The following is a 129,704-nucleotide window of genomic DNA, read 5'->3' as shown; positions in this document are numbered from 1 at the left end:
ATGAAGTTATCCATTATGAAACTCTTTAAACCCCTGGCGTAAATTTAGCCGGTTATGGCCAAGCGAGCAATAATCTTAAAGGATTTTATAGTTTAAGAATTTTACTCATAATAAACTTACAGTTTCAAAACACAGTTTTGTGATTCAGCATGTTTTTTTAATAGATCTTCATATTTTTTAGTTTCATTTATATCTTTTGTTTCCAATTTTTTTACACTCTCTTCAAGTTTTCTCCGAGTAGTTTCAACATTCTCACTTCTTCTCTCCAGCTCTGAGAATTTCTTTTCAATAAGCTTGACAACTTTTCTCAACTCAAATAGCTTCTTTAGTATTTCCATCTTAACAAAAGATTTTACATAGTGAAATGTTTGCAATATTAGTAAAAAGCTTTCCAGATAATGGTACTATTGAAATTTCTCTCTTAATTGCAAAATAGTGTGCCTTTTGAACAATTAAAAGCATCAGCAAACATATAGCAAGTACTTAAGGAAATACTTATCATGTGTTTTAATCTATCTTGCAAAAATATCAAATCCTTGTAAAATATGTATTTTGCACACACACACAGATTTATGAACGCAAACAACGTAACAAAATAACATTGCAGACTTTAAGTACAACTCTTGTTGCTTATAAGTATAACATCAACTTCCAAACAAACTGTCCACTGTTTATTTGTTCATAAATAACCCCCCCCCCTACCACCAATCACTGCTGCTAATCTGCAGACTAAGAAAATTTACATTCACCTCATTGGATTATAAAATATAATAAACGGTATCAGCATTCTGACACATACTTTCTCCCATAAGTTTGTCAACAACCTTTATCATGTGTAAGCGGTGAGAGTAAATATACGGAAATGGGATTTGTAAAATTTTCTTCAGAATTTAAAGGACTATAACATACTCATTCAATTTTTATCAAAATCGTTCGAGCCAATTTTGGGAAAACCGGATTTTCCGTTATTTTATGGGGTTTTTATGGGAAAATAACATAATTTACAATAACGTTTGAACCGAAATTTTTACAGAAATGGGATTTGTACCATTTTGTTCAGAATATAAAGGACCATAACATACTAAATTTTTATCAAAATCGTTCCGCCCATTTTTGGGAAAATCCGATTTTTCCGTTATCTTATGGGGTTTTATAGGAAAATCCCCATTAAAAATAAAAATTTCTAAAAAATGTAAAAGTCTATCAAAATTGTAAGGACCATAACATACTATGTTAAATCAAAACCGGATTTTTGTCTAAAATCCTAATTTTCCTTATTTTATGGGGTTTTTATGGGAAAATAACATAATTTACCATAACTTTTGAACCAAAATTTTTACAGAAATGGGATTTGTACCATTTTGTTCAGAATTTAAAGGGCTACAACATACTAAATTTTTATCAAAATCGTTCGGGCCATTTTTGAGAAAATCCGATTTTTCCGGTTTTTTATGGGTTTTTATGGGAAAATCCCCATTAAAAATCAAAATTTCAAAAAAATGAAAAAAAAACGCCTGGAGATACCATGGATTAGAACCTACATACCAAATTTCATCGAAATCGGACCACAGGTGTAGTCTCTAGCTCTGTACACATCCAGACACACAGACACACACACACCTATACGTGTTTGAGGGGGGAAGTGAGGACCTTGGATATTAAATGACTTTGTGAGGACAGAGGCTTCCTATTGTTTTATCGTTAGGTTGGTGAGTATTAATTGCTAATCATATGTTTAAAAACTATTTACACACTTTATTTGAATGTTATATACAACTTTTAAATTTTGTAAAACCTTGTGAGGACTTTGGCCTTTTCTGTACTTTGTGAGGACATTTTGTTTGACACATAAATACTACTAAGTGAGGACACTTATTAATTTTATTTTTTTAATGAGAACCCAATGTTTAAACTGTGCAGTAAAATGTTGTAGGCTAAATGAAAGTATAAAATAATTATTCTCAAACTACAAATATTGGTAAGCATTTTTTTAAATCAATGAATAAAAGATCTTAAGTTTTTCTTTCGTAGTTACACATTTCCAATTGCAGTTTATATTGAAAACAACCATTTATCATGTAATTTTACTATAAGTACACTTAATAACAATGATTATTGGATTTTTGAGAATCTCCAGGCGAGTAGTTTCAAAACAATTGTTGTTTCATTATCAGCCTTCGTCGTCAAACATCAAACTATTTAAACATGTTGTCGTCGTCTATATGCAAAAATTTTACATTTAGGACAAACGAAAAGTACGAATATATTAAGTTAACATAAATTTTTGTGCGCGGCCGGCCATAACACGCACGACAACCTCGACGGACGGAAACAACTCAACTACCCGAACCCGACGCCTGTCTGGAGACATTGACCTTGGAGGGGGTGAAACAGCTGATAATGAGATGGTCTTGATAATGAAACAACAGTTGTTTCGAAACTAGTCACCTGAGACTACAGTAGGGTTGACGACGTAAGGTATGTAAACCTATTTCATTTGTCATAAATCAATCCTGGAGCAATGCTGGATAAATCCCTCATTTATTGTAAACATGAATTTGTGGCTATATTAATGTTATGTATTTTGACATATTGCTAAATGAGGACCTTAAGCACACACACTCAACTTTGAGAGGGCCTTGACATTTCTTATTCGTTCTGAGGACTTATAGGGAGACACAGTACTATTTGAGGACCTGCTGCACACACACTATCAACGTTGAGAGGACCTTGAAATTTATAATTCGTTCTGAGGACTTATAGGGAGACACAGTACTAAGTGAGGACTTTCAGCACACACACTCGACGTTGAGAGGACCTTGACATTTCTAATTCGTTCTGAGGACTTATAGGGAGACACAGTACTAAGTGAGGACCTTCAGCAGACACATTCAACGTTGAGAGGACCTTGACATTTCTAATTCGTTCTGAGGACTTATAGGGAGACACAGTACTAAGTGAGGACCTTCAGCACACACTATCAACGTTGAGAGGACCTTGAAATTTATCATTCGTTCTGAGGACTTATATGGAGACACAGTTCTAAGTGAGGACCTGCTGCACACACACTCAACGTTGAGAGGACCTTGACATTTCGGGTTTTCCGCCCCGTTGAATGAAATATTCAATGTAATACAATTTATAATTGTGTACCAATTCCTATATTAAACTATAATAACTAATGAAGTTTATTTATTTATGTATAAATCATATATAGTTTATTTCCTATATAAACTAATGAAACTGAATAGGGTCACTGTTTTACAAAACCGTTTCTTTCTTTATGCTAGAACATTATGAATGAATGTAAAAAAATAAGTTAGGTGTAAGGCAGAAATTCTAGATATTGGTTTAGTTTTACAACTTGTAATGCAACCTTTGTACTATACCAGTACTTAAGCACGATTGTGGACAGTAAATCACATTCTTAGAAGTACTGTTTAGTATTATCAAAGATAATTATTAACCAATTATTAACCAAACCCTTTCCTCTTATGTGTGATGATATGAATTTTAAAACATTTACAGAATAGCAATGGCACTCAAAACTCTTTTTTACTAATCGTGTCTTTGCAACATTATACAAATACTCCTATTGTCAAAGGAACACGCATAACAATTCGATTTGTAAATTTATTATTCAATTTTAGCGAATTTCCCATATAGGGAATAAGCTATTACCGTAGTACTCATGGTAAGACCTGGACCCGGGACCGATTTTTTTTTTTCGTTTTGAGGTCCCTAGAGGCCAAAAACACCATCCGTTCAAATTCATATATATATATATATATATATATATATTTATATATATATATTTATATATATATTTATATATATATATTTATATATATATTTATATATATATATATATATATGTGTCCGTTAGCGCGATAACTCGAGCAAAAATGATCCGATTTTAATGAAATTTGGTACAAACCTGTAAACCTACGTTTATTCGAACGAGTTCGCGAACCAGCATGATTGGACCATGGGAACGGGGGTTTATGGGGGCTTTTATGGGGTAAAAATGGGTTTTTCCCATTTTTGACCCAAAAAACATAAAATTTTGCAATTTCTTTCCAAACAATTTAGTAGAGCTTAAAAAAACAAATAATTTAGTATATTGAAGCGTTATAATGCGCCTAATGGTTACGGAGAAAATTCCAAAAAATTGTAAATTTAAAATTCTCATGTTATTCTTATGGAGAATAAGTAAACTGTTGTAGTTTGCTTGTTTATTAACATGTTCTGCCCAAATTTGGAAAATGTTTTTATTTCTTACTAACTATTAACATTTTACATAAAAAAAACACTTTCACCCTCCCTGTTGCAGCAAACCTAACTATGTGTTAAACTGATTCTATTTAAATAGGGAATAAATGTGATATTTTTAAGGAGATATTTTAGTGTAAATCCAATCAGGCAAATGGAAATTCGCTTAGTCTGCAGGTTTGCTGCGGCGGGGGTATTTGTTATTGCCTTTACGTTAGATACTTCCTAGGTTTAGGATTTATGACCTTATCAATAATTACTTGCTCTGAACCTTAATATTAGAAATGTCTCATTAATTACCAAACAAAGCTGGTAGTAAACGATTCCTTGTTACAACTAAACAAAGGGGGATTACCAGTCCCTGTTCCTGTATATATATAGTCTGTATTTTATATTTTAATTTACGGTAACATTGTATGTAACTAGTTTACCTAGAATGTCATAATACAGTATTTGATTATGTGTCACCTGTAATAAACATCTATATATTTAAACGCTAGGCATATTTTTGTCATAATTGTTTTGGAGTGGTGGTGCTACCGATCACCATGTCTAAGGTGTCGTTAGAAAGGTCTTAGCATGTAGTTTTGCCATCAAACAAAAACACTTTGGAATTCCATCAGGGCTCTGCCCCAGTGACCTTCAAAGTTCCCATGTTATTCTTAGGGAGAAAATGTTTGTTTACATTTGCACAGATGAATACTTTGAAATTGACACTAATGTTTGAAACAGCTGGTTATACTAAAATTGGAGACATTTGCTATAAGGATTTATTAGATTAGTTGAAAAGATTGATCTTTCACTGAATTAAACCAGTTTTTATTTGCACAAAATCAAAACATAACAACAAAAAAACACTCGACATAATGGAGACTATAAGACGTCGACCTGGATGGCCAATAGGAGGAGGCTGATGAACTTTATCTGATAGAAGCGAACTAAATACAAATAATACTATTGTCGTTGATAGCCGAATACAGCAAGCACCCTTCCATGTCGGGCTTTAGTATGCTCTCCAACAGCCGCCTGAAGATTTCACATTCAATTTAATTTAGGTCTGTTAGATAATCACTGCATAAGCTGTTGATTTTGGAAGACAAGGAGGTGTCTAGGACTACATCGGAAACATCAGAAGATATGAGATATTAGATGAGTTGCTAATGCGTTGGGAGCAGAGTGTTTTATGTTAACGTTTTAAAGGTAAACCTATATACCTAACATCAGAAAGATACTGGAACAAGACTGGGGGATGGGCCATTATGAAACGCAGTTTGTCACAGGACATGGGAAATTTCCAGGCGAATTTGTAGAGGAACTAGGGATCGTCGCGGACCTGTTTCCTTCCCTTCCTTTAGCATTTTAGGATTGCAGATACCTTAATCTAATCGTCATGAACAGATCCCACACTCCACACTGCTAGCCTTTACTACAATGTAACGAGTAATCTTCAGTATAATCTTTGCTCAATAGTAACAAGTGATGTGATGTTTTTCCTTTGTACTGTATTTTGTAATTTGCTATTATACTGTGGTTAGATGGCTTATTACGAACACATATTACGACTTACAAGCCTTTTGTTTACTTTTTCCTTGTTATTTAATTCAACCAACATGGTTACTTAGCAAACCGATAAGACTGATGTTAAAAAATGTGACTTTCAGTTTCATTTTTCTACGTAATTAGATTTTTGTTGGTAGTTCTAACTGCAGTAAACTCGTTTTAGGCCAGAAATAAGCTACTTTACAACATTTGAAGAAAATCGTCGAAGACGTTTTCGAGATCTTTGTGCAAACATACATACATACAAGCAAACATTTTTCATATTAGAGTATAGGAGTACCTGGGGACCGAGCTTTGCTCGGGGAAAATCATTCCCCCACTCTGCGATGCCAGCCTTTACCACTTCCTTCACCATGTCCTTCAACACGTCATGGACCTGTTTCCTTCCTTTCTCATAGCATTACAGATACATTAATCTAACTGCCACAAACGGTTCCCACACTCTGCGATGCTAAACTTTACTACTTCCTACGTCGTGGACCTGTTGTCACCTCTTTCAATAGCATTTTAGTATTTTAAATACATTAATCTAATTGCCACAAACATTTCCCACACTCCACACTGCTAGCTAGCATTTACTACTTCTTTCACCATTTCCTATGTCTTGGACATGTTTCCATCCCTTCTCATAGCATTTCAGTATTTCAATTTCAGATACATAAATCTAACAGTTACAATTGGTTTCCAGTTCCCAGACTCCACACTGCTCGCCTTTACTACATCCTTCACCTCTTCCTACGTCGCGGACCTGTTTCCCTCCCCTTCCCATTGCATTTTAAGTTTGCAGATACCTTAATCTAATCCTCATAAACAGTTCCCACACTCCGGACTGCTCGCCTTGACTACTTCCTTCACCACTTCCTACGTCTCGGACCTCTTTCCCTCCCTTCCCATAGCATTTTAGGATTGCATATACCTTAATCTAATCGTCATAAACAGTTACCACACTCCAGACTACTCGCCTTTACTACTTCCTTCACCACTTCCTACGTCGCGGACCTCTGTTTCCCTCCCTTCCCATAGCATTTTATGATTCTGTACCTTAATCTATCGTCATAAACAGTTCCCACACTCAAGACCGCTCACCTTTACTATTTACTTTACCACTTCCTACGTCACGGACCCGTTTTCTTACCTTACTAATAGCATTTTAGAATTGCAGATATTTTAATCTAATCGTCAAACAGTTCCCGCACTCAGGATAGCTCGCATTGACTACTTCCTTCACCACTTCCTACTTCGCGGACCTGTTTCCTTACCTTCCCATAGCATTTTAGGATTGCAGATACCTTACCATCCTTATGGAATAGCTGAAGCGACTTTTATTGTTTGTTCTGTCTGGTTTTCTGTAGATGTCGTGTTTTGTTTACAATTTGTTTCTATTATTTTAGGGTTAGTTTCTTATTATTTGTGTCTCACTGTTTAGTTATATAGCCAACGATAGTAATATAGTGAACGCAAGTTATCGTTTATGAGTAAATAGTATTATTTGGTTAAACAAGGTTTTGAATTACTGAAATAACAAGAAACATATTGTAAACAAAGCACGACAACTACAGAAAACCGGACAGAACTAACAATAAAATTGGCTTCAGCTGTACCATAAGGATGGGAAATCTACCTTAATCTAATCGTCATAACAGATCCCACACTCCGCACTGCTAAGTTCGTCTTTACTACAATGTATCGAGTAAGCTTCAGTATAATCATTGCTCAATAGTAAAAAATGGTTTTTGCTTTTGTACTGTATTTTGTAATTTCTAGTATACTGTGGGTAGATGCCTTTATGAACACATATGTTACAACTTAAAGGTCTTTTGTTTACTTTTTCCTTGTTATTTAATTCAACCAACATGGTTACTTATCAACCCATAAGACTAATGTTAAAAAAATGTGACTTTCCAATCGTAGAAGGAACCGTCATTTTACGCACACAAAACTTGCAAACTGATTCTCAGAAAAGAAAAACAAAAGCTCCTACCACGCCGGCAACAGAAAGTTAAATGGGGTAGGTAAGGCAGTACCGTGGCTGAGATTGTTTTGATCAGTTGGCAGCACTTGACAGCGCATAGTATAAAAGCTACCATATAACACCATTTAGGCCCGGTTCACACGAACAACAAACCTAGCAGACTAGGCTTGGACTAGGTAAGCAAGCACTAGGTAACTGGGTAGCGGACCACAGTATCAAATGGAGCCGTTCACACGAGCCTAGTACGCCGACTAGCTAGTCGTGCTATAGAGCTTGATGTCCCAAAACCTAGTCGGGCCCCGCTTCCCAGTCCGTCTTGACAACTACCCAGTCGCCCAGTCGAACTGCGTAGCAGTACATGTAGCCTTATGGGAGCATAAGGCCTGTAGCCTTATGGTTCCTTAACTAAGGAACCATAAGTCTTCCTTGCTCCAAAAGATTTTGAAGTTTTGAAGTTTTCTTTTTTGTTTGAAGACATACTGAATGAATAATTAATTTTATGTTGAAACGTTTGCCATTTTGTAAACGATTTCAGAAGCTAGACCTTCTTCATATTGCTTTCCAAAATATTTATAAATTTTTAATCAAATCAACATTCAGATATTAGTCGGCTATGATGTTTTCATTGTTAGATGGTGTAATACATATTTTTTACTAGTACCTTTGACTAGTACCATTGACTAGTCAAAGCTAGTACTTAAAAGAAACGTCTGATTTAATTTATGGTCTGATTTAAATCTATGGATTTAAACGTACTGATATATTTAATCTATGGTAAACCCCATCTTCCACGGGGCAAGTTATAGGTAAGAATCGAATCTTCATTCAGTTATCAAGCTTTACAAGAAGTGATATAAACGGACTGTAGTAAAAGAGCATCCTAGTCATTCATTAGTTCCAGTTTATTGTTGCTGTCGACGATTTTTTGCGTCCAAGGGCCAGGTACAGAAGTAACAGACGTGCGGCTCCAAATCATGCATAATTAAGCAAACACACACGACAGGCTAGAAGACTAGACTAATAAAGGATGACAATATGGAGGACAGGTATACATACAAAAATACATTATGCATACGATTATATTTTAAAATCTCTGGACATATATTTTATTTGACAGAGACAGTTAGCTCTGTGATGCAAAGTTGCAGCGAAAACAATAAATACCCCCGCCGCAGCAAACCTGCAGACTAAGCGAATTTCCATTTGCCTGATTGGATTTACACTAAAATATCTCCTTAAAAATATCACATTTATTCCCTATTTAAATAGAATCAGTTTAACACATAGTTAGGTTTGCTGCAACAGGGAGGGTGAAAGTGTTTTTTTATGTAAAATGTTAATAGTTAGTAAGAAATAAAAACATTTTCCAAATTTGGGCAAAACATGTTAATAAACAAGCAAACTACAACAGTTTACTTATTCTCCATAAAAATAACATGAGAATTTTAAATTTACAATTTTTTGGAATTTTCTCCGTAACCATTAGGCGCATTATAACGCTTCAATATACTAAATTATTTGTTTTTTTAAGCTCTACAAAATTGTTTGGAAAGAAATTGCAAAATTTTATGTTTTTTGGGTCAAAAATGGGAAAAACCCATTTTTACCCCATAAAAGCCCCCATAAACCCCCGTTCCCATGGTCCAATCATGCTGGTTCGCGAACTCGTTCGAATAAACGTAGGTTCACAGGTTTGTACCAAATTTCATTAAAATCGGATCATTTTTGCTCGAGTTATCGCGCTAACGGACACATATATATATATATAAATATATATATAAATATATATATATATATATATGAATTTGAACGGATGGTGTTTTTGGCCTCTAGGGACCTCAAAACAAAAAAAAAATCGGTCCCGGGTCCAGGTCTTACCATGAGTACTACGGTAATAGCTTATTCCCTATATGGGAAATTCGCTAAAAGACCAAAAGACCTATGCGATCATCGGAGGAAACACGGATTGTAAAATAACGGAAAATAGTGTTGCAGTACTATCTTCATTCAAATTTTCAAAAATGCTTTGAAAAATTAATTAATCATGCAGTAAAAAGAACAATTTTACAACAACAATAGTTGCCATTTCATTGAAAAGTAAAGTATAAACAAACAATAACGTTTTGTAAACAATTTCAGAAGCTAAACCTTCTTCATATGGCTTTCCAAAATATTTATTAATTTTTAATCAAATCAACATTCAGATTGGAGTCGGCTCTGATGTTTTCATTGTTAGATGGTGTAATACATATTTTTTACTACTGTATTACCTTTGACTAGTACCATTGACTAGTATTTGCATTTTTGTAACGCACACGCACACAGCGCCTCTGCGATGTTAAAAAATCAAGCAGTAGACACAGACACAGTAAACGAGTAAACTTTTAATCCCTGAACCGCCAACCGGGCGCTCTAAGTTGCGTTGGGCATGTACAATAGGAAACAATGCCATTGTCTGCGCTTCCGTTGGTACCGCAAATATTTAGGGCTCGATATACTAGGAGCAGCGCACTACTAGGCTATAAAATGACCACGCTAAACTACATATGGTTGCCTATCTCATTACTTCATCTATGTTTATATGCTGTACCCACAGCATATAATACTCACTGACGTAGGCCTAATCACTGACGCCGCCGCGGGGTGATGATGGTAGCGTCTTTGCTATAGTCTGGTCCGCGAGAGAAAGTCGAAGCTCAATTTGTCAGCAAAGATGTTGGTAAAAATACAGTCCGACTATTTGAAATGAAATGAAAATACTTTTTCACCACACTATGATGTTTTAGCTGTTTTACACACTTTAATTGGTGACTGAAAGTCACGTTTTGCTGACCTTGCCAGCTGTTATCGTCTTTTGGGGACCGAGCAGGTTTTTACATCCCTAGGGCCGCAAAATCAGCTGCCCACTTACTTTCTAAAAACATAAATGCATATTAAATACACAATCAGTATACATAGCGTTGCAATATTATTGTTTTTTTGTCACCGCTGCCTAGCAAATATTTATTATTATTTTTGTTGATTCTTCAAATTATTTCTTCACGTAACCTTAAAGTTGTAGTTGTGTTGACTATCAGTGTGCATTATTATTGTTGTGAATAGTGGTAATAGGATATAGTGTGGTGAAAATAGCGTCGTACCACGGACCGAAATGGTTTTGCAGCTCTCGATCGTTTTAAGTTCTCGACTTCGTCTCGAACTTAAATTTAGTGAGTCGGTGGCTCAGTCGGTAGCGTCGCGGACTTCGGGCCCAAGGCAGCGATGTCGTGGGTTCGGATCCTGGTCACTGCCACTAAATTTTATCAGTACAGTTCACCTTTGTACTGTACCGGCTCACTCCTTGCTTTGCTGCAAACGTTCCACGCACGCACGGGCGCTTAGTCTATGTGGGCGGGCAAATGCAAGGTTAAAAGAGGCCACCAACCTCTAAAAAAAATATATATATATATATATATATCTCGAGCCGGCAAAACCTCATTTTCAGCCCTAGGTACGAAATATACTATTTTATTGACGCGAACATTGGGACTACATGGTCCTTTCTTACAGTTGCTTCCGTCTAAATTAAATGCACGATCCCTAAGGGATTTTAAAATGATAACATAGTCTTCGTGAATTTTTGTTAGTCTAGTAATAAGCAGTATGTTGTGGTCATGTCTGATTATCTAGCAAATGTTATATTTTTACACTATCATATATACTAAACGGGAATTTTTACATAATTAGACTACGACTGACATGACTTTACTCTACGTACTGTAGCAGAATTAATAAAATACTTGAATCATTGTTCTACGACGTTCCATGGACTTGATGTCTGAAAATTCAGTCTAGGCCTACAAAAGTTTGTCGGCGGAACGGGAACTTCACAGAAAAACGATTCAAGTTTTGTATTAGCTCTAACTCTGGTAGGAAAAATATAATCAATTAGTATCAGTTTTGTAAAATTATATGTTTAGTTTATGGAATTTGTATTGTTCAGAGTGATTTCCATGAATTTGGGGATGACAGTGGCAATGGCTGGAGACTAGATTACGTGGAGTTAATTTCTAAGTTTTGACCAGGTTAATTTATTTCTAGTACAATAAACGAAGTTAATTTTCATAATGGTGAGCAATGCATCATGTAACTGAGTGATGCAGTATACTGTAATTGAATAATTATATTATATCTCATTTTGAAATTTTCCACAACGATTCTTCATCTTGACATCTGAGTTAAGTTCCTTGTTGGTAAATATTTGTTGAAATTTAGTTGGTTTACTAACAAGAATACTAAGTTATAGATTTTATAAAATTCTATAAAAACTCAATAAAAATTGGGTAAATGCTAATGGGGTAAATGGGGGAAGTCTAGATAATATGAATTTACTTGTTGTATTCGGTATTTGCTATTATTAATACAGTACAGTAATGACAATTTCTTTTAAGTTGAGACCAACGTCTCACCATTACAGTTAGAACTAACAAAACAGATTGTTTTCTAAATCAGAACTCATGCTGGACCTGTGATGAGTGTCAAGTAAACTAGACGTTCTCTGTTAGCTTTTATGGAGGCAAGTGGCTCATAAACGAACAATGCGACCCTGTGTGGCTCTCCTAAACCCCCCCAAACCTGGCGCACTGTTAAGGTACTGGACTGACACTGCCCCATGCGAATTCCTTTTAATAATTTCTTTATAGTGTTACTGCCTGGACTTATGCTACAGATACCGGTCGCAAGTGGGCACAGCCGCAATGGGTAGGACACCGTGGATAACGGGTGGTTCGATTTCACAAAAAAGAAATGTTTTCACCATCTGGATTAGGGCAGACACGTCTACCTAGATCGAGACTACCAAGACGTGAACATCGATGTACTGTATAACACTCTACTGGATAGCGCGCTGTGTGGTGGAAAAACGGTCCGTGTCCACCACTCGAATTGGCGGGTGAGGCGGACGGGCCGAATGAATCTCTCTGTTTTGCACAAACATACATCCACTCAACCTGCTCTGCTACACTTATTTATTAACATAAACATTTCAAATTGTTATGTTATTTTTCTGGAAAATCAGTGCTTACTATGTAGTTAATTTTAACCGTAACATATTTTTTGTAATTGAGCGGAGCGAGCGAAGCTCTTATACGTCGACTCTTATGCATTTCGTAATACGCAAACTCCTCCTAGACGGCTAAATCAATCGTTTTAAAATTTTGCATGGTGATAAAGACCATATCGGTGAGTGCCAACATCTATATGGCGTTAAAAAAGTCTCTCAGGAATCCGCCCCACTGGGTCTCAAAGTTTCAATGTAATCCTTATGGAAGCAGTATTTGACACATAAACAAAGACATATGATCAGCTGTTGACTTTTGAATGCAGTAGATAAAGAAATAGCTAATAGCATTATTCCACAGATACTAGAACATAAACTGTATGGATCAGAAATATAATCAAATGACGACACTAGCTTGAGGTCCGTGACGTGGAAGTGGTGAAGGAAGTATTAAAGGTGAGCAGTCTGGAGTGTGGAAACTGTTTGTTACGATTAGGTTTAGGCATCTGCATTCCTAAAATTCTATGGGAAGGGAGGAAAATGGGCTTGCGACGTAAGAAGTGGTGAAGGAAGTAGTCAAGGCGAGCTGTCCGGAGAATGGATACTATTTATGACGATTAGATTTAGGTATCTGCAATCCTAAAATGCTATGGGAAGGGAGGAAAGCAGGTCCGCGACGTAGGAAGTGGTGAAGGAAGTAGTCAAGGCGAGCTGTCCGGAGAATGGATACTGTTTATGACGATTAGATATAGGCATCTGCATTCCTAAAATTCTATGGGAAGGGAGGAAAACGGACCGCGATGTAGGAAGTGGTGAAGGAAGTAGTCAAGGCGAGCTGTACGGGGTGTGGGCACTGTTTTTCACGATTAGATTAAAATGTATGCAATCCTAAAATGCTATCGGAAGGGAAGGAAACAGGTCTGCGCTGTAGGAAGTGATGAAGGTAGTAGTAAAGGCCAGCTGTTTGAGGTATGGGATCTGTTTATGACCATTAGATTAAGGTATTTGCAATCCTATGATGCTATGGGAAGGGAGGGAAACAGGTCTGTGACGTAGGAAGTGGCAAGGGAAGTAGTAAAGGCAAGCAGTCCGGACTGTAGAAACTGTTTGTGACGATTAGATTAAGGTATCTGCAATCCTAAAATGCTATAGGAAGGGAGGAAAGCAGGTCTGCGACGTAGGAAGTGGTGAAGGAAGTAGTCAAGGCGAGCTGTCCGGAGTATGGATACTGTTTATGACGATTAGATTTAGGTATCTGCATTCCTAAAATTTGCTGGGAAGGGAAGAAAACGGGTCCGCGACGTAGGAAGTGGTGAAAGAAGTAGTCAAGGGGTGCTGTCCGGAGTGTGGGAACTGTTTATGACGATTAGATTAAGGTATCTACAATCCTAAAATTCTACGGAAAGGGAGGAAAACAGGTCTGCGATGTAGGAAGTGGTGAAGGAAGTAGTCAAGGCGAGCTGTCCGGAGTGTGGAAACTGTTTATGACGATTAGATTAAGGTATCTACAATCCTAAAATTCTACGGAAAGGGAGGAAAACAGCCTAGCGATGTAGGAAGTGGTGAAGGAAGTAGTCAAGGCGAGCTGTCCGGAGTATGGATACTGTTTATGACGATTAGATTTAGGTATCTTTATTCCTAAAATTCTATGGGAAGGGAAGAAAACGGGTCCGCGATGTAGGAAGTGGTGAAAGAAGTAGTAAAGGCGAACAGTCTGGAGTGTGGGAACTGTTTATGACGATTAGATTAAGGTATCTACAATCCTAAAATTCTACGGAAAGGGAGGAAAACAGGTCTGCGATGTAGTTTTCCTCCCTTCCCATAGCATTTTATGTTTGTTGATATATAAATGTAATCGTCATGAACAGTTCCCACACTCCAGACTGTTCGCCTTTACTACTTTCTTCATCACTTCCTACGTCGTGGACCTGTTTCCCTCCCTTCCCATAGCATCATTGGATTGCAGATACCTTAATCTAATTGTCGTAAACAGTTCCCACACTCCGGACAGCTCGCCTTGACTACTTCCTTTATCACTTCCTATGTCGCAGACCCGTTTTCCTCCCTTCCCATGGCATTTTATGATTGCAGATACCTTATTCTAATCGTCATAAACAGTTCCCACACTCCGGACAGCTCGACTTGACTACTTCCTTCATCACTTTCTACGTCGCGGACCCGTTATCCTCCCTTCCCATAGCATTTTATGATTGCCAATACCTTAATCTAATCGTAATAAACAGTTCCCACACGCCGGACTGCTCGTATTTACTACTTCCTTTACCACTTCCTACGTCACGGACCTGTTTTCCTCCCTTTCCATAGCATCATAGGATTGCAAATACCTTAATATAATGGTCATAAACAGTTCCCACACTCCGGACAGCTCAACTTGACTACTTCCTTCATCACTTCCTACGTCGCGGACCCGTTATCCTCCCGTCCCATAGCATTTTATGATTGCACATACCTTAATCTAATCGTCATAAACAGTTCCCACACTCCGGACTGCTCGTATTTACTACTTCCTTTACCACTTCCTACGTCACGGACCTGTTTTCCTCCCTTTCCATAGCATCATAGGATTGCAAATACCTTAATATAATGATCATAAGCAGATCCCACACTCCGGACAGCTCGCCTTGACTACTTCCTTCATCACTTCCTACGTCGCGGGCCCGTTTTCCTCCCTTCCCTTATAGTTTTTGGAATGCAGATACCTAAATCTTATCGTCATAAACAGTTTCCACACTCCAGACTGCTCACCTTTAGTACTTCCTTTAGCACTTCCTACGTCACGGACCTCAAGCTAGTGCCGTCATTTGATTATATTTATGATTCATACCGTTTCTATTCTAATATCTGTGGAATAATGCTATCAGCGATTTCTTTATCTACTGCATTCAAAAGTTAACAGCTGATCATATGACTTTGTTTATGTGTCAAATACTGCTTCCATAAGGATTACATTGAAACTTTGAGACCCAGTGGGGCAGATTCCTGAGAGTTATTTTTAACGCCATATAGATGTTGGCACTCACCGATATGGTCTTTTTCACCATCCAAAATTTGAAAACGATTGATTCAGCCGTCTAGGAAGAGTTTGCGTATTACGAAATGCATCAAAGTTTCAATGTAATCCTTATGGAAGCAGTATTTGACCCATAAACAAAGACATATGATCAGCTGTTGACTTTTGAATGCAGTAGATAAAGAAATAGCTGATAGCATTATTCCACAGATAGTAGAACAGAAACTGTATGGATCAGAAATATAATCAAATGACGACACTAGCTTGAGGTCCGTGACGTGGAAGTGGTGAAGGAAGTAGTAAAGGTGAGCAGTCTGGAGTGTGGAAACTGTTTGTTACGATTAGATTTAGGCATCTGCATTCCTAAAATTCTATGGGAAGGGAGGAAAATGGGCTTGCGACGTAAGAAGTGGTGAAGGAAGTAGTCAAGGCGAGCTGTCCGGAGAATGGATACTGTTTATGACGATTAGATTTAGGTATCTGCAATCCTAAAATGCTATGGGAAGGGAGGAAAGCAGGTCCGCGACGTAGGAAGTGGTGAAGGAAGTTGTATAGCCAAGCAGTCCGGAGTGTGGGAACTGTTTATGACGATTAGATTAAGGTATCTACAATCCGAAAATTCTACGGAAAGGGAGGAAAACAGGTCTGCGATGTAGGAAGTGGTGAAGTAAGTAGTTAAGGTGAGCTGTCCGGAGTGTGGGAACTGTTTATGACGATTAGATTAAGGTAGTTGCAATCCTAAAATGCTATTGGAAGGGAAGGAAACAGGCCCGCGACGTAGGAAGTGGTAAAGGAAGTAGAAAAGGCGAGCTGTTCGGGGTATGGGATCTGTTTATGACCATTAGATTAAGGTATTTGCAATCCTATGATGCTATGGGAAGGGATGGAAACAGGTCCGTGACGTAGGAAGTGGTGAAGGAAGTAGTAAATGCAAGCAGGCCGGACTGTGGGAACTGTTTGTGACGATTAGATTAAGGTATCTGCAATCCTGAAATGCTAAGGGAAGGGAGGAAAACAGGTCCGCGACGTAGGAAGTGGTGAAGGAAGTTGTCGAGGCGAGCTGTCCGGAGTGTGGAAACTGTTTACGACTGTATCCGTAACTGTATCTGCAATGCTAAAATGCTATAAGAAGAGACTGTAGACTGTAGGTTAAAATGATTATGAAGCAATAATCGATACATATTTCAATACATGCAATCTTTTACAATTGAAATTTACAACTGAGTTGAAAACAGCTGAATTTTACTCCATAGAGGCTACAAACGATTTTTACTCCCTAAATAGTAGAAATCCTACTTTAGACCCGCAACGCATGCATTATATACGGCTGTTTTATTACAGTATGACAAAAACAATATAATATGAACCTTGATGACTCCGCTCAATTTTGTGGATGCCTCTGCGAACGCCACCTAGTTTATTTAGGCAAATTAAAACTGATGATCGTTTTTAACACCACTAAAAACATGAACAACGTAGTAAGCGAGAAACTTTTTAATTTTATGAAAAATTCCTGCGGCAAAGTTTTAGATTAAAGTATGAATTTAATTTTTTATTTGAAGCTTTTTTTTATACTGAGTTTGCTTGTATAATTTTTAAGCGATTAAAAATAGGCATAAAATCGCTTGACGTGGTATTGGCGCTAGGAGCTCGGCCGGCTATAGGCATCAGTTTAAGGGATTTAGGTACTGAGTTTCTGGCATTTAATTATCATTATACACATTAAATATGTCATTACATTACAAAGGGTGGGTAACTAAATTTACAAGCGTATGTTTATGCATTTTATTGCTACATTAGTCTATAATAGTTTTTTTTTTTTTTAAATCGTTGAATCAAAGAATAAATTTTTGATTCATAGAAGTATTTAATATTAACCTGAGAAAATATACAGGGTGATTACTGGGAAACGCATGTTTTTGACTTTCGTAGTACATAAGGAATATCGTTCGGTTACGGCCAGAAGTTGTTTAGCTGTGGAGGGGGAAGTGTGCAGTTTCAATTTTTGCCAAGATGTGGGACCTTGAACATCGTACGTTTGTCATGCGTCGATATTACGCAAATGGTGAATTTTAACATTGCACGGCATGGTGCTATCCCTGATCGTAACACGATATTGCGTTGGATACATAATGTTAACTCAATTGGATCTCTGCTTAAGAAGAAACCTCCTAGACTGGCAAGGACAGTTAGTACCCCTGAGACAGTTGAAAGAGTGCGCCTTGCAACAGTTCAGAGTCCTAGCCGCGACGGCAGAGCAGTGACAGTGAATCCACAACGGTACCTAGAAATGTTGGAAGAATATTTCTTGCCGGAACTGTGCCATCAACGTGTTGAGATACGTAATGACGTATGGTTCCAACAAGATGGGGCAACAGTCCATAGGGCTCGCATTAGAATGGAATTCCTTCGCCGAACATTCCCTAAAAGAGTTATCTCACGTTTTGGTGGTGTCACTTGGCCGAGCGCTCACCAGGTCTTAAAATTCCAGATTTCTTTCTATGGGGATTTTCGAAATGTAGAGTTTACATAAACAAACCAAAAACAATACAGGAACTTAAAGAAGCTATTTGCCAGGAAATCAACACCATTCCTAGAGATATGATAGCAAAATCCGTAGCAAATTTTTAGGAACACCTTCAACACTGAATCCAAGCAGAATGCGACCTGTAAAATTAACAATGTTCTCTAACCACCACCTTAGAGATGTAATTTTTAAATGCTAAATTGCAAGTAATTTTATTCTGAAATTGCATATTGTGTACACTGTTTTTCCACTCATAAATACATTTTTTGCTCTGAATAACCTGAGTACTCGTTATTTAAAAAACATGCGTTTCTCGGTAATCACCCTATACATAATGATTATTTTACTTCACTGAAAATAATAAATGAATTGGAGATATTGGAATAAAATATTACACACTCCTTTTATTTAACAACATATAATATATTTTACAAACATGTATGACAAAGAAACATACTGTAATATAAACAAAATGTATAGGCCTATTCTTACATGTTGCTAAGTTGCTCAATAATAATTTGGGCTCACAGCAGCAAATGATGACATGCTTATGTGATCAAATAGTTATTGTGATATTTTGTTCTGGCCAATGTTTAAATATAAATAAATCTAACTCTTTCATAACATCACTAAATTTATTATGAGATTTACTTTTAACACATAGTCTTCAAAGTGTGAGCAAGTACGTAGATTAATTATATCTGCCTAAAAAATATATAAAAAATATATAAAGCCTCCTTAAGTTCGTTACAATCAATTATCCTCGGAATATTTCCACAAAACTAAACATAGCAATACACGGTGAGAGCGGGCGCGACACTCGGCACTTCTAGGGTGAGTCATGCCTTTATCCCCACTCCTGGCGGACAGAGCGAGGTAGCGACGGACTGTTTTCAGAGCCTTACTTCAACCTGAGCGCGCAATCCATGGAGTTATTATACATCGATGGACGTGAACGGCTTCCATATGCTATAGTAGGGTTTAAAGCCTACGATTGACGGCGATCTTATACACTTCAATCGCTGGATAACAAATATAGGCTATTCAAATAATTATAACTGCAAGACTTCAAAAACTTCGTTATGCATTTAAAAGGTGTTTACAGTCAGTACAAATCATACAAAATAAGTATATTACTTATTGCAAAAGCTATTATTTTAGTAAATATTGACAAGAATTATATAAATAATATTAAGTCCTCAGATAGTCAGCGGAAGTTACACACACGTGTTTAACCTAGGACCTCACTTGTCGTGTAGGAATCGGGCTGCTAAACACACCCGGGCGACGGTGGCGCTGATGACGATAAACAGCTGAACTGTAAATTCGGTCTTTTATGGCGTAATGAGGACCTACGTAAATAAGTATGGGAGTGGTCAGAATATATTATTTTTCATTCTTAGAATGCTATTTTGCTGTAGTTTCGTTGTGAGGACCTGGCCAAGTACCTGGTAGGTCCTCACATCGCTGTAAGGAATCGGGGAAATGTCCTCACATCGTACTATAAACACACACACACACACACACACACAGACATCACTTCGAAAACCACTTTTTTGGGTACAGGGGGACCCAAAACGAATATATCCACTCAAAACTCAAACTCGAAAATTTTGACGAAAACAATACTTTCTCCATATACTATGGTATAGGGGGAGAAAGTAAAAATTTGCCAAATTTGATCAAAACACAGTAGAACTCTTCATATCCGACCTTGGTATAACCATTGCTGTGGTCGCGGGTGAATACCTTTGTCACCGAGCTGGCAAATATTGTATGAGAGACAAATTGCTAAATTTCATTATATTAAGAGTTTGGATTTCCATTTGGAAAAACTCAGTTTTTAACCCATAAAACTTGGTTTCCATCGTCCGATCATGCTAATTCAAGAACTTGTTCAAAATAAACATAAGTTTTACTTGTTTGTTCTACATTTCATTCACACACACACACAAATATATATTATGCCATAAGACCTAAGGTAATAGTTTATTTTTACAGTGGAAATTTGCTAGAATGTACAAACCAATTGAGAATGTAAACTATAAGCTGTTCTCTGGATGGTATTATTTCAAATCAAACTATAATTTACCTGATTCTTCTCCATTTCTTCTGTCTTTGATTTCTCCAGCTCAATTCTCTCTATTGCAGATATGAACTTCTTATCAAGCTCTGTATTTTCTTGCCCAAGAATGGCCAACTCCTCCTTCAGCCTTGATTCGTTCTGTTCAGAAGTTTCCTTGAGATTACAATGATTTATTTTAAGTTCCTTGTGTTCTTTTATCAAGGATACTACATCCTGTATCAAAACTTGTATTACTTTCTTCTGCTCTTCTTCTATTTTGAACAACTGTCTTTGAAATTGTTCACCTAAAAAATATGAGATTAGCATAGTTAACACTAACAACATGCTAGTGCACTAGGCATGCACTGTGGATACAATACTCCCTAGTGTGGATTAACGTCCACACGAGTGAGTACTACGACTATCCGCAGTACTATCCTGATAATTAGACCAATTCGTATATATCAAGGCAAAAATGTGGTTCGGATTCCACTATAAACTGTAGGTCCCTTAGTTGCTATTAGCTGTATGGGCTATTAATTAACAGCTGTGTCTAAGGAACATGTCGGCCTTAGTCAACAAGATCGTGCCACTCATCCTACACTCACCTCCATTCATACTTGGCTTAAAATACCTACTTTGTATGGTCGCCATTTCATTGACAAGTATTTAAAGTAAAGTACTAGTGACCGGTGTATGGAAATTCAGTATAGACTGCGTTTAGTGTTATTGATATGGGATTAAAAAGACCCTCTGAAGATGTCACACAAGGTGCAGAAATGCATAGTGTGACATAAACATCTTACCTGCAAGAACTCAGGCAACACCAAAGATATTTAATTTCATTCCAATTTCAAGCTGATCAAATAAGATTTACCTGGAGTTGGTAATTCCTCCAGAAACTTGTGGATGACGGACTTCCAATCCATCTTAGATCCATGCAGGGGTAGTAGGGTTGTTGCCTTTTCACTGACAGTCGGTTTTGTTACAATCAAGTCGCAAATCAGCTTACGCCACATTTCAGAAACTCTTTCTATTTGTCTCTCAAAATATGATAAGAGCTTTGGTGCACCTTTTAAAAGAAAATGCTATCAAAAGTTTGTTATCATTGGAATTCTAACGTAAACTTACTAAATTATTTGTGCTGAATATGTTAGGCCAATCAAGAAATAAACAATTCTCAGGATTAAAACAAATAATTTCAATAATTAAAATATTCATACCTATCAAGCTTATCAAAATCTGAAGAATCAAAAAAACAATCTTGTAATTTTACGGAATTAACATAAAAGCTAAGTTGATAGCAATGGAAAAGTATTGATGTAACTTGGTAGCCTACTTACTTTCTTTAAACAGACAGCTTTTAGGCTCTTCCAAAACACTAAGAATGCCTTCTTTTTGAAAAACACGAATACCATCAGCAGCATTTGGAACCAATGAAGGCTGATAACTTTCAAATTCATATTGGGAAGTTAAAGAGTGCTTCTGTAAAATGAACAAAAAAATAATAATCAGAGAGGCTTTTTTTAGAGTACCCTAGGTATTTTTTAAAATCTTGGTAGGGTACTCAGGGTTTCAAAGATCAAAGATGCAACAAAGATCATCTCACTTCACTCTACACCCATATTTGGGTTGAAATATGCAGGTGGCATCCCCTCTCTTAATTGGTAGTAATAGTAATTCCTTAATTTTTTAGTGAGTGTGTAAAGAAAGGTAATTTATTCTTACCTTCTTTTCCAGCTTATTACTACTAAGAGAGTTTCCTTTGATCTTATGATCCCCAGGAGGTTCTTCAACTACAGAATTCCCTTTTCTTCTGTGATCCAAGAGACCGTTCAAATGGTTTCTTTTAGCAATCAGAGAGAGAGGTGTACTGTTATCAATCTTGGGTTTTATTTTTGAGTACTGGTTTCTGCAACTGTTTGTGGAAGGTAGAGAATGTGCTCGGAGAGGACTCTTGCAAGAATTTTGTGACAGTTTTTCTCTAAATGTTGGATTTCTAACATTCACATTACCAAAGCATGAGGAAGTAGTCTTGAAACAAGCAGAGGAACAGCTTTTTGAACGAGGTTCTCTTCTTACTCTAACATAGGGCACTACAACAAATAAAGCTCCAGTAAAAATTAATGCTTGGTTTCCAGTTTGCCTGATGGTTAATTTAGCTTAACCCTTTGAGTGCCGCAGAATCTACATAGTAGACGATATGAAATATGCATAATAAAGTGTCAGCATCTACATAGTAGACGATCATAATTTAATAAATATTTCATATAGTACATTGTTTTTTTAACCTGTTATTGGCTGTATCGTATTCTCCAACCTCCAAACTATCGATTTATGTAGGTTTTTCAATTTTACTGTCTCCTTGGGAGTCATGGGCTTTACAAGAAAAAGGTGACACAATCATTTAACAGCTGTCAGTACTAGCGGCAGACAGCCACGCAGTTTAGTTAGTTGTTTTGTTTACACCTGAGTTCTTTGTTTTCACTAAACTTATTTGAAACACTTTATTATAAGTTTATAAGTATTTTAGTGACTTTTGTTTAACTGTTAGAGTATGTGAGAAAAGTGAATTGTAAAAGAAGTAGTAAACCAAAATCGAGATTTGAGCAAAATTTACTTTTGTAGTGTTTTGTTTGCATTGCGTTAATCATGTCATATTTCATAGTAAGATAACATAGTATATACTAGTGGCTTACAGGGGCAATAGCCCCTATATATATTCTAGTATATATTTTCTACAAATTATTAGCCTCATGGGTTACCCCCCCCCCCCCCCCCAAGGGGTTACCCTACCTTGAATTATCGTTTAACATTTTTGTTTATAACTGTGAGCCGTTGATATGTATAGTACTAAATTACATACCTGCAAAAAGCATTTTGATGTCTGTTCTGTTTAAAATAAAAATTCCAAAGGACATGATGTATGTTTATAACATAAACTTTCTAATCATAATACAACTAAGTAACATTTTCTAATAATAATCTTCACTACTATTATTTATATCTATATAGAGTTTTCTTTGAATATAGGCAAATTCACTTAGAAAAACACATAGAGATAATGTCATCATCCAAATTGTAATTGTAAAATGCTACTATAACAAAATATCTCTGAAAACAACATTTGTTGTATAGTATCCTTTTTGGTTGATTCCTTGGTCTTTATTTGGTTCCAGTACTGTTTTAACATCATCTGGTCGCTTTACCCGGCTGCATGAACGCAACATTAAGTTGACCATGGGACAAACCCAAGGTAAACCTGGGTTTTTCAAATAAATGCCAACTTTTGTGAAGGTTCGGCCTTGCACCACAATTTCACCAAATCAAAGTGGTAATCTATACACAGGAATTACTTCATGTTCATCCGATGCTCATTTATTCTTCTTCTATTAATGTTCTCATTTCGAGGAACAATAGGTACCTTTTCGTGTTGGTCTACATACTGTGCAAAAAACAATACATTAAAGTATTAAGTTTAAAAGTATCAAATTGTTTGTTCAAAAGATTTTATCAAATGTTCACTTTGTATTTGTATATTTGTACATCACTAACAATTTTAATTTTACAATAACAAAATAATGCACATTCAGGTGTGGTTATAATTTTTTTAATCTCAGCTGTGTTTACACTAAATAAAAAGGAATTAAATTAGATTCCCATGCTATTTAAATGTAAATTATATAATTCCGTAACAACCTTTTGGTGCATAATTAATAATTTTCCCCAAAATTTCATGCCCAGACCTTTAAAATGAGACCTCTCCCAGCATTCTACAGCCTCCCGTTCGCTCACAATTTCATTGTAAAATTTTGGGCTTACGGAATTAGATATATAGATGATTTTAGATCAGATTTTCATGCTCTTTCTTGTGGTATAACTAAAAAAGTATAACTAAAATACCCCCACCGCAGCAAACCTGCCGTCTTGGCGAATTTCCATTTGGCCGAATTGATTTTCAATTGATCTATTTAAATAACATTAGGTTTAACGAGTACCTAGGTTTGCTGCTACAAGGAAACTAATAAAGTAGTGTGTTTTTAGTAAAATATTGATAGCTTACTATAAAATAAATAAATTTGCCAAGTTTGATCAAAATATATCCATAAACAAGCAACCTACAACATTTTACAATATTCTCCATAAGAATAACATGGGAATTTTAAATTTACCATTTTTTTAGTTTTCTCCGTAACCAATAACCGTACAAAAACACTTTGATATACTGAATTGTTAGTTTTTTTAAGCTCTTTAAGAAGGTTTAGAGAAAAATTGGGAAATTTTGTGTTTTGAGGGTAAGAAGTGAGAAAAACCAATTTTTACCCCATAAAACCCTGTTCCCATGGTCCGATCATGCTGGATCGCGAACTCATTCAAGTTTATCCCGCCTTACACCTTCAAACCAAATTTCATCAAAATCGGATAAAAATTACTCAAGTTATCGTGTTCACGGACACATATATATATATATATATATAAATCTATATATATATATCTTATCTTACTAATATTATAAATGTGAAAGTTTGTGTGTTTGTTTGTGTGTTTGAAGTTCAATCACGCATAAACCACTGGACGGATTGGGCTGAAATTTGGCATGATGATAGCTTACATTCCCGATTAACATATAGGCATATTCATTCTTATCTCAAAAATCCTTTCGGGCTCCGCCCCAGTGGCTCTGTAATTCCCCATGTTAACCTTATGAGTATTCATATTTAAAGGGAATTAAAGAATTTAGTCAGCTGTTTTAACTCAAAAAGTTGGTTCATGATATGGAAAAGCATTAAAAAGTTATAAGATTTACCAACAGGGTGCAGCACTATATTTTTTTTGCATTTATGAAAACAGCTAATTTGAACTAAGCAGCAACAAAAAATTGTGATTCGCAATGAGAACCTGTCAAAGTAGGATTGTTTACAGTTATGTTTATGTTTTCATTTCATGAATAATTTGTGATATTTTGTGAATTGTTGATAATTTATTTTTCTCTATTGTTTAGGTGAAGTGGTAGAACATTATGGCTATGGTAGATGTGTACGATAGAATACTGTATACTTAAAAAAAGCAAATTTTATCAAACTGTGTCCTCCCTTATTGCAAATCCAAAGCTAGAGTATTAACTGCAATAAGCATTTTATACTTATATTCCAACCCCGTACGAAGGACGGGTACTCTGCTAGTATCTATATATATATATATATATATACATATATAAAAATTTCAACGAATGGTGTTTTTGGCCTCTGGGGACATTAAAATGAAAAAGTAAATCGGTCCCGGGCCTAAGTCTTACCATGAGACCTACGGTAATAGCTACTTCCCTATAGGGAAATTCGCTAAAAACTATATAAAAATGTTGTATATACAAAATTTTACTTTAAACTTTAAATTTATAATTTTTTATATTTTTATATGTCGTTATAATTTTATTTGTTATAAGGCAAACTTAATTTCAAACTGTATCACCATAATCATTATGTTCTCCACTTAATAACCAACAAAATATAAAAAAAAATATTAAAATTTGTTAAATAGTTATTTTTTTATAGTTTTTTCCCCAGATGATAGCAATTTTGTAGGCTTTTGCCCGGCATTTTATGCATATTAAATGGTGAAATGGCGGTGGCACTCAAAGGGTTAATTAGTGCTTAACTTTCTCAATGTCTAATTTAGAACAAGGGGAAAATAATCAGCTGATTTTCCTTTGCTCTCATTTAGATCTCCATTTGGCCAATATGCGCATCAGGGCATTTTTTAGACATCTCCACACGACTGGCAGACATACGATCAACATATTTTACTGCAGTCGCAGGAGACGATTACGATGTCTACAGAACCGCGGCAGATACAATGTCATGATGTCTAATTAATCGCAGGGAATGATCAGAATTATGCCGCGATCGTGCAAGACAATGAATGTCCACACAACCGCGGGAAAAGATCAGAATATTGCTCATTTGAGGAAGACGATGATGATCTCCACACGACCGCGGGAGATGATTACCATTTTGCCACGATTGCAAGAGACGATTACTATGTCCACACGACCGCCGGAGACGGTATAATGATGTCTTTACGGACGCAAGGGATGATCAGAGTTTTACCGTGATCGCACAAAACGAAGATAAGTTGTTTCTTCGTCACAAAACTGCGGGAAAAGGTCAGAATTTTACCTCATTAGTGGTAGTCAATGATAATCTGCTTAGACCACAGGTTATGTTAATATTGCCGCGATAATGAAAGACGATAATTATGTCTGTGACGCGACCGCGGGAAATAATTAACATTTTGCTGCAGTTGCGGGTGACGATTACAATGTCTACACGGCCGCAGGAGACAATAAGTTAATGATGTCTACACTGCCGTGAGGGATTATCAGAATCAGAAGCTTACAGCAATCCATTGTACCACCATAAACTTTTTTTATTTTCCAATTTTTAGGCGCCCCCTAAAAAATCCATTTCCTTGCGACCTAGGCACATGCCTATTCGGTAATTGGCCCTGGCTCAGGAGTGTGTTTGGCTGTGTCTCAAACAAGAAGCTTGTGCACCATAAAATGGTACAACGATGGAGTCGAATATTGAATACATATAAGTTGTAAAGAAAAAATAAAACGTTCTTTACTTACTTATTACTTCAAAATATACTCTTTACATTAATTGATCATTCCATCACTAAAATCGCCTCACACCTTTATGTAATGCAATTTGGCTATTCCATATAGGTGTGAGTACAACAAAAAGTTGCCCCCTGGTGGGGTTTCAATGAATTTAATTTAGTTGATCAGACAACTGAGGACCAATCACAGAGCCGGCAGTGGAAGTAAGATGTTGTATTGAGCCCTGATAATTGTGTATCCCAGAAGTCCGATTTATGGACCGTTGAGAGGTCTGATATGTCCTCCTGAAAGTGCTTTCAATAATCTTAAACGTAACACTTCTTAAGATGCAATAAAAAGTATATCAAATACTCTGAATGCAAAATTACACTCTTTGTTGAAACTTTGTTAAAACATTGGTTTTGACTCTGAAATATTGAAACGATTATGCGAAATATTGATGAACCAATATATAATAAATTATGTGTCAATTGACTACTTAATGATATTGTACTTTATTGCAACTGTTCGGTTAAGCCGATTACCTTGAAAAGATTAACACAGGAGAATTAATAAAATTGATGAAAGAATAAGCTTTGTGTATTATCACCATAAATAATACAAATATTACAAATAATCAATATTAATATTCAAGTTTCTGCTAAAATTAATAATATTCAAGTTTCAGCTATAATTAATAATATTATAGTTTCTACTTATTACACTTCAATTTAATGTGAGAGAGTATTGATTGTGGTCTTTTTGACTTTCTTTCCTGAAATATTGACAGCAGAGCCTCGGGAACCTAGGTTTAATTTATTCAATCTGTTTTAGGCTATTAGGCTTCCCAAAGTATGGTATTTACTTACAACTGGCCAGTTGATCTTATGTGCAAAGGGGCTATTCGTAGATCTGTGTACAGCACACTTTGTTGCTCAGTAGCAAACTGGACCAAAACGACTACTGAGTCGTTTGTTTAATTTAAGTTAAAAATATGATTTTTATGGCGTTAATGGAAGCCTACCTTGTAGCCTGTATTGACACCTAACCTTCAACCGGGACAATGCTCTGATTGAAACCTGAATTTGCACCCAATCAAATACTCTCAGTGATCTCTTTATGTATTTTTGAAGTGATTTCAAACCCAAATATTAAAGCAAGAACAAATTGTAACAGTTTTACGTGACAGACAGCTGATTACCCTAACAATATAATTTGAATTTAAGCACAAAACTAATATGAAATTTAACTGGTATAAAAATTTACCCAAATTATTAATATAACAATATCTACAAATGTATCACAGTATGTATTTTAAAATAAGTAAATGGCAATAATTCTAAAGCAATGTGACTGAATTTACACACTAAGACATGAAAACTGCAAGAAACATGATTAAACAAATATGAATGTGGACAGATTGGCTTCTCCTTATGATATAAATACAATTTACACAAAACATTTACTTACATACACAGAAGACAATTTTGACGACACATAAACATATAATTACGACACTTTACTTGGGATAGGCTCTACGAAAATGGTCAAATCTGACGAATTTTGCCGGTCGACGTCGAACTTAAAGACTCGTTTTGTTTCAATTCGTAATTTAGTAAATGCTGTTTCACGGTTTTAGATATCAATGCACTCCGGAGATCGAACAATTGATTCGTTGACGAAATACACGTTACGACTACCAAAAGTGATTTTTGCAAATTGAAAAGGAGAATTTAAAGATTTCCATACATCGCGGCTCAGAGCTTGGTCCCAAGTGACCGTTAGAAAAAGACGTCCGCACAAGTCAGCAAATTGGTGTTCCTCCGCGCTCACGTGATTGGCCGTTGTTGGTCCTTGCCTTCGCGCGTTTTCAGTTTGATTTGAATTTTCATTTGGTCATTCATTTTGAATCGGTACATGATGCCCCCTTGCCAAAAAATTGGCCCGAGCGACCACAAGGTCCGCAAGAAGACTTCGTCCAACCCGGGACAATTTTCAAACCGGCGGCGCGACGCGACGCTTGTGACGGCGGAGAGACGTTTACACAACAGTTTCACATTTACACAGTTACAATTTACATACATTTAAACACGAAACAATTTCTTCACATTTACATTTTTTTGAATAATACTCATATAATAAATATTCAATATTAATATTTTCAAAGTGTGAAAAACATGCTGGGAAAAATTTTATTTTAAAACAATTTTTTTTCATTTTTTCTTATTTCTATTTTTTTTGCTTAACATTTATTTTCTCTTTTTTTTTTTCCATTTTCCATTTTTTTTTCATTTCATTTGTTTGCCTTATTTCTATTTGTACTGAGGGCGAGAGCGATTTGAGATGGGAGAGCTGACAATACCTGACACCAAAGTGTCTCACAAATTACCACTTACATCTACTCCACACGAGTGGTGAAAAACGCGCACGCTTAACCACACTGTAGAATTACCTAGCACTCAATGAAGCAGACAGCAGCAGTTCATTCATGGTTCACTATCGGCGATCAGCTGTTGGCGATAGAGTGGGGCGGGTGGGGTGGGGAGTAGGTCATCGACTCGTGTGTGGCGCCGAGTGTGGTCATCGAGATGTGGCGCACCAGCTGTTTGAAACCTGTACTTGATAGGTGTACGTTGTCTGGCTTCCCATTTCGATACTTCTTGTTGTATAATGATAGATTCATTGGTGCGAATGGTGGGAATAGTTTATGGAATTTTATTGATTGGATGGATGGAGGATTATTTAAAGACTGGATAAAAATATTTAAGGATTTAATTTTGGGTTGAATATGGGGGGTATGTAAAGTGGGAGGGAGGGTGGTAATGTAGATGGTTTTGTTGTGGGATTTCAGTAAACGGATAATTGTCTTTATATTGATTTTGGTTTTCTCTGGGGCAATGGATTTGAAAATGTCATTAATTCCAATGAAAATTATGCATGTGGGTTTTAGCACTGACACTTGGTTTCTGATAGCGCACTTGAGATCTTGAGTAGTCCATCCGCCGTGAGCAACACTGTGTTCAATCGACCATTGTTGTGTAGTTGATTGTTGTCCGCCGCCCACTCTGACCAGCCTGACCCCTTGCGAGTCTCCCAAAACACTCACAGCGACGGGTGACATTTCTCTTCACACTATTCACTGTTGGAGAAAAAAAATGGTTTGGTGTTACCGCCTTAAAATTAACAATATTGTGTTTAAAAAAAACGAGTCGGTACCCCCTCAAACAAACGTAGGCATTAACAACAATGATTTTTTCCCTAATCTCTCGAATAATACTTTTTTATCTGACATACATGAACTACTTTCGCAATGGATGGGTCCCGATTCAGACGGATTTTTACATTTACCTGATTTAATACTTTAATTACAGTATACGGTCCATCCCAGGTATGAGTTAGCTTATGACTGATTTTATTTGCTTTGTTACTAGGCGTATATTTTTTGTATAATACCAGATCACCTTCAGTATATGGAGACGGTTTTCTATTTTTATTGTATCTCTCCTTTATCTTTTGATGAGCTTTCTTAGAGTGTTCTAATATTTTACTCACTCTATCCTCGGCTGTTTCAGTCGAGCATTCATCGCCAAGGTCCCAGTGTAGTTTGAGTGAATGGTTTAACTCTCTACCAAGGAATGCATAAGCTGGAGTCACACCTGTAGTTTCGTGTAATGCAGAGTTCAATCCCATACAAAGGAAAGGTATATTTTCGTCCCATTTCTTTTGGGTTTGAGAATGATAGATTTTGAGTATCATTTTGAGATTTCTATTTAATCTCTCGGATTGATTTGAATTAGGCCTAGCCACTGATGTAGTTATGTGTTTCACCCCTAAACCAAATAAAAAACTCCTAAACATTTCGGACTTGAAAATGGATGCATTGTCCGATACAATGGTTTCTGGCAACCCATGTTGTGAAAAAATCTTATCCTTTAACGCATTAATTATTGTCTTTGAATCTGCTTTTCTCATTGGAATAATCCAGCTGAACTTAGAGAATGAATCAATACATACAAAAGCATAAGCATTTCCTGAAACAGATCTTACTAGTGGACCAAACATATCAATGTGGAGTCGTTCAAAACATTTCTGGGGTGGTTTTGAGTTCATCAAACCTATCTGTAAATTCTGGGCTGGTTTCGAGAGTTGACATAGTTCACATGAACGTACGTAATTTTTTACGTCGTTAAAAACTCCATCCCATGTAAAATTCTTTATTAGGCGTGCTGTAGTCTTTTTTATGCCCCAATGAGAGTGAATGGATATGTCGTGGAAATATTTCATCATCATAACACGCATTGAACTAGGTACCACAATCTTTGGGGAACATTTGATGTTTCTCTGGAATCTTAGAATGCCCTTTTTTATACAATAATGAGGTACAGTTATACCATTCTCCAGATCAGTGATGATTTTACCTAGGGTTTCATCTTCCCTCTGCTTATCACTGAGTGATTCGAACGTTTCTGGAAAATGTTGTAAAAAACAAACTTGATCAGGTTTTGGAGTATTGTTTTGTTTTATAGCTTCCTCAGGTTCGAACATTCGACTCAGAGTATCACTCACAATGTTTTGGGTGCCCCTACAATGTTCGATCTTGGCAAAAGGAAATTGTGAGAGTCGTAGTTTCCATCTAGCTAACATTCCGACACTTTTATCGCAACCCATCACATACGTAATAGCCATGCAGTCAGTTTTAATGACAAATGGTCTGTCTGCCAAATAATCTTTAAATTTTTCTAAACCAAAAAGTACGGCAGCAAACTCCTTTAAATACATGCTATATCTAAGTTGGTTGTTTGAGAAAGTACGACTCGCAAACGCTATGGGGACAGCTCTACCATCTCTGATCTGTTCAAGGACACATCCGACGGAAAATTCGCTTGCATCACACGACAGAACGAAGGGCTGCCTCCAATCGGGCAAATGCAACACCTTAGGCGAAGACAAACACTCCTTCAATTTATTGAAACTTTCTTCCTGTTCTTTACCCCATTTAAAACGGACACCTTTCCTCCTTAGCATATTGAGTGGACGACTAACACTGGAAAAATCAGGAATGAATTTCCCGTAATACGCTGCCATTCCCAAAAATCGTTGAACTGCTTTTAAATTTCGTGGTCGCGGGAAGTTACTAATCACCTCGGCTTTGGTTTCGTCGACATACAATTTTCCGTCTTTGATGACGTGTGACAAAAATCGAATGCCGCGTTTCGCTAAAGTGACCTTGCTTGGTTTCACAGTCAATCCGGCCTCCCGCAATCGTTGTAAAACTTGTTTCAGATCGCGATAGTGTGTCTCTGGATCAGGACTATAAATACAAAGATCATCTACAAAATTGACGACGCACTTGAATTTCAAATCTCCTAACACCTCGTCGACAATTCTGCCTAGCACCTGACTACCTATTTTAATACCCTGGGGACAAGTTCGTGGTTGGTACAATGCGTACCCTACATTGAAAGCTGCGTATTTTCGACTGTCAGGATGTAACAAACACTGATAGTAACTGTTGTTCAAATCGAGCGTAGTAAAATATTTAGCACCTTTAAAATATTGAAAAATTTTATCAACTTCGGGCTGCGGAAAACTATCCATTTCGATGTATTTGTTTAGCTCCTTGTAATTGACAACTAGCCTATACTTACCAGCTTCTTTCTTTGGACGTAGAAATGCACTAGAACTGAATTCAGAAACACTTTTCTCAATGACACCTTGATCTAATAACTCTTGTATTGTCTCTCTCATTATAACCATCTTATCTGGTGGTAAATGATAAGGTCTCTGACGAAACGGAACGATGTTATCGCTGAACTTGATTTTATACGGTTCTGTTTTCGCTGTGCCTATTCTATTTGATATGACGTCGTTAAAGCTGTATAATAAATCGTCAAATTTTGTTTTCTGTTCAGGAGTGAGGGGAGAATCGCCTAAATCTTGTTTTTCGCAACGCGGAATCTCATCGTCGCCTACTAAACAAAGAGAGTGTTCGTTGTCAGCAAAGTTGAATTTTATTATTGACTTATTCAAATCTATGGACATCCTTGTGAAAGTCATGAAGTCATAACCCAAAATCATTTTGAACGGCAGTTGATTCACAACCCAAAATTCGTAGTTCCAGGAAAAATCGCCTAACTTCAAATGAATTGTAGCTTCGTATCTGACGGTGATTTTGTGCTGTGACGCAGTACCCATAGAATGACTTACCTTATTTACATTTGACACCAGTTGTTTATCTTTCAACATATTGAATAATTCTTTACTAATTAATGACCTACTACTACCAGAGTCGATCAAAGCAATGCATTTTAATGAGCTGTCGAACGTAACATGCGCAAATGGCAACTTACCACTTAAATCTACGGCTTCCATTTTGTTTTTGTTGGGGATGGTCGCGAGTTTTGTATGACACCGGGCCCCCTCGTCGATGTCATTTACCAGTTTAAAGAGCTCCTACAGTTTCTGGCTAAATGTCCTTCCTGATTGCAACGAAAACATTTTATGATTCTTTCGGCGGGTCTATTCCTAAGATCGTTGGAGTCGTTACGACGGGGAAAAGGTTGTCGGGGTCTCTGAGAAGGAATAATTTGGGGTGGGGGTGTGTGAAATTGTGGTGTGAAAATCGTCGGTCCAAAATATCGAGTTTCCGCCCTGACGGCACTTGTGACTCTTGTAGCTAGTCTACGAAGTTCTTGAATTGTGCGTGGCCTAGAATCGAACGAAAAATGAGACTTTGTTTCCGGCCTACATTTATTCAGCGCTATTTCTATGACGTCGTTTTCAGACAAGTTTGTTTTAAGAGCAAACGCAGTAGATAATAAATGTTCACAATAATCTGAGAAAGTTTCTTCGATGCGTTGTGGACGATCTAACTCTATTGACTCTATTTCTCTTCGTCGCATTGATGGGATAAATCTATCTAGAATTTCGACGTGCAAATTATTCCACCCTGATTGAGCACTTACGGACTCAATCCATAACTGAAACAACTGACCTTTGACCTTTGGTAAGAGCAACTTAATTATTTCATTGTCGTGGGACGGAGATACGTTAAAAATCGGCATTAAATCTTTAAGGAATGTAACCAACTCAAATTCATTCGATGCATCGACGTCCTTCAACTTCCTCAAAAGTTCCATTATTACAATAGAATCTGTTTTTGACAATCCCTGATGAACGAAGTTACCCTGCAATTGATTCGCCGGTACTGGAGCTACGAAACGAATTTGTTCGTGGTTCGCTGCACGAGGAGACGATGTGAAATTCGAAGACATTGCATTGTTTTCAACCCTTGGTTCAATCGCGCGAATTGACGATCGTCGATCTCGAAAGGTTCCCTCATCAATCGTGACATATTCTGTTGCGGTCGAATCAAAAGTGAGATGCGAACGTGAGTGCACAGCTTGTTCCAACACGTCATTATCTAAATCCAACAAACAATCACTGTTCGACATGTTCAAATCGCCGACTACATTGTTCGCAATACGCTCTATTTCTTCTCCTACAAATGTGACGTGACCAGCGCGGAACGAATCGGTGGGGGGGGGAGAGACATGATTGCTACGAACGTTTCCTGTTTCTGCGTGTGACGCACCAACCCTACCGGACACAAGCCCTTCGTCTGACACATGACGCCTGCTTGCCATCCTCTGAGCCCTATCGCTTGCCGTAGTTACGTAATTGGGACCGTACAATTGACGTCTCATTTTTGAATTGCAAAGTTTTTTTTTTGAAATCAAATTCGCAAAAATGCAATCGACCTCAGTTTTATATACACAAATAATACACAGATAATAAATAACCAAGTAAACACTGCAATATGAACGGGTATAATCTGTCTTAAAGATAACAAGTGACAAGATAACAAGATTCTGAGGGTCAATATCAATCTTATCTATGCCAATCTGTCCGTAGAAGAGCCAATCTGCCTTGTTACCAGACCTCTCAATATTAGTGCTATCACTTTTTGTAAAGAAAAAATAAAACGTTCTTTACTTACTTATTACTTCAAAATATACTCTTTACATTAATTGATCATTCCATCACTAAAATCGCCTCACACCTTTATGTAATGCAATTTGGCTATTCCATATAGGTGTGAGTACAACAAAAAGTTGCCCCCTGGTGGGGTTTCAATGAATTTAATTTAGTTGATCAGACAACTGAGGACCAATCACAGAGCCGGCAGTGGAAGTAAGATGTTGTATTGAGCCCTGATAATTGTGTATCCCAGAAGTCCGATTTATGGACCGTTGAGAGGTCTGATATGTCCTCCTGAAAGTGCTTTCAATAATCTTAAACGTAACACTTCTTAAGATGCAATAAAAAGTATATCAAATACTCTGAATGCAAAATTACACTCTTTGTTGAAACTTTGTTAAAACATTGGTTTTGACTCTGAAATATTGAAACGATTATGCGAAATATTGATGAACCAATATATAATAAATTATGTGTCAATTGACTACTTAATGATATTGTACTTTATTGCAACTGTTCGGTTAAGCCGATTACCTTGAAAAGATTAACACAGGAGAATTAATAAAATTGATGAAAGAATAAGCTTTGTGTATTATCACCATAAATAATACAAATATTACAAATAATCAATATTAATATTCAAGTTTCTGCTAAAATTAATAATATTCAAGTTTCAGCTATAATTAATAATATTATAGTTTCTACTTATTACACTTCAATTTAATGTGAGAGAGTATTGATTGTGGTCTTTTTGACTTTCTTTCCTGAAATATTGACAGCAGAGCCTCGGGAACCTAGGTTTAATTTATTCAATCTGTTTTAGGCTATTAGGCTTCCCAAAGTATGGTATTTACTTACAACTGGCCAGTTGATCTTATGTGCAAAGGGGCTATTCGTAGATCTGTGTACAGCACACTTTGTTGCTCAGTAGCAAACTGGACCAAAACGACTACTGAGTCGTTTGTTTAATTTAAGTTAAAAATATGATTTTTATGGCGTTAATGGAAGCCTACCTTGTAGCCTGTATTGACACCTAACCTTCAACCGGGACAATGCTCTGATTGAAACCTGAATTTGCACCCAATCAAATACTCTCAGTGATCTCTTTATGTATTTTTGAAGTGATTTCAAACCCAAATATTAAAGCAAGAACAAATTGTAACAGTTTTACGTGACAGACAGCTGATTACCCTAACAATATAATTTGAATTTAAGCACAAAACTAATATGAAATTTAACTGGTATAAAAATTTACCCAAATTATTAATATAACAATATCTACAAATGTATCACAGTATGTATTTTAAAATAAGTAAATGGCAATAATTCTAAAGCAATGTGACTGAATTTACACACTAAGACATGAAAACTGCAAGAAACATGATTAAACAAATATGAATGTGGACAGATTGGCTTCTCCTTATGATATAAATACAATTTACACAAAACATTTACTTACATACACAGAAGACAATTTTGACGACACATAAACATATAATTACGACACTTTACTTGGGATAGGCTCTACGAAAATGGTCAAATCTGACGAATTTTGCCGGTCGACGTCGAACTTAAAGACTCGTTTTGTTTCAATTCGTAATTTAGTAAATGCTGTTTCACGGTTTTAGATATCAATGCACTCCGGAGATCGAACAATTGATTCGTTGACGAAATACACGTTACGACTACCAAAAGTGATTTTTGCAAATTGAAAAGGAGAATTTAAAGATTTCCATACATCGCGGCTCAGAGTTTGGTCCCAAGTGACCGTTAGAAAAAGACGTCCGCACAAGTCAGCAAATTGGTGTTCCTCCGCGCTCACGTGATTGGCCGTTGTTGGTCCTTGCCTTCGCGCGTTTTCAGTTTGATTTGAATTTTCATTTGGTCATTCATTTTGAATCGGTACAAAGTTAAGTTTTGGCATAGGCATAAGTGTAAACAACTAAGGTACCTACACAAAGGGATAGGTTAGTAGGTAGCCTGATCAATTAGGCCTACCTGGCTTTGGAATATTGGATTTCAGTTCTGATTTTGGCAATATTTTTGTTCTGATGTTTCCTGGGTGGTTTTCCTTGTAGATTTTTTTAGCATTGGATGAGGTTGCTGATGAGGATTCCATTACTTAAGTACACCTGAAAACAATAGATTAAAACATATTAATTAGATACTTAATGGAAATGTTTAGAACCCTAGGTTTCTAGATGAGTATGCTAACCAGACGTCTGTCCGAGATTCCCATCAGTGGCAAGCCCTCGCTTACTTCTTTTAAAACTTTAATAAAAAATTTAAGAATAAAAGATGGTAACTATGGTCAGTGGCTTGTAAAGTAGGCTATTCTGGTGACAGCATCTGAGTTTACAAGGCCATTAGGCACCAAAACTGAAAATAATAACATTTTTTGCTGCTATTAAAGACATATGGAACAAAGTAATAAAGTTAGGTTTAAGACAAATTGGTTTTAAGCGGCCTCTACAGTGCTTATACTGGCAAAAAGGTTAGGATATAGGTAGGTAAGTTATTGTGTAAGATTAAAATTGTTTTTATAAACCAGAAACCAATTAATTTTTTAGAGGATTTATACCTCTATATATATCTGGCTTGGTGGCAAAAATGTTTAAAATAAAGGTATAAATTCTCTAAAGAATTAATTGGTTAACTTAAGTTAAGTTAACTTAAGTTAAGTTGGCTAACTTACACACTTACTTGTATTTAACTTATTAATCTCAAAGCGCCTTTTAATCACCAATCAGGGTAAAAGTAATTTGAAAATGAGGTAGGTACATTTATTTACATAGGTAACTTTAACTTTTGCAAAATATGAGTCAGTAAATAAATTTGTCCAACAGTTAATTTTTTATCTTACTTTACTGTTCACTTTTCCAATTTAACACGAAACTAGACAAAATATTTAGTATTTACTAATGAAACGACACCAAAGTAATTTTGTTGTTATAATTTACATCAACACTAGGACACCATATGATCGATCACAACAATAAGATAAACGCAGATAAACGTCAACGTAACGTCCCTTCCCTCGGGTCGGATCTCGGATCGGATCTCGGATCACACACTAGCACGGTTATTAGATCAAGAAAACTTTATGAATCATAACTATAAAAAAATGACGTCACTGGCACTAACAGAAACTAATAACCTGTACATCCACATCGGGTTCTGTTTTAAAATTTAGTGGCTGTCATATCAGTTTCATTATAATTATTTTTTTCCAGTGACGTCATTTGTTTATGTTTATGATATATTATGCACAGAGATTATAACCTGTATTTGTTATAATGTGCATGATACTAGGACACATTTTAACAACAAGAGGGGTTATTTGTTATAGGCCAGATTTTACTGGGCGCGGCGACTCCTCTTGTCTTAGGAAATTATATGTGGTACTGTTTTTTAAAAGTGGAGCAGATCGCCATGTTAATCGCTTTTCCGCACTCTGACTCATCTTTTCCAAGCCTATGAAAATCCCGTGTTTTAGGATGGTTTAGTGATGGTGACAGTCCTTAATTGGCCAGAACTATCGTCAAAACATGGTACCTAAGAGAATAACTATCAAAGAAAATGTGGTAATGCTGGTAGGAATATATCTCATTTTGAGTCAATTTTATTGTTGGCACAGCCTTTAGTGATAATAAATTGAATTGAATTCCCTTCGACTCTGACGTGCCTAGGCGACGCTTATTTAAGACGAACTTGTGTGTAAGATCATAGACTAACCAACACAAGTACTAGACTCCTCTCCATTGTAAATTTTGAAGATCGTTTTTCGTGCCTAGTTCATGTCCGGTGACAGTGATCACTGGTGTTGATTCGGTCCCTATATAAGAAAATTATAAATACATGTATGGTACCCGTTGATTTCAATCACTATAAAATGTATAGTGTTTTAAGTCAATGGTCAACGAGATCAGACGACGAGAGTAGTGGAACTGGAAGCAGAAGTTAATAATTAATAAACTATCCTGATAATTCGACCAATTCGTAAAGACAAAAATGTGGTTCGGATTCCACTATAAACTGTAGGTCCCTTAGTTGCAATTAGCTGTATATGTTAGGAATATGTCGGCCTTAGTCACTAACAAGACTACAATATATCGCGCCACTCATCCTACACTCATCTCCATTCACACTTGGCATATAATACCATTGACTATATAACAGTCAATGATAATACCTACTTTGTATGGTCGACATTTCGTTGAAAAGTATTTAAAAAGTGTATTAAAAAATTATAAATTTGCCTCAAACTAGAATGATAGTAGCACCATTATATTATATACATGGATTATAAACACGGTTGAAATACCATTAAATGCACTTGAAGTATAGTCACGAAATAAAGAGTTTTTATTTGGTTCCATTTTTGAACTATATATAGTCCATATATTTTTTAAATTTTAAATGTGTAGTGGATGTGTATATAATCAATGGTGCTACTATTATTCTAGTTTGAGTCAAATTTATTATTAACTTCTGCTTTCAGTTCCACTACTCTCGTCGTCTGATCTCGATGTGTATTGTGTATTGTGTGTCACAACCACTGAGCTATAATTCTAACAGGAGGTAGCACTGAATGTCAAAGATGCGTGTCGCCAGCCGCCATGTTTGCGTGAGGTGGGTGTCCATAAGAAGCCATGTTATTGCTATGACAAAAAAACTCACTGCTATACAACCTAGTTATAAGAAGCCATGTTATTGCTATGGTAAGAAAACTTACTGCTATACCAACCTAACAAAATCAGCGACTCGCTTTTGACAGACTTCTGCCATGGCAGTGCTACCTCCAGTTATAATTTTAGCTCAGTGGTCACAACACAGGAACACTAGTTTTGCTTTTCGATTCGATTTTCATCTCAGTTCAGGTTTTTTCAGTTTGAGTTGAGGCTTGAGGAGCTGTCTGTGAAGCCTGAGACTGAACGTCTTGTTTTGTTTGTTATTCTCTTTAGACTAATAATTATTTATCTAATTTATAGTAACTCTGTGTCATTTATTCCACGTATACCTTGATTGATATTTCTATATTATATTATTTTAAGATGACCAATAAATACGATGCGTAAGTTATAGGCTAACCTAGACCTAACTTAGATAAGTTAGACTAGGTACCTAGTTTATTAGAACTTTAGAAATCATGGGTACAGTTTCTTAACTGGGCTATGCTAATATTGATTGAAACTAGTAAACCTTCATGCAATTTTTTCACCATCAGCAAGTTTGGTTGGTTAGGTTAGGATAGTTCAATTTTATACTTAATAGATATTATTTTAAAATATCGATTATTAATCAATATTTTCAATTCGATAGTTTCAATCAATATTAGTGTAGCCCAGTTAAGAAACTGTACCCAACAAAACTAACTTTGTGATGGTAGCCTACCTAAGATTTTTTTCCCGGGTCCCAAAAGACTCTTGGTTATATTGTCTTCATATTCCTAACTTGAAAATCGACTTAAAACCCAAGCATATAAGTTAAGCCTAAATGGACCATTTCAAATAGTCTACCTATCAAAGATGAGAAATTAGATTTTATTTTCCTTTAAGCATTGTACAAAATGCAGTGGGCATCGTCAATAAATACAATAGATGGACTGGCTCAAACATTTTTAATTTTTGCTCTTCCGATTCCTTTAATAAAACACAGAGGATACACGTCCGGTAACCAGACGTGGATTAGGCATCTGGTAGTGACGTCACTGGGTTGTGGGGTCCCGGAACGCCATTACCACAACGATACGATGTTCGGCCAGCGTTGTTCGTGGTGTAGTGGATAGAGTGCTAGGCTGATATCCAAGAGGTCCCTGGTTCGAAACCCATCGGTTTCTTTAACTTTTTGTCACAGATTTCGCTTTGAATGTAATTTCTTCTTAACTGTACATCTTTTGTTAGAATTTTTGGCATTTATAATTTTATGTTATGAAGAGAATTGAACCTTCATTTGATTTTGTTCACTATCAGCAAGTTTTGTTGGTTAGGTTAGGTTATGACAGTAACTGCCGGACGCCTAATCCACGTCCTGTTACCGGACGCGTATCCTCTGCGTTAATAAAAATCTGTTGTCAGGCTGTGTCAAGAGGTTGTCCAGCTATCTAAGTTAAGTTATGTGTCTATTCCACAAGCCTTAAGAGGTTTCCACTTCTACCTAATTAACTTAAACCTTTTAAAATCTTTATTGGTCATTAAATAACAAGAGTTACAATAGACCTCGTCAACAATAAAAAGGTGCCAAAAAGGGCCATAGATTCTAGATAGTATAACATGGTCTAGGGCCTATAAGTTTAACATGGAATCTTCACTAAATATAACCAAAAGTTTTTCTAAAGATGAGCTTACTGCTTACAATCAAGATAATGAAGATCAATAAGATGACTTAGGTCGAAATCCCTATCACATAGGTACTTAACTCGTGATTTGTGATACCTTTTACCTTTTACCTTCGATTTCTTCACCACAATCCGTAGGAGGAATTGTCATAGTTCTTCCGTCTGGACGGGATTTTGCTGTATGTTCACGAAGTGAGCTGGCGTATGTGTGTGTATGAATGTTCCTCTATGTACTCGTTTATGTTGTAATATGGTCTATTGGTGAGGTATTTTTTTAGGTGTTGTTTTATTGTTGTGTAGATGTTTAAATTGTTGTGGTAGCAAGTTGTAGAATTTTGAGCCAGTGTATTGTGGTGTATTGCTGAATTTAGAGAGTCTATGTTGGGGTAGATCTATGTTTGCTTTGTGTCTTGTATTGTGTGTATGGAGTTCTTGTCTGCGGACAGGTGTTAAGTTTATGGAGTAAATGATGGTTTCAAGGATATACAGTGATGTGATGGTAAGTATGTTGAGTCGGATGAAGTGTGGTTTGCAGTGTTCATATGGGTCCAAACTCAAGATTGTTCTTACAGTCTTTTTCTGTAGAATTAATATTCTTTCGAGGTTTTTGGCAGATGTAGAACCCCATGCAGCAATGCCATATCTCAAGTGTGAAGCGAAGATGGAGTGGTAGGCTATCATTGTAGTGTCCAGATTGGTGGTGTTGCAGATTCTACGGAGTACAAAGAGTGCAGTAGACAGTTTTTTACTAAGGTAATCTATATGGATCTGCCAGCTTAAGTTTTTGTCAATGTAGATACCCAGGAATTTAGTTGAGTTAACCGTGGGAATGCTCAGTCCGGACCAATCGTCTGTTCTTTTATTGTTATTGTTTATTCGGAAGTTGATGTGTACTGTTTTGTTCTTGTTGATAATGAGGTTTATATCTTCACAGGCTGTTGTTGCTTGATCCATTGTTGATTTTATTAAGTTAATGTTGGATGCTTGACGATTTGTTGGAACAACAATAGTGGTGTCATCGGCAAAAAGTATGCATTTTTGGTCGTTGTCAAAACTGGAGGGGAAGCTATTAATGTAAATGATGAAGAGGAGGGGACCCAATGTGGAACCTTGGGGAATTCCTCTTGATGTAGTTCTAAGAGATGATTTGGTGGTGTAAATGGTGTTATGGTGTTGACTTTCTATTTCTACATATTGGTATCTATCTGTCAGATAACTGTCAATCCATTCCAGTGCTTTGCCTTGGATATTCATGCAGATTAATTTGGTTCTGAGTATATCCCAATCAAGAGTGTCGAAGGCTTTCTGTAGATCAAGGAAGATTCCAGAGGCATTTTTTCTTTCTTCCCAAATATCGGTGATATGAGTGACTAGTTTTGAGATTGCGGTAGTGGTGCTGAGGTTCTTCCTGAAGCCATGTTGGCATACGGAGAGGAGGTTGTTGGAGTCCAGGTGTGTGATAATTTGATTATATATTGCTCTCTCTCTAGGAGTTTAGAGATAACGGGCAGGTTTGAAATGGGCCTATAATTGTTTGGGTCTCTAGCTTCACCTTTCTTATATATCGGATGAATTTTAGCAATTTTGAGTTTTTTGGGAATTTTAGCCTGTAATATTGACTCATTTATTATGTATCTAATTGGATTCCTTAATTCTTCCTGGCAAAATTTCAACATTTTCCCTGTTATTGTGTCAAAGCCTGATGAGTTGTTTGCCTTTAGGCTCTTGAAGAGATTGTCTAGAGTTCTTTTTCAGTAATGGGTTGAAAGGAATGCAATGCTGGTATCTCGTTGGTTTGGTCCGGTATTTGAGTTATATCCGAGGTTCTATGCAGGTTTGGAGTGGAGAGGGCAAATTGTTTGTTAAAAATATTACAGATGTGGTAGTGATCGGAAATGGTTTCATTGTTAATATGTAGGGTAATGTTGCTTTTTTTTTTTATTTCGTTCTGAATTGATAATATTCCAGATTTCTTTGCTCTTATTATCAGCTTTACGTATTCTGTTTTGATTGTGCATTTTCCTGTTATTTATGATATCACGATCATATGCTGCCTTGTGCTGTAGAAATTTTATTTTATCCTGGATCAGACCAGTGAGTTGGTATCCATCCTGCGCCTCTTGTAGATTGTCTCTTAGGTTGTAGGTGTGCTCATTCCAAAATACTGTAGGCCTATTTGTTGTTGACATCTTCTTTAGTGTCTTAGGCATGGTTTCATCAATAATGAGTTGAAAAGTTGATAAAAAGTTGTTGTAGATGTTGTCTATTGTTGTCTCTCCTGTCACACTGCTCCAATCAATCTTGTGCAACTTACTTTTTAGTCTATTTAAATTTTGAGTTGAAAAACTTCGTATGGATTTATATGTAGCACCAAAATATTCCAGTTTACTATTGATTTCACAGGTTAGGAGGTGATGGTCTCATATTGTGTTGCTGTATGCGTTTACCTTGATGTCCGCTCTTTGGATATTTGTGTAGCATCCGTCAATGCTAGTGACTGTAGTAGGCGTGACTCGTGTGGCTTCTAGGGGATAGGCATAGCATCCATGTTGAAGTAATAGGTCGTTAAGTTCTTTTATGTGTGGGTCGTCAGCTCTCAGAATATTAAAATTTGTATCACCTAAGATGACAATTTTGCTTTTGGTTTTACTATAAGAATACAGAAAATTTTCAAGTTTTCTGAGGAAGCTATCAGTGCTTGAGGCAGGGGATCTGTAACATTGACTATACACCTCTACTAGGTGTATAGTCAATGTCTGTAAGTACCTAGTAGGATAATATTGTTCTTTTTTATTTTAATTTTGACTGCAATTGTTTCAAATTCCAATTCAGTTGGTCGGTGGAGACCCAGCTCGAATAAGTTTAAGTCTTCTATTTCAGTCTTCAGGTTATTCTTTCTGAATAGCGCTATACCCCCCCCCCCCCCCCCCCACATATATTGAGTTCGACAGAAGCTAGCACACAAAGTGTAGCCTCTAATATTTACAACAGTTATTTCATCAGCTTTCAGCCCATGCTCCGATATAATTAGGAGATCAGGTGTATGCGTATGGAGCTCAACCATTAGACGGTCAATTTTGTTTAGGAGACCTTCTTTGTATATTTAAATGTAATATTTTGAGATTGTCTGTTTGTTTGAGTCTATTCTGGCTTTCTATTGTAGTAGGGTGGTGGTGGGGTAGTGGACTATTGGTTTTATCTATTGATGGGGCTATGTTGGGTTCAGTTGAGGCGCTGCTACACCGTTTGGGTGGAGGTTTCGGTCTTGATGTTGGACAAGTATGTTAAGGATTTTTTCTGTTAATATTTTTGTGCCGTTTTTGTTCAGGTGACAGCCGTCCCAGTCCAAATGCGTTTTATCAATGGCTTTGGTATTATCCATGAATTTAAGTTTGAGTTGGTTATACATGAATTCTATCGCTTTTTTGGTCTCGTCAATGAATCTGTCATTACAGTCATCCCTGTATGGTATTGAGGCAACGTGCCATTCAGATAGAGACCAAACCTACCTTTTATTCCTACCTAGGGTAAGCTTAACTTAAGCCCATTTCCTAAATGATCTTAGAAGTTATCCAGTTTAAAATTGTGCAAGTTAACCAATTAGAGAAATAACTTAAGTAGTCCTAAATGAAAGAGTAAGTTACCGGTAAAAAATTAAAACATTAAGTTAACTTAAATCATACATCAGAACTCCGCCAATCCGGCCTTGTCTAGTCCTACCCTTCTCTTAATCTGATTGTGCCATCGCCAAATTGGTTACAATTTGTTATCGCAGTACAGTAATATCCTGACTATTTACCAAAACTGTGTGGAAATAAATAAAAACAATAAAAGTTGGACAAAGAAATTAGTTTTATTTTATCAAACAAAGCCCATGTTATGAGTAGAATGAGAATCATTTGTTATTCTTTTAATAATAAACAACACATGTTCTTAAAGAATATTAATACCAACTCAACTCACAGGCTCTCAGGTTTCAAAATTTTTTTAAATTGAAATCATCACCGTCTCCCATGGTGACGTAAACATTATTCTCGTCTTCCACGATTGCGCTCGATCAATATGTCAGTTAAGCAAATTATTTGGTACGGTAATTTAATGTACTCCTTAGATAATTCAACCTTTTCTCTGTTCTGACCATGGACCTGTGGGTGACGGATTAGCGGGGTAATAACTTAGACCTACTGTAGGTGCACATAAAGCTGTGGAAGAATATTTTGGCCAACCTGTTATAAAGGTTGGAGAGGCAGAAATTTAATGTAAACAGTTATAACAGGCTATTTTATGAGTTATTAACTTAATTTTATTCAAGTTCATGGTAGTTGTTTTGAATATAAATCCAGTTTTTCCTGTGATAATTTTAATTTAAATGGTTGCCCAATGCAGAAAGCCTAATCCCTTAAGCTATCTAAATACAGGTTTTTGTGCAAAGAATAACCGGTTTATTAACTTTCCAGATTAAAAAACAGTGATGACATTGACAGCGGTGAAGATGGAGAGAACGGATCAAGAGATCAGTGTGCAGATAAAATCGCTCAACTTGTAAGCATTAGCCTAGGCCTAATTAGTTAATCTATTCTTGACCATGCTTTATTTAGTTTTTTGGTACTTTACTTTGGTATAAGCCAAAACACTGCTTATTGTGCTGTGGCAGTTAGCCCAGTTCATCATGGTAGACAGTCTAGCAGTACTTCCATTGTTGAACTGTTGCATTTTTCCTCCGTGGTACAACTTGTACAGCTCGGCCAAAGTTTCTGTGCGCGCGACCAGATCTGGTTGAGTCTAGGCGAGGGGGTTGCCGGGGGTACTTTTGTGAAAACATTTGTGTCTTGCTACTCACTCACCACTACCCCCAGCACTGCCAATAGCCAGTAACCACATGTTTTAGTTTGGCTAGTACCACATGTTTTAGTCCACGCGCATAGAAGTTTTGGCCGAACTGTAAAAAAAGTCAGCCAAGATAATCGGATCAGTAACTTAAATTGCTTTATGTAATTTCTTTTAACATGTTTAATGGTTTTAAAAGTGCGTTTTTGAGGTCTTTAATTAAATTTATATTCCGGCTAATATCAACGCACCATTAGGCTATATAAAAATTAAGGCTGGATTTTTTATCCAAACAAAAATAAAAACTAGCCTAGTTACCAAATGTGATAATGCAGTAGACCTATTGATTGTTAAAATGTCTCCTAAAACAAGGAAAACTGTTGTGATTAAAAAAAAAAATTAATCACAACTTCCTTTTCACACCTATACATATGTTTTAATTAGGGATGGTCAAGTCTCGAAATTTCGGGAAATTTTTGGGAAATTTTAAATCTCGTTACACGAGACGAGATTTCTTTTTGGCCGAGATTTTTACCGAGACGGGAACATAATAAAAAAAAAAAAAATAAAAAAAATAAATAAAAATGCCTGCAGAAAGTCAATGCAATACCCGCAATACAGGAGCGTGTTTTAGTTGCGTTTCCTTTGTGAAGGCGTTCTTATTTAATTAATTCTTTAAATGTAAATATTACTTTAATTATTTTAATAATATTACTTTAATAACATTTGAGAAGTTTTGTAAAGTGTAAGCAGTGAGAAATGTTTTATTACTATAAAAAGTCAAAACAAGTAACTATTTTATAAAAATTAATATTGCTTTTATTTTATGATTTATTTTATTTTAGGATAAGTTGAACTCTATCCTAACTGATATCACTATGTTTCCTAATCGTAGGCATTTTTAATAAGTTAGGCGTGATTAATAAAAAACTGTTATGCTGATGTTTTTTAATAAAAGATTGTAAATATTCTTGCCTATTATCATTATTTTTGTATTTAAACAGTCATCTAACAATGTTACAAAATCAGGTAAAAATTTTTAACGTGCATTTCCCGTTGTGTATGAGAAGGGAAATCCCGTCTCGATCTCGTCTCAAAATTTTATGAGAAATAAAAAATCTCGTCTCGTCTCGTCTCGAACTAAAAATCCAATCTCGTCCATCCCTAGTTTTAATGTAGCTATAGTATCTTAAGGTAAGAAGACTTATTGAAATTTTGGTTCAGTTAAAGAACCTTAACTACTAGCAATTAACTTCCTTAGATAAGTTAGCTATGATTACCAATTATTATTAATAAACACTAGGGGCCCCTTAACTCTGAAAAGTGAAAAAGTTGTTTTCAAGGTCTTGGTTGGGTTTTAATTAGGGTGTCTACCAACCGGGAAATCCGGGGAAACCGGGAATTGTACTTAAATTTTTACTGGCCATGAAATGTATGGGAATTGTCCTTAAATGCCAGACTATGTCCTTAAATTTTTAATGGGCCATAATTTTATTGATCGCTAGTTGGTTAGGAGCACATAAAAGGTTTATCAGATGTTTGTTTACATTTTCATAATTTATTACTAGAGTAATTATGCAATAAAAATCCCATTAACAATCTCAAACCCATTAATATTTTATCACGACAAAGTGTCAAGTCAAGTACTTCCAAGAACTGTTGACTCAGCAGCTAGCTCATAAAAGTTGTATCACTTTTATTCCTTTACAACTTCTTTGTTTATTACTAGGGTAATTATTATTAGATCTCAAACCTATTTTATCGTGAAAATAATAGCTTTATAATGGCTGTTAAATTTCACTTCTTACTTGTACTTTCGGCTTGAAGATTCAATTTGCCGCGGCCAGTGCCTAGTGCCATAAAACTGTTTATGGTTTCATATTAAACATGTAAATAATCTACAGTCTTATTTTGTAAGTTAACCCCTTTTTATGGACATTTTATCTTTCAATTGACAAAACCACAAGCATTGTTGTTTGCATTAATGTTTTATCACTATGTAGGCCTGCTTGGTATCAAATTATGTCATTGCATTTTCTGTATCTTTGTCTTATATTGTTGGCTATTCAGGTTTCAATGTTTTTTGTTTCCGATATATTTATTTATTTATTAAGTTGTATGCTTTAAGCAATCAAAATCTTATGAACTAGAATGACGATAGTGACTTTGCTGCTATTATAACCTCATTGTTTGTTACTCAGTTTATATAGGCCCTCCTAAATAATTAGGTCTATAGGCCTGGGTATTTTGATTCTTGAAAGAGCTGTAAAATATATTAAGAAAATGTAATTGAGCCTAAGATAAACAACTAATGATTGCTATGTGTCGATATTAACTTTGCAAATGAAAATACAATAATCTTACTTTGTGCTTATTGCTTATTAATAGCCGCTTACCATACCTTGATTTTGTACTAAGAATTGAGTAACAATATGCATTAAAGATTTTTTTCCAAAAGTAGTCGAGAACCTAACGTTGTGGGGCGAATCATGCCAAATTAATCCGCCTGGATCGGATAAGCTATGTTATGAAGTTTACGTGACTGATGGAGATATTTGTCGCTATCGCAGGAGACAATGATTGTGTTTCTCTGTTACACTATAAAAGCTTTACCTAAAGTATTGGTAGGCCTATGTTTGTTTACTTTCAATAAATTTCTATTTTGTAATTTTTAACTCTTATCTATTATTATTTACTTTTCTCTCTGGTACAACTACAGTGAATAACAAGATTAATACAGTTTGACAAATCAGGAAAATTATTCGGTAGGCCTAATGACACCGACAGAGGTTACGGCAAAGTGTCCTTAAATGTACGGGAATTGTTCATGAATTTTTTATCCAGAATGTAGTAGACACCCTGGTTTTAATAAATAAAAAATATACGTTTTACTGAACTTACTATTTTCTTTGGGGCTCTTAATTTCATGGAAACAGCCATGGGCCATGGTCATGTACTAAAGACTATCTAATCTTTTTCAGCCGCCTCTAGAAATCCCACCGCTTCATCATAAACTTCAGTACCAGTACTGGTTGTGGTTCAGTAAAAGAAATCCAGGAAAAGCATATCAGCCTTACGATCAGAATCTCAAACTGATCGGCCAGTTTGGATCCGTAGAGCAATTTTGGGCCTTGTACTGTCACCTAATGAGGCCCTCTGAATTTTCCAGTCACTGCGATTTTCATCTTTTCAAAACAGGGATCAAGCCAATGTGGGAGGTACACATTAGTAGTTAGTTTGAAAACTCTCTATCGAAATATTATTTTTTCTTAAATCGAAAAGCGGATCAATTAAGTGGTAAATAGAAAAGCTACACGAATCTTCTCTGTGTTTGCTACCTGCTTTAACAGCCAATTCTGTTATGTAGTCAGCTCGATGAGCGATTGGTATGTATAGAGTATAAATGTACCAAATTGGATGGTCTGCACAATTTGACCAAATCTAACAGTACTGGTAGAATATTTTAACATTATCAAATTGTAGTGCAGGTACAAATAGGAAAACATTTTAGGGAGTTGAAAATATAAATTTCTCCTTCCATATAGTCTGGTGTGTTAAATGGTATGTTTCAATTAGTTTGTTTATTTAATTAATTTGAATATACCTAAGAGAAAAAGCATTATCTTTTTGTAAAAATTTAAATGTGGTCCAGTAGCAAGTGGTTGTATTTATGAACAAATATTCTCAGGCAAATAAGGTCGGCCTACCTATTCTGTGTTCTTATAACATGACCTAACAGTGAGTTCAATGAGATAAGCAGATGGTTTTATTTCAAACAGTTAAACTCAAAGAGAACCAAGAGATCCTGCCAACTTGATATACATTTTACAGTTTGACGTATTCAACCTGTACTCTTGTTTTTTATTTTTTTTTACTGAAATGAGTTGAAACTATTATTTTGCTACACTACTGTGAAATGACCTGTTTTCTTTGCATGTTTATCACATGCGAAAATCCATCATTATATTGTTTACTTTGGCAAAAGAATGTTTACTATGCAAAAGTAATGTTTTACTATCTTCCTTGGATTTTGCCAACGTAAAGAAATATTTGTTACTTTTTTATCAACTGCTTCAACTTTCAAAAACTTAATTAAATATTAATTTTAAATTGAAGGCATAACCTAACAAATGCTGTGAGTTTTAAATTAAGAAAATAATTATTCTTAGTAGTGTAGCAAAAGTAACATTCAAAACACAATTGAGTCTATACATATTCTCGACCATTTAAAGTGTGAAATTGGTCTAAAAAATGTAATGACTCTTGTTGTGAAATATACTATTGATTGAAGAAGAATTTTTCTGAGTATTTGTCGAAGGATCATTCTGAATCATGAACAAACAATGCTGTTGCAGGATAAAGCGAATAAGAATGGAGGCAAATGGATCGTAAGATTGAGAAAGGGACTTGCCTCCCGATGTTGGGAGAATCTCATATTGGCCATGCTGGGTGAGCAGTTCATGGTGGGGGAAGAGATCTGTGGAGCCGTCGTGTCAATACGCTATCAGGTAGACAAACCTTTAGAGTAGCTTGTTTTTGTCTCACCTTCACATCCCAGGACACTAAGCTCTAGCCTGGGTATTTTTTCACTTTACCATAGGATAGGCCTAGAGTTTGAGTTTCATAAAAATGTCATTTCTTTTTTAGTTCTTCGTTTTATTCACCTCCCTAACTTGTCCAGTATGATACATTTTTTGCTCATATTTTCAATGTCAAGGTGATGGGTGAAAGTATGTGTCAGTTTGTCGATATCGTTTATTAATATTTGTTTCGTGTACAGGAGGATTCAATATCCGTGTGGAACAAGACAGCCACAGACCAAGCAACGAGAAATCGGATCGGGGAGACACTGAAGAGAGTGCTCAATAGTCCTCCGAACCTACAACTCGATTATAAATCTCACAACGATAGTCTAAAGTAAGTTACTTCTAGAAACCAAATAAAATTTGTCTGTAATCTTTTACCAAGGTTCTATTTTGTGATAATCACTGGTAATAGGAAGACACAATCAGCGGGATTATTTCATTCACTCGTTCAAACTGAGGGATGTTAATAGGTTATTTTTAGTTATCTATTGCCAAGGTAATAGTGAAACTTCAGTAATGGTATTCATGTTAGGTTAAATAACGCCAACCTCCGATTCAAACAGAAATATCCAGCTATAGAACATAATTATTTTATCAGTTTAGTTTTGACTGTGTTTACAATGTTTTTTTTTTTACAGAGGATGGACCAGGGTGCCCCAAAATGCAGCTGCTGTGCCAAAGATATGACAGATGTCTTTCACTCGATGAACTGTTCTGTCAATGTATAAAGTTATATAAAGTTTTTTTATTTGAAATATATATCTTTATTAATCCTTTGACTTTGAAAAACTGTCTCGAAGCGAATTCATTTTTGCAACATTGAATGATTTGTAGATATCTTGCTTAAGTAGCATTACCTTACCACAGTGGTATATTTTAAACATTAAAAGAAAAGTAAATTAAAGAATTTGAAAATGGAAAATATCCGCTTTAAAAACAACTTATTTGCAATGTACATACAGTAGATATTTTACGAATTTGAGGTTATATCAGTGTTAATACAAGCAGTTGTATGATGAATCACTATGCTGTGTTTTACTACATATAACATTAATTAATTGGTTTCTTTACATAAACGGTACTTTTCACCCTCATATCAGGATGACTCAGGCTCAATGTATATTCTAAAGTTCTGTAATCCAGCCTCCTAGCGCCGTCACTCCTATGTGCATGTTAAGCTTTGTTACCATCAGGCGTAACATTCATAGGGTCAGGTGTAACATTCATAGGGTCAGGTGTAACATTCATAAGTTCAGGTGTAACTTTCATAAGTTCAAACGTAACATTCATAAATTAGTGGGTAACATTTATAAGTTCATCCTCTGTGGCAGATTTTGATGCCCAGGTGGAAATTGACAGAAATGTTGGATTCTTTTTGTGAGTTGCACCTCAAATCGGGCATTTTGCTACCCTCATGCAATCCTCAATGGGAGTGTACTTGAAAAATTATTTTTAACCTTTTGAGTGCCACCGCGTCTCGCTCCGAGACGCACCATTGTCATAGCTTGAGTGCCGAGCGTCTCGTGGCGAGACGGTCGAGGTTGCGCGAGAAATGCCGGCGTCTCGCAGCGAGACACTCAGAACATCACTTTGTACAGTATCACGTTTCAATAAAGATGGCTGCAAATCACACCAAATGCGACAGAAGGAGGTTGGCAACAACTATTTTGCTCTTTTACTGTAGAATGGAGCTGAGAAATGTGGTCAACCAATCAAAAACCATTACGCAGTAGTAAACGGGTTTATACAGCTGGTTCGTGTGTTGTTGTTGTTTTGACTGTTTACGTTTTAGTAAATGTTTGTTTACGAATACTTTGGTTATAGAATTGCAGGTCATGAATTGTCAGGTCATGAATTGGTCATATATCGTTGAAATAGTATATTACGTTACTCGTCCTGAAAATAAGTGTTAAGTCAGGTACACACATTTTGGGCGAGTTACGTACGATAGTTTACGCCATACTACTAAATCTGTTCAAATCCTTATATATTTCCATTTTCCACCAACTAAAGGACTAAAAATCACTAGTCATGACCTATAAGAGAGGTTATGTTTTTGTTTATAACCACTCAATGCCACCTAAATACAGTATAATCAGCTGATTGGTGTCCGGTAAAACTCATTACAGTACAGTAGTATGCAATGACACCCCATTTAAATAAGCCGGCGGCAAACAGTTGTTTTCTGGACTGAATACTTGTGTGGGAAGCTCATCAAAATAATGTAGTGTGGCGTAAAATACTTTTAAAACTTTAAAAAGTTATAATATAGTATCACAACTTATTTGTGCATTTGTTGATAGTTTGTGGCTGATCACATAAAGTGTACCGATAACTGGACTTGGTAAGTCAGGCCTATAGGTGCATGATTTTATTTTGACCGTTTGTATATTTTGTGCAGCTCTGATTGGAAACAGTTTGATTCATCTTTTTTCATTTTTGTGTAGTCTCGAGTCACTTATCATAATATAAATAATAGGTTAATTTACTTTAATTACGTCATGTGACTCCTTTACCTCCTCTAGGGTGGAATACGATCGTTTCGGCGACAATGTCGCCTTCTTCAGATCCTCGTCAAGAATATCAACTAATTATCTCTCTTATCGAGGTCGTCAAAATATTTAACACAAACACACAAATGAACATTGTTTAAACAGAAAATAAAATTGAAATATTTATTTAACTACGGCTGTGGTCACAGATAAGCACTGCCCGATCGACAAGGAGTCACAAGATGTAAATAAGATAAACTAGGTGAATCCCGTCGAAATCGACGGTTACTCTTGAGGTTTTACGTAAATTCAGCTAACTGCGATGGATAGAGAGAAGTTATTAAAATCTTAGAGAGGATAAACATAATTATGATTAAATTCAATATTTTCTGTCCTTTCATCGGCTTTAGGTTGCCCAAAAGGCAATTCAGGAGTCTTACAATTGTTTCTTGTTAATGAATTTTGTTCATGTTAAAGCCTTTTTCACTATATGGGGAAAGGAGTTCATACAATTGGTCTGTCATCTGACGGAAAGAGTCAATATTACTAAAATAACTGGTTCTATCTGCTTTGGGACAATCATTCAGATCGTATTTGGATTGTATAAGTGAATCACCATCTTTGGTCATAAAAATACAGAATTTTATCAGCGGGAGGCATATTAAATCTTTTTTGTATTTGATAAAAATATCTGATTCTCCAGAAAGCAGTAACATTCTTACTTCGATCCAAGCAATTTTAATTCCTTCTCTTGCCACATATCGACCATCGACCCATGTATTTAATCATCCTGTACTTACTTGCTTATTGATTAACTTATGGGGTAGTTTTGCAATGGCCATATCGATCACATAAAGCTGTGCATGTATTTCGTGGATGGAATGAACCATAATTGTAGGAAATTTTACCACAAATTTTGAACATTTGCGGAATCAAATCCATAACCTAGTCCAGCCTTGGTAACAAATTATGCAAATGCGATGAGATGTGATGGTACTGGTGTTTCCGAATGTTTTGTATGTAGTGAGGTTTAGAAGCGTTGTTCGACCTAGCTAGATGTGTACACCAAAGTAAAATAGTTCATTAGAAAACTGAATAAATAAATGTGTTCATCAAAACAACAATTACAGTAATGATTATTTTATTCAAGTATAAATGTTTTATAAATAGCAAATACAGTAAACAATATAAGACTGACAATAGGCAGCGATCTACAAAATAACACCCACACTTAAAATATTCCATCTTCAGCAAAGAATACATCAAACAGCTTCCTATCTTAGCACCACCACACATTTCTAAGCGAAAACAATATTGATATATACTAAAATTACAATTTTCTATACATTACTTAGTACATCATTTATGTTAATGATTATACAAATCTTTTGTTCATGTTAAACAAGCAGCAATGTCTTAAAATGACTAGAATAGAGAAAAACAAAGTGAAGAACAATTAAATGCAGTGTAAACATTATCAACCGTAATATCGTTATAAAAGTATATTTACAATGTGCAGTCAGTTTTTGTCATGTGTACGTATTATAATTTTTAAATAAATCCATACAAATAGAAGAGTTAATTACATAAATTGTAAATTTAGATAACAGTTATTTTTTATAAAACCATGCAAATCTTCCAAACAAGCTTTTCAGGCCTACACTATGAAAATTATGACTCATGGAATGTTCAATTTTCAAACATTTGAAATGAAGTAACCATTATACAAACCCAATACTACTGACGTAGGCTTCTACTGCTTATGTCTACTAAAATGCCTCCCCTCATCAAGTTTAGAAAATTCAGATCATCTCTAACTCTGTAAGACAGATCTGGACTTTGGGTTGAATACATGGTCACAACATAGACAATGGCACTTAACTCAAGTACAAAAACTTTTCTAATCTACTGTCATGTCTGAAGGGGAGCTCTACTATTCTACCTCTAGGCGATCACCATTAAAAATTAACACTGGTGTACTTTTTGTGTTGAGCATTAATAATACCAGGGGGCTAATTTGGTAATGTCCTTCACTTTTCTTCTATGCATAAACTGTAGTTCCGTTGTCCCAAGTTTTGTTTTAAGGAATGTTTTAGTGCATTAGCGTAAAAAAAGTGGTAATATTTTAAGAGTTTAGCAAAAGAACTTATTTTTAAACAAGCTTGGAACCGTAATAGAACCCAATAAGAAAATGTGCAGTTATGATTGGGGAGACTACAAAATAAATTTAAATTGGGTTGAACAGTTTGAAGATATAGGGTAAAATATAGAAATTTGTTTATACAAATTCACTCTTTTCTTAAGTCTAGAAATACAGAATTTATTGTTACAATAGAATAAATAACCCTTTGTGAAGACTTTTTCTAAGTGTGCCTAAACAGTTTCTAAATGGTAGTCTTACTCTAATTTGAAACTGACAAGTTTTATATCCTTAAGAACAAATAAATGCTGTATAATTTTAAAGTGGTAGTATGTTTTGGATGTGTGATTAAACCTCAACATTTCATCATAACAGTACTTATAAAATAAAAGTTGTACAAGTTTTCAAAGCTTGGTCTGTTGGTAAGAACTTGGAACCTCTGAATGCCCAGGTTAAAATCTTATCAATTGCTAACGGCTTAACTTTGCGATAATCCACCCGATGCTTAAAAGTCAATCTAAATCTGTATTTTCACCTATCAAGTATAAAGAGAAAGCTATCATAAACCATGAGAACCATCCCTGTTTTGGAGATACCTCCACAGAAAGCCATATGTTTTCAAGGCTTTTAGAATTATGTATTAACAGTGTTTTATATACAAAAAAGTTCCGCCTGAGTCTGATTTACAACTGGTTACAAAATTGTGGTCCCTTAGAGTGCAAGAGTAAGAGTGAATGCTAACAAAACAAAACCACGCAAGTGCAAAAACAGCTACATCTCGTACCAAACTTGGAGTAAAATTATAGCTTAGATGTAAAATGGTAAGAACCAAATAATGGATGGTTGCTTATGACAGAACTAGAGAGCTAAAAAACGAAATAATATTATAGACAACCCCTACATTAAAATCATTGTATAAGATATCTTGCGTTTTAAACCTGAAAATCAATATAATTAATCGAGGGGATTATTTGTGTTAGCTTTCATTCGTTTCTCTAAGTATTCTATTGATAGGGGATGATTTTTGTATACACTAATACAGTTATATTAAAATTAAAAATGTATTCCTTACTAACTGAAACCAGTGTTACTAAGCTAGAATCATTACCACATTTTGTTAAAAGCTCATTAAAATAGCTCGAAAAATCAGAACTCCACACTAATATGATTACATAAAAAATAGGTTTGGTTGAAGAATCAGTAGATACATAAGGACAAATTCTTCCAAATCATTAGTTTAAGGCTATAAGCATGATAAGTTTTACAAAATCAAAATGTACGAATACATAAACTTTTACTTGGGCTTATTTGGTTTCTTCTGTGATTTCTGTATCGGAAAACCTTACAAAACTTTAAAGCTTTAAATATGTATACAAAGTAAGAAATTAAAACATAGACTAGACAATAACATAAGTTAGTAAGACAGTCGACACAAAACAAAGAAATTCAATCACAGTATGTTTATCATATTGTACAAGTTGGGTAGACTCACATAATCAATAACTATGTGAATTAAAATTAGGAATATGTGTCAGTAACACATAAGGTTTGGAATATGATCGTTGCATTTATTTATGCATAATATTGCATATTGTATTCGTTTGATAAAGTAAAAAAAAAACTATACTAATACTGCACGCTAACGTAAAAAAATAAACAATTCTTTCTCCTAATGTTATATCACACAAATAGTCTTTTCCCATTTGCAAATAATTACTTTTGTCTTTTTAATATCTTTTAATATCACTGATTATTTATAAGTTGAACACGTTCCTGTAGCAAAAACCTTTATTTATTTTACTGAATAAAAAATTGTTTTGCATTTATTAAAAGAAACTGGAATACAGCGTGTAAAAAAATACATTGCTGCAAATGGAAAATTTTCACACTTTAAAAAGGTGTGAAAAGTGAAGAAATTTCTTTTAAAAGCATATTGAGTATAACATTTTGAGATGTTAATTTGAGCAATAATTTTTGTATTATAATTGGTAAGACGACTTATTATAGGTGTGTGAATAGAGATTATTAAAATAAAAACAATTTACCAATTATTCCATTTTCAACAGTTGAAGCAAAATCAATCTATAGTAATTGACTAAGGAAAAAATTACTAAATTACAATAAACATACTTAACATCCTGGGACACAGCAATAATGTAATTTTTATTGGCATTTTCTAATGAGATTTTCTTTACTTTTGGGGCATAACCATTCTATTTATAGAAAAAAACTATTTCCTTTTTAATGTTCAGTAGATATGTCAGATAATTTGGAGATTGTAGGAAAAAGAATTTGGGGATTTATCTGGTTTTGTGTTTGAAAAATAATAAAGTCGTCTTCAAGATCCTAAAAGAGGTGAAGTCTTAAGATGTAACTAGAAAAAAATAATCATACTTTCTCTTGTTTAAGCTATGTAACCAATATTCACACAAGCCTATGGAAAAATCCTCAAATCAGTAACGACATTTTAGATTATCTAAGTAATACTTTCAATTATTGTCCTAAGGTTAGCAAAAAAACTGTAAAACACAGTGGAATGTTCATAGTAAAAAGTAAAACCAACATGGGAGAACATTAATATCATAGGGCTTATGGCACTATAATAAGCTTAGGAAAAATAAGGTAACCAAGATTGCAAAATTAAAGCAACACAGTAGACATTCAGGAAGCTACATCCATGACGAAGACCTAACTAAAACGGTGACATGACTGGTGAAAGATATTGTTGAAATGTCTTTTTTCTGTTGGGTTGCCAAGGCTGTTGATAGTAAAACCACTTTTACTCGTCCTGGAAAAAATTGTAATAATTTTAAAAATGTTTAAAACTGCACAGACCTAGTTATACAATGTGTTACTCAATAATTATAAATTATTACCACGCAATATAGTTCAACTTTCACAACACAAGCAACATTTAATTCTCAGATGGAAGCCAATATTTTTATTCCCCTCCAAAATCAATTAGTTGCAGCATGTCTTGCAGTGAATTTACATTGACCAAAAGGAGGAGTCTTTTTATAAGATGTTATGATTTCTAAGATATTTTTGTATTGTGAATGTAGACTCTGTTTTTGCGATGTTGCCCAAACTCTACTCCATACAAGTTTGAGACAAACAAAGCATACACTGTCATTATTTTTTTAGTCTTTATGATTTTATGGAAGACATCTGAAAGCAAACAGTATTAAAACCTAAAATGTCTTTTTAGGCTATTTAACCCAATATAAGATATCTTAAAAAGGGGTGGTTTAGTTTTGAATCTAACAATTTCTGTACTATCATAAGTACACTAAAAAAAGATTAAAACTATAATTAAATGGAAGACGCAGCTTAATATAAGTTAAGAAAAGTAGAGGTCCCAGTAATGACCCTTGTGTCACACCAACAGGAATTGTTATAAATATATTTTTTTATATTACTGTAGTTTGGAGTTTGTTAATAAGATACAAGGATTTGTAATTTTTAAACATATTATACACACCCATTCTCGTTCATCCACCCCCTCCATCTGATCTTGCTCAAGTTTCAAGTTCACTTCCATCCTGCTACTAACTGACTTCTGAATCTGCAAATCACATTGTTGATACATTAGAAGCCAGTCAGTTATTTTATTTATCGGCAATATTGATTACTGATGATAATACAGAATGAAACCCTTATGCATACTTGTGATTGTGCATTTGAGAAACTTTCTTCCCAAGTCAGTGTCCCCCAGTATTATTCATTGATTTATTTTGGACTATTTTATAATGACCTTTTTTCCAATGTTACGCACACAAAGACCTATTAATTTTTTAAATTTATCATGAAAAAAGGTTTTGGTAGACAGTCGTAATGAGTGAATAATGGTTAAATGCCTGAATAGAGGTGCAACTCAAAAAGAATCCATCGATTTTGTCAATTTCCACTCAAGTAATAACTCAAAACGGAATCTCAAATCTCAAATCTCAATACAACCAAAACTTTGGAAAAGTTTACGATTTCGATATTTGATCTAGTTTTGAGATCTAAAACTAAGTTTTGATTCAATTATGTATTGATCTCATATTCATGTTATTACGTCAGGGCAAATTTCTTTAAATTTGATTGCATAGTAAAAATCAACATCTTTTTGAGTATCAATTTTAGTTTTTGAGATTCCAGATACAATTTTGTTTTGTTTGTGGTTTTGACACTTGCAATTTCTGCTTTCAACCACGTCTAGTATGAGTGAAGTGTTGGTAAATGTTGAAAAAGGTCTTTGGAGGACCAATGGCCTCTGTAGCAATAAATTCCTATGATAATACTAATGTCAAAAACATTTCCAAAATATTTTAAAAGTATTTTCTGCTGTACAATACTAACCTGTTCTTGCTTCTGCTTGGTAGAGGCCACCAGGTCGGGTGTCCAGGCTAGTCTACTGTGAGACGTGGGAGGGGGAGGCTTGACCGTCGTCTGCTCTTTGTTACTTGGAGACACTGTGCTAGCCGACCCTTGTGCCTCTGATACTGTGACAAGCCATGAGGTTATGTTCAACTTGTTAGATAAATAATCATGTACAGTAGGTTATTTTGTCTGGGGAGAGTGGCTATAGCTCTTGCTTTTAAATCTTAAGGCGGACCGAGATGCCTTTTGTCAATGGGCTATCAATTAAGGATAATATCTAACAAAAGGTCAACTGAGGTGATAATCAAACATTTTAGCCTCTGGATTGCTTATACAAAATTGATATTATGAGGTCTTACCTTAGCAATCCTTATGTTGTCAATCCAACAATATCGATTTCAATCCCAAAAGTTCATCATCATTCGGGATCTAGGTCGACTAAATATCAATTGTTAGATCCACCCAGAGGGTTTTGTAGAAGATAAAATAACACTGAACACTTGACAATTACACTAAACACGAATCTGACATATAAATTAGGAACAAAAACCATGTTTTCTAAATATGGGTTAAACTCACTTTAATTTTGAAAACACATTGCTGGCATAAAATATATATCTTAACATTAAATAGTATTTTTTAATGTTTTTTGACCAGGCCTGATTAACTTATTATTTGTAATTACGTAAATTCATAATAGAAAAAAAGCTTGGCTCGGAAAAAGTCAAGGCCCGGCTCAATTAAATATCTCAGGCTCACACACCTATTTCACAAAACTAAACCTAAAACTAAAACTAAAATTACTGTGGGCCTAGTCTAATAACTGCACAGGACATAACCAACCAACCGTCTAGCTAAACTAGCCTAGCTTAACACTAACAGTAAAATCTAAATAGGAATATACATATTCTAGTATTAATTAACTTTTTCTGTGGACTGCCTTATATAGTAGTAGGTAATAACTACTTATATTAAGTAGGTAATACCCACTTAAGATGTAGCCTAGTCTTCTATATAATTTAAATTCTTAAACTGGGATAGCTAAAAAAATGCTAACAGATAATCCGTGAGAGCGCTTGAGTCGTGGGGGACAAGTGCTTGCACCTACAGGTCTGCAATTCGTGTGAAATACAACGTCCGAGAAGTGGTCTAATAAACCGAGGCTGGACATCAGGGGTTCCACTGTAATCACTATAAGCATCATCTAATAGATATTTTCTGACAACGTAAAGGGGAGGTTGTTACTCACAGTTGTCCATGCCCTCAGGTTTGAGACTGACACGTCGTGGTTGTATGTTGGCTCCACTGAACCACTGAGTCGCAGTCATGGTCGGCTCCCACATCACTTTGGTGGGGGGGAACAGGTCATCTTGGAACAAATCACTCTGCAAACAATCACCAACTAGTCAAATCAAAGTATATAATGTATGTTTCTGCTAGTGATACTTGAAAACAGAAATTTTGACACAAGAAAACTGAAACCAAAGCTGAAACTGAATAAAAGTTTATTATGGAATCATAACTGAAAGAAACTTAACTACTGATCCTGAAATAAAATTAATATGTGACACTTTAAACTAAAATGTAAAATAAACAACAAACACCAATATAAATATAACTCCTGGCACTGACATCAAACCCCTTAATGAGATAAAACAATAACATTAAACCTAAATTAATATTACTTTTGATCGACACAAAAACATTGAAATAAATAAATAATACTATTTTTGGAAGATTGAACTTAAAAACTTGCCTATCAAATTTGAGATTTGGATTTGACTACTTTATTCATCTACAAAGTCTTTAAACAGAGTCACATTTGCTTAACTAAGAATTATATAAAAATAAAAACGTGAAACAGCAAAACAACAAGGTTTGTAGAGTTGGTATGAAGTCCTCAAGATAAGCTCAAGTCTCACCAGTTGTAATATTTACAACACTAGCGCTCACAGGTGTGATTAAACCAATTTTAGTTGCCAGACTGTGTTCTGCCTGCCTTGAGCTTGTACAGATCAGTTCTGTCAGTCTAGGCCAATCTAAATATATACAAGGCAAAGCCCTCACTGACTGACTCACTCACTCATCACTAATTCTCCCACTTCCCATTTACCTAGGAGGCTGAAATTTGGTACACTGATTCTTTAGGCATTAAATAGGAAAACTAAGTAGTTTTTATTCTGATCAGACTCTCGGGCTCCGCCCCAGTGGCTCTGGAGTTTCCCATGTTAACCTTATGATTTTTCATATTTAAAAAGAATTAATGAATCTTAACAGCTGTTTCAATTAAACAAGTTGGTTCTATTCTATGATGTTCAATAGCATTAAAGTTACAAGGATTACCAACAGGGTGCAGCACTATTATTTTTTTAATTTATAACAACAGCTAATTTGCAACCAAAAGGTGAGTGAGCGTAGCGAACGAACTTCAACCTGGAGGCGAGTTTGCGTAGCGAACGAGCTAACCTGAAGGCAAGTGAGCGCAGCGAACGAGCTCCAACTTAAAGGAGAGTGAGCGTAGCGAACGAACTTCAACCAGGACGTGATTGAGCCATGCGAATACTTGTGAAGTTAAACGGGGCAAAGCCCGCGGGTACAGCTAGTCTAAATATATACAAGTGACTGACTCACTCACTCATCACTAATTCTCCCACTTCCCATTTACCTAGGAGGCTGAAATTCGGTACACCGATTCTTTGGGCATTAAATAGGAAAACTAAGTACCTAGTTTTTATTATGATCGGGCTTTCGGGCTCCGCCCCAGTGGCTCTGGGGTTTCCCATGTTAACCTTATGATTTTTCATATTTAAAAGGAATTTCTTAACAGCTGTTTTAATTAAACAAGTTGGTTCTGTTCTATGATGTGCAATAGCATTAAAGTTACAAGGATTGCCAAACAGGGTGCAGCACTATTATTTTTTTAAATTTATGACTACAGCCAATTTGTAACCAAAAGGTCAGTGAGCGTAGCGAACGAACTTCAACCTAGAAGCGAGTTAGCGTAGCAAAAACAAGCTAACTTGAAGGCAAGTGAGCGGAGCCAACGAGCTCCAACCTAAAGGTGAGTGAGCGTAGCGAACGAACTTCAACCGGGACAAGATTGAGCCATGCGAACGAGCTCACTTGTGAAGTTAAACGGGGCAAAGCCCGCTACAGCTAGTGGGTTTATACACAGTAAACATTTAAACACAAACCGATTCAACCTAGGTTCCGTCGGCTACCACAGGTTGAAGTCCTCAAATTGTTATTGGATTATTCACCTTTATCCTGGGCACGGTGAAGGACAGGGGCTCTATGGTGGTGTTGGTGAGACGTAGCGCTTTGGCAAACTCTACAATTGTCACGTCGCACGATTGCTTCGGCAGGAAGCTGAGGCCTTGGTGCAGCGAGGAGCAGCGATGATGACTCAACGGACACAGGTACGGTGATTCACAACAAACCTCAAACGCATAGATCGTAGAGTCTCCCTACAAAAAGTGTTTATGGCAATGAATATTTTACTATCAGTATTTTTTTTATCTTTTGATATATTATTTATAGTATTATTTCTTCCTTTTACAAGCATGAGGAAAAAGGATAGCTTTATAGTAACTGATCTTGAATCATGCATTATTTTAATTCAGGTTCATTATCTAACTCTCTTTATGTAGGAATATAGGCAGGAAACAAATTATAGCCTACATATTACATGGAAACAAAGAATTTTCATTTTCTTCTTGCTTGCAGTGAAGCCAGTCGACAGGTCCTAAAATTGTGAAATATGAAATAGAATTTTGGTAAACTTTTTATATTAGGTTCCATCGAAAATTTGGCATAATTATTTAGTTATTTAAACAGTAAAGAGCATCGAAAGTATGCCTTAATAAAAACTATCTTAGGCCTGTCATACCATATATGACCAACATGATTTTGGCCAAGAACCGAAACACCAGAATTATACACCCGAACAAACCTGAACCATATAAGCAGACCCCTATTTAAAATATAAATTATTTCATACCTTGCCAGTTAAAAAGAGTGTAGAACTGTCTTCATCGTAGAAAGGTATGAGAATGGCAGGAGACACGTCCAGTCCTACAGTACCCAATGGATTGTTCAGATCATCTCTCTGATAAACCATGATCTGTCTTTCTGATACCCTGTAACAAAAAAACTTTCCTGAATTGTTCTTTTTTGTATGGAAGGCTCGACTTAAATTTGTCAACCCTAATTTTATACAAAGAGCTTTTATTCAAAAGGTAATTTGATAATTGACTATTGAAATATGTGAAAGAAGATGACGACGATAGTTAGGTTCGAACAAATCACCAAAAACTTAAAATGAAGCAAATTTTGACAAAAATTATTTTGAATTTTAGGAAAACAAAGCTAGCTATAGAGGAGAATTTTTGTTTGAAGTTTCCAAATGCAAGAGAGAACAAAGTTCAAGGTTACAACGCATTCAAACAATTATTATTAAATTCAAAGAAATTATTTGATTGGCAAAACCTTATACTCATTCAAAGACCTGAACTTACCATGAGGACTTTATACCAACTTTAAAAATTTTTTTTGTTTCCTCATTTCACTTTTTAAATATTTTTATTACTTTGTATATTACCTTTTAAGTCCAACTGACTCTATTCAAAAGCTTTATTTATGTATAAACATACATGTATTCAATGTAATAATAATAAAAATTAGGCCTATATTATGATTTGATTTGGCATAGCAGATAATTAATATGCAAGTAGGCAAATCGTAATAATATTCTCGTATCCAACCTTTTTGGCACTATATTAACACAAATAGACTATACAAAATCAAATAGTATAAAACAAAAGTTAACAACATATAAGCTTTTCTTCTTAGCATTCATTTGATTACAGTAATTCCTGAACAAGTTTAAATGTAGTTCATAAGCCCTTTGAATACTAAATGCACAATGCAGTTGCCTGCTTGCAATATTGAGCGGAGCTAGCATATTAATCCAATATTTTTCTAAAGTCAATGCTAAATCTGTTTCTCGTAAATGAGATATATACTTGCAGTATCCAATGTCTTTCATATTTAATTCGCATAAATAGAATGCCTATTTGCAGTACCCAAAGTCAATGGTACGCCGGGTTCACTTAACTAGAATGTCTATTTACAGGTTCTAATGTCAATGGTACGCCTGGTTAACCAAAACGGTTCCCATGGTTGGTTACTATGACTATGCTAAATTTTGTGCAGATCGTTTAGCCATTCAGGAGGAGTATGTGTAAAACAAAAGCAGGAGTGTAGTTCGCTTGCTTTGCTTCGCTCAATAATGTCACTCAAGTTGAATAAAAGGGCCTAACATATCAAGTAAAGTTTAATTTTCAAGTACAAACACTAAGCACATGTAGCTTACTTGTCAAACCCAGTGACCACGATGAAGTTGGACTCGAGTGCCCAAGTGACGCGAGCGCCTCGTGATCCAACGGGACCCTTGCCCTCGGCCACTGGTGTAGACGAGTGACGTGGTTCATACACCCTCAGTACTCCGTCCTTACACACTGTGGCCAATCTGTCACCACTGGACGACCAGGCCAGCGAGAACATCTGTAGGAACATCAGTTAACAATGACAAGACCGAGAGGCTGTTGGAAAACCATTAATGTTTGATTTCCAAAGTACTTAACTAATAAGAAAAGAAATTAACTCACATCAACGCATAACGTTTATTGATGAAGTCTAATAAGAAAAGAAATTCGCATAACATTTATTGATGAAGTCTGCCGAATTTTGTAGAATGGTCTTGATGGCAAGTATGTTTAAATAATTCAAAATCCCTAAAGTTCAATAAACAAACAATCGTACAACGCAATACAGTACTAATTCTTAGCAATAAGAATTACTATTCCCTGTAATTACCTCAGAATTAAACTGAACACCATGATCACTATGTAAATCAACTTCTGAGATCGTCCTGACAACAGCCGATAGCACAGCATTGGAATGCCAAATGTGTGTATCAAGAGTCAGCTGTCGTTTTAATTTTGTGTGACAAAGAGTTTTACTACTGACTACAAAGGATCTTTAACAGAGAAATCCAACTGACGAAGGAGTTTTTACCAAATTCAAAGTAAGAGTTAACCTAATCTTCAAAACATTGGAATAATATGAAATATATTTTGAATTGCTAAACTCAGGAGTTATCAACATGATCAAATAAAATGGGTCATTAAAACATAACGTAAAAGGCTGGTACAACGTCCTAAATAAGGGTGTGCATCATTTTGTCTTATTTCACAAATAAAAATCATTATACATCCAGCTGTTTGTAGCTCAAGCTTTTTGAACTTGGTGTCATTTGATATGAAATTTTGCATCTATATAAATAAAATTAGAGTTTTGTCTGTACATTGCTCAGAATCATAAACTTTTAGGTTATTTTTACGTTTTATACATTAAAGAAACCGAAACAAGTCTCATCTAAATTTCTGTCTGTCTTCCAGTCTGTTACGGCCCAAGAGCCATTTTACGCGGCCTTCTCCTGAAAAACGAGAGTACCTATCAAGTTCCAAATCATTTTAATGTATTCACTGGATTGGCGAGATTGTCTTTAGCCATTAAAATATGGCGTCACTACTTTGTAAATAAAATGACGGACGTTTAAAAACCCAATTTTGTGCGATTTTTTGTAAAGTTTCCTCCTTTCTCCCAATGTTTATCACGTATTCATCTATGAAATAACCAACAGCTGTTCGAATCAAGATTATTTCTTCTAGCTGTCACTGATATGTTTACATTGAATGTTGTTTACAAATACCGTAACCAATTCCGATAACGTTTTGAAAGCAAATCCAAACCATGTAAGATTAAAAACGTTTTTCCTTACATAACTGATTTAATTAATCGCAAGTGCAATAATTTGTAGGGTAACCGTAAATAAAAATAGAGATTCTTTGTGTATAAAATTGTTCTTGAGTATTGATAACCGGGAAAAAGACCTTGAATCAGTGTTGTATATGGCTGGGAAACTTACATTTTTTAAATGAGCGTTTTCAGTCGAGACTCGGCACACGACCAACGCGTGTCTACATGTCCATAGTAAAAATAAAAGTAGGCCTACAGTGTATTTATGTTTTATTCGTCATGTGTATAATTGTACAGTTCGTGTATGTGTTTCAAAAACTCCAAGACGCACCTAATGGGGAAGCTCAAGAACTTATATTAGGACTGATGATGGATTTAATTTCGCCGGAATGCATCTCCTGTAATAGGATACATTAGGATCGACCGGCGGACACAGGTAATTTAACCTTTTATTGATTGTCATACCGATCCGGAACAACAACAAACAACATTAAATGAAGTTATGTATAATAGTTTGGCCAGTATATCTGAAAATATGCAAACCAACTGCTGTCTTTATATATGGTTTCAACTGAATACATACTATAAGATCCCGTGCGTAGAACGGGTACACAGCTATTGCTGAATAAAAGTGTTTGTAATATTTTGAATTTAAAAATTTGACTAACTTAATTTTTTTTCTAACATAGGTCATTTCTACCTTTAAAATAGATTAAGGTAGTCATGACATGAACATAGTCATTTTATACCAAGTTTCATAAAGAGCAGTTGGAAAAATGTAATGATAAAAAAATGTTTATGTACAAAAACAAAATGGCAGATGTCTGGTTAATGTGTTTTTAAAAAGAATTCAATTCTCAATTCTCTCTTTATCCTGACTCATAGAACCATTTGCTGGAGTTTAGCTGTTAACTGTAGGCATTACCTGATCGGAATGTCCTGTCAGTGTGATAGGCTGGTGAGTGCCAGACAAGTCCCAGACTCGCACAGTCATGTCGTAGGAGCCAGTGGCCAACACGTCACGTGCCAGAGGGTGGAACTTGATGAAGTAAATCTTCTCCGAGTGTCCCTCGAGCACAGAGTCAGGAGTGTTTGTGGGCTCAGTCAGACCTCCCTCTGGTATCACCCATAGTCTGATGGTGCCGTCGTCACAGGCTGCAGAACACAGATGAGAAACACCGTTACTTTACGTTCAGGAACGTTCCTCGGGTTTTTGGTAATAGGTAAAACAATAGTGTTATTTTTGTCACCAGTATGTTTGGGTCAGTTGACAGTTTCAGGTGACATTACAAAAACTAATATTCACAGTAATCTAACACTAAGGCTACACTTCAGTAATACTATTATTTATCCTATTACGTTAATTACTCACATTTACTACAATATAGTTCACAGTTGTACTCAAGTTAAGATGTTAGTATAATCTTAAAAAGAGTACTAGGAAGAGGAGAAAGTTTTAAAATTGGTTTTTGGTCAATGATACAAAAAAGTTTGAAAGTCAAATGACGAGTTGGGAAAGATTTATGTTCAAGAGATCAAACTTTGGCACTTATCCTAAGTGTATTCTACTTTTCCATATAAAATAAAACCGTCCACAATTTGTGATCATAAATTACACAAAAGATTAACGCCGTGATCTAAACGATTGGCCTTGAGAAAATCTTCCCAGATATTACTATCAACAGAATAATACGAGTTATATAATACTGGTGACAAACTTTCCTTCAGTATAACTGCAGAAATAGTACAAAAACGTCAAAAAGCCACCACAATGTAAACTCTTTGTTTAAGTATGTCCTTTTTTCAACGTGTTTTTCTAATCATCTAAACAAAAAATCACATTTCTAATCGAACATATTTTTTATGAACACAAAAGTAACAATAAATGAAAAGTAAAGTGCCTGGTCAAAGGTTTTAAAAAATAAGGCATCAGTCTAAAGGTCTAAAAGTCTAAAAAGTATTAGTAGGGCAGACTTCAGGCACGTCAACAGACATCGGAAAGGACCGGCAGATGTTGCAACTCAATGAATTTGAGTGTGTTAGATTTTAATTTATTTTTAGCACTATATATCACTACTAAAATAAGAGGAAGCACAATAAAACAGGTATAATAGCTTGCTGTCCAACATTTTCCCTCTGATTCTCTAAAACTAGTGGTGTTTTTGCTCCTGCAATAACGGCTGGTTTAGAAGTAAGCCAGCGTTTTCGATAATCCAACACCGCCCAAGTCCTGATCTCACCAGATTAGCGGGCGTCTACAATATAAATATAAAGTATCTGCAAATGCGAACAGTTTTCAGGCATGCTCACAAAAAAGTCTAGGTTTACTTAGGTTACTGCAACGTCTGATACATTATTTTGTAGGGTCTTACAGTTTTCATAGGAAATTATCAAGGACATAATTTCTAACTGAACAATATCTCACCGACAGCGAGTCTTCTGTTGTTGAAAGGGTCCCAAGCAAAGTCCATGACATTGTTGCCATGGACCAACGCAGGTATAACTCCATCAGGCAACTTCCCCGTCTTGGACAACTCAAACACTGCTATCTTGCCTCCCGGACCACTCAACGGGACAGCCACTCTCTCTGGGTTGGCTGCAACAGCAAATATTACTAACACTTCGGTTCAAACTAAATCAAACAAAAAACTGCACTTGAGTACACTGTACAAAACCTCACGTAAAAAATTATAGCCTACCGACGTAGATAAAGAAAACATGTGTTACACACAAGCCAAATATATGAATATCGTTTATAACATACAAGTATTAAAAACAAATCCTTAAATCAAACCATTAATTTTAGGAGTACAGTATATGATTTGTCAAAAGAACAATTAATAAAAATTAATCATTTCTCGATGAATTCAAACAAAAACTAAGAGTCTTTATTATATCTAATACTAATATAAAATTATATAATATCTACTAACACAAACTCCAACCATTATCTACCAATCTACCAACTAATCTTTCTACTGTCTACCAAATAATCTCTAAACAACAAATTAACTGTAGAAAACTCTCTTTTATCTACATGTTGAAAATTTGTATGTAATGGAAGGTTTAAGGTGAAAAAAATGTACAATGATAAATAACAAACATTACCATGAAAGCCGTCACATTCGCCTGAAATTTGCCTTGACAGATTTCGAATGTTCTCAATATGAGCAGACTTGTGAGCTGGTGTACCCTTCAAGTGGCGAAACTTGGAAACACGACCTGCAAATAAACCACAATCTACAGTCAATACATTAAAATTAAGATTATTTGGACATTTTACAACCCGTGCTGTAATATCAATGTTTACTTAATGTCAATTAATGGAAAAAAAAGGAAAGTTTTTTTTTTAAGTTGGTACATCTATATAAGCTTTAAAATAAACCAAGGGTTGCAATAATAGGTTTATATATGGTATAACCTAAGTTTTAATAATGACAATTAATTATTTAAAAGAATGGAATGACTGATACTAGATACTTAACATCTTATTATGACATGTTCAGCCAAACACAAATAACTGAGGATACATATCCATTAAAAAACATTATTCGATAACTTTACGGAAAGTGAATAAAAGAAACGTCTTATAACTCTTAAAACATATATTTACGCTTATACTGTTACTCACAAGACGGTAAATATACAAAAAAGATGGTAAGTGGTGATCGATTTCAATTGGACACTCCAATCATCATCAGACCCAATAGGCGAATGTTCCTCATTCACACGTACAATGCTGATCAAGAAGTTATTTTCGATAGCTTTATCCAACATCTGATACATAAAACAGCACTTACCGAAGACAGTTGAAGTGCGTTTGGGAGCTGGCGTTGTTGGCACAGAATCGTTTTTGCTAGGATTAATCGACGAATTTCTCTTGTTAACATTCCCGTCTTCTTCTTTTAGTGTACCTCCTGACTTAGACTGCTAGGAAAAAACATATAAATGAAAACCACGATCAGAGGATTTGTCTTTTGATTTTGCATCACCATTTTTTTAGCTTGGCTCAAGCTTGATTTTCTGACTTGGTGATCACACTCGAGCTTGAACACTACGCTTGGCTCGACTCCAAAATGGGGGGCGGTTCGCACACCTCTAAACCTCCTGTGTAGTGTATGCTAAAATTCACCCACTGAAGGATAAATTATCTTCACAAGTTCAAATACCGATTACTCATTTAATTTTTGTTTTGTTTGTGAAACTTGATGTCTTAGGCCTCACCTTGAGTGAGTCCCGTCGACGCAGTGGAGTGGGCGACGGACTTACAGGTTGCTCAACCACAGACATGGATCTGTTCTCGTACAGTCTCCTTCTCTCCGCGATGCTGCTGCGAGTTCCCCCTCTCTCTAGTCCTTCTAACTCATCTTCTCCAGCTCCCCCACTCGTGTCTCCGTCTCCTCCCCTCTTCTCTACCTACAAACAAAACCAGCAATATGAACACACACTGAGATAATTACAGCAGATCAATTAGTACACAAGTTCTTCTTCCTTTTTATAACTTTTTCAACATTACAAGCAACTTAGGAATCTGTAATATCCCTTTGTTTAAGATGCAAAAACTGTTGGCTAACCACATGTATGATCAGGAGTCACTCCAAAATATTGATGGTGCATAAAGAAGTAATTGGATATGCCATCATATCACATACAAAAAAATATTCCTTTGGCAAGCCATTTGTATACCAACAAACAAAGTGGATTACCAACATCATTTTTGCAAGTGATGTGGACATGTCAACCAAGCAGTGCGTACTTGTGGTCACAGCAATTGCCAAATAGCCTATCAAATTGTTATGTTGTGTCTTGTTGTTTGTGTGTTTTATGTTAAATTTGTTGACCGCAATATAAGGGAAGCTTGTTGTTCTTGATGAGCATCTGAAGAAGGGGATATAGTCTCCAAAATTATCCCCATCCACCCTTAGAGGAGGTAAAGGACAATACAAAACCAAGGTTTAATGACATATTTTGTGTTTGTTTGAAAAGATTGTCCAATAACAGCTGTTCACAAGTCATAATTACCTCGGCCCACAGACGTACTCTCTCGGCAGTGCTGGGTGTGACGTCTCCTTCCCCTCCTCCATCTAAAGTTTCTTCTTCTCCATTGGTCACGTCTTCTTGCTAAAAACAACAATCAATAATCACTGTTTAATCACAACTATACAAGTACTTGCACCTTTAGTAATGAAATTGAACCAAATTAAATTGAACATTTAACTAAAAGTACCTGAAATAGATCACAGATTTTTAGTAAAATGTTACCAATCATTGTATTTTTTAAGATGGGTTGAAAATAAATTTCGAAACAACCGCAGCAAACAATTTTGTAGCATTACATAAGCAATTTACTAATGTCAAGCAGCTTGTTTTGTTTCTGCCAATAAGACAGCCAGAGGGGTATCAGACCGAGTACACCAGATTATAAAGGGTCACACTATCGAGGGACAACTGAATTGTTTTTTCCACAAACAATAGTATTGTATTTCAGTAGCCAACACATTTGTCCTGTAACTTACTTGTGAAGGTGCAGTGGTCGCAGTAGGTGTCGGTGTCGGTGTAGGTGTCGGCGTAGGGGTAGGGGTAGGGGTAGTCACTGTATGTGGAGGGCTGCCGTTGCTAGCTCCGTTGACAGCCGGCGCAGGAGAAGGAGCTGAGGGTACTGAGAACACTCTGTCTAACTCACTGGCGCTATTGGAGTTGTCCAAGTTTAACTTGGGAGGTGTGAACGGCTTGGGTCCCAATCTTGGCTGCAATCGCACAAATCACAAATCAAACAATGCGATCAGTTATACAGTAACAAAAATTGTGACACTGAGTATATCTTGGAAATAGTACATTACCATAGTAAACAGTACATTTTACATAATTTAAACCCACTAAACATACAAAATTACCAACATTACGATTCCAACACAATACAATTGAAATGTGATAAACTGTTCGATGAAACAATGAAAACAATTTAGTTTTAGATTTAAATTTAAATGAAATTTCCAAAGAATTAAACCTTTAGGAATTCATTAAAGGGAAATAAATTAAAATTGAATGTAATGTTTTGACATTGTACATAAATAATAAATTTCTGAAGTAAAAGAAATATATTGATGAAATCTAAAATTATTTGAAATCCTACTCACTCAACTTAAAAATTCCTTTATAACAAGGATTTATAAATTCAACTGTTTAACATTGAACCAAAAAACTAAAAAACTTTGCACTACAGATACACATACATATCAAAATTCAAATCCATCAACAAAAAACACTTGAACAGGCAGTGCTGAAAAAAAGAACAATCAAGGACAAACTAGCAAAATAATGGTGAGAACATGCTGAGACAAAAACAATCCAAAATAAAAATTACTAAAAACAGCTAAAAAAACCAAAACGGTGCGGATCCATGAAGGCACACGACAGCGAGTCACCTTGTACGTGGTTGGAATGTTAATGTTCGGAGAGTGAGTGCTGAGTGCATTGGTGGTGGAGGGTTTGTCAGTTGCAACGGTGAGAGGAGCAGATGTGGTTATTACAGAGTTTGTCCTAGGTCTGGCCACGGGCTTCTGCACCGGCACATCATCGCTCTCTGACAGCGAGTTGGTCCTTCTAGGCAAAGGTTTCGGAGGAGTTACATTCTCCGACTTGTTCCCGTTTTGAATTATCTTTTCGCTATCTTCATTATCATTTTGTTCCTTGATCAACTCGACATTTTTGTTTTTCTGTTCGTTTGTCTCGTTGTTATCCTTCTCGAATAGATTCCTAGCGGCTGCGATGTTGTTGCGGTATGGTTTCTGAGCTGTTTCCATTGTTTTGATTGGTTGTGGTTTTTGATTTTGGTTTTTCTCTAGCAACAACTGACCCACTGCTGCTAGTGGTCCTCGATGAACCTGTTTTTAAATTTTAAAACTTTATGACATGAAATCAAATTTATGAAAAATATGGTTACACAGCTGATTTTTACTATGAGAATTTTCCAGTCAAAGACAACACTGATTTCATTTAGTAATACAGATTGTACTAATTTGAACTCCGTAAGGAGTGATTTCTTACAAAATAATGTATGTATAAAAGTTGAACCAAAGGACCCATATAGTACTGGTTAGCCTCCAGACTTTGATGGAGCTAGTTAAGAAATAAATATTTGTGGTAAAAAAGTACACTAAGTAAAAAGTCACAACACAATATTATAATTAGGTCCTATTTAGGACATTCCAAATACATACTGAAAGGTCCACAATTTCCATATAGGAGTCAGTGTTCAATTTTGTACATATTACACAAAACGCATACAAATTTTACTTTTGTGTAAAAAAAACTTGCATTCTATTATTACATGTACTTAAGGACTGTTCACACCGGCGTAGCCTGACGTATTAATACTTTTTCGAAATACGTAGCTTACGTAGCTCTTAATGTTATTTATAGAGACTGTTCACATCAGCGTATTAATACGTGAGCTACGGAAGCTACGGCGCTGCCGCTACGCCGGCTAGCTACGCGTAGCTCGCATCGCCGAATACGCGCATGCGCACTAGCACTCTTGGCTGTCACCGCTACCCTCCCTCCACCCCATAATTAATTTATAAGCGGTAAATTTTGGACTATAACACAAAAATTCACTATCACTTAAAAAATCTTAAATCACATGAATATATCACATTCAAATTAGACATAACAACCTTAAGAAAACTTTATATGATAAATAGAATAACACTTCATCATACGAGTACCTAGTGTCCACTAACATTTTGCTTGTAAATCTCCTTATCAAAAAAGTTGTCTCTCTTAATATGGTTTATTATGGATCTTATAGTGGGCTTAATACCTCCTTCTTCGTATTTTACCCACAATGTGGGATTGACAGCGTCACTTTACACGATTACTAATTAAAGAAAAACAATATTTACGACTATTTACATACTTCCGGCAGGCTACAGGTTTCTTAAATCATCCCTTAAATACTCTGAGATATCGTAATAGGCCCGGCTCTTGATGAAAGTGGTTAACACTGCCTCAAATGTTCTCAAGTCCAACAACTGGCTGATATTTATAAAACATTAATGAATTATTTCTAGACATATACCTACGTCTTACTTAACCATAGAACATTTTATTATGTAATCCTTGGATGAGCAAAATTATTGCATGTTTTCTGGTAATATTTATTTTTTATTATAATATAGCGCGAATCTTATAGTCTACTATATACGACCTAAAATTAGGGTGAAACATTTTTGTCAACATTAATCAACAGACTTTTAACATGGTACTATAAAAGCTGCAATTGAACCGTGGCAATCTTAACTGAAATTCATAAAATGCTAATAAAAGTAAACAATAAAATTAGCAAATCTAAAATAATATAATAAAATAAACAAACAACAGCCGGTTCACCGGCTACGTAGCCGTCAGACGTAGCTGCGGTGTGAACAGTGCACGGGCGACGTATTAATACACCAAATACGTCTGCATACGTCTGGCTACGCCGGTGTGAACAGGCCTTAAGCTTTTATCCTAAATCCCCAACACTTGTTATGTACACTGCTTTTTGTTGAGTAATTGTTAGAAAGCTGGTTTAAATTTACAAACACCAACTACCTATATTATACCTGATATATTAGATATTAGTAATATAGATCTAATATTAATATTTCAAGATTCAAGATCTTTATTTGTCATTAAGCAATACAAGTATTACAATAGACATCGTCAAAGTTGTTTTTTTTTTTAATAATACATACAGTTAATTTCCTGTTAGAGTAGGCCTAACAGCAAGAATGCACCAAGTGAGTAGCGATCACTCTTTAAAATATAACAGTTAAACATAATTAACTCTAAAATAAATAAATTAACAATTTACATGTCAATGATCAAAAATAAAATCTGTAAATATTTTTATTAGATTTTGAAGTGTAAGTTGAAATACAGCTTTTATTTTCATATGTAGCTATTTAAATTTAGATATATTGTATACTGTAAACACTGAATCACCTTGTAACTATGTATAACAAATGACGTGTCCTATTTCTTTTATAAAGATCAATGGAAATAAATATTTCTTATTCTTATCCTGTGTCTTGTATACACATAGGTTTACACTTCCACCCTTCCCGGATGGGCGACAAGTATATTAGCTTAATTTTTGGGTGTAGAAGGACGGTGACGGATATACTGCACACAATGGTTATAGATGTTAAAGCGGATAAATCTGCCGAATCTTTAGACAGGCAGGTTGGTGTTTGTACAGTATCCAGCTGGTTTGAGTTACTTTCCCGCGTTATAACCTTGAACATGTCATACTACCTTTCCAACGCAAAACAATATATTTTCCTGTGAAAATCTTTCTGCAACATCTTTGTTTTATTCAAATTTACCATAAATCAGCAGATATCTTTTTAAATAAAATATTGACCAATAAATAACATTTATATTGGGTTTAAATAACCTAACATTATGATGTAAAGGCGAGTTGCAGTTATATTCACCAATTTTTAGATATCCACGGGTGAATCAAAAGAAATATAGGTATGCACTAAGAAGTAATTTTTAATATTTGTATATGTATAAAAAAGTGACAAAATTTAAATGAATTGTTTGTTTGAAAAAGTTTTTATATGTTCTAGGTTCTAGACCATGTAATCCTCTGGGAAAGGTTGGCACATATTGATTTTGAAATACAGTGATAGCACCAACCTGCACAAGCTGTTTGTTGTTGGGGTCCAAGGATATTTTAGCCAGCTGAGTGTCGGCACCTTGTAACCAGTTTGCCGGAGTCATAAACGATTCTGCAGCTGCCGTCTCTGGGAACAGGTCTCCGTGGAAATCACGGTAGGACTGGAAACCAAACATACAATAAAGAATTTTTTTTTTATTAAATAATAATTATGTTTTTTTCTTATCCATGTCAGTTTCTGATTATGAAGAATAATTTACAGTAAAGTAAATTTTTTGGAATCTGGCGTCCTTGAAATTGAATCCTGAGGTGTTGCTCATACAGGGTGATTGATAGGTGTGCCATAAGTGCCTATAAGTGTGCCAGCTGTTTTATTCGAAAACTATAAGAGATATCAAAACAAGTTAAAAGGTAAGTGCCTTGGATTTTTTATTTTAAAAATTGTAGTGAGGTTGAAAAAAATATTTTAGCAGCCATTTTTCCAATATGGTCGCCAACTTTGATTTTTCTTATGGAACACCCTGTATTTGATGATGTATTCTGGTAGAAAATGTAATTTTAAGTAGGGGTGTGCGAATAGTGATTTTCAACCTCGAGCCGAGCCTAGCTGAGCTTTTCAAAAAATTTTCGAGCTCGAGCTTTTTCGAGCCGAGCTTTTCCTAGTGCCACCTTATCTAAATTATTAAACTTTTTTTCTTAAAACAGTGCATAATAATAATGTTCAGTCAATTTTTAAATAAAGACAATGTTATTTTAATACATACAGTATGTTTAAAAACATTGAGAACTGTCAAGACACCAAATAGTAGATAATCACGATAAGCACTTAACTAAATTAAGATGCAAGAAATAAAAGGATATCGATTGAAGGGCTGACGAGATATGCAGTGCAGACAGAGACAATCAGATTGTCTTTCATAACAGAGCAGCAACTCGACATTGAATGACGATAAAACAACTAGCAAGTCGATTACATAATGTATATTGTAACTACTATGAATATCTAATTCTATTTTGTATAAATAAATACAAAATAAATTTAAAAACACATGATTATTCTTGTTGTTTTCATTACACAAAATATTTTTGTTTCATGAATTGTATTAATCAAAAAAAGAGAACATGGTTGGTTTGAATCCAAAAAGGTGGAGAGACAAGTAAAAAGTAAACTTATATATTTAAAAAATATAATTGACATATAGAGGAAATAGACCAAAATTAATAGAATAACACACAAAGTAAACAAGAAATGAAATAAAGAACACGATGATTTAATACTGTCACTCAATTTTGTTATCAAGAAGGGTCGGCGAACTAATCAATAAATAGCCAAAACCAGTTTCCTCCCCTTCACACAGTCTCACCGCCCCCTCCCCCCATTAAGCCGGGAGGCCCAACACTTTGTCCTTGAAACACCCTAGCCTCTGAAACAATAAACCCTTACACCCTCGTTGCTGTTTTGACAACAGGTTTATAAATGTGATCACTATTTTTCATTTTTCAGAATTAACTATCAATTATTATTATTTGCAAGTTACAAATAGGAAACTACATCACATTATGGTATTCAATGATCCATGTATTATCAAAATTAATAATTCATTACTTATTATGATAATACAAAGCATTCATTACAGCACGCACCACTTATTGATATATATATAATCATCAAAGTAACTGTTACTTTATAAAAAATAAAATAGGTACAAAATTGTGTGGCCAGTCAAACTTTATAAACAAACATTTTATTCTATAAAATATAGATGGTAAATAGGGGTTGGTTTAAAGGAAATAAAATACAAAACAGATTAATTAATTATTTTGATAAACATCAGAAAGGTTATGGGATTGATTGAACTAAAATAACCCAGGGAAACTTATAAGTAGAAAAGTCGTCAACCACAATCTGTTTAATCAGTACGTTGTTAGAGAGAGAGAGAGAGAGAGAGAGAGAGAGAGAGAGAGAGAGAGAGAGAGCAGAGAGAGGGAGAGAGGGGAAGAGAGAGAAAGAGAGATAGCAGATAGGGGCGTTTGATAAGGAATCTGAAAAAGTAAACAAACAAGGAACAACGGCACGACGATACTCGTTTACAGCCTTATTGTGTCGCCCACTACATTTGCACACGTGACCACATTTTGTTTCTTCCTTATCTTTCATCCGTCCCAAAATAGAATTCCTGAAATAGTTTGTTGGTATAATCTCCCCTCCCACACAAGGCGCAGTGCTCAGTGCGCACTGTAGGTTGTCACGGCAACCGTGTGTCGTCATAGCGACGAGCCAATCACGCAATCGCACTGTGTTGTATATTACGATACGGATAGCTGTCAGCTGTGTTAGAAAGACGAAAGACACCGCGATGATAGGTGGTAGTTTGTCACTTTCCTATCTCCTCAAAATTACGATCGATAATCATTGCGTCTTGATTGAGCTGAGGTTTGTGCTTATCAAACCTCGAATGCATGAACAACGTAGAATTGTGATAACATTGTTTTCAATTACGACCCAAATTAAGTGTTTTTTTTTTTTAGTTTTGACAGTATTAAAAGCTCGGCTCGAACTTCGAGCTTTTTCAAAATGCCTCGAGCCGAGCCGAATAATGAAAAGCTCGACCAAAAAGCTCGAAGATTCGAGTACTCGCACACCCCTAATTTTAAGACAATTTTACTCTTGTATTGGAAAAATGGCGGCAAAAATATTTTTTTTTACTTGACTACAATTTTTAAAATAAAAAATTCCAAGGCACTTGCCCTTTAACTTTTGTGATATCTCTTATAGGTTTTTCATAAAACAGCTGGCACACTTATATCAATCACCCTGTATAGAAGCATGAAATAGCTGTAGTTTAGAGTCTGCGGGTCCTCCATATTTTTAGTTCAGGTCGACCCAACCGTTGGCCTCAGAAATCGCTTCAAGCTAGATAAGATTTTCTTATCAAACTTGGCTCGGGTCAAGCCAAACCAAGGTTTTATTTTCACAATCGAAGAGAGTATCTCCAAAGATGGGAAATTGAGAATTGACAAATTTGCCGCAATAGCGCAAGACGTTCACTATTTCACAGTGCAGAAGATTTTCACGTTTTTGCTGTGGAAGATGTTCATGATTTTGCCATGACTGCGACATATGTTCACGATTTCACCAAGACCGCAGAGGATGGTCTAGACATTGCCGTGACCGTGGAAGATGTTCACAATTTTAATTGGATATGTGGCAGATCATGAAGGCTACAATAAAATATGGAAAATATTTTCAAAAATTATTACTTTCACAAGCAATTCATTTTTCAAAATGTTTGACCCAACCCGACCTGAAGTTAAAAATGTTGGGCCCTCAGACCTACAAATTTAATTCTATATTTTGACTCATTTTAATGTTCCATCATGAAATATATGGTGGTTGGTTGCTCACCTTACGAGGGACCTGATAAGTGATAGGGATGACAGTTGAAGAGGTCAATTGTAGAACTCTGTTGACCTCAGCCTGCATCACATTCAGTGCTCGCTTAGGCACCAGACACGCTCCCTTAGTCTGCTCACCAGAGTGACGAATACCTTCCACCAGGTAAGGGTCCCTGTCAGAACATAACGGACAGTTTTTTAAAAAAATGTTCCTCAGAACTATTCAAATGGTGGGCAAAATGCAAAAAACTTTAGCATCACAGCAGCATCAAAAACTATTTAGGCTATGTAGGCGTAAGGGAACTCTGATAATGAGCTCATAGTTCTACTAGTCACCAAGTAAGCCACACTGTCAAATTTAGCACAGTGTTCAAAGTGGCATAGAGCAAGCCAGCCTACTCAGTCGCAGAAGGCGATTCCCGAAATTAAAGGTACAAAATTGCAACATCAAAATTGTTCTTACCCTTTAAAATATTTTTAGTTAACTAAAATTTTGTCTGGATGAAATTACAATCATCTTCTCAAGTAAATTTTACGAGTATAACAAATTGCAATCTTTACCTCTTTATCTTTATCTTTAACCTTTAAAATTTATAATAAATTCATGCATATTTCCACTGTTGACAGACCTATAGTTAACCTCTACTTTGTACCAGCTTTTGATTAAATTACCCCTTTCAAGTCCTATATGTACCTTATTCTTATTGTACCACATTATTTGCTAGAATCTAATTTAATAACTAATCCAATGAAAGTAAATTTTATTAATACATTTTTTACTTAACACCCGTGAATAATAGTAGGCTATTTTAGATCAAATTTATACAAAACCGGCACACTAGAGTGGACATTTTAGAAGAATAGTGAAGAATGTATGATCAATGAATATTATAGCTTTGTTACTGATTAAGATCAGCTGGTTCATTGCCTAAACCATTTTGTATTAAAAAGGATTGTTTTGATGAGGTATAATATAGTTCAGTTGACTTACCTTAGTGCAGGAGCTAACACCTATACTAGGGGCCACGAGGGTCTGCAGTTGGCGGCAGCCAATACAGTAGAACCCCTCATATCCGGCCACCACGGGACCAAGCCCCTGGCCGGATAACGATTTGGCCGGATAAACCAACCTACAGTCTTATGAAAATGACAATTCATACCTAATAATAATAGGTAATCAAAATATGCAGTCAAAAGTATCATTCCAGTCTGTTCTGGTATTAAAAAAAATAAACATGTTTGTAAAAAGAAAAAAAAATTATTTTTTGTAGGTTAAAGTTGTCAAGCAATGAGGCACGTACAGTACAAATATGATGATTCCAGGTAACAAAAGGTATTAAATGGTGGTAAAAATGACAATAAATTGGACTTGGAGATCGTTATAGGACTTAAATGGTACATGAATTTCAACTTTACATTCTTATCAATTTTGTGAAATACAAAAATTGTACTGTACTGTACTAACCCCGCTTTGGAAATAATCAACCAACTGATCAGAGGTTAATCCTACTAGCTCAACTGAGTATAGTGACACAGCAAATAAATGTATAAACAAACAGATAAATAATGAGAACAATTTGTTTGATGACTTGAGCAGTCACAAAGACTAGTGCTTGCATCTAAACGTCTGTAAGCTTTGAGAAAAACATTTTGATATTGGTTTCCTGGAAGGGGCCGGATAATGAGAGGACCGGTAAAACCAAGGCCGGATATGAGGGGTTCTACTGTAGCAAGACTGGACTAGGGTGACATTGCAACATCGAACGTTCACTAATTTTCGGCACTAATTCAAGTATAATAAACAATATTTTCAAATCAGCTAGTATTATTAGATTTGGCAACAGCGCACGGTCCTCATTGGCCACCTCCTTCGAAGTCACTTGGTAAATAGGCTCCTCCCTCAACTGCAGACTCTCTTGAACCGTTGTGTAATCATTTGTTGAAAAACTTGGCTAGGCTATTTATGGCCTTATACTAGGGATGGGCGAGTAGTGTTTTTTTGAGTCGAGTCGAGTCGAGTCGAGTAATTACCCCTAATACTCGAGTATCGAGTCGAGTCGAGTAGTTCATGAGAAAATCAACAATTTTATTTTACGTATATTACATCTTCATTTTTACGAACAAAGCATTTCTCAATTCACCAAAAATAGACCTGGTTAAAAACTTTTATACCATATAAAAAACACAATATGTATGTGTATCAAACTTATATTTTGGTGTTAAAGGTTTATTATTAATTGAAAAAAAATTGCAAAAATATGGAACTAAGTGTTTATTTTAAAATAGACCTACTGTAAAATTTTTGAATCTGACTAAAAGCATGAGATCTAATCAAGTTTCTTCTAATTTATAAATAGGCTTATAAGTATTTATCTAAGTCATTTCTCAGTTTTTGTATTTATTTGAAATTCCATGAAATTGTCTTAGTTAACTCATTAGTTTATAATTTTTTTTGTAATTATGTACCTAGCCTACATCTTGGTCTACAAATACTCTTTGTAAGGTAAGTATTTTCCCCCAAGTGAGAAAAAACTAACTTCCTATATAATGACATTTTCTCACTAATTATATATCTTCAAAATTTGTTTAACTATGAAAAAGTCACCAAGTCTAGCTGAAAACATAATCATAAATGAGGATATTTTTGAAATACAGAATAACTAATCAAACAAAATTTTTAACACTTTTATTTCTCAACTTTTTTTCCTTGAAAATGTCAACAGTGTTTCACTTATTTTTAATAAAGAATATTAATTATAATTGTTTTAAAGAAGTCCAGATGTGTGAACTTGAAGAGCAGACAAGAGACATACGTCACTGCCACAAAAACTCTTCTCTACTGTGAATGAATAAACTGTTTATTGTGTGAAACCCCACCCACCGTCTAACGGGACATGGGGGAGGAAAAGAGAAAGTTTGGCAGAATTTGCCCTTGTTCTAAAGCCTGGTTCACATGCGCTCCCTCACCCTCGGCCTCAGTCGCTTGCAGATTTCCATTACACAAGAGTGTTAATTATTTTGAAATACTGTAAATGTTTGAATTTGACTATGATGAGATGAGATGAGATGAGACTATGAAGTTTCCTTTACTAATTTATAAATAGGCTTAACTTTTTAAGTATTAATCTAAGTCATTTGTCAGTTTTTGTATTTCTTTTTAAAAGCAATTATTGCAGTTATACATTAAAAAAATTACAAACATCTTGGCCTACAAATACATTTTGTGAGGAGAGTCTTTTCTCTAGTGAGTAAAAACGATCGTGGTCAAGGAATGAACTGTGCTAAAACAGCACATTGTCAATGTACAAAAGTATTTTGACTGAAACCCTGGTATTTTTTAAATAGCCTACATTGCATAATAGCCTATGTCGACGTCTGTGGAGAAAAGTATGGCAATAGATAGGTTTTACTTTTAGCCTACAATAAAGATTATGTTTTGGGACTAAAATCTCCAAAAGAGTGCTTTTAACAAACATTTCATAGTTTATTTAGTAACAAAAGTGTTTGACTATGTTCCCGATTATACCAAGAACAAGGTTCGGCAGAGTGGATTCACTGTGAACCGGCCTGCCTGGCCCTTATGCACGACGTCACTATAACCTCCGTGTAGGGGTGTCAACAATGGATCGGAACAATCGAAGTTTTGAACCTGTCTGTAACCTAGTTTTTTATACTTAAATACTCATTATTTATAAACAAACACGTCCTACATATCGGATCTCGAATCACGATATTTATCGATACCCTTTCCACCCACAATAAAACATTAAACGATGTCAAAGCAATCGTCATTTGCTCCATTGAAACACGAAAGTCGATTGGCTGACATGGTAGTGCACTGACGCCTCCTGACCAATGAGAACTGTTGTTACATACTTTTATTGTCAACATTCACCAATCGTTTTAACATTACAAAATCGACACGGACTAAGGCTTATAATATTTAAAAAAAAATAAATTATGTTATAGTATCACTTAAAACTTCACTAAACTCTTTAATCAGGTAGATAGTACAGATCAAAATATGGATCTACTTTTTGGCGCAATATAAAGCAAGCCTAACCATACGACGATGTTAAAGTTTAATGGTTGAATATAATTTTTCTAATGATGCGTATAGTGCAGGGATTAGTAAACTGAAAATTTCAACGTGTTTAGGTTATTTATTTTGTACTAAAAATAAAAATAATACATCTAAATGTCTGACTTATTGATACAGACATTGTTTAGTATAATTAATTTCGCGTTGGCAGGACATTCGCGCGCCGGTTGTCTCTTGAGTTGAGTCTGACATCTTGAAATGTAGATTCGTAGATTGTGTTGTGCAATGCTAAAGCTAAACAATGTCACCGGCACCGTCGCTGTTTTGAACTAGATAGTTTCTAAGTTGGCTATGAAAATTGTTAACCGTGATGACAAAACTAATTCTGTAGCTATACAGTAAATAAATGTTAAAATAAAATATTTATCCCTGTCGGATGTCGGTATCATCGGAATCGACTTTTGACAATCGAGTCTTGGTACCGATACCAATGTCCAAGTATCGGTGGTGTCGATGACGATAATCGCACCATCCCTTTTTACTAGTAGAGCTGTATCGTGACGTAATCGATGCATAGGGATTTTGATGCATGCTGGATCGAATCGGGATTCGATGCATCGCACTCGCACACCTACACCACTGCCTATCACCCAGTGTCAGCTCAGCTGTCGGCGCTGTCGCTGTCAGTGAAATGGATGACACAAGCGATGTCTAGGTTGCCGATTATTAGTAGGCCTAGTATGTCAATATTTAAAGGGGTTAAGGGATTAAATAAAACTCAAACATTTTCCTTTCCTACTATTTATTTGTCAAATATCAATGAAAATAACGAAATCGGCTTAACGTCTACTACTCGACTCACTACTCGACTCGAGTCACTAGTATCTTTAACTACTTGACTCGACTGTCGAGTATTGCCAACTACTCGAGTAATTACTCGACAGTCGAGTACTCGCCCACCCCTACCTTATACCGAGTGTGCCCGAATGACTGGACGGTGTAATTGACTGTTTGACTGTTCTAAGAAAATACAATAGGCTATATAAATGTTAAAATAGCAAATAGATTACCTGTCAATAACTTCCATGTAGGATATGGTTGTGTCTCCCTTCCCGGCCAAAAACAGCATGCATGTGTCCGGATCATACAGAGGTATGAGGATTCTGCAAATTCCATTACATACAATTATTTTGTACATGGTTTAGACTATTATTGCCTCAATATGCAAAGGTTTGGGTGAGAATTACTATTGTTTTTGTCTCATTGCCCATGAAAAGAAATTGTAAGGAATTATTTATTTTGTAAATTAACTTAAAGACAAAGATGGTGGAGGTGAGAGCAAGTGGCTCGATTTACGAGCTGAGTCAAGTTTTAACCCATTGGAGACTTGGTTAATTTTGAGTTCAATAGCATAGCCTTTAGAATCCATTAAAAAATGGCTAATTTGCAGTGTTTCAGTAAAAAATTCATAAAAAATTGGCTTTTTAACTTAATAGATAAAAGTTGTATGTAAATTAATCAAAATAAAATTTCCTATTGTAATAAACATGTTTCAAGTAAAAAATAACAATAATAATTTTTTTTAATCTTTCAAAATGAAAAAAAAATTATATAGCCTAACTTATATTTTTCAAAAGCAATGTCAAAGAATTTAGTATAAATATTTTTTTTTACTATTTCTTGCTTTTATTCTCTTACTTTATTTAATTCCCTACATAAAAAATGTTTAATTTGTAATTATATCTACAATAGTCTATGTTTTACAGCTATTTATGTAAAACACTGTCTACCCTCTCATCACCACTAGGCCTACGCCGCCCGATTCGCCGTCACTTTCACTGTCATTTTCGCACTTAAAGTCTGTCAATCTCACTCGAGAATATGCGATCAAATTAGTTTGGATGGCCCCCCATTTAAATAATAAGTAACTAAGTTATAATGACTTATCACCACTGAAAGTACGAACACAAACAAACACAAAGGTCTGAAAATCAATAATGTAAACAATGACGTCACATCTGTTGCACCATATTGTCAACCGTACAAATGAAAATAACATCCCTTGTCAGTTTCTAATATTACAGAGAGAGTAATATAACGATTTTATTGTAAAACTGTAGACTTATAACAAATAAAACAAATCAGCTGTTAAGTAATGACAACTTTAAATTATGTAATATTTTTACACTTTTTGTTACTTGTTTTCTACTTATTACTTTTAGTTTATTCTTAAATAATCATTTTTTTATTTAAACTATAACTCTTGAGAAACATTTCAATACATAAAACTTAGTAACTACGCAACAATTAATTATTTAAAAAATCAATAATAATGCTATGTCGTCATCACGAGATAGTCTCGTGATGAGGCTTTTGGGCCAACATAACTCATCACGAGACAGTCTCGTGCAAAGTCTCCAATGGGTTAAAGCTTGAGCTTGAGTGATAAAGCACTGAGTCAGAAAATCAAGCTGAGCTTTTATCCTTGAGATATTATCGCTCACTATTTCCCCGTAACAAAAATAAAACTGTTCCTCTGCCAACCTCATCCAGCCATTTTTGAAAATATAGTTTTCTAAACAAGTAAATGGACTTACTTGATAATTGGAATGTCAATAAGTTAAGTTATTGGTATATTTATTTGTATTCTTAGTCCATGACCTTCTGAAGAAAATAAATTTCATTAAATCAAATCAAACTTAGTTATTAGTTACGTAATGCTGGTGTACTGCTCTTCAAACTCACATAACTCAAATTCTATCACCCATAACATCTTACAAGAAGATTTGCCAAACTCTAAGTAGGCCTAAATCATAACATTAAAATGTATTTTTGGAATAATTGAAACTGGTTGATTTATTATATCACAGAAATTCCATAAAAACAAAAGCATGAGACTAGAACCTGAACAAACTCTTATCACTCCAGATGTTGAATTACTAATGTTGACAAAATATTAGCTGATAAATATTTAATGAATGGCAACCAATATTGCTCTTTATGACTAAGAAATCTAATCTTTTTCCGTTATTATTTTAGAACTAAACCATATATACCAAAGAGTAAACTTTTCTTACCCAGTAGAGCTATCCAAAACCAGAACTTTTTCTGGTTGGCTGAAGTTTCTTATATCTCTGATGTAGACTTCTCTCTGCCGAGCCTGCAAAGCATCCAAAAACAATGAGCTCAATTAGGATAAACTGTCAATCACTACAAAGTAACATCAACACTAGTATAAACTTTGTCGAATGAACCCTCTAGGGGTCCGTGGGTCCTCGATGTCTTCTGATCGGGTCAGAGCAAGCTGGGAGTCGGGTAATTTATGTTAGAGGTATGTGAGCGGATTATTTGTGGGGCAAACTGAGCTAAGCTTTAAATTTTGCAACTGCAGGAAGTGAACAATTGAAAAATTACGATTTCACCACAGTCGCGGGAGACGATGATGATGATGTCTCAGTGACTGCCGAAGATGGTCACAATTTAATCATGACCTCGGAAGAAGGTGAAGCTTATCACTTGCCCAGGTAAGGCATTTACGACCCCAACAATTGTTTTTTTTAAGACATCTTCAAAATTTATGTATGATTGCAGAAGATGTTCATGATTTTGCCTTGTATGGAGATGATGTCCTCGATATGACTGGGAGAGATGATGCACAATATTTTAAAAACTCATTACAGCATTACAATGTTACGAATTACGATTATTTTTTTTATCAATACTTTCTAAAGTAACCCAATTTTGGCCCAAGATCCGAAGCCCATAATGTTTGGCCGGACCCAACCCGAAGTTAGAAAGTCTGGCCCACAGACCCCTAGAAACTTCAGCCTAATTTGTGTGCAGAAACACCATCATATGAAACCATTTCAAAATATCTTCTAGGAAACAAATATATTATAATATTATTGGAAGCTTCTTTCTTGGTTTTTGAACCTATTTCTGAAAATGGTCCTATTTTTCAATAGGCAGGCCTACTTAAAGTATTTACACCAAATAATGTCCTAATGAATTTTAAAGCAAAATCCAAGAAACGTAACCGGATGTATGTCTGACTAACCGAGTCAAAGCCAGTTGTCAATATTCGGTTGGTATCTCCCAACCACACCACTCTGGAGTCTTTGATGCTCTGATGACTATTGGTTGTGTGCGTCACTTGGTGTTTAGTGGTTCTGGGATCTATAACCTGCAACAAGGTGGACTCTTAGTTTACCAGGTCAATATATAGCTTGGCAGAGCAGCTAATAGAACAAAATTGGCAAACCAACCAAAGCACAGCAAAGTCTTACTTAATGCCTTAATATTAGGAATAGGCTGGTCCTGAAATTTCAGATAAAGGTATTCTCGATCTTTGAAATAGCATTACATACTAGCCTAATTGGATTTTTGCAAAACGGCTTAACCAATTTTGATTAAAACTTAGTATATTAAGTCCTTTAAACTCTAAACAAAATTTACAACCCCATATAGGCCTAGTCAAAGGATATTAAAATTTTTGTTATTCTACTTATAAAATATCATAGTTACTCCAACCGCCTACCACCATAAGGGTTTTTTGACAAGCTAATGGGAGGATTGTATGTGTCAGTTAGCTGATGCAATTTATTTTGTTTTAATTTCAACACTAACCCTAAGTTGCTTATCTTTGCAGGAAGTCGCCAACAATCTTCCATCAGTTTTCCAACTCACTGCTTGCACTACATCTGTGTGTTCACTGTTACCTAAGGGCAAACAGCAGATATTAATGTATAAAAAACAACAACAATAACAACGGAACAGTACAACAGTGATCATGAGAAAGAAAGCCAATAGAGTAATTCAATTATGTGCATTGAAGTGCTTAGATTTCTTGGCAAAAGACTAACATATGATTTTTATCCGCAACCAAAACGACAAAGATAAAAATATCTTTATTTACCACAGGAAACACACAAATCAACGACAATGTCAATTTTCACCCAGGCGGATATAGTCGTAGTTATGGGTTTCTATACTTCACATCCATAAAAATTCTAAAAATTATATAACTAAAACTAGGCGAAAAAGAAAGTGGAATGACTTATTTCTGAGAGAGCAGTAATTTATCCATTGCATTACTGTAGACAATGTTTAATGTTCCATGTTCCTTGTCCTAAGCCAAACTGTGCTTTACAGTGGTAGGCTACTGTGGTTGAAAACTTACATAGGTAGTGAAAAATAATTTAGAAATACACAATTATTTAAACTATGCCTAATTAAATGAATAATATAGGTAAGATGTCATAATACAATAATTTTGAGATATGAATGATTATCTGTTTTCTCATAACGGTATGAAAGCCGAGAGCCATGTAGTTGTCTCCTTCGCCATTCTGTAGGCTAAGCCGGACGAACAACTTGTACCATGGCAAACAATTCCTGTTTAGCTCATTTTCCAACTGATTTAAATTGTTTATGATAGTTTTGTTTAACCCAACTTTCGGTTTAAAGGGGAGCGGTTAAAAGGGGTTTTTCTGTATTACATTGTTGCTTGTTTACGTACTATACAATTCCTTCTCTGCGGTGACGTCCCACAGGGTGACTGTTGTGAAAGACGAGGTACACAGCAGACAGTTGGCTGTCGGGTGAAAGTTGACGGTCTCCACCCGTCGCTGCTTGTGGGAAAACGTCAACTCGGGGTCAGTCAAGTTCTCTTCCAATCCTTTCTCTGGGATGTGCCATACTTTTACCTGGTGCAACGTAACAAACCAAATCAAATACTTTATAGTCGTGGACATTTTACATGACACTGGCAGTAGGCATAATATAGCATTATTAAGTTCATTTTCTTGATTAAACAAAGTTTTATTTGGATCACTTATAGGCAGCTTTTCTTGATCCAAAAAGTCTCTTATAAAAAGAAATAAATACACACTACATTGTTAACAAATTGCATTAGACTATAGCCTACAGAAACAATCAACTAATAATTAATCAACAAAAGCACAGACAAAATAAAATATACATCTGAATTCATTAACAAGTTGAGATCACAATCAGAACATGCTGATTTTCAATTTAACATTATTCAAACCTTAAACTGGGATGTTAAGAACAATTAATTAAATTACAGAATAGGCCTAAATAATGTTATATTATTTTAACCTCAGTGATACTTTTAGGCATTTATAGTCTTAAGACAACAGTCAAATTTTGGTTTTGTTCTTATTTAACGTTGAAATTTTGTTGGATGTTGTAGCCTACTCATCAAGTCCAACGACAAATGATGTTTAATTTCAGAAATAACAAGAGATCTCCCTCCCAGGATCAAACCAGCTCCTGTTGGATTTCTATCACATTACCAGTTTAACTGGTATTAGTCCAAAAAGTGGATGGAAATATCTTGAAAACCGTTCAAGATATCAAAAGACTGACTTCATTCTTTTTTATTTAAGTTAAAACTGATTTAACTTACCAGACAGTCTTGAGATCCTGTAGCAAGTAATCCGTCATGAAACGGCGAAAAGTCCATGTCCGTTACTGTATCTGTGTGAGCGTACAGTAATGGCATTGTTTTGCTTTTTCTCCCACAGTCATCGATTGGTAAAACTGCCAAACTTGAGCCTACAATAATTATTAAAAGTTATTTAATTAGGCTAAGCCAATACACACTATATAAAAAAAATTTCATAGTCAAATCAGTTTTAGTTTTAAACTTAAAAATAGAAAGAATCAAAAGTCTTACCGTTGTGGTCAACATTGAAGGCCATAAACGCAGCAGAAGCAGTAATGTTGTTTCCATAAGTCTGATAGGAGCCCACAGAAATGTCTCTAATACAAGCCTCAGGCTTGGGAACGATGGGAGCGGCATTCTTAAACTTGGATGCTTTAAATCGCCAAGCCATTTTCACACTTCAGGGATCCTAAACAAAAAGAATTTATACTGAATAACTTATACAGAGATTTTTTTGTTTATATTTTTTCTGTGCACACTGTAGACAAACTGTAGGCCAACATTAAAGGAAAGAGGAGAAATAAAAGAAAACGCTGGAAGCTTAAGAATGGAGAATATGGGTCGACTATCGGAGGGATACAGATCCATTATAGTTGTCAGCATTAAATTGTTAATGCTTAAATAATTAACTATGATAAGCAACAGTAAAGTAACTAACTTATGCACACAATTATCAAGGATGCATTGAAAAAAAAGAAACTCCTTGATCATGAGATATTACAGACCACTGCAGGATAATTGTTGCAAGATTGTTAAATATTAGCCAGCTCATAAATAACTATAGCAAATCTTGTTATTAAACCTCTCTGCTGTAGTAAACTAACCACACTACCTTATCCTAAAAATTAAAATTTTAAACCGGACCCCGTTAAACCGAAACTGTAATTTATCAAATCAATTGGAAAATGAGGCTGAGCAGGAGAGCTTGTCAGCCGTGGTGTAGATAGCTGGCCCGGCATCGGCATGACAAGAGTCACTGCCGCCGCGGCCACTGACCTTCTCAGAATAACCCGTTGCGACTGACCAACCCTTCCCCCGCTTGCGCATTCCATGAAAACTTTCTGCATTACTATGGCCAGTGTTACATTTGTATCAGTGCACTCGTTTGCATCTGCTCCTTTGTGTCTTGCGATTGAAGTAAATTAGGCCTAAATGTAAAACTGTTTCTACCCGTATGTGTGTGTTTCATAAGATTAACGGGTTACTTACGGTGCTGTTTTTTTATATATATATATATATAATTTTACAATTTGTAGGCTAGGCCTATAATGTAAAAAAATACCCCCGCCGCAGCAAACTTGCAGACTTAGCGAATTTCCATTTGCCTGATTGGATTCAAACTAAAATGTCTCCTTAAAATATCACATTTATTCCCTATTTAAACAGAATTAGTTTAATGAGTACTTAGGTTTGCTGCAACAGGGAGGGTAAAAAAGTTTTTTTTTTATGTAAAATGTTAAAAGGTACTGTAGTTTAGTAAGAAATTCATGTATTTTCCAAATTTAATCAAAATATGTTCATAAACAAGCAAACTACAACAGTTGACTTATCTTACTAATGTTATAAATGTGAAAGTTTGTTTGTTTGTTTGTTTGTTTGTTTGTTTGAAGTTCAATCACGCATAATATTATAAATGTGAAAGTTTGTGTGTTTGTTTGTTTGTTTGTTTGTTTGAAGTTCAATCAGGCATTAACCACTGGACGGATTGGGCTGAAATTTGCCATGATGATAGCTTACATTTCCGATTAACATATAGGCATATTCTTATCTCAAAAATCCTTTCGGGCTCCGCCCCAGTGGCTCTGTAATTCCCCATGTTAACCTTATAAGTATTCATATTTAAAGGGAATTAAAGAAATTAGTCAGCTGTTTCAACTAAAAAAGTTGGTTCTATGATATGGAAAAGCATTAAAAAGTTATAAGATTTACCAACAGGGTGCAGCACTATATTTTTTTTGCATTTATGAAAACAGCTAATTTGAACTAAGCAGCAACAAAAAACTGTGATTCGCAATGAGAACTGTCAAAGTAGGATTGTTTACAGTTATGTTTATGTTTTTCATTTCATGAATAATTTGTGATATTTTGCGAATTGATAATTTATTTTTCTCTATTGTTTGGTGAAATGGTAGAACATTATGGCTATGGTAGATGTGTAATACTATAGAATACTGTAAATTTTAAAAAGGAAATTTTATCAAACTGTGTCCTCCACCCATTGCAATCGCAAAGCTTGTATAACTGCAATAAGCATTTTATACTTATACTAGTGGCCTGTAGGGGCCATAGCCCCTAATTTAGACTACAATAAAAAAAACCGTATATAAAAAGACAAATAGGTATTCGAAATATCTTTTTAAAATTATCAATTTTATGTTACGGTACTTAAAATTAACAGTGTTTCTTGTTTTATATCTTGGTTTCCTTCCGTTGGAGTCGTATATTAGTTGCTTCTGATGTGTCAATGAAATACAATTGTAAAATAATGATAAATCAATAACACAACATATTAACAAATGGAAACGTGCACACGGTTTGGCCTGAGCCCGGAGAACGACGAATCAGAGCTGAAATCATACAGCCAAACATTGCACATATTTTCTAGTTTAAAATTGTAGATTTGTTTTGTAATCTTACGAATTCTGTTATAGTTTCCATTTTAAGAACCAAATGCAAATGTAAAGGTTAAAATTATTATTAATTATTATGAAGGCAACTCCCCATTTCACGGTAGTAAGTCAGAAATATATCTATGAATTTGTCCCTGAATTTGAAAACAGTAAGGCCCATTTCCCGGAATCTCTTTTTGTGTGGCGGAAAGCGACGCAAAAGCCATTGCACTGTTGTCTTGCCTTATGTTTTTATGAAGTTCGAATCATGTAAAAACAGTTCTTTTAGTACGTCATTTACTTGTGGTTGTGGCATGTCCATTGTGGCAACATGCGTTGAAATGTCAATTTGTGGCCTTCTCTGCGAATTGAAATGTGCCACAATGCATGCAAGTGCTTTAAGAAGACCTAGATTGTGAGAAACAACACTCAAGTCATTTTCCAGCGTTCTTCAAAAGACAGGTTTTATTTAAAACATCTTCTGGATTTCTTTCACAGTTAGGCCCTACATGACATTCTCTTTTGCATTTCTTAAGTCTGTTGAATTCCTGGACACTCTTCCACGTCTTGCAGGTCTTCCCCTACCCTGTCTAGTTACTTCACTCATTATAAAACGGAAAACAAAAAAAAAATAAACACAATTCATTTTAAACATTATTTACCAACATTGACTTTCGGAATATGTAAACATTGCAAATAAATAAGTAACAGCTGATAGAATGCAGACGTTTTTCAGTCCCCATGCATTTCTTATGGTGGATATTTTACGTTATATCTCGTTTTCTGGTAACTTTATGGGAATTCTGCTATTTTTCCCGAGTCCCTGGGGTCAAGACCTTTAATTTAAGACCTCTCCCACTTTTCTGCGACTTACCAGACGTCCACAATTTTCTGGTAAAAATTTGGTCTTACAGAATTATATATATAGATTCCAACCCCGTACGAAGGACGGGTACTCTGCTAGTTATCCATAAGAATAACATGGGAATTTTAAAATTACAATTTTTTTGAATTTTCTCCGTAACAATTAGGCGCATAATAACGCTTCAGTAGGCCTATACTAAATTATTTGTTTTTTAAAGCTCTACAAAATGGTATAAAAAGAAATTGTGAAATTTTGTGTTTTAGGGTCAAAAATGGGAAAAACCTATTTTTACCCCATAAAGCCCCCCATAAGCATCCGTTCTCATAGTCCGATCATGCTGGTTCGGGAACTCATTCAAGATTATCTCGCCTTACACCTTCAAAGCAAATTTTATCAAAATCGGACAAAAATTACTCAAGTTATCGTGCGGATGGACATATATATAGATATATTATACTTATAGATAAAAATTTGAACCAATGGTGTTTTTGGCCTCTGGGGACACCAAAATGAAAAAGTAAATCGGTCCCGGGCTTAGGTCTTACCATGAAACCTACGGTAATAGCTCTACTTCCCTACAGGGAAATTCGCTAAAAGGAAACATGTTGTAATGAGCATCAATAAAAACTAGAAGCTGTGAGATGAAGAGGAAATAGAAGAAATTTTGAGGAATGTAGCTGCAGGTTTCAACAGTTGCTGACTGGATTATAAGTAAGGAAAAACTTTTAAATATTACCTAACAGTTCCTAATCGTAAAAATATGAAGTACTACTAATTTTAAAGAGCTAGGCCTAATGAATCATTGTTTTTTTTTTGGTTCACACAACAAAGGGAAAAAGGAACCCAGGTAAGGTTCTCTGTTCTTCAGAAAAGGCTAAGCTTTTGGCTAAAATGCTTGGCACAGATATAAAAAGAATTTGATGCTAGTAACAGGTGGCTTAGCAGGTTTAAAAATCGCTATGGGATTTGCTATATTTATTTGGAAAGAAGTTGTCAGCAGATGACGATGCAGTTGATGTTTTTAAACATGACTTGAAGAAATTATCAAGGGTTCCACAAATGACCAAATTATTATCAAGTTATTATTAACTTTAAAATGTTACCTAAAAAGTTCTCAGCCTGTACAAAAGAAGGTTACTGACCAGTCCTGATCACAGAATGCAAAAAAATCTCCCTATATACTGTTTATCAAACACATCTGGAACCTTTAAGCTTTTGTTGATATGGATTGGAAAGGCTGTGAAGCCCAGAGTACTATAGAATAGCCATGCAGTACTTAATATTTACTATCTGAAAGTCGGACAAAGTTGTACGTTGGTGCGACTCATTCTAGAATATTGTTCAACTGTATGGAGCCCTCATCAGAAGTACCTTGTGATGAACTAGAGAGGATCCAACACAGATTCGTCAGGATGGTTGAGGTAAAAAATGGAATTCAATATCACCAGGTTCCAGTTGAAGACCTGTCGCGGGACCTTGGCCTACAGCCTCTGGAGGATTGTAGGGCTATCGCTGTTCTGACAGTCCTTCATAAGATACTAAATGGTAGTAGCCTACCTATTGACTGTCCTGAAATCCTACGACAGATCCAGCTCAAAACTCCTTCGTGCACCCGTTCAAGAGACCTCTTTGCGAGACTACACCACCGCACGAACTACGAGGCAAATGGGGCTGTGGCACGCATGCAACGAGCAGGAAACGGCGTGTCTGATGGTGCTGACTTCTTCCTGTTTGGTGTTGCCTCATTCAAGCGAAGGGTTAGAAGAGTGTTTATGTAGTCTATTTCTTTTGTTTTTCTTTTCAAAGTCTACACCACTGTTTCATTGTTTCAATTTTAGTTATCATTGTTATCTTTATATTGTTATCTTTGTTGAAAGCATTTATTTCCACACTGTTTTTCTTTGTTAATTTATTGTTATTTCTTTTATAATGAATTTAAACTGTTATTCTTTGTTAACTATTATTGTTATTCATTGTAAAGCTTAAATTGAATTGTTTTGTTGTTACTGTTATGTTTTATCACTCGTTTTGTTGCTTGCTGCTGTCATTTTTACCACCATGTTGCCGTTTCTCATTTTTGTTTTGATTTTAACTGATTCATTGTTAATTAGCTTAAGTTAGTTAGCTTTAAGCAAGTCTTGTATGTTATTGCACTAAATTGTACCAAATATCAAAATGGAGCAGCTGTCCGTTAGAATGTAAACTAAAATAAAATCAAATACAAAAAAATAAATAAATAAAATAAAGCTGGTGACCATACAGAGTAATTGTAGGCCAACTACTTTCAGATCGTAGATATTACCTAAATATCCACATCATGTTTGGGCCTCATTATTTTTGGAATTGGGTACACTTCCATATCTATTGACACAAACAACCGAATGAGTAATATGGATTATTCAATTTTTTTATTCAATCTAACTTATTGTTTGGTTGGTTAGGTTAGGTTAACCTTACCTAACTAAAAACGATAAGTTATATCGAATAATTGATATAGGCTAAGTTATAGATTGATATTTTCATTCGGTTGTTTGTGCCAACAGATATGGAAGTGTACCCTTGGAATTTCATGTAGAACTCAAATCTATATAGAAAAATTTATTTTAAATTAAAATAAAAAAAGTTGCAGATCTGTGGGACTGTGACAGTGGGTGAGTCGCTGTTTGTCTCCGGCCAGCCCGGCGAGCGGGTGAGTTGGAGTCCCGAGAAGGTTCCTAATCCGCTGGGTATCATGACCAAATGGACGGACTAAGTTATAACTTTATTTCATTCACCCAGTTATAGTGAAATTTGTGGTCAATTTATAAAAGTGATTAGGCCTAACTCAAACCGAATTTAACCCAATTTATGAATCAGGATTAACACAAGCCCACCTATATTTTAATCAATTTTGATGTATGCAAGGATAGTTAAGAATCTTAACTGAACAACTGAAAGAGTGTGAAAACATAATGGGGCTTCAATAATCTGACATCTGTAACTTTGCAAAAATGGTTCATAAATTGATTTGTATAGGCTAGGCTAAAGATACAAATTAATTAGCAAACATCTAGACTCTGATTTGTGTTAAATTGACTTAAAATTTTATTGATAACGTAATCATCTAGGCCTAGACTAGGACCTAAGCTTAAGAAAAATAAGCTGTTTATTGTATCTGTACTTCTAGTGCAGTCTGAAATACAAATTTCAGAAGATGTTCACTGATAATACAAATTTAAATACAAAGTAAGAATTGATAGAGTAAATAAATGTCATTGAAATTCAAGCCATTATCAGAAACCGGCTGCTTTACCTTATGACGGATAACAATGGAGAGCTTAGCCTAAACAAAACCGACAATGCAATGAAATTCTCTTACTGTAACTACTGGGAATGAAACCATAAAAAATACACGGATTTAATTTGTCTATTCGATGTGTTGAGAGTAAATATAGAGTAAATTTACCTTAGATGACACAAAAACAACTCCTTTTAATAATGTACTTATGTCACAAACCACTTTGTTTACTTGTCATACAGTACAGAGACAGACGTCAACCAATACACACAAGCGTCTGTCAATTTCTTAACCAATGACTGAACAGCAGGAAGTAGATTAGCTAAAACTTGACCAAATACTTTATAATAATAACGATAGCTTCTTAAATTTAGAACTATTTACAAGTTAGATTACACATTGTCAATGTATATAATTTTTTATTTTATAGTATTTCCTACGAGAGCAAAAATTAAAGTTATTAGTAGGAAATTACTTGTTATTATGACTTGTGTATTAAGGGAGTTTCCTTCTTACCAATTGGATAGAGTGAACGGCCAGTAAACATCAAACACCTTCGATCCATGGAGAGTACTTAATTTGAGAGTACTACAAAAAAGTATAATAACAATTCGTAAAAGTATTATATTGTCTGTGGTAAAAGTGTATTAAGCTCCACCCTCGTCAAATCGTGTCATAAAAGTAAATAATTAGACTATTCATTTTATTATTATTATGTTTTAAGTGTTATTTAATATTATTAGCCAAATGTAAGCCGTTTAAGAGATGTATACAGTATAACCAACGGCTCAATACACTTAAAACCGAGAGGGGGCATAACCATAGATAAAACATACTCCCCCAAGTGTTGGTTAGTCTATGGCATAACCTTCCCTATTTTACTACATTATTACAGATATTGTTTTATTCATTCCTTTAATACATTAGGCTATTACATTGGAAATAAAATATAGCGTGAAATAAATAGGTACAGTACCTACCTACATTACTCTTCTACTTTCCACTGCTATTTCTGGCAGTATTAGTATTTTTTGTAAGTGTGTGTGCTCCTTTTACTTTCTCCCCCTATACCATAGTATATGGAGAAAGTATTGTTTTCGTCAACATTTTCAAGTTTGAGTTTTGAGTGGATATATTCGTGGAGTGATGTCTGTGTGTGTGTATGTGTGTCTGGATGTGTACAGAGCTAGGGATTACACCTGTGGCCCGATTTCGATGAAATTTGATATGTAGGTTCTAATCCATGTTATCTCCAGGCGTTTTTTTTTCATTTTTTAAAAATTTTGATTTTTAATGGGGATTTTCCCATAAAAACCCATAAAAAATAGGAAAAATCGAATTTTCTCAAAAATGGCCCGAACGATTTTGATAAAAATTTAGTATGTTGTAGCCCTTTAAATTCTGAACAAAATTGTACAAATCCCATTTCCGTATATTTACTCTCGCCGCTTACATGATAAAGGTTATTGACAAACTTATAGGAGAAAGTTGTCAGAATGCTGATACCGTTTATTTTTGGTTTGCCTCTCAGTCTCACTTGTTCACCAGTTTGAGTTGAGGGATATTTGTTCTAGGAAGCCTAACTTACCTCCTATCAGTGACGTAGCCATCAGGGGGTGGTCCTGGGGGTCCGGACCCCCCCTTCCAGTCTTAAATATAATATTTTGTTTGTTAAATGAAATGTTAAATTATATAATCATACTGTATTGACGTTGGGGTTGATTAGTTTCAATGCCAATAGAGCTAAAAAAGACCGTGTTAGGTCCTATATTTTTTAAATATTACCCGGGCCCCCCTTTTACCTGGGGGGGTATGGAATACCACCAGACCCCCCGGTCGGTCAACCCCCCCCTATTTTGAAATCCTGGCTACGTCACTGCTACTATATAGAAAGCTGCGAACTTATAAAGTGAAAACTCATAATATTACGCAGGTGGAAACCAGCAAGCATAGCTCGAATCGTATCCGTCCAAACTCCTTTAAATACAGATAGAAATGTCAGGGTTAAAGGTTGTATCTTCTCACCTCTTCAACTCAGCAAGAAACACACATCGATATCAATAAAGACTATATATACTATATATACTATATAGACTATATATACTATATTTATATATCAATATATATATATATATATATATATATAATATCGATGGAAACAGTCTTCAAGTGTAGATTTACTTTATTGCTAATTGAATTGGTGCCATATTTGACTTTGAATACCTTTATCAAGTTGTTGGGCATGCCATTTTTTACACCCTCAAATGTTTTAGAAGGTAAATAAATTGCAATTTATATTGACAGCATCACTACCGATGCCTAATTAATAGTCCATTGTGATTAATCACACCAGTCCCCAGGTACTCTGCAGTAATTTATAAAATTTTTTTTGCCCTTGTGTATCATTATACAAAAGAGGTAGATATTTGACTTTGCTTGCGTACATAGATACATACAAATGAAAAATATTTTTGTAATCTGATATGATTCATCAACTCTGTCATTTATAGTCATCCAGATTGTATATCAGAGATTACTGACCGTTTTTAATGAGGTGTACAGTGGTCAACAAGTGCTTTGGAACGATTTAGTGTAATTGTACAAATGTTTATTTAATTTAAGATTTATGTTTTTTTTTTTTTTAGAAAATGAAGATTCATTATCTGGTTGTGGTACGTAGGCTGTTGAGTAAAGCTAAATTCAGGAATATTATTTTTATCCAAATTTTAAATTGAAAATATGAATTGTCCTCTAATAAGCATAATTTATTACTTAAACTAAACTAAATGTATGTCAAACTTGTTGTATGTGTGATATAGAGTAAGACATATATGCTAATTTATTTGGCCCCTGTAATAGGAAAAAGTTTTTTTTTTAATGTTGAAAATTTATTTTTTTATTTAAATAGATGTTTTGAAATACTTTTGTTTGTTTGTACAAAAGCTTTTATAAAATATGTTCTGAAATTTAATTTATAAAAAAACAGGTAATTTCTAAAAATTACTTGTGATACAAGTACAATTAATGTAAAAAATCAACTGGTCGATTTTGAGGAGTGTTTTCTTTCAAATAGGTACATTCAATAATCCCTTATAAAAGTTATTTTGGTATGGAAGTTAACCAACAAACCATTTATTGGGTATTTACATATATTCACCCATAGTTTTGTTATAGTATGATGCTCTATTATGATAAAATACTACTGCTCATATTGATTGATTTTTTTGGACAGAACTTGTGTTTTCTCCCAATAAGGATTATAAATACAAATATGATTGTATCTTATCCAATTCAGACTTATATAAATACAGATAAAATTTACATACATGATGTGATAGCTGTCTATATTTTAACTCTATTATAATTTATTGTTTGGCTCTTGAGTGTTTTTGTCTATTTTGTAACTGTAACCACCATAACAAAACTTAGTTTCAGTTGAGGAAATGGAAATATGTCAGTAAATATAAAAACATACATGGTGTCCAGTAAGTAAAAAGCAATAGCCTACCTCAGGAAAAAGTTTAAAAAAATAGTCAAAGTAAAGAAAAATAATAATGTTTGAAATTTTTTCCAAAAACACTTTTTTACTATGTCATTTTGTACTTTACAAATACTAGGCTAAGGTAACAAATAATACTTTTAAAAAAATTAGCTTGGACGGATCTAAAATTTCAAAATGTCGGACTTCAAAGTTCTTAAAGTCATATTTCATGAAATCGAGTGACTCCAACCACAATGTTACAAAACATAGCATTTAACGGGGCATAGCTCTTTACTTACTGGACACACTGTGTAACAACCAAGAAATATTAAAAAATAGACCGACATTAAGGTATAAGTTGTTCTGATGACTATCAAGTATACTTTATATTCCAGATATCAGCGTGTTTTCTATCCATCAGCAGCAGCTGCAATGTTGCCTCATTCGGCTACAGTTCATCTTACTACGATGACTACAACACTGGACCCCAAGTCGGCTTTGGCTTCGGCCCTGGATTTTTCGGATACACAGGGGGATTCGGACTAGGCAGCCTGGGTTTGCTCTTGGCAATGTTGATGAGTCGTAACCACCACCCATCCCCGAGAGTCGTGCACCACCATCATCACCACTACTACAAGGAGAAACCTGGGGGAGGTTTTGATTACCAATACAAAAATGGGGGTCCAAAGGAGGGTCAAAGTTCCTACGGCCAAGAGGGTCAAAAGTGGGGTCAAAGCTCCTACGGCCATGAGGGTCCAAAGTGGGGTCAAAGTTCGTACGGCCCCGGTGGCCCTACAGATCCTGGAGCAAGAGGACCAAAATCTGATGGACCATTTTCTAATTTCTTTAAGAATATGTTCCATCGAAGATAGATAGCTAGAAATAAGATGAAATTATGATCAAACATCAAATACACTCTTTGAACTAGGTACAGAGTCAAATTATTCATCAAAGTCAGAGTCTTAAGTGCATTTGTATGCATTGGTGACTGGTGAGTCGGTAGCTCAGTAAGTAGCGTGGGCCGTGACAGCAAGGCAGTGATGTCAGAGGTTCTCGTATTTAATGGTACAGTTTATTAAATTGCTTTTACCATTAAATTGGTAGTTTTTAATGGCAACTGTCAATGTTTACAAGTATTTTTATGAAATGAACAACTACAATGAATGAATCTTAAGTAGTTATTAGATCATCTGATCGACTTTTACAAAAATTTAATAAAACAGTTTTTTGTGTCTTGTTGTGTTGTAGCATTTATTTTGGGACTCATGAACTTCCTTCCACTTCTCATTCAAAGATGTCTTTTCCATGTTTTAATTCGACATTCAAAGGTGTCTACTATAATCCCAAGAGATTCTGTGTTGTCCTTTTTACCTGTGTTTTTCTTTTTTAGAATTACCGGTAATTGAACTACATCAACTACTGTACTTTTATTAAAGAAAAATTCTCACTGTGTGGTTTATGATTTTGTAAAACCAATTTTCACCATCGACTCCTAATTCAAACATATGGTGAAACTAAAATAGTATTAATTGCTCACACTTGTACATTATATCATTCCGAATTTAACGATTTCACTATTTTACGATAACAAAGTAACATGTACCTATCTCTTGCAATCGGTGTATTTATTAAGGTATGTCTAGTTCAAAACAAGTAAGTTATGTGTGCACCTATTCCCTTCCAAATCTTTATAAATAACAAATTTTGTTCATGCAAATCTGAAATTAATAATTATTTTATTTTCTCCCACCAACTAAAGGTACAAACTTTTGATTTATCCTATTAGTTTCCTAAAATAATGGCAATATTTATTGTGACATGATGGATAAATTATAAATTTATCTTTATTAGTACAAAATGCAATTATAAACTGCATTTGTAATTTATTTGTAACTTACCTGTTTAGTGAATGTTAAAAATTTTATTTTAAATACACTTACGCAGGTTCATAGGGATATTATGTAAATGGAAATTCACTTAATCTGCAAGTTTGCTGTGGCAGGGGTATTATTGTATTATTTAGTTAAAAAAGAAAAGTTCATTTAAAAAATAGGCTTATAAAAAGCTGTTTTCTTAAACACTGTACTAAAGCTATCATAGCATAGCAACATACAACAAAATATGAAACATTTTAATCACCCAGCAAAATATTTCCAGGTTTTTGCTGTATGCATTGGAGACAATCTAGACAACAACAACCCAGATGACAGAGGGGTTGGTCAGTATCGAATAGGAAAATAAAATTAGACATGTCCACAATCGTGCATTTTTGTGTGCGCCAAGTACATGCTTCTTAGCCCATGCCTTGACACAGATAGACGCAATAACGCATGCGTCAAGGCATGCCCGAAATGAGTCGAAAGGAGCTCCATTCCATGGCGCACAGCGTAGCACAAGGCGATCCACCAGCCTTGGGTTTCTGTGTGTTTCAACTTGCAACTGCTTTAAATTTTTGACAAGACGTCCGTGCGTGTTGTAGTTGCTTGAAGCAACATGAATAACTAAGAAACCTCAGAATTCGTAGAAGATTATAGCTCTCATGTATGTTTGTGACACTTACAAAGTAATAAATAAATATATACAGGGTGTTCAAAAAAGGTGCGGACATATTTTACCTAGTGATTCCTTGGGTCAAAATAAAGAGAAAATCAAGAATAACAATATTTCCAAAACCGCTTCGTTAACCAGATATCCGCCATTTTGTATTTTTTACAATAAACATTTTTATCTTATAACATTTTCAACCGATCTTTATGAAACTTGGTATGTATGTTAAGGTAAAAGAGCCCCGTGTTAGAAAAAAAATCATCTTTATTCATCTTAAAATTTTAAAATGTCGGCCATTTAAAGTTTTAAAACTTAAATTACTCAAAAATGGCTGATTTTATGAAAGAATGTCAAGAACACTTTTATTTAGCATTTTTAATTATCTATCAAACGATACCAAGTTCAAAAAGATCTAATAAGAAAAAGATAAAAATATTAGGATTTTTAGTTGTAAATAGCGCGGGGCAAACCTGACTAGCTGCTGCCTTATTCTACCCCATTTAACAACTAAATATCGTAATATTTCAGTTATTTCTTATTCGATCTTTTTGAACTTGGTATCGTTTGATAGATGATTAAAAATTATAAATAAAAATGTTCTTGACATTTTTTCATAAAATCAGCCATTTTTTAGTATTTCAAGTTTTAAAATTTTAAATGGCCGCCATTATTTTGCAATTCTAGGTTGAATCAAGATGAATTTTTTTCTAACACAGGTCTCTTCTACCTTAACATACATACCACGTTTCATTAAGATCGGTTGAAAATATTAAAATATGAAAATGTTTATGTAATAAATACAAAATGGCGTATTTATTTTTTGATTTATTTTTGATTTTCTCTTTATTTTGACCCAAGGAACCACTGGGTAAAATATGTCCCCACCTTTTTTGAACACCCTGTACATATAAATTAATTAAATTAAATTTTAATTAAATTAATTAAGAAAATTACAAGTTTTATAGAACTCCTTCATCCACATTGTACGCCTTGATTTCTTACATTTTTGAACTTTTCTTATCACTAAATATGCAGCTCAAATTCCTCCTATATCAGAATAGCGTCGTCTTCCTTCATCTAGAAAAAGGTATCTAAAAAGTTGGAAAAGTGAGGCATGAGTGTGGACAGCTGAAAGACATGCCTCAAATTGCATGCTATAACGCATGTGTTGATGCATGTTGAATTTGAAACACATTGTTGAAGTTTCAACACCCTTTTTTGAAAGGGTGTTGAAACTGAGCGCACGAGTGTGGACATAGCTATTAAAATATATTCGGGTTGAAACAATTTTTTATAAATAGTTTAAGGCACCCTGTTTTAACCTTGCATTTGGCCCTCCACATAGGCATGTGCTTGGAACTATCCAGCAAAGCAAAGGGTGAACGGGTCCAGTACAGTGGTGAATTGCCTATGCCTGATAAAAAAGAGTGGCAGGTACCAGGATCCGAACCCTCGACATCGCTACATTGGGAACAAAGTCTGTGGCGCTAAACTGACTGAGCCACCCTCACTGTAATGCTATTAGAAGTGATTGAAGAACGTATATTTGTTCACAACCTATTTCTGTCCACATTTTGAGTGGACTTTATACTTAAAAATTCTTTCTGTCTTTTCCCCATTAAAAATTTAAAAAAATATATATTTTCGCCATCATTCTAATCAACTTAAGAAGACGGTTTATAGATGGGTATATCTTAAAAAATTTGGCTAATTTCTCTATTTTATTAGCAAATTTCCCTATAGGGAAGTAGCTATTACCGTAGGTCTCATGGTAAGACCTAGGCCCGGGACCGATTTACTTTTTCATTTTGATGTCCCCAGAGGCCAAAAACACCATTCGTTAAAATTTTTATATATCTATATATAGATATATATATATATATATATATATTAATAAATAATATGTAAAATAACATGAGTAGGTACCCTTTTTACTTTCTCCCCCTATACCATAGTATATGGAGAAAGTATTGTTTTCGTCAAAATTTTCGAGTTTGAGTTTTGAGTGGATATATTTGTTTTGGGTCCCCCTGGACCCAAAAAAGTGGTTTTCGAAGTGATGTCTGTGTGTGTGTGTGTGTGTGTGTGTGTGTGTGTGTGTGTGTGTGTCTGTGTGTCTGGATGTGTACAGAGCTAGAGACAACACCTGTGGTCCGATTTCGATGAAATTTGGTATGTAGGTTCTAATTTATGGTATCTCCAGGCGTTTTTTTCATTTTTTCGAAATTTTGATTTTTAATGGGGATTTTCCCATAAAAACCCATAAAAAATCGGAAAAATCAGATTTTCTCAAAAATGGCCCGAACGATTTTGATAAAAATTTAGTATGTTGTAGCCCTTTAAATTCTGAATAAAATGGTACAAATCCCATATCTGTAAAAATTATGGTTCAAAAGTTATGGTCAAATATGTTATTTTCCCATAAAAACCCATAAAATAACGACAAATAGGATTTTAGAAAAAAATACGGTTTTGATTTAACATAGTATGTTATAGTCCTTACAGTTTTGATAGTTTTTTTTTAATTTTTTTAGAAATTTTTATTTTTAATAGGGATTTTTCCATAAAACCCCATAAAAAAACGGAAAAATAGGATTTTCCCAAAAATGGCCCGAACAATTTTGATAAAAATGTTGTCTGTCATAGTCCTTTATATTCTGAACAAAATGGTACAAATATAATTTCTGTAAAAATTTTGGTTCAAAAGTTATTGTAAATTATGTCATTTTCCCAAAAAACCCCATTAAATAACAGAAAAATCGGATTTTCCCAAAAATGGCCAGAACAATTTTGATCAAAATTTAACATTTTATATACCTTTTAAGTTCTGAACAAAATTGTACAAATCCCATTTCCGTATATTTACTCTCACCGCTTACACATGATAAAGGTTGTTGACAAACTTATGGGAGAAAGTATGTGTCAGAATGCTGATACCGTTTATTTTATATTCTTTTTTATTTAATATATATATATATATATGTGTCCATCCGCACGATAACTTGAGTAATTTTTGTCCGATTTTGATAAAATTTGGTTTGAAGGTGTAAGGCGGGATAAACTTGAACGAGTTCGCGAACCAGCATGATCGGACTATGGGAACGGGGGTTTATGGGGGTTTTATGGGGTAGAAATAGGTTTTTCCCATTTTTGACCCAAAAAACAAAAAAATTTGCAAAATCTTTTCAAACTATTTTGTAGATCTTAAAAAAACAAATAATTTAGTATATTGAAGCGTTACTATGTGCCTAATGGTTACGGAGAAAATTCCAAAAAAATGTAAATTTTAAATTCCCATGTTATTCTTATGGAGAATAAGTAAACTGTTGTAGTTTGCTTGTTTATAAACATATTTTGATCAAATTTGGAAAATGTTTTTATTTCTTACTAACTATTAACATTTTACAAAAAAAGCAGTTTTACCCTCCCTGATGCAGCAAACCTAAGTACCTGTTAAACTAATTCTATTTAAATAGGAAATAAATGTTAAATTTTTAAGTACCGGTAGACATTTTAGTGTAAATCCAATCAGACATATGGAAATTCGCTTAGTCTGCAGGTTTGCTGCGGCGGGGGTATTTTATATTTATTTCAAACTAAAATTGTTTATGTTTCATGAAGAAATGACTCATATAGTACTGCATTTGCTGAGGTGATGTTTTGGATAACTGTCAATGATATAATTGATGATATAACTGTCAATTTTAACTTTGTTTATTTGAGTAGCATTATTTCAAATTTAAATGATTCCATTACGCATAAATTTGTTCACATAGTTTGCACTTTTAGTTTAACAGGACATTTATTTTACATTTATTGTTGTAAAATTTGATGAACAGCAATTAAACATTTATAATAGATTCTGAAAATGGTTGTATGATATTTTCGAATAGGTAGATTTTGTTTTCCTTGGCTAACAGACATTTGATAGGTACATTTCATTTTTGCTTTGATATTAAAGTAAATTGAAATGTAATAATTTCCTAAAACTGAGTTATACTGCAGTCAGACGATGTTTCATATATACTATTGTTTGTTAAGTTTAAAACATGTTTTCAAAAAGCTACATATTTGTTAACGCTCCGATATTGTTGTAGTGTTTGACATGGACATTTCCCCACCTGATGAAACAATGAACTTTGACACCAATTGGTCGTCAAACTGGGAGGGAGGATATCAAACTTTTGAGTTCGCAAGTGAAAATCACAAAAAATATGAATTAAAATGCTATGTGTATTCTGTTGATATCAATGGAAAGACACAACCTTCATCCAGAGCAAGAATCATAAGTAAATCTGAAGGAGTAGAAATAGATAACGTTCAGATTGTAGATTGGTGCAAAAACATTGATTTCAGGAACTCTATTCAAGCAAAATCCGTTAATGATGTCGGAAAACATACCTTGATTTACGTTGATGATTCAGGCCATCGTCATGAGAGACAATTTGAAATCACCGGCAACAAATTTACTACATTCGTAAAAAGAGGGCCAGTCCAAGACGTGGATGGAGTAAGTAAATTGTGTTAACACAGTGAGGGCAATCAGTTGCTACAATATTGATATAGATATTATCATTTAATATTGTACATGATAACAAATAGCTTTCTGACACAATAATTAAATACTTGCGAAGTAAAATAAATCAGCAAATTGACACATACTCTCACCTCCCACACATTTTTTGAGGATAAATTGCTTGATCATGTTCTAGATACCTCTCCTCACCTCTGCTTATTTCTCTTTGTCTTCTATTGGCAGCAGTAGAGTCGACCTTGATGCTATGGTGGTACCGGTACAGTATTACATTCTTCGTTGTAGTTAATATCTGTGATGTTTTTGTGACATTTATCTTCATTCTTGTATCCCTATATTTTAATGCTAACTTTGCTTGACTAGCTCCACTAAATAAATTTTAATACTTTTTAATTTCAAATTTAATACTTCTAATTGAAATGGCTACCATACGAAGGTAGGCGTTGCCAAGAATGAATAGAGATGAGTGTAGGATAGGATGAGTGGTGCCGGTGCGATCTTGTAGTCACTAAGGCTTCTTGATCACCATGTACAAATTCTTCAATTTACAGAAAGTAAGTAAAAATATGTCTAATAACACTCGTCTTTTTACACGTATACTGTTGACTCATACATATAAAAGATGGTAAGTACACTCCAATCATCATCAGAGGCGATAGGGGATCTTAAATTATAACGAAACTATTTTTTTTTTCTGTGGAAAACTCAATTTGCAGTTTAATATGAGATGTTTTTGAGCTCATTCGGGGGAATGCTGCATTTCCAAAAAGCAAATACTGTAAATTGTTACGTAAATAGTGACGTTTGCATGCATTGTTGTTAATCAACGTATCTTTAGGATGAGGAGATCTAGTTCAAAAGGAACACGGCTTTTCTGTCATGACAGTAACTGCCTAAATGGTAATTATTCTTTGTGAAATTTGTTTTACAGTCGATGTGTAGTGTTGTTTTCAAAAATCTCACTTAAGGCCAACCAAGTGGGCCACGGTTCGTAATAGGCCATTATGCAAACCATCTGTCAAGATATAGGTACTATTTTAGGCAAGGTTTCTGTGTTTGGATGTTATTAGTCAGGATAAGAGCAAAATGAACTTCTTCTGCAGATGAATAATCAGTTGGTTAAGAGAAATATAAGCCGAATTAATAAATGTCACAATCCAAGCGCATTAAAATGCTCTGGCCTGAACCTTTTTTGTAGTATATAGTTTGGGCATTTTTTATGTTACTATCTGGGTAAGTTACCAGTGCACTTTAAAAAATTTCTTTTAGAGATAAATTAAATGTTTTTTGTTGCTGAGTAGCGCTAGTAAACATTCACAACCCTTTTCGTTAGTTTAATAACATTCAAAGGCTCTATTATGTTTTCACTAAGCTGAATGAATACATCGAAGTAACATCTCTAAAAAGTCTGCATTAAATTGCAATTTTGCAGTTAAAAGACTTTCAAAATCATGCACATATTTCTTCATTTAATTTATTAAAAATTTGATCCAGTTGCTGTAAACCCCTATATTAATTTAACAAAATATGGACACGGCTCATATGGGCAACGTACCCTTCTGCACTTGTATCATTTTGTACTGTATTACACAATTGAAATCTTTTCCAATAATTTTTAAAATATGTATGAAAATAATCTCACTAACCTATGATGATCTGTCTTGAACATGACAAAATATTGGCAAAAGTGGTCAAAAAGGCAGACACTAATCTGGTAAGGGGACTTAAAAGGTTTCTGGGGCAGAGCCCTAAGGGAAATAACTTATAGTTTTTCTTTTGATTGCTCATCTACAGACCGAGACCTTTCTTTGGACACCTCTACCAAGTTTCTACGCCCACCCGTTCTCTCAAATTAGTGGAGACAAAGTTTCCAATTAAATATTTAGATTCCCCATGTTAATCTTATGGGAGAAAACTCAACTTTGATGGAAGATCCTGTCCAAACTAATGAAGATTTCAAAAAATGAAAAACACTTTGCAAAACTACAGATTAGGGACATTTTTTGACACTTTAATAATCAAAATCGGTCCAAAAATTAGGGAGGAGTTCTGTTCACAAAAATTGGCTTAGCGTATTATAGAAGATTTGGATCAGTAATTTGGCAGAAAATGTAAATTTTTTTGAAACTAATTCTTTTTATTACAATTCTAGGTAACACCTAGACTTTGGCAGGAACCACTTACAAAGGTGTTTTTCTTCTGTCAATTTAACGGGAGAGTAGATTTTTTGTAAGACCTTTGGACATTCCATTTGAGAATTTTACTGCGCCTTCTTTCGTTATATTTGTACCAAACAATTTGTTTAGGCAAAAGGCGATAGTGTCGAATATCTTTGATGTTGATACATGATGATATTATACTGATTAAATAATTTTGATTTTAAGGGTTGACCTTTTCCGAAGAAAATCGGATTTCGTTCCGTGTATTTGGGTAAAGATGGCGGGTGATGAAGATGACGTACAGCTATGTCCTGTGTGTGATATTATTGTAAATAATGAAGATAAAGCGATTGAATGTGAAGGTGTATGTAAAAAGTGGCATCATTGCGCTTGTGTAAAGATCACTGATAAAGAATATAACCAAATTAGCTCGCTGGGGGCTAAAGTCAAATGGTTCTGTGATCCATGTAATGGTAAGATTGAAAAAGCTCTAAGTAGTGGATGTAATTTTGAAGATTATAAGTCAATGAACGCCATGGTTAAAACGTTGATCGATTTAACTAAAGGTATAACCAGTGATAATGTGGAGATTAATAGAAGGATGAAGGATCTGGAATCGAAGAATTTGAGGTTAGACAGGGAAGTGTCTGACATTAAACAGTCGACAAGCCTAGGCCTAGACAGAGGCAATGATTCTTATAGGCCTAACAGCTCAGTTGAAAATGTAGCACAAAATGTTCCTACAGCTAGTATATGGGATCATGAACTTGAAGTCGACAACGGCATAAAGGTAAGCCATAGTCAACCTCAGAGTGAGTGTAACAATAGCAATCAATGTGGAAGACGAGTTTTCACTAACTCAAATTATGACTGGAGGGAGGTTAGCTACAAAAACAGACGGGGCAATATTAATAATAGGGCGAACAATAGTGTGAATAGGTCTGGACCTAAGACTCAGAATATTAAGGCTAATGGTGTGCATAGGCCTAAGCCAGTGTCATTGGCGAAGGATGCATCTAAAGAACCTAAACAAGAATCGGTGTCATACAGCAGTGTGTTGAAGATGAATAAAAATAAAAACAAGGTTGTTTATGGAACAAAACAGGTAAATGAGAGCATGTTTTTGAAACCGGCCCAAAAAATGTTTTGGTTATTTATATCAGGACTCGATCCTACAGCAGTGTCGGGTGATATCTTGTCTCATCTTAAAAGTCTTAAGGAATCTGATTCATTTTTATGTGAGAAGCTAGAAACTAGATATAGCACTTACAGTTCGTTTAAAGTTGGGGTACCATTTGAACTGGGGGAGGAGCTGATGCATCCCAATTTATGGCCTGAAGGCTGTATAGTTGGAAAGTATCATGCACCTAGATATAGGATTGCTAGGCAGTCGGTCAACATTAATGATAAGAGTCATTTTTTAAGCCCAAGTCAGCAGCCTGTTCAGGGGACTTAACGGACATTGAAAATGACTGTATGACAGATTTTACGGTAGCCCACTGGAATATACAGGGTATTGTAGACAAAATCGATGAATTAATTTTTCTTCTTGATAAAGTTAGTGCTGATGTCATAGGTATATGTGAACACTGGGCTAGCCGGGAAAACTTGTCGGACATTGTTCTTCCAGGTTTTAAACTAGTAAGCGCCTATCAGAGGTCTACAGGTAAAAGGGGAGGCACAGGCATTTTTCTGCGCTCTGAACTGGATTGTGCGGAGTTAAAATATATAGTTGACATGTCTACTCCTTCAATCTGTGAGGTAGCTGCAATATACATTGAAGAAATAAATTTAATTTTTTTGGAAGTTTATAGGGTTCCTGATTATGATAACTTCAATTTGTTTATTGAATGCTTAAATGATGTTTTAAATATGGTCCATTGCAAAAACAAAACAAATGCAGCTCTTGTTGTGGGTGGTGATTTCAATGTTGATATCTTGGTTGATAATGTTAGAAAGCATGTTTTAGAAAACCTATTTGCAGGATTTAATTTAAGCAATACTATATTTGAAGTTACTAGGCCTAACCTAACCAGTGAAGGTCATGGTACATGCATTGATAATATAGCAGTTTCTTTGCATGCCTCAAGGATTATTTCTGTTTCTGTTGTACCCATGCTGGTCTCTGACCATCACAGTATTAGTTGTAAAGTTAAGCTTGAATCTACCACTTGTTTTAATAAACCTAATGATAACTCTAACTCAACTCTAAGAATTTCAAGATCTGTTGATGATTTTAGTAGTATTTATTTTGGCCTTCTGCTTAGTAAAGTTAATTGGTTAGTGTTATATTCAATGTTTTCATTGGAGGAGAAGTTTGAGTGTTTTTTTGCCATTTTCTTGGAAATTGTAGATATAGCGTTTCCCATGAAGTACTGTAACATGTCAAAAAGTAGGCCTAGAAAACCAAAATGGTATTCTGAGAAGCTTAGGCTAATCAAAGAGCGTTGCTTGTTTATATACTGTTTATTTAAGGAAACTGGGTTTGAATATTTGAAAGAATCTTACAGAAAACTTAAAGTAGGTTATAGGAAAGAGGTTCAGCAAGCTAAGTTAGACTACAACAATAGAAGGGTATTAAAAGCTAAAAATAAACCTCAAGAAATCTGGTCAGTGGTAAAAGAGAGTTTAAATAAGAATGATGGTCTTTTGAAAAGCAGTGGAGATTCTTCTTTGTCTTGTAAAGGTTTTAATGAATTTTTTGTAAGTAGTGTTCAATTAATTGCTCAAGAGGTACCTGATAGTAAACACAATGTTTCATATTATTTAAATAAAATGTCTAATGTAAAAAGGTCAGAATTTTCTTTTAAAAATGTTACAGTTGAAGATGTTCATAGCGCAATTATTTCATTAAGTAATAGCAAGAGCCTAGATGTATACAACCTCAATTCAGAGATTTTAAAATTAGCTTCCCCTTTTATTGCTGAAGTTTTGTCATATTTGTTTAATTTGTGTATTGATTGTTCTGTTGTTCCTCAGTGTCTGAAGTTAGCTAAAGTGATTCCATTGTTTAAGAAAGGAGGAAAAAATGAATATGCTAGTTATCGTCCAGTGTCAATTGTTCCTGTAGTATCTAAAGTTCTTGAGATGTTAATGAATAGACAGATTATTAAATATTTTGAAGAAAATTTATTGTTTTCTTGTAGTCAGTATGGGTTTAGACCTAACCGAGGAACTGGTATGGCCATGTTAAACTTTATGAAAGAATGTATATTTAGCTTAGATAGTAAAAAACATGTTTTTGGTAGTTTTTATGATATGTCAAAAGCATTTGATACAATAGATCACAAGGTACTAATGGATAAACTTATATATTATGGTTTTAATGTTAAATCAACAAGTCTTATTCAATCTTACTTGTCAGATAGGTTTCAAAGTGTGTGCTTTAAAGGCTGTTTTTCAGAATATTTAAATGTCAAGATAGGAGTACCACAGGGTTCAATTCTTGGCCCAACTATGTTTATTATTTATGTTAATGATTTATCAGCATCACTTAGCAATGCTTGTGTGTCACCTTATATGTATGCAGATGACGTAGCTATTCAGATTAATTGTTCTAGTCATAGTTTAGCCAATCAATTGTTGTGTCACTTTAACTTAATAATAGAAGACTGGGCAGCAGCTAATTGCTTATGTCTTAACAAAGAAAAAACACAAGTAATCAAATTTGATCACAATAATTATGATTTTAGTGAAGACGTTAAGTTTTTAGGTTTGTCTTTACAACCAAATATTAAATGGAACACCCACATCTCAAATGTATGTAAAAAGGTTTCTAGAAGCACTTTTGTGATCAGAAGACTTAGTAATATAGTAAGCTTAGATATTTTGTTAGCAGTTTATTTCTCTCTAATTCAAAGTCACTTGATGTATGGTATTGTGATTTGGGGCTGTGATAATAATATTAATAGTCCAGTCAATGAATGCTCAAAAGGGGGGTGTAGAGGACATGGAGAGGGGGAAATTTTTTTTCTGCGGGAATGTGTTCGGGGTAGTTAGGAGATAAAAATACCAAAAGTCCCCGCCCCTGGCCATGCTGCTTCAGCGGGGGGAGGGGGGGAAAGACCCCATTTTTTAGTTTTTTACTTCTACACTGAAAACCGTGCATCGTACGGAAAAAATGTAAATTACAAAAAGAAAGATGATGAAATTTTCTACAAGAATGGTTATATTCATTTCTTCCGTATATGCATTGGTTTAAAAGATATTCTCAAAATAATATAAAAATTCTTAAATAAATCGATTTTTCACGCGTTTTTTGTCAAATAAGTTTATATAATCCATTAGCCTGTTGTTGTTTCACATCAATCAGGATAGAAAACATGTTTTTGAACACTAACCTATATAATATAATATATCAATCGTATATATTGTGTTAAACATAGTTTATATAAATTTAAATAAGTTATACATATTTGTCATGGAAACAAGTAATTTTGGCATAATTATTACATTAAAGTTAAAAAGATTGTGTTTGTAGCTATTTTTGTCCAGGTTTATTTATAACAATTACCGAAACCAAGACTTAATATTATTGTTCATGGTCTGGCTCACTTGGGACGAGAGGGTCCGACTTCTGTCCCAAAAACTGGTGCCATCTGGAACTGAAAACCACCATCTAGGACATTTCCATCATTATATTCTTGTTTAGATTAGACTCAATATTGGCTATCAAAGTGAGAATTCGGCGTAGGCCTGTATATTCTTCATCTTCCTCATTCATCAGAATGGGCATTTCATGTAAAAAGATCCCTTAGCAGTTCTGGCATAACGGAGAACAATTATTGGACATTTTCTTGCATGCACAAATTGTACATCTGGTACTGTTATAATCTTGAGTGCATTTGCAAAAAAACTGGGATTAACTGTTCCTGGTTACTATAATTTTGGTGTCTCTTTTCAAATTAATATCTTACTGACTAGAGGCGATCCCTTGGGGGGGGGGGGTTCTGATTAGAAACTATCTTTGTATATGATATTGTATAGTTGAAATTTATTAATCCAGTGCAATTAGGTTAATGCACCCAAAATTGATAACAGGCTGAAAATTGGTGGAAATGTTCAAAACAATGTCCTGAGTGGCCCACACAAAGTCCCAAGAAATCCCAGTTGGGGAACGGCCGCCATTTTGGAATTTAGATTTCATGCTGTATCTTTTGAGGTAATTGTCCTAAAGACCTTATTTATGTCTCAAATTAAACGTTTTGGGCTCATGTATGATGGTAATATATAATTAAAGAGTTTATTATGTTCTAAGCATAAATATTATTTATATTAACCTCAAAATATCTATAATAATGATATAGATACGGTTATGTCCCCCCTTTTATACGAATTGTGGATATTTATAGGCATGCAAGGTGGATGCGATACTCCCAGGTGTGGATTAACGTCTGCACGGGTGAGTACTACGACTATCCGCAGTACTTTCCTGATAATTAGACCAATTCCTAATTACCAAGGCAAAAATGTGGTTCGGATTCCACTATAAACTGTAGGTCCCTTAGTTGCTATTAGCTGTATGGGCTATTAATTAACAGCTGTGTCTAAGGAATAAGTAGGTCTTAGTCACTAACAAGACTACAAGATCGCGCCACTCATTCTACACTCATCTCCATTCACACTTGGCTTAAAATACCTACTTTGTATGGTTGCCATTCCATAGAACAGTATATATATTGAGTCTGATGAACAAGAATTGGATTATGGAGAGACCATGAACAATAGTATTAAGTCTTGGTTTCGGTAGTTCATATAAATAAACCTGGACAAATATAGCTACAAACATAATCTGTTTAATTTTTAATGTAATAATTATGCCAAAATTACTTGTTTCCATGACAAATATACATAATCTATTTAAATTTATGTAAACTACTTTTAACACAATATATACGATTGATATATTATATTATATAGGTTAGTGTTCAAAAACATGTTTTCTATCCTGATTGATGTGAAACAACAACAGGCTAATGGATTATATAAACTTATTTGACAAAAAACGCGTGAAAAATCGATTTATTTAAGAATTTTTATATTATTTTGAGAATATCTTTTAAACCAATGCATATACGGAAGAAATGAATATAACCATTCTTGTAGAGAATTTTATCATCTTTCTTTTTGTAATTTACATTTTTTCCGTACGATGCACGGTTTTCAGTGTAGAAGTAAAAAACTAAAAAATGGGGTCTTTCCCCCCCTCCCCCCGCTGAAGCAGCAGGGCCAGGGGCGGGGACTTTTGGTATTTTTATCTCCTAACTACCCCGAACACATTCCCGCAGAAAAAAAATTTCCCCCTCTCCATGTCCTCTACAATCCCTTTATTGACTGGACTATAAGAAATTGTTAGTGTTACAAAAAAGAGCTTTGAGAGTAATGTGTAAAGTAAGGAGAAGAACCCACTGTAAGCCACTTTTTAGAAAACTAAGAGTGTTAACTGTACCTGCATTGTATGTGTTAAATTTATTGCAATATATTAAGTCTAACATAAATGAGTTTCCTACCAATAGTTTAGTTCATAGTCATTGTACTAGACAAAATAGTTTTTTGAGAGTCAATCAGTGCAATTATCAAGCTACTATTAATTCACCTTTTGAAACAGGTAAAAGAATCTTTAACTCTCTTCCTCAAAATATTAAGTTGTTAGATGATAAGAAATTTAAAACATGTTTAAAAAGTTTATTGTTAGATATTTGTATATATGATGTGAATGAGTTTGTAGAATATTTGTCTCAACCCAATCTATATTTCAACTTATAGGTCTAGTCAATAGTATGTTAAATAGAAATCTTGGATGTATACTAGGCCTAATGTTAATTATTATATACTGTATTCTTCCCGGACGATGCCATGCATGTAACATGTTTTAAAGGCAATAAAGTTTGTCATTTGTCATTTGTCATTTGTCACCACACCCTGGACATAGTAAGTATAAAATTATATTTATTCGCTTTTAAATCAAATATTTATGGAGATTCCAGAACTAAGTTAATTTAATTTTTGTTACGTTATTTAATTAAAATTAATCATTGAAAGAGACACACAGGGTGTTTAAAAATTTTGGGTTGGTTAATGTAATTTTTATGTTTCTTAGATATAAACTGAAAGATTTGACAAAAACTAAGCTAACACTTTTTATATGATAAAATAATCTCATAATAATAATGGAAATAATAATGGAATAATAATAATAGCAACTTAATGGAATAGGATCTAGAATACTATTATAAGTATAGTATTAAAATTTGTCTTTTGAAGAGATCTTTAGGAGGTTTTATTTTGTTGATTTTATCTTATAAACATAATATTCTGTTTGTTTATCATTCAGTTGTTGCTTTTATTGTTCATACAAACTTTAGAGGGAGCGAAACAGGAAATATTTAAAGCTTTAAGTTTACATAAATATCTTTCGACGATATCTGTAATTGTAATTGCTACTCAATGAATTAAAGCATAACCGATACTGTGTTATAAACAAGTAAACAATCCCTGCCTAACCGATTGTAGAAAATATAAACTTTCAGTATCAAATTGGGGCCAATCAGGGACCTGGGCTGTAGCAGAGTTCCTCAATGACATAAGAAAAACAAAAACAGCACTTTCGACCGTGGGTGACCGTATAAAGCAAGAAATAGTGTGTTTACCAAATGAATGTTTTGTTAAATGCGGAATGCACACTCATCCACCAACAAGTAGGGAAAGTATGAGAGTCGCTACTGTGGTCGTCAGGTCTTATCCCGTCGAGAGAATACGAGTTACAACATGTAACACATATGCTTTGGACACATCAATCAGATTGAAGGAAGTCAAAGATGTGAGAGTAGGAAATGTTAATAGACTGGAAATTAAGATAGTTTACATGAACACTGCCGGCAGATGTGTTACAAAACAATACACTGTACTACTACAGCCTAAACACACGGATGATGTATTGGAACTTGTGTCAATTAAGAAGACGCTGGTTGGTTCAGAGCAGGACTGTCCGGCTTTAATGAGAGTAAAAGGTAAAATTTCTTTATGCAGTATTTTGAAAATACAGGGTTTTTTTAAATTACAAGTATATAAGAGAGTCACCGTTTACAGACACAAAAGGCCATAAGCTGGCAACCCTACTTCCTCTGCTTTATAGCTGATTTTCTTATTTACATTTTAGCATTGTCACCCACACAGTTAACTCATGTTTATGACTGATGCTGCACATGTTGAAAAAATAAGTATTGTATTGATCTTTACCTTTATAGGTACATCAGTTATCAATCAATTATCAATTAGTTTAGATGGGGCCACCACCTATGAGAGACATATTTTAACCAAAATATCAGTGAATGATGAATGTAGACCTATAACCTAAAGTTGCATATGAGAGCTGCATTCCTTGACATAAAACTGATCATTTACTTTTAATATGTTCCTCTGTGTAAAAACTGCTTTGAGTCTGTGAAAACCTATTTAGTCTTATTGACAAAAAATTCCCTAAACCATGTAGACAACAATGCTAAAGGGAAGCAGGTATGCCAAACACATGAATGTGATGATAATGGACCCTCTCAGTACAGTATAGCCTGAATAAGCCGTAAAGTAAAACAGTTTGGAGCTTAAATAATGGTCCTAAAAGAGTGAAGAGCTAGTTTTTACTCAAGGCGTATGTTTTTACTAGGTTTAAATTATTTAATAACCATATGTTTTATCTTAATAACTTATAGTTTAATAACTTTAAAACGGATTCATATATAGTAAACTAGCTGTAACCCGCGAGCTTTGCCCCGTTTAACTTCTTAATTTTCAAGATTATCTCGTTCGCATGGCTCAATCACGTCCTGGTTGAAGTTTGTTCGCTACGCTCACCCACCTTTAGGTTGGAGTCTAATTAAAGTTAGTCTAATTAGTTAGTCTAATTAAAGCGATGTTATATTCATTTAATGCAATTTGATTTTGCTTAAAGAAGGTCCTAAAACCCAATTTTATTTATGATTCCAAAACAAAAATGCCCATGTTTAAAAGTGGTTTCAATTGTATTTCTAAGGCATAATATTTGTTTGCTATACAGTAACTATTTATTTGTTTGTTTTTAGCCATGTCAAGACGTGCTTGGAGACTTCTTAAAGAAAAAATCTCAAATGGCGATAAAAATGGAAACGAACCAAAATAAATCAAAATCAACTCATATTTGCTGTATTGTTGAATTTATTATTGTTCATATTTTGTATAGCATGTATATTGTATAACCTCGTAAATAAAAGAATTTTTGTTGCAAATTTAAAGAACCTTGATATGTTTGAAACTTGTGGGCAAGTATAGAAATTGTATTGTAGTAAAAGATTCGCTTTACTTATTAAAATGAGGATATATTATTTGGACAGTAGACTTATTTTCCTAACTATTTCAGAGACTGCTTTTTACATAAGCCAATCATCAGGAGCTATTTGGTATTATTATAGTATAATGAAATAAAATTATTAAGCCTATTTATATTGTCATAAAAACTATATAAGTCCTAGTTCATGATAGGGACATATTCCCGAATAGGCGGACTAGGCGCGTGCCTAGGGGAGCAAATTTTAGGGGCGGCCAAATTTTGGAGGATAAATTATCAAAAAAGAGGTTTTAATCTAAAAAAATACTAAATGTTGAGAAATTAATTTTGAGAACTGCAAAAATGCTATTTTAAATATTTGATGGAGTAGAATGATTTCAGAATTCAGAACACATTAAAGTCAAAGTCCATAATTTATTATATGGTTCCACATGCACAGAAGGCCTTGTAACAGTTCCTGGGATAACAGCTATTTGTTTATTAGCTTCACTGTATATCTTTCTTGGTGGGTCATAAAAAGATATGAGAAGCTAATAAACAAAATAGCTGTTGCATGCGAAAGCAGAGTGGCCCGTGGGAACAGAGCGTCGGGTATGAATAGCAGTTACAGCGGAAAGCTGTGAGAAGCTAATACTACACATCAGAAGAACAGTTACCTCGGAAAGTGCTTCAAGAGGTTTCTGCGCATGCGCAAGCTGAGATGCCCGTGGGTACAGAACGTCGAGTCTGGCGGCCAGGTGACCAAAGTTGAGGTCTGACTTAAGGCACGTTTTGCTTGGAACGACAGGTGCGACAGTCGCGCAGCGCGCTGAGCGGCAGTCGTGGGATTTTGCATATAGTCCTGTTTTGCTTGGAGCTACTGTGTCGCTTCGCTAGAGCCGCAAGCTGCAGTCGCTGGGTACTGCTCCAAGACCAGTCAGGAGCGACACTCGCTTAGCGACAGTTACATTTCTGATTGTTTTTTATAGTGTACAACATTTTGACAAGTTCGACGACCTTTTATTTTCGCTATATGGGTCGTCAGCTACCAACAACGTCTGGGATTGGATTAAGTTAAATTTTAGTGGTGAGGAAGACGACCGTTTATAAGAAGTGGCAAAACACCCCGCGCTCCATGATTTGAAACATATCTCCTACAAAGACCAAAAATAAAGAACAACGTCTGGCTGGCAATAGCTGGTGAAGTCGGAAGATCAGGTTATTTTTAATATTATGTTATTATATTACAAGTTTTTTTTAATATATTAGTAGATTATTTAAATTGTTGACTTTAAAAGACTTCTAATTACATTTTCGTTTAGGTGATTCAAAAAATAGTCTTCTGTATAAATGGTTATTGGTCAAATTGGCTTAAACGTCAGGCGTGTCATATGTAAATATATAAAATGCCAATTATAACAGTAATGTGGTAAGAGGCTATTCAAATATTAATGGAGTGTATAAAATGTAATCGGTATCTTTTTTCATTTACAATACAATCAACAAAATATAATTTTCACTCTGTGAGAAGGTTTACACTGATTTCCAATTCAAGTTATGCTTAAGTATTCTGCAATTTACGGAGAAATTGAGTAATTTTATTACATTTTGGCTTGTGAATGGCAGTTTTGGAATGTGTCTCATAACAAATAACTATAAAGATTTTAAAGAATACTCAATTGTTAAATATTAGGTTTTAAGTGAATTTATTGTATTTATTTAGTGACTTTATACTTAGTGCGCAGCGCACTTGAGGTTAGGTGCACTGACGGTACCACGTCTCGTGGTGACCATTTTATCACCCCCACAGTGTTGACAAGATATCGGTTCAATATCGTGTAGTCATATCGACCATCACTTGCTACCGCTATCGATTATCGATTAAAACACACTAAAAAGGACTTATGAATATAAACAAAAATTATGAACTATTAATATTTATTTTAATACTAACGCCGGAATGTTAGTCTGCCTTTTATCCCAATTAACTTATATTTACTTAAATAACTTAACGCGTCTTGGGTATACCTAACAAAATAATTTACTAACCTTTTAAAATAATGATTTGACAACTAAGAATCTTTTTACCTTATTATTATTAAACCCCAAGTATGAAAACAAAACATGGACGGGGTAGTTTGACTCGAAACTCAAGAGAAGGAAATATTTTAGTGTGTTGTATCAGTCCTCTTTTACACAAACCCACAAGCTAGCTAAAATAAACCAAGTGAGAGCCTGTATCACATTACTAGGGCTTAGGCTACTTTTCTTTTTTTCGTAGTAGCAGCCTTAACTTAATAGCCTATTATATTAAAGCATTTTCCAACCAAAAGGTGGTTTAATATATTGTATATTTCAATAACTCATACGCTAGCTGGAACGGGCCTGATAAAACTGATAATTACCAATCATTATTGCTATATATAATTTCCTAGAAAGTGTTGAAGTTAAAACATTTTACGATAGGCCTATACGTTCTAAATGAACCATCTCGGTGTTTATTTAATTAGGCCTAACTTGGTTCAATTATTTATTTGGCCATTAAGCAATTCAATAGGCTATGTCACTCTCGATACAAAATAAATAATAATTAGTCCGCCTTGACTCACAAATGCATGCATGCTAGATAAATATTTCGATACACAACAGTGGCAGATGTAGGACCTCACTAACTGAACAGAACAATCCCAACCCTACAGCAAAGTGAATACCCACATAACAATTCAGAAGCTTAAGTCATATTCTTGGATGTGCTAATAATAACTTAGGCTAAGAAGCCCAAGAAGTATTTTTTTATGATAGGAATAAAGCAATTAAGGAGGCGATGATTGGCTTTGGCTTTGCTCATGCTTGGCGGGACATCAGCAGAAAACGGTCGATGCCTCGATGGTTGGTTGGATGTCGTCGACGTCGATCACTGGTTGACTGGTTTGGTTATCGAATACGATCCGTTCGGTCGGTTGACAATCGACTGGTCGATATGGTTACGAAAAAATGTCAACACTGTGTTGGTGATAAAATGGGCACCACGTCTCGTGACGCCAGGAAGAAGAAGTCGTCGCTCCAAGCAAAACAGTCTACCACCCCACTACTGCCGCTCGGCGACAGTCGCTGAGCGACAGTCGCACTTGTTGCTCCAAGCAAAACGTACCTTTAAGGGAGGTACAAATGAGGCAATGATGACATCATAGTTTAGTTCAAAATTCCTCCGTTAACAGCGTTGTAGTATAGAGAGCACAGCGCGTAATTTTTACTTCACTATTAGGCCTAGTAAATTATAAAATTAAGATAAATAATAAAATTAATCTTAAAATTTTTCAATTATAAAATTAAACTGTCATGACCTAACCAAACCAACCAAACTTGCTGATATGAAAAAAATTGTTGACAAAAAGTTAGTGTTGCCAGCGGGATTCGAAACCGGCACCTTCGGATAATCAGCCCGAAACGCTATCCACTACACCACCGAGGCCGATGACTGAATTTCTTATTGTTTCGGTAATGGTGTTAGTCAAGAGTCAAGAGTATTTATTCCATTGATCTATAACAATACAGAAATAGGAACAGTCAAATATTCTTACTAAATGCTAATACATTAAATTAAAATTAACTAAAAACTATGTACAACAGGTTAAAACTTAACATTAAACTCTGACATTTCAAATTCATCAAACGAATAAAAAGGGTTTTCAACTATAGCCAATTTTTTATAGCTGTTTTAAAATGATTGAATGAGATGAGTTTTGCAGTTTGGGGGAGCCTATTGAAAAACCTAACACAGTTGGCTTTAAAGGATTTACCTGTTTTGGCGAACCTGTGTTGGGGTAAATCCAGCTTAGCCTTGCCTCTCGTGTCATGTGCATGAAAGTGGTGTCTGGTGGTGAAATTTGAAAGGAGTAGTTTTGTGTGGATTAAGTACTTGGTAGATGTAAAGGTTTATTACTGTCATGATATTTAGTCTGATAAACAATGGTTTACAATGTTCCACTTTTCATCCACTCTACACATAGTTCTCAAGATTTTCTTTGAATCATGAGAATGTCGTGTACAGCACTAGAGTGACCCCAAAAAACTATTCCATAACAAATATGTGATTGGACAAAAGAAAAATAAGATATCCTCAAATACTCATCCCTCACACAATCTTTAAGTTTCCACATTAAAAAAGACACTCGAGAAATTTTCTTACAAATACCATCTATATGTGATCATTCCAATGAAGTCTAGAATTCAAATGAAAACCAAGAAGCTTTACTGATTTATAGTTACTTCTACCTGCCATGCTTAGCAATAAATCTTGAGTTTTATCATTATTGCAAAGCAACTTATTTGATGCAAACCATATTTGTGCAGAGTTATAAGCATGATTTATGTTCTCCTCAAGAGTTTTCAGATTGGAATGTGATGAAAATAACGTTGTATCATCAGCATAAATGACTGTCTGAGAGGGTATGTTGCAAGGTAGGTCGTTAATGAAAACTATAAAAAGAAATGGTCCAAGAACAGAGCCCTGGGGAACACCAGTTGTTACAGTTAATGTTGTTGATTGGCTAGAATTAAAAGAAACATATTGTTTACGATTAGACAGATAGGACTTCAATAAATTCAGAGAGTTGTGTGTGTGAGATGCCGTAGTAAGACAGTTTATCAAGGAGAATACGATGTTCAACACAATCAAAAGCTTTACTCAGATCGCAGAGCTTTAGACACTGATTCCTTATTTTCAAAAGCAGTAAGAATGTTGTCAACCAGAGTAGACACAGCAGTGGTTGTTGATTTCTTTGATCGAAACCCAAACTGGTAGGGACTAAATAGATGGTTTATGTGGAAGTGATGATTAAGCTGAACATGTAGGAGTGACTCCAATACCTTAGAGAAGATGGGAACAATTGAAATTGGTTGATAATTCTGTACCAGAGCTTTATTCCCTTTTTTATAGACAGGAATCACCTTAGAGACTTTTAGTAAATCAGAAAAATATCCCTGAGTCAAACACTGGTTAAAGATGAATGCAAGAGGCTCACTAATGTACATTATGGTTCTTCTTAGAAGAAAATTAGATATCCAGTAAAAATCTGTTGCTTTTGAGTTGGAAAGATTTGTCACTGTTTTCATTACCTGATCCGTGGAAACGTGAGACCGATTGACTTTTGTTTCGAGTTGCGTGTGAGGTCATGTGCCTGCGTGTAGGTGCTTATTATATTTTTCTGTATATCTGAAATAAAGTGCTCTAGGGCCGCACTAGATATACGGTGTTCCCTCAAGAGGAGATCTGACAGCTGACGTCATCGAAGGCTCTTCTGTACCTCCCTTGAGTAAATACCCCAAAGTTGCGAGACTTGCATCGCTGATTGCGAGCCTTTCCATGACAAGAAAATGCCGCCCTTCTGCGCATGCGCTTAGCTGTCGATGTATGAACACTAGCAGCAGCTGCAGGCTGCAGCCTGTAGCTATTTCAGAAAGTCACACTCAGGCTAGTATACTAGTATTCATATATTGACTGCACTGCACAAAATTTAATTCGTATCGTTTGTTAATGGTATGTTATGATTGAGTTCTCAGTTCTGAGTTGAAGATGGTGGTGGTGGAACAAGTCAACTACCAATTAGGGCATAACTTATGTTTAATTATTATGTTGTTAACTTTATTTCACCTACTTTAGTAAATTAAGTTAGTGGTAGTCTAATGATAGGCATATTTAATGTCCAAGAAAATCTGCCAACTGGAGAATTCTGACCGGAAAACAAACAGATAGGCTATACATTTTTATAATTTACTCTTAAAACCATTATTTTAATCTGAAAGGAAAACATTTATTGCTTTATTAAAACCCATGAAACATGATCGATATCCGCTCAACTGGCTTTCACTGCTATGAAAGCAATAATAGTCCTAGTTAGTTATCCTGTTATCCATTTCATTATAAAGCAAGATGCCAAATTCTTAAAAAGAGTTCTTCTTTTTGAGAATTGGCATCTTCTCTTTTGGAAATTGCAATACAATTGAAACTATAGATGATAACGGTAGCGTAGCCCACCCAAGTTACTTAATATTTATTTTATAAAATGAAGGAGGTGCCAGAGGTTACAGTAAGCAAAAGTAATACAAACATAAACATAATCTGTAAAATTCTTCAGTCATTAATGGTTTGGAGTTTAGCGCTAAAACGGGTTCCAGTTTCAAGTAGATTGTTGCAGCAGTTCCCAGACAGCACACTTTATCCCAGGGACATCCCATAGTAGTCCCATATGTCCTGAGAATGTCTCGGGATATGTACGCTATCCTCAGGATATCCCGCAAAATCCCGGGACGAGTACGAAATCCACAGGATATCCTACAATATACCGTAATGTCCCGGGATTTGTAAGTTAACCTCAGGATATCCTGTAAAGTCCCCGGATATGTACGAATGCCATAGGATATCCCAGAATGTCCCATGAAATCCCGGGACATGTACAAAATCCACTGGATATCCTGTAATGTCCCGGTAACAAACTGAAGAAAAAAATACTACCACTGATGAAATGTATATCTAAATTTAAATGTTCAACAAGGCCAATATATAATAATTTGTTTTTTCACTAGCGCTTTCAGAAGCTTGGTTTCCATCTTCAGGCTGTGTACAAAAAGTAAATATTTACTTAATAAATTAATTTTAAACAAAGTTAAAACAGATGATTTAAAGGATATTAGAAAAATAAAAAATAATATTAGAAAAATTAATCTTTTGAATTTTGGATATATTACAGTGTTGTTCTTGATGTAATTATTTTCAGTAATTCCGAATTTATAATTGGGCCGTCTTCATTATTTAACAAATAATTTTGGTCTGTTTTTTTTCTAAAAATAAGATTCCCACGCATTAAGATGTTGAGGTTTTATAATTTGTTTTAAAAGTTTAAGGTTTCCCAGATTGAAAATATGTCTTGTTAATACTGTGGCTAGCAAGGGCTGACTTAACTTTACTGACATATTACTACCACTGAGTTCAAGAAAACTAGAGTTCTATCATAGTTGTGTGAAATGTGAATTTAATTCTAACTTTAAATTAATAAAACAACCAAAAACTAATTTTAATCATATAACAATCAACTATAACAGTGCTAATCTAATGGTAATTAAATAATCTATATTCAAATACCAGTATCCTCTCCAACTACCAGAAAAACAATTCAACTACTTGAGGCCTAAACAGATTAACAGAATCATATTATAGCCTATACTGGGGTAGTATCAAAAATATTTTAAGTATTGCGACCATTGCAACTGTCGGCTACTCTTTCACCACTTGAAAACACCCATAATCATCAAGCGCAGATAGCTCAGGAGGTAAGGTAAGAGGCTCATAAGGCGAAGGTACCAGGTTCGAGACCCGTCTGGGCCAAAAACTTTTTTCTCGTTTTTTTCTTCAAAATTTGTGTTTATTAACTATTTAATCAATTTACTAAACTTATAATTAAGCTTTTCATACTAAATCTATATTATTTTGTGTTTTTTATGTTCAGGCCCAGACCACACTTTATCCCTGGGACATCTCATAGTAGTCCCATATGTCCTGAGAATGTCCTGAGGACTACCCTGGGATAACCTCGGATGTCCTACGGATATGCGTGTGAGCTTATCCGTAGGACATCCCCGGGCGGGGACATTACGCATTCCTGTGGATATCCTGGGATATCCCAGGTTGACCATAGGACCACTATGGGATATCTTGCATATCCTGTCGCAATATCCGTGGGATGTCCTGTCAAATAAAGAAGTTTTATGGCAGAGGATACACGTCCGGTAACCGTACGTGGATTAGACGTCCGGCAATTACTGTCATAACCTAACCTAACCAACCAAACTTGCTGATAATGAAAAAATTTAATTAAGGTTAAATTCTTTCTCTATAAAAAAATTATAAATGCCAAAAATTCTAATAAAAGATGTACAGTTAAGAATAAATGGTATTCAATGCAAACTCTTCGACAAAAAGTTAAAGTCATCAATGAGATTCGAACCCTGGACCTCTTGCATATCAGCCGAGCACCTTATCCACTACACCACGACCACCGATGGCTGAACGTTGTATTGTTGTGGTAAAGGCGTTCTAGGCTCCCGTAACCCCATGACGTCATTGCCGTACGCCTTATCCACGTCCGGTTACCGGACGCGTATCCTCTATGAAGTTTTATATTGATTAACAATTTTTATCTCAGGAATAAAATGTTACCAACTGAATTATTTGTAAATACAATACAAAAACAATCTCCAGATGATCTTAATAATAACTAAATAAATATTAAAGAACAACAAACATATGACATCTTCTCTTCCCTTTTTTTAAAGACATGTTCTTCTTGGTGGATTTATTTGTCTACCAAATGAGGAAAAACAATTAGGCTCAGTTCCAGGGTCATCAGATGTTTTGGGTTGTAGTTGTCTTAGCATTACCCCGTTGCGACGTAACATGCCTTCGTTTGTCTTAACTGTGTATGATCTTGGAGCTACTTTATTAACTATCTTCCCATCTTCTCTCCTATCAGGAATATACACGTTGCATCCAATAGTGAATTGCTTTTCATCTCTCACTCCATGCCGTTTATTGAAGTAATCTGCTTGAGTTGCTCTATATAGTTTGTCCAATTCTCTAAATGTCTTGTGATCTACCATTTTAGGCTTGAGATCTTTAGTCAATGACGGTAGTCGGGTTCTTAGTCTTCTTCCCATCAACAATTCCGAAGGGCTGTACCCTGATGGACCTGGTGTTGACCTGTACTCAAGTAATGCAAGAGTGGGGTCTTTGTTCTTTGTAAGCATCTTTTTAAGCGTTTGGACTGCTCTTTCAGCTTCACCGTTTGCCGGATGGTGTAAGGGACTACAACAAATAGTTTTAAACCCAAAATCGGCTGCAAAGGCTCTCCATTCTGAGCTTGTAAACTGTGAGCCAGAATCAGAAATTACGATTTCAGGGATCCCATGTCGAGCAAAACAGGCTTTCATCTTCTTGATTAGTTCATCTACAGTCATTGTGGACACATTTATCATTTCCAAGTACCGTGAATAATAGTCCACAACAGCCAAGTATTTGCCTTTCACAAAGTCAAAGTAATCAACTGCTATTCTTTGCCATGGATAGTCAAGACCTGATTGAATAATTTTTTCTGACTTTTGGTTTTGGTGTTTAGCACAAGTGTCACAATTTTCAATCAAGTTATGTATCTCTGTTGTAATTCCTGGCCAAAACACAGATTGTTTCGCTCGGAGGACTGTGCGTGTAGACCCGAAATGACCATCGTGCAGTTTATTAATGATATCTTTTCTAAGTTCAAATGGGATAATAATTCTTTCTTTATAACATATCAAGTCTTCTATTATAGATAGGTCGTCTTTAAAGGTATACCACTTTCTCATACTCTCTGGCACATCCTTCTTATATTTAGGCCATCCATTTTCTGTGTATTTCACCAACATCTGACATTCTTCACACAGGATCTGGGCATTCTTTATTTGTTCCAATCTTGACTGTGTTGCTGGAAAGTTTAAAGATATTACCTTAATGTGTGCCTCTACCTCTTTTGTGAACTCATCTGTAGAATCTGGGATCGGTGCTCGGCTTAATGTGTCTGCTGTAAACATTTCTTTTCCGGGAATGTGTTCGATGGAGTAGTCAAATTTCATCAATCGCATTTTGAATCTCTGAATCCTAGCTGGTATTGTGTCTAGGTCTTTGCTTCCAAGGAGCGAAACTAATGGTTTGTGGTCTGTTAGGATTCTAAATTTTTTCCCGACTAAAAACTTAGAAAACTTTTCTGCGGCCCATGCACATGCAAGAGCTTCCTTTTCTATCTGGGCATATCGTCTTTCACAGTCCTGTAAGGTCCTTGAAGCAAACATCACTACTTTGGGAGATTTATCTTCAACCTGAAGTAACATTGCACCCAATCCATATGCTGATGAATCGGCTATAACAATAGCTTCAGCATTTACATCATACTTAGTTAAAGATATTGATTCATTGACGGTCTGTATAATGTCTGATAGGGCTTCTTGATGTTGACTTGTCCAACAAAATTGTCTATTCTTTCTAGTAAGCTCACGGAATGATTCAGTTTTATCAGCTAAGTTTGGAATGAACTTGTTCAGTTGATTCAACATACCATTTAATCGTCGAACTCCCGCAATATGTTTAGGAGGGGGAAGTTCCTCGAGTGCTCGTATACGATCAGGATCGACCTTGATACCATCACAGTCGATCAGGTTTCCAAGAAACTTCACAGATGTTTGGGAAATAGAACATTTTTCTTTGTTCAGTACAACCTTTGCTTTTTTTAAGCGATCTAATACTTGAGTGAGCCGGTAATCATGCTCCTCTTGTGTTCGGCCATGTATAAGTATGTCATCCATGTGACATAATACCCCATCGATACCATTTAAAAGTTTAAACATCTGTGTAGTGAAAAACTCTGGTGCGCTTGTAATGCCAAAGGGTAATCTCTTGAAATAAAATCTTCCTAATGGAGTAATAAAAGAAGTTAGTTTAGCTGTGTCAGGTGATATTTTTATCTGCCAAAACCCTGACTGGGCATCTAGTTTTGAAAATATTTTAGAGCGCCCAATTTGCCCTAGTGTTTCTTCTACATCTGGTAGTATTATCTTTGGCCGTTTAACATTCCTATTAAGTTCAGTGTAATCGACACACAAACGTAGACTACCATTGGGCTTGAGTACTGGTACTATTGGTGCACACCAGTCAGTTG

The 129,704-nt window shown here is 35.0% G+C and overlaps 3 protein-coding genes across 6 annotated transcripts; 2 read left to right on the top strand and 1 right to left on the bottom strand.

The window, feature by feature from the left end:
• Positions 1-39,954: 39,954 nt before the first annotated feature.
• On the top strand, positions 39,955-51,551 carry LOC128989998 (eukaryotic translation initiation factor 4E type 2-like). The gene is made up of 6 exons (XM_054412198.1): positions 39,955-40,120; positions 45,841-45,925; positions 49,192-49,428; positions 50,566-50,718; positions 50,991-51,127; positions 51,435-51,551. Exons 1-6 carry the CDS (start codon positions 40,101-40,103, stop codon positions 51,481-51,483), a joined length of 681 nt encoding a protein of 226 aa, XP_054268173.1. The 5' UTR covers positions 39,955-40,100; the 3' UTR covers positions 51,484-51,551.
• Positions 51,552-54,412: 2,861 nt separating this feature from the next.
• LOC128989105 (coronin-7-like) lies at positions 54,413-97,219 on the bottom strand. Of its 4 annotated transcripts, none has more exons than XM_054410967.1 (25): positions 97,112-97,219; positions 90,424-90,601; positions 90,154-90,302; positions 89,242-89,428; positions 88,350-88,441; positions 87,781-87,906; positions 86,801-86,883; positions 84,794-84,886; positions 79,692-79,854; positions 76,306-76,446; positions 73,041-73,499; positions 72,132-72,362; positions 71,638-71,736; positions 70,840-71,031; positions 70,416-70,545; positions 69,724-69,837; positions 69,041-69,211; positions 67,541-67,770; positions 65,168-65,358; positions 63,794-63,932; positions 63,054-63,260; positions 61,043-61,178; positions 59,773-59,915; positions 58,910-58,993; positions 54,413-58,216 (listed from the first exon to the last, which is right to left on the bottom strand). In XM_054410967.1, exons 2-25 carry the CDS (start codon positions 90,581-90,583, stop codon positions 58,208-58,210), a joined length of 3,729 nt encoding a protein of 1,242 aa, XP_054266942.1. In that variant the 5' UTR covers positions 90,584-90,601; positions 97,112-97,219; the 3' UTR covers positions 54,413-58,207. The 4 variants fall into 4 exon arrangements, with proteins under 4 accessions (XP_054266942.1, XP_054266943.1, XP_054266944.1 ...); XM_054410968.1 differs by having other exon boundaries at positions 70,416-70,542; XM_054410969.1 differs by having other exon boundaries at positions 73,146-73,499.
• Positions 97,220-99,487: 2,268 nt separating this feature from the next.
• Positions 99,488-101,662, top strand: LOC128990761 (uncharacterized). The gene is made up of 2 exons (XM_054413324.1): positions 99,488-99,615; positions 100,820-101,662. Exons 1-2 carry the CDS (start codon positions 99,592-99,594, stop codon positions 101,294-101,296), a joined length of 501 nt encoding a protein of 166 aa, XP_054269299.1. The 5' UTR covers positions 99,488-99,591; the 3' UTR covers positions 101,297-101,662.
• Positions 101,663-129,704: the final 28,042 nt, after the last annotated feature.

Source organism: Macrosteles quadrilineatus, unplaced genomic scaffold (assembly GCF_028750875.1).
Source record: "Macrosteles quadrilineatus isolate MER2022 unplaced genomic scaffold, UCM_ALF_1.0 Scaffold_3__2_contigs__length_128488019, whole genome shotgun sequence".
Taxonomy (NCBI): Eukaryota; Metazoa; Arthropoda; class Insecta; order Hemiptera; family Cicadellidae; genus Macrosteles; species Macrosteles quadrilineatus.
This window is presented reverse-complemented; position numbering and strand designations above follow the sequence as displayed.

Bases quoted from the DNA above. Each gene is read 5' to 3' on its own strand.
- LOC128989998 (XM_054412198.1), top strand. From the start codon at position 40,101: ATGACCAATAAATACGATGC. The intron at 40,121-45,840 runs GTAAGTTATAGG...TTAACTTTCCAG, and splicing joins ATGACCAATAAATACGATGC to ATTAAAAAACAGTGATGACA. The intron at 49,429-50,565 runs GTACACATTAGT...ATGCTGTTGCAG, and splicing joins GGATCAAGCCAATGTGGGAG to GATAAAGCGAATAAGAATGG.
- LOC128989105 (XM_054410967.1), bottom strand. From the start codon at position 90,583: ATGGCTTGGCGATTTAAAGCATCCAAGTTTAAGAATGCCGCTCCCATC. The intron at 67,771-69,040 runs GTGAGATATTGT...TGTGTTCTGCAG, and splicing joins CAACAGAAGACTCGCTGTCG to CCTGTGACGACGGCACCATC. The intron at 65,359-67,540 runs GTAATGCCTACA...ATGTTCCTACAG, and splicing joins TGACAGGACATTCCGATCAG to ATGTTCTCGCTGGCCTGGTC.
- LOC128990761 (XM_054413324.1), top strand. From the start codon at position 99,592: ATGAAGATTCATTATCTGGTTGTG. The intron at 99,616-100,819 runs GTACGTAGGCTG...TTTATATTCCAG, and splicing joins AGATTCATTATCTGGTTGTG to ATATCAGCGTGTTTTCTATC.